Genomic DNA, 144,179 nt, shown 5'->3' on the forward strand with positions numbered 1-144,179 from the left:
GTTTGTATTTTATTTGCAACATCGGTCTCCGTGGAATACCCCAGCCACACCTGTTTCTCCTGGTGGGTTGGCCGATTCTAGACCGGGGTCTACAGACAGGAGGACCGCCAGCCCAGCGCCACTGCACAAGATGGCTGCCAGCCCAGCGCCACAGCTCAGGGTGGTCGCCAGCCCATCGCCACGATGCAAGATGGCCGCCAGCCCAGCGCCACAGCACAAGGTGGTTGGCAGTCCAGCGTCACGAAGCAAGATGGCTGCTTATCCAGCGCCTCTGCACAGGATGACAGCCACAGTTGACCCTCCAGAGTTAAGTCAGGTCCCCGTTGAACCTCCAGAGTCGAGTAAGGGCCAGTCCCCGTTGACCCTCCAGAGTCCAGTCAGGGCCAGTCCCCGTTGACCCTCCAGAGTCGAGTCAGGGCCAGTCCCCGTTGACCCTCCAAAGTCGAGTCAGGGCCAGTCCCCGTTGACCCTCCAGAGTCGAGTGAGGGGCCAGTCCCCGTTGACCCTCCAGAGTCGAGTGAGGGGCCAGTCCCTGTTGACCTTCCAGAGTCGAGTCAGGGCCAGTCCCCGTTGACCTTCCAGAGTCGAGTCAGGGCCAGTCCCCGTTGACCTTCCAGAGTCGAGTCAGGGCCAGTCCCCGACTATCTTCATGGGCAGAGGCAAGTCACCATTGATCTTCATGGGCAGAGGCAAGTCACCATTGATCTTCATGGGCAGAGGCAAGTCACCATTGATCTTCATGAGCAGAGTCAGGTCACCAATGATCTTCATGAGCAGAGTCAGGTCACCAATGATCTTCATGAATCCAGTTTAAACACCACGAATATACCAGCGTCTCTCCACGTCTCTGCTGAACTACCGGAGCCTCCCCACGTCTCTGCTGAACTACCGGAGACTCCCCACGTCTCGGCTGAACTACCAGAGCCTCTCCACGTCTCGGCTGAACTACCAGAGCCTATCCTCGTCTCGGCGGAACTTCCAGAGCCTCGTCACGTCTCAGCCGAACTCTCTGAGCGCTCGAATGATCCTGTCATGGCCACCGAGTCCACCCTTAACTTGTTCATGTTCTCTGTTTCAGACTTACCTAACCAGACTTACTCTCCTGTGTCATCGATCCCACTGTGGTGGTCTTCTGCGCTGCCCGGGTGGCCCTCTGCCTCGACCGCATGGATATGGTGGTCTTCTGCGCCGCCCTGGTGGGCTTCTGTCTCGACCGCACGGAGGTGGTGGTCTTCTGCGCCGCCCTGGTGGGCTTCTGTCTCGACTGCACGGATGTGGTGGTCTTCTGCGCCCTGGGAGGCTTCTGTCTCGACCTCATGGCTCCAATTCCACCTTGCTCCTCTCTGGATTCCTGCCCTGTCGGTTCGGCCCTGGGACACTGAACGTTATGTCCTTCATGGACTTGTGTTTTGTAGTTGTTTCGTTTTTGTTTTTTGTTTTTGCTCGTCTTCTCTCTGTTTCCATCTATGGACCTGGCCCTCCGTCCCTCCCCCTGAACCTCCACTGGTCCACCTCCCTCCTGGGCTCCTTGTTTTTGTTTTTCTCTCTGTTTCCATCTATGGACCTGGCCCTCCGTCCCTCCCCCTGAACCTCCACTGGTCCACCTCCCTCCTGGGCTCCTTGTTTTTGTTTTTCTCTCTGTTTCCCTCTATGGACCTGGCCCTCCGTCCCTCCCCCTGGTCCTCTGCCGCTCCACCTCCTTCCTGGTCTCTGTGTTCCTTGGTCTCTTCTTGGGTTCGGGTGGAGCATCTGGTAGCTGCTCCATGGAGGAGGGGGTAATGTCATGCTGTCTGGTCTCTGTTTCCCTGAGTCTCCACTAGTGGTCTCACTTCCCCATAGGCACCTCACTGTAGGCACTACAATTCCCACAAAGCCTTGTCCCTTCATCACAGTAATTGCACTCCTGTTAATTGCACTCAGGTGTCTTCACTTGATAGTCATTACCCTGCCTATATTAACCGGCCTTTTCTGTTTGTCTTGATGGAGTCCTTTCTTTCTGTCACCCAGTTTCCTCGTTTCCCGAGTTCCTGTTCCCGTTTCTGTTCCTTTATTTGTTGGTCGGATGGATTTATGGTTTTGACCCCTGCTTGTTGATTTCTCTTTGGATTACCCATTAAAACCCATACTGCGATTGGATCTCTCGTTTTCTGCATTTCACTGGGTCTCCGATCGTAACAGCTTCAGCCATTTTATATATTCTAGTTTATTTTATTATTTTATATTCTAGTTTATATATGTATGAAACCTGGATGCAATCTAATTGTGCAATCTTTGTGCTCTGCATTTAACCCATCCGAAATGCACACACACAGAGCAGTGAACACACACACTGTGAGCACACACCCGGAGCAGTGGGCAGCCATTTATGCTGCGGCGCCCGGGGGAGCAGTTGGGGGTTCAATGCCTTGCTCAAGGGCACCTAAGTCGTGGTATTGAAGGTGGAGAGAGAACTGTTCATGCACTCCCCCCACCCACAATTCCTGCCGGCCCGGGACTCGAACCCACAACCTTTCGATTGGGAGTCCGACTCTCTAACCATTAGGCCACGACTTCCCTTAAACCTTTTCTTGTATTATGAGATTGTATGTATACTATCAGTCACACCTTGACTCTTCCAATATACAGCTCCGGTTCTACATACCTGTCATCTCCAACAGAAAGTGAAGAAAAATCTAATTTCCTTCATGCTTCAGAAAACTCTATGAAAAGCCTGAAAGAGCTGATACCACATTGTTGAATTTATGCACATTTTGTGCACAATCCCTTTATTAATACCCCATCTGTCATGCAATAACATCAGCTATTGGGTCCAGAGATGAAGACTTCCACTCGTCACGCACCGCTTTGCCCTCAAAAGATACGGCGGTTCTGCCCGAGGCTGCTGGAACCGGCCAGCCAGATCAAAGGCCCAATAGGTTGTCTGCACATTCCTAACAGTATTTGCTTGATAACAGCTGGCAGATTTTCTATATAACAACATAATAAGAAAAAGGCGCTCGTAAGGAAACTCTAAGCTCCTCTCCTTTACCAAAGAGTTCTCTTTGTGCAAAAGGCAATGTTGTAATGATGAACTGGGTCAAGAAAACAAGATACAGATGTTTTGATTTCCTCCATTGCTGGACATGGTGGATCTGAGACTTAATGCCTAATCAAAGAGATCAAAATGTGTACTTACTGATAGAGAGACAGGAAATCATATTGCATGTGATGGATGCCTGTGCTGTATGAGATTTTGGGTGAGATTTATCCCAGTATTCAGATCACTGAACCTGGGTCAGGGCTAGGAGCCAGATGAACAGTCGAAAAAGGTGAATGCTCACAGTTGTGCTTTAATAGGTGTGGATGGGAAAGGAGAGACAATATTCATATTTTGGTATTTTAATTGCAATTAAGTGAAAATTAATTAAAATGTACATTTATATTAAACATCATAAGCTAAATTTTAGAATGCTTTTTTTTTTTACCCAAAGAAGAACATATAAGAAGCAGAAGAAGTGTATAAATTTCAAACATCTTTAAAATATAGTAAAAGTGTACTGTTGAATGTACTGACAAGCATTCATGGTAAACTAAAATATACTTTAATGTAATTTTGTAACATGTAATTTGTTTGTCACGTTTTTAAATATATTTTTTATTACATCTTACTAATGATGGAGTTGCAATTTAGCATAAATTGTAGTAAAAACACTTTCAAAATGTTAACATTAAATGTAATCTTGAATAACACATGGAAGTACATCACTTCACATATAAAGGTTAGTCAACAGATTAAAATAAGTCTACTTCTTAAAAGGACATTTAAAAAAAATGTACATACCTTAAAGTAAAACTTCATTAACTTCAAAATTTCATTAACATGTAACCAGCCAGTATAGTTTTTTAAAACATACTTTTAATGATTATTTTAACAATTAAGCACACTTCTTTTTCACAAGGGTATGTAAACATCAACATCCATATTTCTCTCAGTTAAAGTTAATACATTAATGCATATAATATGCACCATTCACAAATGTGTTCAACTGTGCTCAAGGCTGTCTAAAACATACCTGCAACATTTAAGAAATAAATTAGTAACCTAAATGTATGCTGCAAAACAGTTCTGTGCATGCTTTCATGAGGCTTGTCCTGACTGCAACCAGAAACATTTCTATTCATTTGTGTTCATGAATATCACACAGACTTCCCTGTAATGAATCTTATTAGTACATTAATTGAAGCTGGTTTGTGGCTAATTATTACGATGATTAGTTGAGCACAATGAGCAGACACAGCTGCAAAACAAAAGCCTGCAGAGGAATTATGGAAAGACAAAACTAAATCTGCAAACCCTTTAAGCAGTTGTTTAGAGAAACGGTAACTATTTTTGCAGAGCAAATTAAGTATACTACACGCATAACAGCAGTATACAATGTTTTTAAAACCGCACTATGCTACATTTTTGTCACATAACCAGTGACACATTTTTTAAAATATATATATTTACATGAAATAGTTATTTAGAGTTTTCGTAAAAATGTGCTAACTTTAAAAATAAATAAAACTAAAATAGGTAAATTTAGACATTTGCATTTAAACATTAGTATGCAAAACTTTAAATCGTAGTATGCAGCATTATTGTCGCATAAACATGAGACAATTTTTGAGTCAAACTTTATGAAAGTGTCATTTTGTATTTCTAATTTGTGTAAAAACTTGCTTTACTTTCTAATACATTTTTGTAAAGGATGACTTTTACTAATGGTTGTATGCAAAACTTTTTCAAACAATAGTATGCTAAAATGTTGTCATATAACCATTACAAAACAAGTTAATAAAACAAGGGGGGAACAACAAAAATGTTTCTGTAAATATGTGCAACTTTCCAATAAACTGTGATAGTGACTTTTCCATACTAAAAGTAGCATGCAACACTTTTTGTCAAAAAAACATTACAAGAGAATTTAAGAACAAATATTATAAAAAAGTTTTGTAATTTTTTGTAATAATATGTAAAAGTGTGCCAACTTTCCAATAACTTTGTGACTAATAGTGTTATGCAAATCTTTTTAAACCATAGCATGCAATGTTGTTAATGATTTTTTTTTTTTTTTTAGCATTTTTAATCTAAGTTTCTGTAAAATTTGTGAACTTTCCAATAAAATGGTGTTGAAAATTGCAGTTGACATGAATTAGTGTTTATAAGTCACACTGGACATGAAAGGTCAATGCATTACAACGCAGGAAAAAGTACCTATATGCAAATTTCTATAAGCATAATATGTATGTTTAGTATACTGTACATGCAGAAATATTAAAAGTATGCTATTCTCAACATAACTTTAATTTTAAGTCTACATAACCCACAAGATCAATTTTAAATGCTTAAGAACACAGAGCGAGACTGCTGAGTAAACGTATTAAATATATATCTTGTGAAGTAGCTGAAGGCATAAATCATTGGCTTTCTGGAAAAATCCTGAAATCCTGGCTGGAAAGAATAGCAATGTGTAAGAAAACACAGTTGTGTGGTTCAAAAACTGTACCGTTTCAGTTGAAGCACTTTTCACACCAGTCTTCTGTCTGACTGTCACTCGCTGAGATACGAGACACCTGTGTTTTGTAAAGGAGATGAGAAACATGTAGCGGACATGCACACAAACGCCTCACACATTTTAAATCAACAAGGCCCCATAGTGTGATCAGACGTGAGAAAGGGCCATGGAGAAGAACATGTGAGATACAACACATGGCTTAGTTTCTTTCCAGGGTGGACGGCTTCTGGCTGTCAACAGGATAGTGTGTGTGGTGGAGGGGCGAAACACACGTCCCAGATGTGAATGTGAATATTTACATTACTTAGTTAATATAGCAGATATGAATAACAGATCCAATACATTTGCAGGTTAAACTTCTAACTACCTTCACATTTTCAGAAACAAATTGCGAAAGGAACTTGGTTGCGCAATGTAAAAAGAAAATTGTAAGTGTGATCACTTTAAGCAGCACAGTGTGAGATATCATTCATATCTGCAGTACAAACAAGGTTGAATATGCATAGATATCTGAACAACCCAAAATGTAAACTATAAGCAATAACAACAACAACGAAACTTGTGCAAACACCACCAATAAACTGGTGTGACCACTATTGGCTGGTTATGAAGAGAACTGCAGTTGCATTTCTGGGCACAAAAGTGACATGACATAACTTGAAAACTAAATATTGAAAAAGTTAGTAGAATTAATATATCAGTAAACACACAACCACTCAAAAGTTTGGGTTTGGTAAGATTTAATGTTAATGTTTTTGGATAAAGACAAATATCTATTTTTAATTTATTCCTGTGATGGTAAAGCTGAATTTTCCAAACATAACCAATGATTTGGTGCATCTCTTTTTATCATCATTGCTGAAAACAGTGCTAATATTTTTGTTGAAATTCTGATACTCAGGATTCTTTGATAAATAGAAAAGTAAAGGAAAAGCATTTATCTTAAATATGTTTTTGGTAACAATGTCTTTACTGTCACTTTTGATCATTTCTACCACGTTTGAAGTATCACTAAAAGTATTAATTTTATTACATAATAATTATGATAACAATAATAATACTTACTGTGCCAAAATATTTGAATGTCAGTGCAAGTCTGTAAAATGCATTAAAATACCATGAACTAAAAACCAACAATTATGTTTTACAGCATTTATTAATGTAGGTTAATGTAACTTTGTACATATATTAACACATTTCTAGTTGTTTAATTCAACATTAGTGTGTTATAAGCAAGCACAATTTAATAATTAACAAAAAATATATTTATAAATAAACACTAGATTCTAATGCAGCAACTAGGAAGTTAACTTTATTTAAAAGTGATGCCAATAATTCCTACATAAAACACCCACTTCCAGACTGTTTCCATGGAGATCATGAATTCTTGGTTCTATTTTAAAGCATTTATATAACCATAAGATTTGCAGCAATAACACTCAATACTACCTGTTATAAGTCTTCGTATAAAGCATTACCAGAGCCCAAAATGTAAGTTAAATGATGTTGAATGTAAATAAAATGAAAGGGAATGGATCACAGACCATAGAAATGTTTGCATTTCAATGATACGGAGTCTGGAGAAGAGAGCAGAACACTGGGTACTTTATTATGGACAAACGTGACATTGAGAAAAGTCTTATCTGGCACATACGTCAGTCTTAATACAAAAACAGAAGAAAGAAAGGCTCCAAATCTTGATAATTTATACATATGCAACACTGTTCAGAAAAAAAAAAAAAAACTTTTTAAAGTAAACTCTTTCTCTGCTCCGAGAGCACCAAGGTCGATATCACCACTTCTCTAAATCCCTGAGGAAAGACTTCAACACTCACGTCTACAGTACAGGTGCAGGTGTCTTAGACATGTAAGTCTGCATCGTGTGTGTCCATGTGAAAATCTTAACAGACACACCGGGTACAGCTAAGAATGCAGTAGAAACTAATACCACTAGAAACTATGCCGATAACTTACACTGTGGAGGACAGACAAGACACAATCACTTATGACTGAGACTGAATAAAATTACAAATGGTTTACGATGGTAATGTGCTAACTATGAGGAACTATGGGAGGTCTGTTATTCCTGTCTTATGCTATTTCAGTGGTGTTTTTGTGCATTAAAGGAATATTTCAAAATATCTGACTGAAAATGTATTTGTTTTGAAGTTAAAATCCTCTTAATGATGGATTTGCTTATAACAAACATGCAACTTTTTGCTTCACGAGACGTTAATTAAAGGACTGTGGATTACTTTAATTCTGACGGAACTTCATTCTGAAGTGATGTAATGCCACATTTCTCCTACTCGCTCTCATGTTGTCCCAAAGCTGCTCTTTAAAATCTTATTCGGTGTTCTGCAGATAAAAAAAGTCCGCTTTGGAATGACATGAGGGCGAGTAAATAATTACAGGATTTTGAAATGCTATTGGCATTTGTTTGCATTTCGATTCATTAACTTTGGGATGAAATAGACGACAATGGAAGTACAGAAATGTGAAGAAACCGGTTTGTCTGAGAGACTGCCTAGACAAATGCATCACAAATTCTGGGTTTATTCCCTTGAAAATGCTTCCATTACACAGGCTTCATTGAAACAAATGGATTAATTAATTCAGCTTAAAAATATATTTAAAAAGGGCATCTTAAATCAGAAATATTTTATACACTTGACATATAACACAGAGCCAGCTGCTTTTTTTGTTCCCATCAAGACCACACAAAATGGAATAAGTTAATACTGACTCAGCCATCTGACTGTAAAGGGATCATTCACCCAAAAATTTTAATTCTGTAATTTCGTCACCCTCGGTTGCTCATTTCCATGCTATTGCAATGAATGAGGGACTGAAATTTTGCTAAAGCATCAAATGAGAAGTTTATAAGACATTTCTATACTAATTTATCACACAAAGCTATAGCATAGCTTCAGAAAATGTGGAATATAGTACATGACAGACAGGTTTATTATAGTTAACTGAAACCTTCAGTTAAAATAAAAACCACTATGAATTACTTGAAATAAAATAAAAACTAACTTTTATGGCGCTTTTTTTTTGTCCTTTTTGAAGATTGAAAGCTTCCACTGTAATTGAATTGAGCAGATCCACCTTTTTTTTCTTAATTTCGCAGTTTTTCTGTGTTCAACAGAATGGGTTTGAGGGCGAGAAACAACAGAATTTCATTTTTTGGGTCAAAACTTTCAGTTCATTACTTAACGTGATCGTGAGAAGGCTCATATCACAAAAAATCCTTTTTAAAAACAATTACAAATTAATTGGTGGGATCACCAATTATTCCTACTCACTACATATACAAAGTTGGAAATCAGAAACAATTAAGGATGAGCAAAGACAATTATGAAGTCATTGCAGAATGAACTAAACAATTCTAAACAAGTAATTGTATATAATGATTCTGGCTCACTTTTTTCTGTGTTTGAACAACAATATCACACTGTGTAATGTGTCATTTTATATATTAGGTTCCATTTACACACTCGAACATAGAAGAAAAATATTAAACCAACATTACATATAAACAATCCCTTACAAAACTATAGCTGTATATTGTTAGACGAGTGCAATAAGTGAGAGGAATTGTATTTGGTTAGGAGTTACCAGTCTGTTGAATCAATTCAGTCAAAGGACACTGCCAGCAGAACGAATCAATGTCCACGATCCTAAAGTTCAGATCTAATAAACACACTACCTTTCAAAAATTTGGGATTTTATGTAAAAAAAATAAAATAAATAAATAATGTCTCCTGTGCCCACAAAAGCTGCATTTATTTGATCAAAAATACAGTAAAAACACAGTAATTAAGTGAAATATTATTAAAATGTAAAAAAAATTTGATGCTGACCCGACTGATTACTCCAGTCTTCAGGTGTCACATGATCTTTCAGAAATCATTCTAATATGCTGATTTGGTGCTCAAGAAGCATTTCTTATTATTAACGATCTTGAAAACAGTATTTTATTTCTATGAAAACAGTGATAAATTTTTAAATGACGAATAAAAAGCACAGCATTTATTTTTATAGAAATCTTTCCAGTCTTTACTGTCATTTTCAGTCAGTGTAAATCATCCTTGCTGAATAAAAGTAATAATCTCTTAAAAAAAAAAAAAACTGACCCCAAGTTTTTGAACGGTAGTGTAATTGTGAATTAACACAATGCTGAATGTGATTTTATAACAAGTGAACATTTTCCATCCCAATCTTATATTAGCAATGCAACAAGTAAATAAAACCCACTGGATCCTTCTGTAACAGAACAGATTTTCGCAAAGTAAGGCAAAGAGAGCTTGCAAGTTCAATTTCTTTCAGGCTATATATAGCTTATCGAATGTTCCTTTCCTGTTTTCCTATCATTTTTGGCAAGATTAATCAAAAGGATCCAATTTCTTGAACCCAAAAAATGATCTAGTGTCGTGGGCAGGCGTGTCTGGATCGGTGGAAAGTTGATGGAACGTGCAAATGCATTCGCAAAAAATTCCGCAAACTTCACATATCATCCGTGCTACTATGTACAGTATCATTAAGTCTACAACCTCACAAATCGATCATTTTGACACAAAGAATGCTTGTATTTTACAGTGAGAAACGTTTATTTAATGTTTGGTCTATTTATCTCATTATTTTGTTGATGTTTCAATGATATGATTTTTGTTTCCGCGTTTCCACCAGCCATGATGTGCTCATTAAATATTAATGATTCCAATCATATGAATGAAGAAATGTACTGTACATGCAGAGTATAGCCTCATGGGGGTTGTAGCACTCTCATTCCTTCGCAATTTCATACAGCCTAAGGGCAAATATTGCCCTTCAAGACTATTAAGCATTGACTAACTCATTAAAATCAAATTTATCATGAGACTTCAAGTATGTATCTATGGGCCACTTCAAGTTAACAACTCCTGACACGTCTGGGGAGCTCCACAGTTCTAGATTGTTGGTTTTACCAGACGTAGTTGCTCTCATATGTTCAAGCGTCCCGTGAGGTAACCCAGGATTGAAGCTCTATGATGCTGATTACCTCTCATTAGTGAGAGCTCAGAGAGAACAAGCTCAGTGAAGGTGCTCCATCAAATATGTCCAAGTCAAGGAGCCATGGTCCTCAAGCCCTGTTTTTCCATGATGTTCCACAGCTTCCGCAGGTTGGACTGAGTGATGGTGTCATCCGGCTTCAGCTGCAAGGCTCGCAGATAATTGGCCTCCGCTTCTTGGAGTTTGCCGTTGAGATGGAGAATGGCTCCGAGGTTCATGAGGGCTGCGGGATACTGTGGTAGAAAAACACCAAACAGACACTTTAAGGAAGCAAATAATGTCTTTTGCATGCTTTTTCTCAAGCAAACCAGGTTCCAGCGAATCACTGGCATTTCTGAAATGTTTTCAGGTTCACATGTCGATAAATTTAACCAGAATCTCGCTGTCATTCTACAGTCTATAACTCTCCTGGACGCACATCATCTGTTTTACTTATGTCAGGGTTACATGAGTGATGTTGAATGCATCAGGCTTCAATGGAAACAATATGTTGACTACGCTGATTCTTCTCACATAAGGAGATTTCAATAGATGCGTAAATCAAACTGAACCTAAACTAAATCCAACATTCCAAGAGTCCCGAGCTGGACGTACAAAACATATTTGTTGCAGCACTTGGGGCTAAAACACAGGCTGGCATGACTACATTTAATATGTCAAAAATATTTCATTCCAAGAAGGTGATGTGATTTCAATTTAAAGCCTTTTTGGACATGCTTCATGCTTTGCTTTGTCACCTCTGAAGGGAGAGAGTCATATATTATCCAACACTCACGAGAGTAAAACTAACACTAACTGACTTTTTAGGCCAGCTGCCATTGTTTTCTCACACGGAAATGTAGAAGGAGACGATCGTTGTGGAATAACACAACGCATAAGAAAGACATTAGCACTATTTGACCCAACACGGCGATATCAAACCTCAAAATGAGACTGAGGGACAAATGAACTGCAAACTGTGGCATTAACTGCGCTTAAGTGACACATATACCAAAACCTAATATATTCTAAGCTATAATCGGCTGTTTTTTTACAAGCTTCAAGTATCCAAGTAAAAAAAAAAATCTAGAAAAATGGAAAATCTACTTCTGTCAGTACATTTTCAGTTTACAGATGTTTTCTTTAATCCTAAAGCCCTACATAAAACAATATATAATTCAAGATAGCAAACACCTGTGAAAAATCAATATCTTCATATCAACAGTACACAGGACCCTAATTTGACTGACTTTTTAAAAGTGTATATATGAAAAATTGGGGTTTGATATGACCCCAAAAGTCCTAAAATAATGGAATGATTTATTTTAAATCCCTAAAGTGATAGTGTAAATCATAATAAAGGTATTTTTCCTTCATAAATAAATAAATGCATTTGTTTTTAAATTGTAATGGGATTACCCATTTAAATTCTTTAATGAAAGTAACTCACCTAAATTTTATATTATTTTTATATCAAATGTAAAAAAATAATCAAATGAAAACAAAGCTGCTTCAAAAAATGTGAAAAGATGTACGTAATATTCATAAAAAAGTCTAAAAAGCAGGGTGAAAACAGCTTCATATTACAGCATGTAACACCTGAATTAAAAAAAAAAAACTAATTTTTGTTTTAAATTATATTGAAAAGTCAAGCCCTGCAATTCATATTTGTATTCACATATTTGTGTTTGTATACTATTCAGATGGGTGTAACGTTTAAATTGTTGTCCAGATGTTTGTAGAGACCCACCACTTTAGATTCCTGTAGAGTAAGTCCTTGTGCCTTTACCAGCCAAAAACTATGAATAACCGTCACCACAACATAGAGCCTTTCTAGATAGTGTCAGGTGAGAGGAAGTCAGCAGCGGAGGGGAAACTACCCTGCTGTGGCCTCAAGAAGTTTCCTGACCTCCCTGCTTCCTCTTCACCCTTCACTCTAACCGCACAGTATCCCTTCACAACACCACCCTGGCATGCAGACACAGCATCAGCGGTACCAGATGTGGATAGGATCTTGGGACTTTTGTTGAAACAGCTGCTAAGGAGACAAACATCCCTGAAGACAAAATGTCCAGGCACTGTACAACACTGAAATAAAGGCAGCATTTAGAAAAACAGGAAGGTTTACTACTAGAATCAAATAACTTCATAAGTAATGTTTCTGAGTCCACTTCAAAGTAATAATGTAAAGGAAAAAAATAGTTTGCATATAGTTTGACAGTCGCTGAAACAAATATGCCCTGAATATACCCAAAAGCATACATAGGCATCACTAAGAGATATATTTATTATATAAAATAAGGACAATCATAATAAATAAATGAATAATGTATGGTAATTAGCAATTAATAACTTATTTGTATTAATAATAATAATTATTACATTTTCAATTCAAATTGAATTATATTCTTATAATTCTAAATCAACAAATACATTTAATTAATTTGAAACTGATTCCACTCATGTTTTAATGAAGGTTAATTAGACATTCCATAAAACAAAAAACACAACAAACAACAAAAAAAAAAAAAAAAAAAGAAAAGAAAAGAAAAAAAAAAAAACAACACAACACAACACAAACCCATTTTCTTAATCTAAAATTGACTTGACCTAACAGGTTTGAGCCTCAAATCAGCCATCCAACATATTGCCAATTTTCTACATTTCCATTTTTTCATTTTGCTCTTCTGTTTGGTGAACAGGGCAACTTCCTTATTCAGGCAGCTGCAAACTGAACACCAAACGCATCCACATATTCCAAAGAAATCAAACAACTGTGTGTTTTGCTAACTTCACAGTACACTTCCCTGACACACTGCGTCTCTTTAAAGTTTGAGACTGATGACTGATGAGACTGTTTTTTTATTTTTTTATGCAAACCCCAAAACTGCCAACAGAGCTTGTACAGTTGTTCACTGATACAACTTATGGGGAGCAGTTGAGTCACACCAATCATTTAAAGTCAATTACCATGTGTGTGCAATGCAGACGTCCCATGTGCAGCACGGCTTAGGTACTTACATTGGGTCTCAGGTTGGCTGCTTGTCTGTAGTACTTCTCAGCAGCACCATTGAGGCTGGCTTGCCTGAAAGAGCAAATAAACATAGCATGTTACTTCATCCTGTTGCACAAGTTTATCGCTGGCCATTAAACCATGGACTATTTGTTAACCAACTTCAATGCCATGGAAAACTAGGCAGAAGCCAAACAGGGTTATAAAAATGCCTGACTTCACAATTTTTGAGCAGAAAATGTGCCCTCATTTCTTAGGTCATGACCTACAACCTACTGGACGCTCTTTGAAGATCTTTAGCTTCTTTACAACTCTAAGGTTTTATTTTTCCATGGGAAAAAAAACCCATCCTCTAGCTGCTTGTACCTGCTGGTAGCAATATCTTCTTTTTGAAGAGAGTTCAATATGGAGACAATGACTGTCGGCCAAGAAAGGCTGGGTTGTAATGATGAAAGAGAGCTGAAGATTTCCTTTATTTATGATAAATGACCACTTTTTCTATACTGGCCGATTTTATAAACCCTCCTTCATCCTCAGCAAGACTCTTTGCTGAAAAAAGCTAGGGTTAAACGTTTCAAGAAATTGTTTTTAATTAAGGGAAAATATGTATGTACTGTACTTGAAATATTCATTCAGTGAGATGATGGATAAATTATATGTGTGGAAAACATTCCAGTTTCTTAACCTTGACAGAGAGATGAATGAGGAAGAAGATAAATTAAGACATCGGACTGAAATACAATTCAGGAGGAAATTTATACAAGCAAAGCTGCAGATATCAAAAGTTGCGTTTAGGACATATGCAATAGCTGACAAGTTTGAATTCGGCTTGCAACATCTACCAATCCCATTTTCTACATCCTGTTTGGGACCGTGGTGAATTTCGAACAGCTAAACATGGTGTTATCTTTTCCTTTGTACAGTAAGAGATGACACTTTTGGGTCATTTTTTCAAGTTAGTTTGTGAAAAATCAGCTGTTATAGAAGTAGGTTACAATGTCCTTATACAGTACAAAGGCGGATGGTGAAGCAACTCCAAGGTAAGGCTAAAAGCAGCCAAATTTATTAAACATCATAAACCTGTACTTGTAGGCAAGAACCAGACATGGGTGTCATGTAGGCTAAACATTTTTTTTAATGGGGCTGAATTTGTATTTAACGTGATTACAATTGAATAAAAATGTCAGAAATTTATCATTAGGCTATATAACGTTTCCTTTTCCATGGTTATCCAAACAGCGAATAAGTTGTATATAGAAAGTGACATTATCACTAACACTGATCTATTGCAAGTTTAAGCACTGTCAAAAAAAACAAAACTATCTTTATAATCATGAAGCTGTATACACTGTGAAATGAATATATTTTTTACATTGCACATACATCTGTGCTTTGTTGTTTATGATGACAGAATTCACAAGAGTCTGGAATTCAGTCAGCGAATCCGCTTTTGATTGGCCATTGCATTCCTAAGCTCAACGGAATTGTGTGTAATTGGTTAAAATGCGCAACACTTTAAAATGCCTAAATCAAATACGGTGCCACATGAGCAGATCTTAATTTAATGCTGCAATCGACACTGTCCATTCATATTCACTTTGTTAGCAACAGACATAATAGATTAAAATTGTTTGTGCAGGGGCATTTTTGTCAAATTTAGTGGCATTTTCCCCCAAGTCCCTGTGGCCAGGGGAAGGCAAATGCCAGTGTAATACTTTCCACATGAGCAATTCGGACAAGTACATGGACGCGGACTACTTGTATTTATACAACTGAAAGCGTACGATAATGGTCCGCTCCACAACAAACATGTGAACAAACAATTGCACATCTGGCTGTCTTTATATTGTTTTATTGACAGATTGTACAGGTTCGAGTAGCAACGGGCTACCTCAGACAGCCTGTGCATGTGCAATGGTGATTTTGAAACCTGCTGACCGCACGTACTTGTCCGCACACTCTCCGAGGACGATTTTTATGTCACGCCTACCTAGCGGTCCATAGTGGACTTGCGGAAGTGTAAAGTATAACACAGGCTTAAGCCTTCCCCAGCCTTACACACGCGCCGTCTATGTCCTTACAGTTTATCCACTAAAAATAAAAAACAGAATAATAATTAAAATATTCAAGGAAACAATAAGAATAACTTTTAAAGCAGAAGGGGCATCCAAAACCATTATGTTCTTTGATTCTAATTGTAGAATAAAAATGTGACTTGACAAATCTGCATGGTGTGCATGCCTATATTTACAAATTACTGAAAACAGCTCATCTAGAACAGTGACTTTTTTTTGTCTATTTGATGCCCAGTTGGTTTTTGGGTCAGCAAAAATAAAGCAAAATAATAAAACAATATAATAAAGTAAAACAAATAAAGAAAACTCACTAATTAAAATGAATACAATGAGAATAACATTGGTTGCTTTTAAAAATATTTGAAACATTACTCAATATTTTAAATAATGTTATTCACTAATTTAATGTATTCAATTTAGTAGAATGACATTATAAAGATAACATATTGCATGTGACATTTACTTTTTTCTCTCTCTCTCTCTCTCTCATGCAATATGAATGAGCAAAAAAAGTTTGAAAATCCCTCATTTTAATGATTTGTCTTCCTGAATTAACTGGCCCGACCTTTTCCGAATATGCACATGGCTAAAAATGACCTGTTAACTTTTAAACCTGTAAAAAAAAAAGAAAAGAAAAAAAGAAAAAAAGTTACATTAAATCCTATGTGGGTGACTGGTTCTCAACAGTGGACTTAAGCATTTAACCAAAACCATGTGTTACTGTTCACCCTCTCCACAATTCTGTTTTACAATCCTTTCCTCCTGAACGATGAGTCTATGTAATTTTCACATTCATGTGCACGTAATAAAATGGGGCTTGATCATGACCACAATTGTCTGCAGGGACAAAAGATTCTGTTAAAATCAATAGTGGGAAAGTGACCACCCTAAACACCGAGTCAAAACTGTGCTAGGACTGTGTTGGTCTTCATGACCACAACTGCATGGATATATGGTGAAAATCTAAAAGACAGCACCAACTGGACCTCCCTAAGTCAGATATAAATCTCCAAAATACAATAAACCAATTTTTTTTAATTTTTGGCAACCAAACTTTTCCTCCAACCCACCACAGTCTACTCATTATTTCATTCCAAAGTGGTCACCAACCTTCCGAGAAAAAGCATAAAATAATTCATGACCCATGGATGTAACCATGTACAACTACATTACATGAAAGCTTCAAATAAGCTATAGAACTCCTCACAAATAAATGGAGAGCTATGGATTAAAAACATGAGCAACATTGGCTGGAAGCAATTTATCTGAAGTCTGACAGCAACTGTCTTGAAATGTATTTGTATAAGAAGGAGAATTACAAAAGAGGTGCTTTAAAGCACGGGGGAAGTCGTGGCCTAATGGTTAGAGAGTTGGACTCCCAATGGAAAGGTTGTGAGTTCGAGTCCCGGGCCGGCAGGAATTGTGGGTGGCGGGAGTGCATGTACAGTTCTCTCTTCACCTTCAATACCACGACTTAGGTGCCCTTGAGCAAGGCATCGAACCCCCAACTGCTCCCCGGGCGCCGCAGCATAAATGGCTGCCCACTGCTCCGGGTGTGTGCTCACAGTGTGTGTGTGTGTGTTCACTGCTCTGTGTGTGTGCATTTCGGATGGGTTAAATGCAGAGCACAAATTCTGAGTATGGGTCACCATACTTGGCTGAATGTCACTTCACTCACTCAAAGGAGATTATTTAGACTTTAAGAAGGAGAGGCTTTTAACAGACGACTGTTAGAAAGCTAAAATCCTCTCTAAAATGCATTTCAAATTTACCCCTTCAAGGAATACCCCTTCAAAAATTTACCCCTTTTTTTCTCACCCAAAAATAGAAATTTGCTTACCAATGGATCCTGTGCAGTGAATTGGTGCCATCAGAATGAGAGTCCAAGCAGCTGATAAAAACATCAAAATAATCCACATGACTCCAGTCCATCAGTTAACATCTTGTGAAGTAATTGTAAGAAACCAATCCACCATTAAGCCGTTTTAACTTCAAATTGTAGCTTTTGGCCAAAATACATGTCCATAACGCTTCCTCCAGTGAAAAAGTCCATCTCTGTTGTCCTCTCACATGACAATCCACCAACATATTTGATTAGAAGTGTTTTGAACTGTGCCTCATCTGAGCATATTTCACTCCTGATTCAGAAATGTATACAGGACTCTTACTTAAGCTAGAAGCAATAGCTAGAGGTTAAAATGTCTTGATGGATTTTTTTGGTACAAACACAGCATAAATTTCTATTAATTGATGGACAGGAGTCTTGTAGATTACTGTGATCTTTTATTAGCTGTCTGAACTCTCATTCTGATGGCACCCATTCACTGCAGAGGATTGAAGTGTTGTAATGCCAAATTAATTAAAAGAAAAAAATAAATAAAAGTGATATAATGAAAAAATTGTCAATGTTTTCATATAAAGAAACATTCTTCAACATCTTGCCTGAGGGTAAGAAAATTTTCAGCAAATTCTCTTTTTTTGGGTGAACTATTCCTTTAAAGTACTGCAGCTTAGCATACTAGAAAAACACAACAAAAAGGGCGAACTTGTTTTGTAGTAAAATGTGGCGTTTTGCTTTGCATGGCAGTGACACGGTTTGGCCAGGGTTTAAAAAAAAATCACTGCTCTTTTGAAGAGGGCAAGGAAAATGATAGTAAGGAAGCAAACTTGTAGGTGCAGACAGGCCCCTGAGAGCTGCACATCTGAAGCAGCCTCGTACTTCCCCACCCCACTCAAATTCACCCCCCCACCCGAGACCCTTCTGCAAGTCCTTCCAAGACAAACACACTAGGAACCTGATCTTCAAATGAGTCGGACCGCAAGCTAGCAAGAAGGCAGGGGACACAACCTAAGACTACAATTAACAACCAAGTGTTCTTGTAGCAAAAAGCACCATGCAAAATCTGCTGTAGGACTGGAATACTTTTTAGGAAGTGTGTAACTATATACACCATGTAAACTCCATGTAGTAATTATGAGAAGTGTATTCAAAAGAAACCTTGAGGCGAGGGTATTAATACAGGCTTTCCATTACGTGCTGCGGAGGACTGCAACAGAAAGCAAGCATCCATGCAAATGGGGAGGTGGAAGAATTAAAAAACATCCTAGAGTGCAGCATGTATTGCTTCAGAACCCAGACTTCATATTGGACATCAAGATGGTAACTCAATATAGTAATTACTGTATCCACAAAACAAACAAACAAACACAAAACCCCGCCCCATTCTTTATCGAAATTGAATAAATAAAGTCCAGTTGAATTTCTGGATTTGCACTGATAAAAAAAACAAAAAACAAACAAAAAAATTATATATATATATATATATATATATATATTTTTTATTTTAGATATATATATATTTTTTTCTGCTGGCTGCAACCCTGTAAAAACAAAACATTTTTGGTTTGCAAACCACCAGTTGAAAACCAATATGGCTTGCTATGTGCTACAAAAATGTTTATGCTTTGTCCGGGAATATGGGTATTTAATCATACTGAGGAAAAAAATGTCCGTATGGATTTAGCGTGTCCTCCTCACCTGAGCATGTGAGCTGCACTGAAAACCACATCAAATTCTTCACTGTCCAACTGGGCGGCTTTCTCTGCCATTTCAGCGGCCTCCAAAAGCCGTGACTCCTCCAGCAAAAACTGACCTGAGGGGGAAAAAAGCAGGGGAATTTCATATTATATTTGCTTTTACTCCCTCGGAAAGACAAATGTGAAATATTTCCTTTGGCTGTGGGATGGATAGTTTGGTCTGCCCTCTCAATGATTCTGTGAAACACGAGATAGCAAGGCCGCTGCACGCCGCGCGAACCATCTGACAGACCATTTGTCCAATTGAGATTTCTACAATATGCATGTTTCCATGACAAATTAAATGCTTACTCCTGTAAGGTTGTGGAAAGGGGACTGAGTGGGATCTCAAACCTCTGCAGTATCGTTGCTAGAGGCATCGGTCAAGACTGAAGTGGAATAAATAGCCTGTTGCTATTTGCAGAAAAGGCTCTCCACACTTCTGAACACTACTGGGCCAAAACCAAACATTTTTTCCCAAAGAGAAATGACCAAAATAGAAACCTAAGAAGCGATGTAATCCAAAGTGAAGATAGTGGGGAACAAACCTATTTGCATACACAAATAGTTTTATAAAAATATTACAAAATCTGCACTAAGCAGAGTCTTTCTCCCTATGGTAAATGACAGTGGTGGTCTATCACGCGAAACGGAAAATCCAAAGAAGAAGCCACGTTCTCTGATACACTGGTTATGCTCTTAAGAACAATAGAAGGAAATACAAGATCATCTTTATGGCCTTTGGATAGTACGTGTTCTGAAGATGTCTGATCAGACACGTACTAAATTATATTACGCAGATGCCTTGGCAGCGATCGAGTGGAAAACATATTGTTGGGGTTAGCCTGTGATGCTGTGTTTATCTGGACTAAGTCCATGCATGGGAGCAACCAGGGACAGGTCAACCATAAAAATCTAGGATCTGAAGAAAAGCACGGAAGACTCATTTGTCGAGACAAAAAAAAAAAAAAAAACATTATTAGGATTATAATATATTAATATATAATATATTAAATTATATATATATATATATATATATATATATATATATATAATACATTAAATTATATATATATATATATATATTGTATATAAACTTTTACTTTAAATTTTAAATTGTACTTATATTTCAAAAATATTTCATAAATATGAGAGTATACTGTACAATAATATAATAACGCATGTAAATTATTGTTAGATATTAAAAGAAAATTGGCTATTACAGTATGAGAGTTTTTTTTTTGTCATTTTTCACATTTCAATTTAAAAAATCACATGCATGTTTTGTTTTTTGCGCACAAAAAGTATTCTCATAGCTTCATAAAATTACAGTTGAAGCATTCATGTCACATGGACTATTTCAACAATGTCCTTTCTGAGCCTTGAATGTGTCGGTTGTGTTGCTGTCTCTGCAGGGTCAGAAAGCTCTCGGATTTCATAAAAAAAAAAAATAATTAATTTGTGTTCCGAAGATTAATAAAGGTTTTACAGGTTTGGAACGACATGAGGGTGAGTAATTAATGACAGAATTGTAATTTTTGGGTGAACTATCCCTTTAACACTGAAAATAATGATGCGATGCACGGAAATAATTGTCTTTAGAAAAAGTGTTCTAAAAAAAAAAAAAAAAAAAAAATAGAGAGATATATATAAAAAAAATAATAAAAATCCCTGGGAAGGAAACTGAGCTCCAATAATCTGAGTCTCAGTTGGAGAAAATGGCCACAGGCTATAATTTGGCTAAATCAAATTCATGCAGACACACATGAAAACTCGTATGCTTTATCCTTTTGAGAAATAAGGCCTCGTTATCGCTCTCTGCTCGCTGAGGCGTGGGTGGTTTCGTCTCGCTGGAATAACGTCTGTATACCAGGTACGCTTCAGATAACGCCGAAACAATGACTTTCTGCACGGTACCATCTATCTTGCTGTGAAAAAGCCTAGAACTGTAACCTCAATTACAAGACAAATGGCAGCTAAAGAGCTAAATGCGAACAATTATGGTCAATATGGAGTTGAGGAGAAACTGCACAAGACGTTGTGGAGTATTTCATGAATTTCACTACGCCAGCAAAACTAGAGTAGATGCAATGTGCGGATTCATAACCTCATTATCTTTGCATAACTGGTTGACTAGCTAATATTCGTTTGAGCCCGTGTGTGCAAGTTGAGGGGAAATAAAATTAAGTAATACCAACCATAATGCATATAGCAGTTCCCTTTAGTGGGATCGAGCTCGATCGCCTTGAGAAAGAACTTCTCCGCTTCCGTTTTCTGACCCTGAAATGAAAACAAACAAAGCATATCAGGAATTTCTTCAGGGCGAGGTTTTCATGGAAATGTTCATTTTTCATTTCTAACCTTTGGCCTTATATATAATGTTCACTAGAGCAACAGGAAATGTGTTTAGCTGCTATAATTGCACACTTTGACTATATTATTCCAAGAGTTATCTTTAAATAAAAAATTAATAACAGACAAAATCAACAACATGAAAAAGTTTTCCATTATAGTTAATATAGCACACAATATAATATAATATTTTATATTTAATTAAATGGGACTGCATGCATGCATGATAACTGTATATTATGCAACTGAATGAATAAATAAACAAAATTTTTGATTTAAGAAATGATTTTATTAGGGAAAAAGAAAGAGACAGCTAAATGATGAGACATATATATATATATATATATATATATATATATATATATATATATATATATTTAGTGATCATTATATAAAAATATTCCTGAGAACCGAGCGATAGAAACTGAATACTGTACATCTTAAAACCTTTAGAATTCATACTGGTTCCAGTCTGAGATGTATTATCATACCGTGTTCTCACTTGATTAACTGTGCGTGGATTTATCTGCAGACCAGACGCAAAACAGTGATATATTTTATTTACACTGTAGAATTTAAATCCCCAGCGCAGTGATGTGTAACTTTAAATCAATGCATTGCACTCAGAGCGATGCCTACACTTGATAGAGCCAGTGCTGTTTAATGTTAGATATGGATGTTTGCAAACTTACACCATGTCAAGAGTGTGAGAAAAATAAAGAAACTGTCACTTGGAACACTTTACCTGTATAGTTTATATGCCATGAGGGAAAAAGGTCAGAGTAAAGTTCAGTCTGAAGATTTTTGTAATGTTTTTAAAGAAGTGTCTTATGCTCACCAACGCTACATTTATTTGATCAAAAACACAGTAAAAACTGTAACATTGGGAAAAATGACAATTTAAAATATCTTTTAGTATTTAAATATATTTTACATTTATTGTATTAAAACTGAATTCCCTCCAATCTTCATTGTCCCATGATCCTTCAGAAATCATTCTAATATGCTGTTTTGCTGCTCAAGAAACATTTCCTATCAATATCAAACAGTTTTGCTGCTTAATATTTTTGTGGGATTTTTTCCAAGAATGAAATAGACATCTTTACTGTCTAAATATTTAGATCCATTTGACAAACTTGCTGAATAATGTAGTGATTTCTATAAAAAAAATCATTTTATTGACTGTAGTCTTTTGAACGGTAGTGAATACCAAAATATTTATACTTTGGGGTATGTTGCACATGAAACAATGCATGTCTTCACTCCAGTAAGTAAAGATTCAGCACAAGGATAAGCTTGGTCAATTCCTGACAAACACATCTCAGTGTCATCCGCCGAGGTCGTGTTATCATTCTAAAAAAAATATCCTGCTTTACCCCTTTCCTCTGAACACACACACACACCCCTATGCTGGACCCCCGACCCCTTAATCTAAGCATGACATCAGAGAGACAACAGACACACTGCTGTTCCTACGTCTCTGTGGTGTTCGTCAACGGATTCTGAGCCTGATTAGCGATGGAAATGAGAGAATTCGGTAACAGCTGAAACACTCACACACAGACTCGCATCCCTGGGGTTGGGCTCTTTGACCCGGTGAGTTTGTGCAGGGAGGTCAGGGAAGGTCAGCACAGCAGGGGAAAGGACTGAGTTTCATCATGTGTCCTCTCTTTTGACCCCTGACCGTGAAGATTTCCCTGTTCCCCACCTGGAAATGATGCCAGGACAATGCGATGCTGACACGAAGAACATGTCCTCATCATTAATTTATATTTTTAGATGAATTAACAACATTAAGATGACAGCAAAGCCTTTTTTATTAATCATTTTATTTCAAATAAATGCTGTTCTTTTGAACTTTCTATTGATCAAATAATCCTAAAAAATTAAAAAAAAAGATAAATAAATAAATAAAAAAAATTAATAATTTTCAACTGAAATTAAAAAATCTTGAGCACCAAATCTGCAAATTACTAAGATTTCTGCACTGAAGAGTAATGATGCTGAAAAATCAGCTTTGCCTTCACAGAAAAAAAAATTAAAATAAATAATCACGTTAAAATATATTACAATAGAAATATATTATCTTAAATTAGAATAACATTTCTGTTTTTAACAAGACCGACAGCACTGGGATGGAAATATGTTGTTTTATGTAAAGCAATTTTAAAAAGATATTATAACTAGGGTTGTCAATTTAACACTTTAAATGTTATATAATTAATTGTAATGGTTTCTATCACGTTTCATACTGAAGTACATCTTTCATTTCTCATGGGAATTCTTTTAACAAACAATGATACATGTTTAATTAAATTAATTGGAAAATTACAACATAAAAAATCATTCAAAGTTTAATTTGACAACCCAAATAATAATTGTTGCCATGCAAATAAACTACAAAGTCTACCGTACTTAGAAAAGCACATCATTCACGAAACAACGTCGATGGAACTGACAAACAAATACACGCTACACTTGAGCAAACTCCCAGAAGTGCACAAAACGTCTCCCTTTCTTTCATTCAAATTTATTCACATCACTGCCCAGGCCCCCTCAATCCCAAAGGATTATGGGTACTCATGTTTTACTCTGTTTCTGCATAAAGCAAGCAGAAGAACCTGGCAGATTTGAGCTGGAAACTTTCTTCAAAATCAGTACGGCTCTGAAGTGAAGACAACACTTTTTGAATTGGCTCTCACTTGAGTGAGTTTCATCACAGCAGTATGGCTCTGTGATGGATTGACTTTGTCTCTGGTGGACTGACTTGTTCTGGCCTCTTCCAATGGCTTCATTCAGGAAGTTTGCGTAGTGCTTTCTTTGGTTACAGTGCGAGTCCCTGGATTGAGATGTTTGAGGACAGTGTGTCTTGGGGTTTTAGTTAACTGAGACGAGAAAAAAAAAGAGAAAGAAATAGAGGGACAGGGACACGGAACCCTTTCATCTAACATTGCTTATTCTTGGCTGTGTGAAATGATGTAACTGGCAGAAATGTGTGGTTATTATAAACTGTTTATGAAGAGTATGCTATAAATACTACACTGTTTTTGTTACTTGCACCAAGGTTTACGACACTGTCAAGAACATCTAAACAAACTAAATTAAAAAAATAAAAGGTTTATAAAAATAGCTTTAAAATAGTCTTTTATTGGTGATCTTTTCAAAATTTACCCATATTTGACCGATAAGTGTGCGTGTGAGTCATAAATGGATTAATACGGATGCATTATTTTGAATAAATGCAGGTCTTAAGATCCTAAAAAAACTATGTGTCAGAAAAATATTTCACAAAAATCTGAAAAACTGCTTTCAACATCGATATTTATAAATGTTCTTGAGCACCAAATCAGCATATTATACACTGAAGACTGCAGTAATGATCAATGAGTAAAAAATCAGCTCTTCCATAAAAGGAATAAATATTTAAAAATATGAAATGTATATATATATATATATATATTTAAAAACATTTTAAAGTGTTATTTTTATATATTTTATATATATATATATATATATAAATAACACTTTAAAATGTTTTTAATGTATTTCTGATCAAATAAATGCAGTGACAGTAAGTGTCTTCTGAAAACAATTTAAAAAAATATTTATGATTTTAAATATATTTGATTTTCTAACCCTGTAGACATATTTTTTCTCTTTGATAGCTTACCAAAAAGCTATAAATGTAGATATTCTGATATTCTGCTAATACATTTAAATATAGTATATAGATATTTTAGCTACTGCTACAATTTTTTTTTTGTGACAGAAAGATAAAGGACATTTTCTACATGAGCATGTCAAACTGCTACTTCACAATAAGATTATAAAAATAACTTTTGTCTTTAGAATTGCGTGCATTGATGAATCATTCACAATGAAAACAGGAACCCGTATTAAGAAAGTAAATGGTCAATGTTGACTTTAAATGATACTGCTATGTAGTGGAGATCCCATCACACTTCTCATTTGATTTTCATCATCCTAGCTTAATCATAAAGCTCCATTTCTACTAGAAACCCAGACCCTCTTTCAAAAACACACTGCTTTCCGTGTGCTGTCTGCTGAGCTTTCAAAGATGGTAAATTAAGACGGCCTGTATTTTCTTTACATAATCAGCTGGTGGTGGCCACATGAATAAGGAAGGCCTGAAGAGGACCATATGGTCAGAGTGGAAATGAGAGGAGACAGACACAGGTAAACCTGAGACAATACGCTCCGCCGCAGAGCAGGAACTCTCAGAGCCATCGCCTCCTCTCAACCCATCTTCTCTCTTATCTGTCCACACGGATTTTTGCTGAGTGAATTCAGACCCAGGGCATCTGTGCGAGTAATTCAGTCTTCTGTTTTTAGCAGGCTCATTTTTTCAGTTTTAAGTTTCAATATCAGAGAGAAAGAAAGAATGCGTCTGGTCTTGAGGGACAACATCTCAGTTTAGATTTATGGATAGAAAAGGTTTCTTTATACTGTATAATGGTAGCTTCTCTTAGACACAGAAAGCTAATGTGTTCTAAAGCTTTGTTACACCTAAAGGGTATTTAACGTTCAAGAGAGAGTTCTGACTTACAGACAATCATGTTTGAGTTACTAATTAGTCAATTAGCTAACGTCTCTATGTTTTATATCCATTAAAGACCCACTGTCTTTAATTATATGGACTATTATGTTTTCTTCTGTGTCCCGCCACATAGCAAAAAAGGGATCATAAGTTCCATTTAAGGATAAACTATCACTATTCTGACCTTGGGCATCCTTATCTTGTGTTGCAAACTTGAAACCTTTGGTTTACTAGCCTAAATATTTACCAGCTAGCCAACTCAATCCCTTATTCAGTCAGTGTCCATTAGAAAGTGAGTTTACCGTCATTGCCAGGAGCTTGCCGTAAGTGAGGTGTGCAGGTATATGGTCTGGTTTGGCTCGGAGGGATTCCTTATACCAGTGTTCTGCCTCTGTCAGTTTGTTCAGCCTCATGTAGGCCTCTCCTGTGAGGGGAGGAGACAGGGGTCAGGTCAAAAGGTCAGAAGTTAAGGAAGCACATAAGCACGCCCCTCGCCATGGTTTATTCCATGGCACAAATAGAAGCAGTCAACTGAAAATGAACCACAAAGATTCACTCGATGAAATGTGATTCTCCGTCGGTTTATGCAAAACCAGCGCTGAGTGAAACCCATTTAGTTATTTAGTTACTTATTCAGTTTTATTTTATTAGATAAGCATTCATTTGTAGTTAATATTGCTTAAACCTAAAATGAATGGGAAGGGGTATATAAATGTGATTGAGGATGTAATATTTATTACAAAGTTTAATAAATGTTTCATTGTCATATTTTGCCATGTTCTGTGTGTTCTGCATTATGTGTCCACCCCATCATGTGCTGGTCCACCCTGTCATCTTAATATTTTACAATAATATTTTAAATAATAATTCAATCATATCTATATAATCCAGTGTGTTCAGTAGCTAAGTGTAGGGGCAATAACATCCAAACAAAAAAACTGCATCCAAATATCACAGTTTTCTCCAAATAATAATAAAAATACATGTATGAATTGTATGCGTTTTTTTTTTAAAACACTTGGTTTACACAAATAATTTTTTGTATTTATAATTTGAAAGCAAAAATGAATGGCCAGATAATATGTTTCTAAATTCCTTAATTGTCTACTATTTATGACATGACAAAGCGAATGGGAAATTAAAACAATTATTATTTTTTTGAGTACTGTGAGGGTTAAAAGGCACTTTACAGTGATAATGACCCATGTATACTACTCTAAAAAATACTGTGCTCCAGTCTTCAGCTCAGCAATTCAAAGCCATGCCTGTCCCAGTGCCAACCCTACTCTTATAAATCCAGACATAAGAGCGGACTCCTTATGACACCAGTATAAACACACACTCCTATCCTTTAAACATCATCTAATACCTCCACCAGCCTCCAGCTCCCCACCCACCTGCAATAAAACACAGGCTCCTCTAAGACAGATTACAGAAGAGCCTATCACAGCTACTTCCCTGAGATAACCCAGCCTAAACAATGTTAATGTAATGTAATTAGAGCTAAAATAACATAAGCAGAGCATACGTGACTACACTGGGGTTTAACAAGACCCGCCAGTCTCAATAGACGTCTTGTCCACACCAATGTCAAATATAGGACACTTGAGTCATTAAAACAGCCTAATTCAAATAACGCTGGAATTTTCAGCTATTATTTTAAAGATAAAAAAAAAATGACACACTGCAGAAGGTTCACTAATGTCAGCTGGGAATGATGATGTCACACAAAACTCGTGCCATGTTTGTAAATGAACATGAATATTGCTTTGGAAATGCAGATTTTGAAGAAATACAGAAAACACTGACTCGTTTACCGAATCTTGAGCAAAAAAACAACTCCTCATTCGTCACGCATGTGTTTTGTGCAATAGAAAAACATTGTTTCTGAAGAGTCCTAACAGCAAGAGTGTGATCATGAATTTAGCAATAAAAAAAAAACTTTTATTCAGCAAGGATGCACTAAAGTAATCAAAAGTTACAGTAAAGACATTTATAATGTTACAAAAGATTTTGATTTTGAATAAATTCTATTCTTTTGAATGTTCTATATCTCAAAGAATCCTGAAAAACTATGTTTCTCGAGCATCAAATCAGCATATTATAATGATTTCTGAAGGATCACGTGGCTAATGGCTGCCGAAAATTCAACTTCCCATCATAAAGGAATAAATTCCATTTTAAAGTATATTAAAATGGTTTTATTTTATGATCAAATAAATCCAGCCTTGTTAAGATAGTTCTTACAAAAACCAACAAAAAAAAAACTCCTACCTACCCCAAATTTGAATGGTAGTGTACAAATCATCCACATGCTGGTATATTTAGCAGTTTAAAAGAATTGTTTAACAGATACAATCGGACCTCCTCAGTCAATCTGTATTTGGCTCAGTTGGTCAGAGGAGACATCTGTCGATTTTGGCTGTTAGAACGAGCTCAATACAGTTCAAACAGTGAAAACAAACAAAAGAACACAAACCCGAACAATTAACAACAAATGCACTTGGAAAGAAAGGAACATGGGGAAACGAAAAAAGTATTACAGAAAAAAACAGTTAAGAGATAATTGTGAGAAAATGAGATGGGAGGGAAAGGCTGAAGGCAGTGGGTTTGTAAATGTGTTGCATAAGATATTAAAATCTAACAGTCTGCTCCCATGCTCTAAATAAAACAGAACGATTCTCACGCTCTCTGTATTGTACAAAGCCTCTAATTTATCTTGTTTGTGAAGCTGGTGTAAAATAAGACTGACAGTGAGGTCTTTTATCACCCTGAAGGGATTTATTTTGCAAGAATGGCCTGTTGACTATACATGATCCCACTTATTACACAACTGCTTACCAAATAAATATATAAGACATAAATTATTGATTTGATTTGAAATTATTTTATGATCGTGTAGACAGCTTAACTAGCTTATCCTGTAGATTTTACTATCTTGTAGAGAGCTTAAAGTCTCTGCTAAGAAAAACAGTCCATTACATCACAGAAAACAATCAGCATAAGAATACAACAAACATTGCAACAATATTAAAGGATTGGGATTTTTGAAAATTACCTTTCATGCCCTGTGTAATACATCTGTAAATGAATAAAAAAATCCTGCAAAGTTTTACATCTGAAAGTGTAGCGTCTATAAAGTTATTGTATCTCAAAAGAAAGAGTCGACTCTGAATCATTGAAACGAGTCGTTTTTAAAACGAATCCCAAGCCATTTCATGTTGACATCAACTTGAAATATTAGCATATTGCCCACCCACTTGTAGGTCTTTTAGCTTAGTATGAATGAAAATGCAAATTCATTTTTTGCCACTAGTTGCTGCTTTTGGAGCATAAAAATAGGTGTTTCCCTGGTAACGGATGTAACCAAAGCAGCACTGCACTCAAAAACACCGCTTAATCAGGCATTACAGACATGATGTATTGAAAATGAGACCAATTGACCAATCACTGCAGATTAGCATCAGCAAGGGAGGGGTTTGGACAAACCAATTATTTGGGAGTCGTTAAGCAAATAAGGTAAAAGTAAATGCATATTATAAGACAATGAATGTGTTTTTGGACCTTGCATGCATGTCAACCTGTTGTTGGGGACACTCAAAACCAAAATATGAACCTTTCATAACCCATAATAGGGGCACTTTAAATTCTTTTTATTTTTAATCATTTGTAATAATAATGATAATTTTTTAAAGAAATGAATAGTTTTATTCATCAAGGATCAAAAGTTACTGTAATGACGTCACTTTACAAAAAAATAAAAAAAATCTAATAAATAAAAAATAAATCCTTTTCTTTTGAACTTTCTATTCTTCAAAGAATCCTGAAAAACTGCATCACAGTTTCCACAAAAATAATAAGAAACACCAATGTTTTCAACACTGATAATAATTTGAAATGTTTTTGAGCTCTAAATCAGTATAAAATACTTTCTGAAGGATCTTTTGACACTGAAGACTGGAGTAATGGAGAAATGGCTTTTTTATTTTTATTTTTGTATAAGTCATACAAAAATATATCTGACTCTGGAACAAAGCGTTCTAGACAGCGTCATACTTACCCATCATATTATAAAGGCTCTGCGGGGCAAACTGCCTGGGCATCTTCTGTATCGCTTCTTTATATACAGATATGGCCTCCTAAAAACAGAACACACCACTAATTCAACAAAAGTATTCTGACTAAGTCTATTCAGTCCAAGCCTTAATTTTCACAAACAAAACAAGCCAATTAAATCAAGTTCAAGAGTCTGAAATGTAACATTTTGATAATCGTTCTTGTCTCTTTATAATTTTTTTTTTTTAGGGAACCCAGTTTGAAAACAGTCAGAAATGACACATTTCATGGTTAAAGTATTGGTCTGAAAAGCTGTGGTGTGAATCGTAACCTCAGATTTGGTGTGTACAGAATTGAAATCAAAAGGCTTTAACTGATCTGGAGAGTGTCTCACCTCCTGGTGGCCCTGCTCATGAAGAAGCTTTCCCAGGTTATACAGGCAGCTGGTGACTGAGCTCTTATGTGCATGAGGATCCTTCAGGTTTTCATCTGGGATATCGGCACAAGTGACAAAAGTGCGCTTGGCCTCTTCTAGACGGCCCTGGTTCATCAGGACAATCCCTGTGTTCAAGTAGGCAGCTGAAAGAGAGAGGAAAGGGTGAATATCAGTGCAAAAGGTAATGAGGCTTATTGAAGGTCAGAGAAAGAGCTCCACTGGGGCTGCAGGAATGAACTAGTTGATTTATGCAGATCAGCAGCCTGCAGTCTAGTCGATAAGGTGCCAATACATATTCACTATTCAGCCAGCCAGAATCAAATCTAAATCAGCAGGGGAATATCCACTCCAGCTGCAGGCTCAATTCAGATGCTCTTAATAGACCATAGATACACACAGAACCACAGATTTAAATGAGTTTATATCACAGGACGGGACAATCTATCAGAACTCCGGCAGCAGGGACTGATAGACATCCATCGCTCTCCTCAGAGCTGCAATATGTGCGTGCTCTGATCTCAAACGATTACAGATCTCTTTCAGATGTCTCGACACATTAACATGGGAGGAAATGCTACTGCACTAAATTGGCATGTGAGGAAAGTAGAGAGTGAGAAGATATTTTTGCTCTGAAATTCAGGGGGGGGGGGGGTTCTTTCAAGTTTTGCACCAATGCAAAAACATGACTTTAATCATAATTCTTTATTTAATGGGTTATTATTACTGTTTTATGTGTTGAGTACAAATTCTTATTTTTTCTTACATTTTCTTTATTTTATATTCTTTTCAATTTATTTTTTCTACCTTTTATATATTACTCTGTAACATTTGTATGTTTTGTGGGCACTTTGTTTTCTGCCACCTTTATGCTTTTTCATTTTGATATTTAATATTAATGATGGCAAATCCAAATTCAGCAACCATTACTTTAGTATTTAGTATGACATAATCCTGCAGAAGTAATTCTAATACGCTGATTCACCTGTGTATTTATTAATAAATATATTTCGGAATATTACTATTTACTCTTTTGTATTATTAAAAATGTATCTCCTACAAAATGTGGTAGACTAGACTACCCTAAACCATCCTTATGACCAGCTAGTTGATCAGAGAATAGAGAATGTCCATTTGTAAAGCAAAATTTGACTTAAAAATCCCCAGAGCCTGCTGCACACATCATGATAATTGTCTCCCTGGGCAAATCTAGTCATTCAAGCAGAGTAGCAATAATTTCCTCCCATGACACTAAAAACAACATGGAAAATTCTATGAGAAACTTTAAAACAGCCAAAAATAGCGCATGCATTTGCAAATGCATCCACACTGGGCCAGATAATATAAAAGGATTTTGGCCTAGATTCTTTTTTTCTGTTGAAATTGAATCAAACGTCAATCATCCCTTGACAAGAGTGGAAACAGAGTGACTGTGTAGGCCTGTGAATCATCATTATTTCTTTAATGTTGGACTTAGTCCGAGCACACACACACACACACACACACACACACAGACCTTTTAATTTTGTAGTTGCATGGACACAGTGCGGACTGAGGCGGCTTGAAATTGTTCATAAAAAGAGGAGCTGTACTTACAAGCCAGTGTTGGCCTGCTCCCAATGGCCAGCTTATAGTAGTGGAGGGCCTCTGAGAATCTGTTGTTTTCCTGGAGCAATAGACCCCTGCAATCCAAAAGGAAGGAAACATGAGAACAAGAACAGTTACAAAGTATGGATAACAGAATTAATTCAAATTAACAAAAAGGAAAAAGAAAAAAACAAACCATTAAATTCATTCCATTTACATCTAACTATTTTTTCGGGACATTTAATGGAGTTAAATAACTATGAAATCAAATTCCAAAGAAAAAAACAAACAAACTCAAAGCCATGAGTTTGTACTTCGTTTACAAATGCTAGTGGGAAGAAAAAAGTTATTTCCCAAATGCCCTGTAAGATCGATTTATTTATTTATTAAATCATCTGGGGACATTTTAAATAGATGGACTAACATCCTACAGCATAAAAAAGTCAAACCTGTTGTATTTTCAGAACAAAATATTCAGTAAGAAAAAGACACACTTAAAATAATATGGTAATAAAATGATATTCATTATATTCACTCTATTTGCATTCAACTGAACAATATTTAATTGTTAAATAACTATGAAATCAGCTACGAAACTATGAAATCCAGAGAATGAAAATGAAAAAGTCAAAGCCCTGTGTTTGTATTAATTTTACAGAAGGCTTTCCATGCAAATTATTTTTTACTATTAATATAATGTTATTTGTAAAAAAAAAGCATATGCAGGAAAACATCCCATGTATGATGTATTGTGCAAAATCTATCACTCTAAACTCACTTACTGGATACGCTCTTGTTGAAAAAATTAGATGCAGCGAAAATCATTTTGTAATCACATCACAACACCCTGAATTAAAATCAAATTGGATTGTGAAATGCCTAATGATTCCCATCCCCGCTACTTATATGGATAACTGAGTACAGCCCAAACGTGTGCGGTATATGAATTATGTATGAAGTGCCTTCATGCCCTAACTGTGGGGGTTAATGTGTCTAGTGGGTCCCTGACACCGTCCTCTGGAAGGCTGATGAATCTGGGGACAGTCATAGTCTGGCCTCTCAGGAGATTTGCTCAGCTTTACTAGGACAGATCAATAAAGTCAGCTGTCAGGAAGAAGTTTGCTCACTCACAGGTTATACAACATGTCAGCCATGTTCCTCCGGTAGTACAGAGCGTTCCTGTAGGCTCGCTCGGCCTCCACCACCTTTCCCTGGTTCTTGAGAACATTTCCCAAGTTACCCCAAGCTGAGAAAGGAGAATAATGTATTAACATTCTGAAAATACAAGAAATCTACGAACATCTAAAAAATAGATACAGTAAAAAAAAAAAAATGAAATATATATATAGGCAAATTGTGCTAGGTAGACACATTGTTTCCATAACATTCTATTTCTGGTAAACCAAATACATAAATTCTGTGTCATTTTTGTTACTTTATTATTGGTATCTTTGATATGGTCTGCAGAATGTTTTCATAAAATTTCACAATGTTGCATTTTGGTTGGTTAAGTTACATCATAGCACAACAATGTGAAACTTGGCAAACGTTTTGGGCTTCCAAGTCACATAGTAAACTGGATACAGAATCTGAAATTCATAAAGGCTTATGAGAGGTACAAGCAAGGGGAAAAAAAAGAATTACATTATAATAATGCAATTTTAGATGCTACCCATGCATAGTATATGTGCCATGAAAGGAGCTAGTGCACGGGAGGTGATACAAAGTCATACTGATCCAGTTTGGCTTGATAAACGATTTAAATTAAATTTTGATAATCAATTTGAGAGATTTAACAAATAAAGATAACTGGCTGTCGTTAATAGATGGAATTCAATAAGAGATGATGATAATTTAACAGTTCAGTGGCTCTGCTCCACACACAAAGTGAAATTGATGCATGAATCCATGTCAAACTGGGGGAACTTCTAATGATCCTAATGCATTAAATCATCATTTTGTGCTTACAATTAAATAAGCAATATTTGCTGTGCTACTGGAAATTAGTACGGAATTTTGTAATTAGAAAGGAAATGTGTTTTTGTTTTTTATGTCAATGCACACTTTATAAATGTCTATATCACTTACTGAAAAATGATTAAGTAAATGTTTCAGTTTTAAATTTAAATATTTGAGCCATAGATCAAATGAGTACAGAAATGAAGAGAGGCTGAGGAAACTTGATACGTAAACCCTCAAAACTTTTCATGATGAGCAACTTCCATTTTTGGTTTGCAGCAGCATTTGTTGGGGAATAAATGATTGCAACACATCCTGCTGTCACCCTTAAGTTAAGTAACACTTAAAGAGCAGGTCATATGTTTTTTTTTAAATATCTAATTTGCAGTTTATAACATAGCTATCCTTACATTAAAACAATCTACAAAGTTGTTAATCAAAAAAGTGCATGGTAAATAAAGAAATTGTCTCTCAAAAGAGAGAGTCGACTCAGAGTTGCCTTAAGTCATCATATTTTCGAACCTTTTTGTTGTGTGCATGTCATTTTATCAAGGACTGCTTCTCTCATCTTGGCTTTTATATTCGCTGGCTTCTAATCTTTTAAATTTGGACTAGCAAGCTCTCCCAATCACAACCTGTAAGTAAGCTTGACACTTTATGTGTACATTTTCAACTGAGTGCTTAAAATATCAAGTTTTTGTGTTAATATGTGAAGCATATTACTGAAGTAGTTCTGATAATTCGCTGTGAACCCACTATTTCCTAAGAATGTGTCTATTAATGTAGACTGATGTTATTCTAATTAATTTGTTTAATAATAAAGAATGTAGTGTAGCACACAGACTTTACAATCATAGTGTAATTGCTGTTTATTTTGCTGCACTGGCAGTCATAGGGTTTTCAGCTGGTGCTCCTGTGATACAGCTGTTCTGGGTTCAGATTAAAAGTTAAGATAGAGCGTTTTTGTCTGTTGTTCTTCAAACATTACAGTAGTGTATTTTATGTCATTATTATAAGAATGGATTGGAGCGCTATATTGTTTAATATAAAGGTGCTTTGTCAATACTAGCACTCGATAACTGGATCAAGTACTCTTCTCTGTACCAATCATAACAGGCTTAGCCAGTTGACCAATCAGAGCAGAGTAGGATTGTGGAAGGGAGGGGTTTGCTCCGAACTTGCTTGGAATGAATCGTTTCCTTGTCATTGGCAAATGACTATAATATTAAATGTATATTCTGAAAAATTACAATGTTTTCTGACCTTAGATGCATTTAAACCTGTTGTAGGGGACTTCAACACAATATTAGGAAACTTTAAAATACAATATGACCTGCTCTTTAACATCGCCTAGTTGTAGTGTAGATGAATGGGAATATGACTTTGGGTAACTAAATATTATAATATGGCTGCATAAACAAGATTTACACTACCTGTATCTTGCAGGGTTTTATAGTTTTCTAAAACCAGAAAATAACATTTTGTTACCTGTAATAAAAATTGAAATAAAATATTAAATAAATATTAAATTAAAAAAATTATAAAAATGCACCTTAAAATGACAAAACACAAATTTACTAAAACAATTAATTATATGAAAAAGTATTCAAAATATTACTAAAAACTAAAATATTATTTCAACTGTACTAAAATAACACTGGAAAATAGGTAGAAATGTCATTCAATACAGGGGAGGTAGAATCTCCTGAATTACTTGGACTATGTTACATTTTATAAGTAGCTGAAATAAGTACAAATGTCAAGTCATGTCAAAATATCTGAAGGGCCCCAAATCTCCTCAGACCCCAGTGTGTTAAAATTACCTTTAGCAGGGTTCACAGATATCCCTGACTTGTATAGCATCTCCTCATTCTGCCAGTCACGGTTCCTCAGCACCGTCTTAATCCCAAAAAGAAGGACCAGGGCTGCTGAGCAGCCTAGCACCAAAGTTCTGGAGGACTTCCTCCTCAATCTGACATATAAAGCTCTCATCCCCACTGCTACCAACAGGCAGAAGCCCATACTAGGGATGTACAGTACTCGCTCCGCCACCACAAAGCCTACGTAGAAGAATAGGTTGGAGGCAGGGATGAAGGGAATGGCCAGCAGACCCAAGGAGAAGACCACCAAACTCTCTGTGGTGGGCAAAGACGATGAATGGTGTTTTGCAGTACCATTTGCTCCATTCATCTGCACTGAGTTTGAGTAAAAAGTTGAGTGTTCATAATCAGAGCTACAACTGTGTCCATTTGTGGACTTCCCGTTTGCTACATGATGTGCTTTCCCATTGGTCTCCTTGCTTTTGGTTGGGTAATGGCAAAGCCCAAACCATGCCAGCGCTAGAAGCGAGGTGTAGAAGGCCACGGTGTGGAGGTTTCGCCAATCTGCAAGGCTCCTCACAAGAGGCAAAGCATCCATTGACCAATCAAAACTTAGCATGTCAGGGCACAGGAAGAGCCAAATGTTCATTGCGGGGAGAAAAAAGAATGTTAGCATCCTAGTTAGGAAACAAGGACAGTCCGCTGCAGGGTTGTCAGAGTTGGAAAAGTTCGGAGGTTTGTTTCCCATCCAGTAAAGACGGCAAGCCAAAAGTATGACACCCCAGAAGCCCAGCAGAAAAACGCTCAACAGCAGGTGCAGGTTATTCTTCTGAGAAACAAAAACAGAGAAAAACAACATCAATCAAAAGACTGGGATTTCAAAGAGGATTAAGCAGAATCAAACATATTAAAATTCACAAAATACATTATGCTGGCCAAATCCAACCTACTGTACATCATATAAAAATGGAACTTGATTTCATTTAGAAAAAAAAAAAAAACTTTTTCTGAAAAAACAAAATCAGGGAAAAAAACATGAGAACAAAATTTGACTGGAAAATACCACAATGCGAATGCACTCAATATCAAATGCTATCTTTTTCCTGTATGCCTTTCGTCTTTTCAAATCCTTTGTGCTTACATCTGGACAAGGTTTATTACCAATACCAAGATTGACCAATACATTCCAACTGCACTAAATATTATTGTGACCTGAAAAATAAACACTGGAGCACATTCTGGAACACAAGCAGCCTTCATTAGCAATTTGTTGCAGTTATTCAATACATACTGTACCACATGCACATACTACGGTTTCATTGTGACATCAATGAATGGTTAATGAGAATCAGCCCTTTTCATCTCCAGTCACTGCAAACTATTTTAACTCTTGGCTAATGTAGACACACATTTTCCACATTTTTCAGAGAGGCCACAATAATAAACGTAGCGTCACTGACGGCTGGTCAGTGAGTACATCTTGACGTCGCATCACAAGGCAGTGCCGCAATTCATCTCTGTCTCATAGAGCCGGCTTTCACAGACTTTATAAAATAAACAAGATATGGCCTCATAAAGGTGCCAATCCATCATGCCGCAGTGCTGATATTAAACACTCCAGCATGAAAATGATTTTAGAGTATTTATGGAGTGTTTGAATATTTTACATGTTAAGTAAAAGGAGGGAATCCTGACCAGTAGCTGGTAGAGCAGCTGCGGAGTTCAGTACGCCTTCCTTTTAGTGTTGTTTTTGGATCATGGATACCCTCAAGCAATTTTAGGACTTCCTCCAAACACGGAACTCTTTCGGTACAGACGGCAAACAAAAACGCAAATGATTACTTCAAGGCCTTCGTCAATCACCATTAAAGGGATGGTTTACCCAAAAATGAACATTTTGTAATCATTTTTTTGTCGTTCCAAACCTTTCTGACTTTCCTCCTCCTGCAGAATACAAATGGAAATGTTAGGCAGGATGTTAACACTGCTTAAAAAGCAGAATAAAAGTGAAGGAAGTCAGAGAAATGAAAGAGATCTCATTCACTTTAAATGTATGGAAAAGAACGCGAAAAAAATTCTCATTTTGTATTCATCTGGTTTGAAACAATGTAAGTAAATCATAAAAATGTTCATTTTTATTTCATAACCCTTACAAGATGTTATGTACATTTGGAAAACATTCATACTAAAGATTGATGTTTGAAAGCATTCCCTAATCATTATTTGTGAACCATTTTGTCAGTCTATAACACCATTTATTGTAACTCACAGTGAAATACTCCTCTTCCCAGCTGACTCACTAACAGAATGACTGTGAGACAGTGAGTATGTGTTCTGCATTAATGTCCAGCTGCTTTATACAGTATAGATTTTTTGTCCTGGTTTTGGTCATCTCTGGTTTAGACAAAGAGCATATTATTACTCACAGGGGAAATGTCTGTAACAGGCCACTTCCCATGTAATCATGTTATGTAGCACAGATGTATAGAGCATGTCCCGAACGACATGACCTTTACCGTAAGACATGACAGGCACACAGCTCTGAATCTGTGATATGACAGAAAGAGCCACATGCCACCAAGAGAAAAATAGAAATGTAAAACATTTTTTTTTTTTTTACTTAATGAATTCTTAAAACAATAAAAATATATAATGATTAATATTTTTATAAACATACTTTATGGGTGTGAAACTTTTATAATTTTTATTTTGTACATTTTGTTTACATTCAAATTTTTTTTTCCTGTAAATAATTTTTCTCCCAAAATGAATAAATAGACAAAAAAAAAAGCTATTTAAAATGTAAGCTTGTTCTTTTGTTTTGCAGCACACTCAAAAAAAAAAACTATGTCTGTAAGACATATCAGTCTGTCACCAATTAAAGTCTTGGACAACATCAAGTTAATAACCTGTGTCTCTCAGTTCCTGTGACATCTGTTTAAGTTTACTGACCGAAAGGCATGATGGGTGCATTAACGATTGCGAAAGATGAATACTAAAGCAACAGAACTACAACAATAGCTTGAACACATATAAAATCAGTGCAGTTAGAAATGAACATTATAAATATTGTAATGAATAAAAATGGTTTACATGATAAAAACTGATAAGATCTGAAGGTGTTTTGATTCCGTGCATACAGTACAGCTGGCTGTTTCAGGTGGAACGTGAACGTCCCAGCGGAGTGAACTGTAGGCTGAAGGAAAGAGGTCGTAAAGGGACCGTCCCACAGGGGTCCTGAAGCAGCAGGCTACAGAGGCTGAGCAGAACGGGCCGACTGAAGAGAAACACAGAAGTACTTTGAGATAGGTCTAAACCGCATTGGTATGAAGGTCACAAATGCCCACATACTGTATACCTCTAAAATGAAAATTAGTTCGAAGAAAATATTACAGTAAGTAGAGCTTTCCGATAATGTTCTCGATTCAGTAATGATTCTTAAACTACCAATATTGATAATGATATACAAAAAAATGTAAATAAAGTCTAAGTTAGGTGTAAAGAACTATATTAAAGCTTCACTTAAACTTTGTTTTGTAGATAGTTGCAGTTTTAAGTATGCTTTTTAATTTTGTTCTTGCAAACAACAGTGTTGAGGTCAGTGTAATATCTGCACATAATTGCATAGACAATTTTAATGGGTCATCTTATATTTACTCAACCATCATCACTAGTTATCTTCACACAGAAAAGACATTGTGATGATTCTCATGGACAGCTGACTGACAACAAGATGCCTGCCATGTTTCATAAAAACGTCAATGATGACTTTCATGCAGCATTTTTTTTGGTACAAAAAGCAAAGCTGTAAGATCAAAGCTAGCAAGCTCTGCTATTTCCTTTTGATTAAACTTGAAAGTCCACACATACTTCTCTTCATCTGTAGTACAGAGGCAGTTCCTGTCCCTTATTAGTGAACTACACAAGTAGGAGAGCGACGGCCACACAGTATATATAGGCATAATTACATCCTTGTAATCAAAGAATTCATACCATGAAAAAAGGCTTTTAAAATGTCTTCACATCTAATGACACTTCTCCCCTGAATGTTTCTCTTCATAGATATGGGATTTTCAAAGGGGCTAGAAGAGCTTTGGGGTGATGTATCAACATCTTCATCTAGCACTAAAGGATTGTGAAGTCAAACGGATTAAAGTACGAGCGACATTCATACATTTCAACAGGTATAGATCTCTGCAAATAAGTGCGGTGATGTAGACGCATCCGTCATTTTAGTGCACATAAGAGAAAATGACTGAACTCCACATGACCCTGTCAGCCAATCTCACCAAAAGCCTGTAAATATAGGCTGTTTCTCGGGCGCACACACATAAATATATAAATAAATAAAAACTCGACTCTATACAAATTAGCGGCGGTCTAACGGAGCTTAAGCCCTGTGGGGGTGAGACGGCGCGAGTGAGACGGATTGCGGAGGCAGAAGATGTGTCAGTGAGGTCATGCGGGAGTGTGAATGCTTGCACACAGGATTCTCGCAGGATTTATGAGGCGGCTGCAGGTTTGGGACTGCACAGGCTCTCGAGAACCAGCAGGGGTTTTTAGCACTTGCAGGTTTGGAGCCAAAACACATAGACCCCAGGATTTGTGTAGGTTTCAATCTGTGTGTGTGTGTGTGTGTGTGTGTGTGTGAATGCCATTTTTTTGTTGTTTATGTCAAGGGGAAATCTAAATTGACCTCACATTTTTAACACACTGATCTTACTGAACACAACTTATGAGTACATAATTACATAAATCATCATAATTATGTACATAATCAGTACATAAAATCTAACTGTCTTCATAAGATTTAATCAAAATAATAAACTTGATTTCCACTGAAATTTTCTTTTTCCACTTTCCTTTCTGTTCTCATACATGTCAAAAAAGCATGAACTACTGGAGAACGTTAACCAGTTTTTTGGCTTCTTGCAAACTGTTTCCACAAACCTACATTCAGGTATAGTGTGGAACGCAAACGTTTTATGATTCCCAATTCATTTACTTATATAATTTAGTCCCAGTGGATAAAATCAAGTTTGACACCTTTTTGCCTCACTGAATATCCCAATTCACTCTAGAATAAGCCACATTACTCAAGTTAAAACCTTCAAAGACACAGTTTCATGTTGACTTTTCTATTTGGCAAAAACCTTCCAATTCTCACAACAAGACACCATATTTGAGAAAGTTCCTGTGTTTGCCTCACTGTATCTGAAGTGTACTGATGCACAATGCTGGACTAAATGTGGCAGCGTTTAACCAAGCAAAAATGTCCCCAGGCTGTGTGGGAAAAGAAAAAAAAAAAAAAAACAGAAAAGAGAATTTAAGAACACAAACTCTCTTATTCACACTACCTGGCCATCAGACAAACAACAATTGTCACTTCTAGTCAACTAGAAAGGCAGAACAAAATCTGATACCAGCAGACCCTTAGAGAACCACCACCAGTCACAGATGGAGAGAGATTTTAGTGCTTGGCTCTATCTCCATCATCTCCCACATAAACAAGAAGTGTCCATCTTTATAATACGGCCTACGTTTTCAAAGTCAGGCCTTCTGCAGCCCAATGTGGAATATAGCTTTTATGTCTTTTTTTGTGTGTGTGTGTCTATAATCCAGTTTGTCTCGAAATAAGTGGTTTAACACAAAACTGAGGCTTTTTCCATTGTCAGTTCCTCTCCATCAGTTTGAAATGAAACTACGAGAAACAGGCATACGAGGATAACATCCGCGGAGATAAAGCACACAACAGACCAATTCAAAAGAAAAGTGAAAGAAAGAAAAACTTTTTTTGGCAGCAGTTTTTTTTTCCAGGACATTTGGGGTAGAAAGAAGCTTGCCAAAAGTTCAATAAGCTCTGGATTCTGTCTCAAAAATGCATCTTTCTTCTATTTTATGAGATTAATTAAATGAGAAAGGTAAAAAAAAAAAAAAAAAAAAAAAAAAAAAAAAACCTACGTATGTTCTGTGCTCCCAAAAAGTTTGATAATTAGTTATATATATACATACATACATACATACATACATATATATATATATATATATATATATATATGAACCCCAGTCAGACGATCCTGTTTCTGGGTATAGTTCTGAACTCGTGTTCCATGACGGCGCGGCTGTCACCACAGCGCGCGATGGGCCTTCAGCGCGCAGCGAGTTCTTTCCGCTGCGGCGCGACCGTGTCGCTCAAACCCTGTCAAAAGATGCTGGGTCTCATGGCCTCAGCATCTCCGGTTCTGCGGCTGGGCCTGCTCCGCATGTGCCCCCTGCAGTTCTGGCTGAAGGCTCGGGTGCCGCGCAGAGCGTGGGCGTCTGGCCGGCTGCATTTCAAGGTCGATCAGAACTGTGTTGCGGCTCTAGCACCTTGGACAGCGAACGGCTGGTACCGATCAGGTGTAAGCCTGGGGACTTCCCCGAGTGTGAAAATGGTGTCGACGGATGCCTCCACTTCGGGATGGGGAGCGCTGCTCGAAGGCAGACCGTCCTTTGGCCTATGGTCAGAACGGGAAAAGCTCCATCATATCAACTGCCTGGAAATGCTGGCAGTGGAGAACGCTCTGACGTGCTTTTGTCCCCATATCAAGGATCACCACGTCGTAGTCCGTGCGGACAACATGTCCGTGGTGTCCTACATAAATCGTCAGGGCGGTCTCGGGCCTGAAACCTGTGCAGGCTGACGGAACGCCTCCTGGTTTGGGCTCAGCACAACGTGCGCTCGCTGAGAGCAGTGCATGTGCCTGGACTGCAGAATCTGGGTCCAGACAGGCTGTCCAGAGGCAATGTTCCTACGGGCGAATGGTCTCTACACCCGCAAACAGTCCGGCTGTTGTGGGAGAGATTTGGCATGGCGGAGGTGGACCTCTTTGCGTCCCACGAAAACGCTCACTGCCCCGCGTTCTTTTCCAAGAACGAAAGCGCGCTGTCACGGAGATGGCCGTGCTGCCCGCTTTATGCGTTCCCTCCCGTCTCCCTCCTTCCGCAGGTGATAGAACGGGTGAGAGAAACGAGATGTTCAATACTGCTTGTAGCACCTCTTTGGAAGAACCAACCATGGTTCCCAGATTTGATGCAGTTAGCAGATGTCGCCCCGTGGCCGGTACCGTTGAGGAGGGACCTCCTCTAGCAGGCCAGGGGCTCGATTTGGCACCCTCAACCGGAGTTGTGGTCCCTCCATGTGTGGGCGCTCAACGGTTACCCGCTGATCTCGCAGTGGGAGTGCTAAATACCATCACTCAGGCTAGGGCTCCGTCGACACGACGTCTGTATGCCTCGAAGTGGTCGGTGTTCTCCAGCTGGTGCACAGCTCGAGGTTATTCACCCCTTAGTTGTGAGTTGTTAGACGTACTCGGTTACTAAACGTAACCTCGGTTCTCTCTAGAAGAGCGAACGAGTACTGCGTTCTCTGCCGTGCGCACGATTCACTCTGGTTTGCTTCGGCGATGAAATAAATCAGGTGAGTCAGCCTTTTCGAGCTCCTTTTATAGGTTGGGCCACACCCGTTTCGGCGGGAAGTGGCAAGAAGGGTGCGAAGCGCCCTTATTGGTCTGATGTTGCATCAGCCCGCGCTCGATAGGCTGTGCAGTTGCGGCAGAACAAGCCAATGAGCGAACGAGCCGTCTTGCCTATGGCTGTGTACTGCTGCAAATGCGCCTTACAAAAATACAAAATTAAGGATAATTTTTTGCTTCAGTATTTCGTGAAAAGAGACCTTTCCCGTAGCGTCTTAGCTAAGACGCAGTACTCGTTCGCTCTTCTAGAGAGAACCGAGGTTACATTCAGTAACCGAGTACGTTTTTGGATAATAAATATACCAAGTTTTATACTTCAAAAAATAAAAAGAAATAACAAAATAAAATAAAAACAAATTAAAATAAAGGCCCTACTGTGCCCAACTATGATGCATGATTAATTTTCAGTTTGCATTTCTAATATTTTAAACAGATTATTGTTAATAACAGATGTAACAGATTAATATTCAAATGGAGAGGAGTGTGCCTTGATAGCACTTAAATTATGCAAAAAAAAGAAAAAAAAATTCTTGGAGGTTTAAATATGCTGCTATATAAAGGAGACACCATAATTACAAAAACTAAATTTTAGAACTCTTATCTACTCCATCCACAAGTATGCTACAACCCAAACCAAAATCCTGCAATACCCAGCTACTCATACAAATAACAAGCACATGACTGGACAACATCTAAGCCATTCTGCCAAGGCAAACACCCCGTGAGATTTGCGATTCAGCTTCAACGAGCTGAATATTTACTCTGAAGCTGCTTTGAGCACGGATCAAGAAAAAACAGCCAAATAGCCAAGATGCCATATCCGGATTTAGCTTTTAAAATTCACTTAAACCAACAAGCTGCTCTCATATTATGTGCAGATTGCCCTTCTACCAGTATATTTGGACCTTTCCTCAAAATTTCAGAGTAAGGACTTTTACTCAGAAGTCTGTCAGTGTTTCCATCTCCTGAATGCTAACGTGTAACAGTCATTTAACCTTCATGACTGATAGAAGAGGGTGGTGTTAAATATTTGACTTTCCTTCATGAGTAAATTGGCTGTAATCATGAGGGATTTGGGGAGAGCAGAGTCGACGGATAAAAGCCACCTAAGTCTGCACTTAGTAATCCGCTGCACTTAATGAGACTTTTCAAATGAATCTGCAACTTTGGGCCTGAAGACAAGTGCAGAGCTATAAGAGATGATTTACTTAGCTCAACCTCAGACGACAAACCTCCAAGCACTGCCATTAAAAATTCATGGAGCTTTAATGTCAACAAGAAACCTTACAACAATTTCTACATTCAAATTTTCTAATTATACCATTTATAATCAGTTTCTGCCTGAGAGCTACTGTAAGTCTGGAAGATGTCACCTTACCATTAAACAGCAGGTTTAATTTTGACCAATTGATTAAATCAGATCAGTTTTGGAACAAATAGGCAAATGATATTTAGAATAAAAAGGTAACACACTGGATTATGTGCACTGACCACTAGGCCACAGCTCTTAAGTGTCTTTTTTCAAAATTGAGATTTATACATCATCTGAAAGCTGAATAAATACGTTTTCTTAGGATCGGACAATATTTGTCCATGATACAACTATTTGAAAATCTGGAATCTGAGGGTGCAAAAAATCAAATTCGCTTTTGAAGTTGTCCAAATGAATTCTTAGCAATGCATATTCCTAATCAAACATTAAGTTTTGATATATTAACAGTAGGAAAATTATCTTCATGGAACATGATCTTTACTTAACATCCTAATGTTTTTTTGGCTATTGCTAAAAAATATATCCCAGCGACTTAAGTCTGGTTTTGTGCTTCAGGGTCACAAATTTGGCAAAGAAAGGCAGCAGCAAAGACAAACAGGAATCACGCTCCGATAACATTTACTGGAGAAACATTTATTGCAGCAGAAGCTGAGATAACATAAATAAAATAAATATGAAGGACCGAAATGTCACACAACACACAATAGACAGAAACTGAGAGAAAGCAAGCAAGAACGCAAGACGCTATCCAATTTTCCATTGAAATCAGACAACCGATAACGATTTAAATGTTTCGTCTAATAAAAAAAATATGATTATGGTGGGAAAACAGCCTTGGAATTGTCTTTAGGCACAAAGACAATTGCCAGAGCATTATTATGCCTCGCTCTCAGCAAATTCTCTATGAGCCACACCAATGGAGTCAGCAGAGAAACCCACACTCCAGCATTATCTTAGTCTTAAATGTAACAAATTAGACTTTTATAAGGCCTGTAATAGTGTATTACTTCTACTGCTGCTCTACTTACAGGAACTAGAAAGCAATATCTTAACTAAATGACCACAAACAAATGACAGCTACTACACCACAAACTTCCCACTTACAACATTTAAATTGATTTACAACTTAACATTCGTCCAGTATCAGTTTGATTAAACTGATTGACACTTAACAAACCCCCTTAAATTCATTTACATACCCTCTTTGATTAGTGTCTTAATTTAGATAAACATCAATCAATGAAAAAAGTAATAGTAAATAAAATAAAAATAGCAATTTTTGGCCTTGGTTTGTTGAGACGTTTCCATACTTGATGTGCCAGTGTTCCAGATGGCTGCAGTCCTACAGTAATCATTCCAGCTCAAACGGGAATGTGCTCAGATAAGCTGGTACTACTGATACACCACGCCAAGTGTAACAAACTTCATAATCAAACGGCAAACAGATATCTAAATTCTCAAGGTGAATGTTTGAGTTCATTTTTGCCCTGCTATGAATGGCAAAGCAGGAAAGAAATGCAGTACTTGCAAAAGAATGAGAAAATAATAATGGATGATTAAGTTATGAAGATTTATCACAAGAAAGTAATAATCTTTCAATTGCAGGTGTAAAGTCAACCCTGAGTTCGCCTTTAAGCTGATGCGAATATGAAACTTTATATTTAACAAATAAAGAGAGACATTTATTACCTAGCAAGGCCATAACTGTGGAAAGCACAAAGTGGATCAGAAAGTTGAAGATGAAATTATTTTGGCCTTTGGTTTGCTTGCTTTCTAAACTGTTCTTGGTATTTCAGCCAGGTCAGCAGTCTGATTTGATTATAGATGAAGAAGAATGACAATTGAAGGATTTTTAGGCCTATGTGCCAATGTATTCGAGCTTTCCAGGCTAGCCAAAAGAAATGCCTTGCAGCTATGCATCACCATTTCCCAAATATATAAATCTTAACCACAAAAGAGGAAAATCTGAAATGTAAATAAAGTGATGAGATTGAGAAACCCCAATCTATTCAAACTCAAAACTGCTCCCTGCGAAAAATTTATTATGTGCAGCCACAGAGAGACCTCCTAGCATAAACTTCTGCTTCCTAAATCGCTGCCGTTTATTTAGCCTGAATGGTTTGGCGAGCATGTGTGTGTCCACAATCCTCAGCAGCAGCTACAAGATACTGATTCATTCCTTTCAGAGGTCACTAAGGTCAAAGAGAACTTTCTGCAAAAAAAAAAAAAAAAAGCGAATTAATGGACCATGTGACCCCAGTCCACTCTGAAAAATAACAACTCTAGCATATTAATCCACATACTTAGACTAGACATGTCTAAAAAATGGCATTTGAGTTAAAATTATCAACTTAAGACATCTGTGATTTCATGAACTGATTTGAATGGGATTGAGATTTCTATAGTAAACATTTTTTAAAGTGATGGTTCATCCAAAAAATTTAATTGTGTAGCATTTTCTTTCTTTTGCAGAAAAATTATTGTTATGTTACTGGGGACCAATTTTATTTTGGACCCCTTTGACTTTATAGTTACTTTTAAAAGTTGCATTTTTGGGAGAACTATTCTTTTCATGTTGGATTTATGAAAGGTCACATATTCCGAATATGAACATAAATGTGATTTAAAATAACTAACACATCACATATTTAATTAAAAGTAGTATTAATTAAGATGATAAGACAACGGAGGTCAAAATTAATGAGAAGTGTAAAAAATACATACTGTATAAAGCAATCACACACAACATTCCTATACGGATTTAATTAAATTTCTCAGAGGAACAGAGTTAGATGAAAAATATATGCGAAACACCAATTTAACTAACCTTATCTCTTCAGGTAAAATTACTTTTGGCAATTTTGCAGCTTCACAAATTGGCACTTTCAGCAAGGCAGAGTTTGGATGGACTGTGATGTGAAGTGAAAACTCCTGTGCACAGTCAGCAGAGCTCTCCGAAACTAATAATGTGAAACAAACATGGACTTGTGATTCTGCTGTGTAGGTTATAAATGCATCAATGTAACAAATCCACGGCTGTTTACACTGGCTGCACTTGACCAGAGAAATCATGTTGGGTGTGATTAAGTGCCATATGACAAGCTGTGGTATATGGCAGCATGTTTGTGTACATGCATGTGGCCACCTTGAGGTCATACTGTGCTTTACTGTATGCACCAGCAACTGTTTCATAGCACTAAGTACATATAACGAACCTGAACATGCTAAAACTTCCCATAAGACATGGCTTTAAAAGCCTTTCTAAGGAAATGATGGATTCCTCAACACCACACTCCATCTTCAGCCAGACCAGTGCTGGACCGGAGGGGACAGGCAACAGTAAATTAACCAGTCAGCAACTACAACCCAAACAAAGGCTTACTTTGGCCAACGGTTTACATTAGGGCTTAGGGTACAAAGACTTCTGCCTCTGAGACTTGTCCTGTGAGAGACAAAACAAGACTCAATCTGGCTACTTTTTTTTATACTATTAACCATTTAAGACTGCCTTTTTAAAAATAAAATACAATGGAAGTGGATGGAGACCACCGACACCAATAAATGAATTCATTAATATGGGAAACAAAGCAGGAAATACAGGTTTGGAATAACAAGCGGGTGAGCAAATGGTGAGAGTACATTTATGCTTTAATCTCATCATTTAACTTACACCAACTAGTGTTTTGTATAGAAGTAGAGGATTGAAAATCTAAAAATAACTCTGAAGATATGTAAAATTGCTTTATCTAGTTTTTTCAATGGGTATTGAAATCCACTGAAATAATCGAGATTTCTGTGTGATGCTATTATTTACGATTACTGTATATAACTAAGGGAAGGGGTCACTTAATGCGAGCATCAGTACCTCATCATTACACAGAAAACTGGAAAAGTTCAGAATCAATAATGAATCTGGAACAAGACATTTCAGTATTTGACTAAGGATTCATACAGGATTAAAATCCATACTGTGCAACAGAAATTTACTCAAAATCCTCAAAGATGACTAGCCCCAATCTGTATGTATGTATGTATGTATGTATGTATATATATGTATATATATATATATATATATATATATATATATATATATATATATATATATATATATATATATATATATATATATTTGGAAAGTATAAGCAGCAAGAGAAAAGCTAAATAAAAGAGCATCTCCTACTTCTGTGGGCGAATGTCTGCCAAAAAGATACAAGAGAAAACATGGAAAAAATAAAAATATAAATGAGGCAGAGACTATTATTGGAAATGGAAAAGAGTGTGGGAATAATAAAACCTTTCACAGCATTTTTTTTGGTGGTGTTTTCCTGTATTCTTGGCTTCCTCTCAGAGCATCTTAGCTTGTTAAAGCCTCTGCAGATTTCATCTAAACTACTAACAAATAATACAAGAGTGCTTTACACTGAGGTTTGGGTGAACTATTCTTTATTGTGTTCAAGCATACTTCTAAGAAATGATATTCATCTCACATTGTTCTCATTTTGTCATGTGAGCTACATTGCTGCTGAATTACAGCACGATCAGAATGACAGCTCAACAGTACAAACACATCACAGCGCTGAAATACTGCTGAAGTGGCAACCAACTCTGACATTGCAGAAGAATGGAGTCATTCCACTCTAAACAGTATTAGCATTCATGTCATGAGTCGATGCTTCATGGTTCTGCTGCAGCACTTTAATAACTCCAAAGTGCTACAACAAAGACATGAGAAATGGACCAGGATTAGGCCTACTAACAAAAAAAAAAAAAAGGAATACTGCAGAGTAAAAAAAAAGATCTACTGAGAAAAGCTGCAATGAAAATTGACATTTTGAGTGTTCTCAACAAATTTCTTAATTTTTCTCAATAACATCTGACTAAATGTTGTTTACGGATTGGATCAAGTCAGAAGTGGATCTTCGTAACCAAATTTGCGAACAGAAATCAAGCTAAATGAAAGATTCTGCTTGGCAACTGCAGAAGCTTCCTCTTCATTACATATGGTTTTATGAAGTGGAACAAAAGCAAGCAATTGGGACACGTCCATATTGTAAATGGCGGCTATGAGGAGGACACAGAACTCAAAAGACTATAATAATGCTGTTAGAACTAGAAAAATAAGAGAAAACAGCTGTAGAGAATACAACCTCTTTTTGTGCACACACGTGAAATGAAAGAGAGTAGGTTTACCCCGCAGATGTCCCTGTGATCATTAATCACACTGCCTAAACTGCCTCTTTGTTATGATAATGAACACAAATTCATATTTCTCCTCTCCCTCTTGGTTTTATAGAAATGAGTGCTTAGTGTAGTTAAAAGATCTGTGGAGCCCTAAGTACAAAAAGGCCTTAATCTGAACCTTTAGCAATCATTCAATGAAACCTTTCAGTTTACACACTCAAGAGTTCATTTAGGTTATATCATAGGTGGTCTCTTTAAATTACAGAGAGCTTATTGCTGCTTCAGTGATGAAGGTCTTTGAAAAAAAAAACAAGGATTTATTTTGCTCATTTGAAATGAAATATTTTGCAATTACTATGTAGCTGCGTATACATAGACTTTCAGAACTCAAAACTTCCTCTCCACCCAGACGCTTTTATGGAAATTAAAAAGGTCATTTAATTTATTACAGTTGGTATCTATAATAACTCGAATAAAACATTTGTACAGTGCAGTAAAAGCGCTAATTTAATTCCAGTGATATATATTTACAGTCATTAAATTGTATTATATACACGACCATTAAAAAAAATAATGTGGAAAAATTAAGATTTTTAACATCTCTAAAGCTCACCAATGCTGCTTTTATTTAAATCAAAAGTATAGTAAAAATGTTAATACCAGAAAATATAATTATACACTTTAAAATAACATATTTCTACTTTAATATATTTTAAAATGTAATTTATTCCTGTGACACAAATCTGAATTTTCAGCATCATTATTCCTGTCATCAGTGTCACGCAATCTATCAGAAATGATTTTAATATGATGATTTGTTGGTCAAATATTATACACACACACACACACACACACACACACACACATATACACACATATATATATATATATATATATATATATATATGTATATATATATATATAAAAATAAAGGTAAGGTGGGAAACAGTGATGCGCGGGTTGATTCTAAATGAGCGGGTGCCTGCGGTCACCCGCGGTTACGAGTCATCCAAAAATATTTTTAATGATATTCGGGTCACAGTCTGTCAGGTCCTTTGAAATAAAGATGCCAATTAAACCTTTGTAATTTATATAGTACTATACACGATTTTGAAATATATAGGCCTACACTTTATTGGCTGAATAACTGGCGCGAATAGAGTGACCACCTGTCCCGCTTTACGTTGTACAGCAATTTTACCCTTTGTCCCGCCTCAGGCAAATTGAGCATCTGTCCCGCTTTTTCATTCGACCCTGCCTAACAAATACACGGATATGTCCATAGGCGTAGTGTTAACTTATGTCAAATAGTTCAGAGGAGAGAAATAAAAGCGTTAGTCAATAGGCTTAGTCGTACATCAATCAAACTGTTGACGCGCGTGCTGTTTGGTCAGGTTAATGGCCACGAAAAAGAGAAGATGCACTTTTAATAGCGAATGGACCGTAGCATACCCTTGATTAAGACCTGTAGATGGCGAAGCAGAGAGAGCTTTTTTTCTGTGGGACATGGAGGAGAAACGACGTGAAGTGACATGGTGCATGTGAGTAGGCCTACCACAGAAAAAAAGCACATCATCAAGAAACATGCAAATCAGTGCAATCGTTTTTCAATAAACAAAATGACCCACAGGCTGACAAAGTTTGGGCAGCAGAAGTGACGAGCATTTATCATGCCGTACATGACTGCATGTAACAAGTTTGCCCCAGTCATTTTTCCAGATTCTGAAATAGCTAAGAAAAAAGCTGTAGAAACTTTGGGTGATATTTTGGGTCAGGTAGTGTCTTAATCTTTTAGCCGGTGGGTTTAAAAAGAAATATAGGCAATATATTACAGAAAGCTTGAAATGTCTACTTTTAAACGAAAATATTCAAACCAAAATAAATAGGCTACTCTCTGATTATGTAATCCATATGAAATGTGCATTTCTCTCTGGCGTTCATGGTGAGTCCGCATCGTCAATTTCATCTTAGCAGCGACACAGAAAACACCAGTTTATTACTAAACAAATAAATGTCTCCTTGCTAATTTAGACACATGCATAATCATTACTTTAACCAGTTCTTTGTGGCAAGCCTTATGTGTGTGGTCATAACGCTTATTATCCTGTAGGCTAAAGCCTATTTAAGTAATTATATTAATATAAAGGGGCGACGCATTCACTACTTTTAAAAAATGCGGGTCAGGAAGCGGGTTGGGTAAAATATTTTATTTTCATTTTTTTGCGGTCCGGGTTGGGGGCGGGTTAGTTGAAAACATCGGTCGGGTGCGGGTTGTTTATACATTGACCCGCGCATCACTGGTGGGAAATAGTCATGTATGTTTTTTGTTTTGTTTTAGTGCAAGAACCTTGATTAACATTATAAGTGGATTTTAAGGGAAAAAATAAAATGCTACAAAAGTGCAGAATGTGACTCCTTTATCACTAAACAAATTCCTAAAAGCAGTTTTAAGCCAGAAAAAAAAGCGAACTAAAGTGCAACCCCCGAACATGTTTCCCTTGAATGCAGCCAAATGGATGCATGGTTGAATGAATCGTGCCATTTAACTAAAGAAAGAAATGTAAAATGGCAGCACTGCCTCAGGAGGACTGTGCATCTTCAGGAAGATTCTGCATGTGAGCAGTGCCCTTTAAAAAGCCACCTCAAGGACCATCAGGATTTGCAGAGCAATGCAGCACACGATCAATAAAGACAGAAACATTTCACAGCAAACATCACATCAGCATGGCCTTGATTCACCGCGCAGGTTTTTAGATGAAGATCACAAATCTAATTTCGACCTCCAGATGCTCTGCTCGCTGAACGAGTAATTACATGAGTGGGCGAGTCGGCGGAGCATAATGCTAATTGATAATTAGGGAGTGAGAAATTATGAGCAGAAACAATCAAATGAGCTAATCTGCAAGTAATGTATTTGCAGTCGCTAGTTTAAATTAGATATTCCTCTGGTAGGAGGTAAATAGCTTTTTGCTAAAGTAGTTTATCACATTTTTTCAGAAATAAATACATTAGAAATTCTGTGCATGCATTACAGGAAAAATTATAATATTAGAAGCCACTGTATTTTCTGTGATTGTGTTTTAGAGTACAAAAACCAAAACAAATTAGAAAAAAAAAAAATAATAATAATAAAATGTCCCCTCACTCTCATAACAAAGCCAATGCTATATTATGTGTTTATTGCAACACTGAATAAGTTCATTCAAAGGGGAAGCAAGCGTGCCAGATATCCAGTCAGCCAAAACCAATCAACCAATCACATGATCTTCTGTATCAAACTAGATATTTCCAAATTATCAACAGATCATCAACACTGCTGTGTGTTTGTGTGTGTAAAGAGCGAGTCTCATGTTTTCAGATGCATTAACTCGAGTCTGAGGGTAGACAGCAGAAGAGAGAGCCGCTCAGACACAGTAACCACAGAGCACTATATATAGAGGAGTTGTGACAGATCACTGGATCTGAGCGCTCTTACGTACAACTCTGGGAAAAACAAACAATGAAACCTTGCAACGCTTCTCACGCACCTCATTGCAAACTAAACAGCAGCTGGAAATACATAAATTAAAGCAGACAAGGAAAAGGCAGAGATACAGGACACATTTTCACATATACAAAAGAAGTACTTCTTGCAATACCCTCCCCCCCCCCATCTTCCACTAAAATTTTCCAACTGCATTGAATCTTTTCACATCTCAGAGTCTTCATCTCTGAATTCCTATTTCTTAAATGTCATGGGGGTAGTGCTGGGTAGTTCTCTCTTTTTAAAGAAGTGTGAAAGAGCGAGGGGAAAGGGTGATATGCCTGGATGCACGGATATATGCATACGAGAGCATAGCATCTTCTCTAGCATCTCAGAAATTCAAATTCCTATTTGATGTAAAAAGAGACCAGAAAACAAGACAAAAGAATTTGGTTTGCAGCCATTTTGATTGTTGAAGCAGCTATACAGAGCCATATAAATGTGCTCCTGGTGGGCAGGTGCTCCTGAATGGGATGATGCCTACAGAGCATCACTTCATCATACACTGACAGAAGGCATTAGAGCATACGAATACCATCTGTGTATGAGTGAGTGTATGTGCATACGTGTCCGTGTGTACAAACAAGGTCATGTCATAAATTCACACCTGTTCCCTTAGAAGTCCTGTATGTAGGATTGACACCGAGTGGTTGAACTAGGTATTGCAGTCCAAATTCAAAATATTGGAGAGGGATTTTTTCACCCAGCCCCTCCTCCTCAGACTTGACATTACACGCAGGCTGCCAGATTGACGACACCAACAGGAACGAGCACACTTGATGATGAATGAAATTAAATGAAATATGCTGTGTTTTCCATAGGGATTGCAACGATACCATTTTTTTGGGGCTCAACAATAACACAGAATAGTATATGCACAGTATCGGATTTAGAACGGTCTCGTCTGACGGATAATCGATCCGCAGGAAAAGCCAGTATTGGAGCTGATACCGATCCGAGTATCGGATCGATGCATCCCTAGTTTTCCCTTTTCCCTAGTAATTGGGTAAACTGGCAGTGGGTGGGTTTCACAAACCAAAACAGAGACTGACATTCTGGCCCGGAACGCACATTTTCAAAGGGGAATAACTGACTGCAAAAAAACTGCATGCCAAGTCATAATTATGAGATCCAAAGCCAAGATTCTGACATAAACTGAAATTATGAGATAAATCAAATTTTCATGTCATAATCAACAATGTAAAAAATTACTTTTTAGAATAGTTTTTACATTTTAATCTCATAATTTTTATTTAAAATCTCATTTTTAAATCTCATAATTATGACAGTCGTAGTTAAGAGCATCAAAATTATGACGTCAACGATCTCAATGTTAATGCTTTAATCTCATAATTGACTTGGTCATAATTATGAGATTAAAATTCTAAATTTAAATATTTAGTTTCTCGATTTCACCTTTAAAACTCAAATATATGTCTATGTATCTCAATTGCGACTCATGCCATATTTGACTTTTTAAATCAAATTGACCGTCTCATTTCAACTTTTTATCTCATAATTATAACTTGATATAACTTTACTATCACCCACTATTTCACATACTGCATATATTATTTACAGTATATACTAGACTGTATACTTGTTATTGATTTTTTACAACTGCACTATAAAATTGTTGTTTTTCATATTTCTCTATGACTGGATGATTTGACCCCTAACAAATTTTGCATACTAATTAAAAAATTCACTGAAGTACAACACACACAAACACACACACACACACACACACACACACACAAAAAGATACTCTTTTCCTTTGTATTGCACAAAGCCATGTGAAATTCTGTCACAACGCTCCTCTCACATTTACTTTATTAGCTTACCAACAATGCCGATTGTACTGTGGAAAAAAGGCAAAATTGCCAAGTCCTCAGGAAAGACATTTTACAGCTTAATGCTGATGAATAAACATTGTGAGCTCATTCTGAAAGGTGTGTTTGCCAAACGTGTTGTGCTAATTGTATCTAACTTCAGTATCTGTTACTGAAAATGAGCCTATTAACTTGTTCCAGAAAATGAGCTAATAAAACTGCATTTTCCACATAAAGATAAACTGATTACACCATAAATGCAATTGCTGCCGGTGCCAACAATGTTATATGTGAGTGCTAAACATTAAAAACATACATTCATTGTAACGCAGATTGGACTTGCTCTAAAAATTTGTTTTAGAATAAAAGGTTACAGACAAAGTTTGAAAATCCACGTCAATCTGTGAGTGTTCAATATCTCAGCAACCATACTTAGATTGGCCGTGAGCATGGAGGCTTTTTTAAAAGGGTGAGCAATGACCAAAAGCATCTTAGAGCTCTACCAGGACTCTCAATAAAAATCCCCCAAGAGCTTTGGAGTGAGATTCTGCCAAAGGATCTTAGATCGCAACTCTCTGTTAACTCAACATGTGCTTATGCACTTAACTCATTCTCTCTCTTTCTCCAGTTTGTATGCACGTGCACACTTACGCACAGCTTTAAAACCAAACAAGCTGACTACCTAGGCTACATTTTACACATAGGCATGCATCTTAATTATATGCTGCCTCTTAAGATGATTTGATTTAGGCAAATTCTAAAGCAGTATTTACTTATCCTACTGTTGGCTTAGCAACATGATACTGTCAAGCTCTATTGGAATCAAATGATTTGAGTCAAATATACAATTTTTGGATACTTCATATTTATTAAAGATGGAAGCCAGAGGTAACAGATACAGAATAAACAATATGGGGCCGAGGATTGATCCCTGTTGGACTCTGCAGTTCAGAGGTACACTAGTGGAGGATTGATGACCAATACGGACACTAAAACATCTATTGTTCAGATAAGAGCGGAACCACTGTAAGACAACGCCTTGAAAACCCACGGATGTCTCCAGACGTCGCAACAGGACCTCATGATCAACTAAGTCAAATGCAGAACTCAAATCTAATAAGACTAAGGCCATTGATTTCCCAGAGTCAGTTTCAGTGAAAATATCACTTGACACTCTTAAAAGAGCAGATTCAGTACTGTGTAGAGCTTTAAAACCAGATTGAAACGTTTCATGGAGAGAATTTGCAGATAAGTATGATTGTAGTTGAACCAGTACAACTCTCTCAAGGATCTTCGAAATAAAAGGTAGATTAGAAATAGGACGAAAGAGAGGAAGGATCGAGATTAGTTTTTTTAAGATATGGCGTCACCACAGCAACTTTCAGACTGTTCGGGAAGGAACCAGTTGACAGGCATTTGTTAATTAAAAGTAACAGGCCCGGTCCAACTGTGTCCATAATTTGCCTAAGGAAAGAAGGTGGAATAATATCCTGTGGACAGATAGTGGGTTTTAAGTGACCAACAATTTCATTACATGTGTCCAGATCAATCAACTCAAACTCAGACCAGATGGAAGGACATAATGGAACATCATGTGTATACACTGAGTTAGACGATTGAGATCTTAAAACTGTGATCTTATCAACAAATAACTTTGTCAAATTGTCACAGAGAGCAGTAGAGGGCTCTAAGGTGGGATGCACAGAGGGATTTAAAACAGAGTTAATAGTAGCAAAGAGAGCTTGAGGTTTATGGCAATTATTAGAAATAAGTTCAGAAAAATGTTTGCATTTTGCCGAATTTGCAGCTTTCTGAAACACCTTATAGGCATTTTGCATGATTTCATACGAAACCTGCAGACGGTCCTTTTTCCATTGGCGCTCCGCCTGTCTACATACCCATCTAAGGGTACGGGTAGTGTCAGTGTGCCAGGGCACTGGTGCAGGCTTGTGATTTTTGTACCTCAAAGGTGCAATAGAATTCATGATATCTGCGCAGGTGGAATTAAAAAGATTAAGATGTGCATCAGCATCCAGGTTATGCAGGGTAGAGACAGATTCCAGGCAGTTACGTACATCATGATAGGCTATGGAAAAATCTTCACTAGAGCGTTGGGTAAGACAACGAGTTAAACGTGCCAGCGATGGATTTTTAAGTGCGCGTCCAGTGAGAGGAACAGTAAAAACTACAGGCATGTGGTCAGAGAAAGATGCACTGTTGATTTCTATATTCAAAATAGAGAAACCATGGGTTAAAATCAAATCAAGGGTGTGGCCATGGATATGTGTTGGAGCAGAAACCCACTGAGTAAAGTCAAAAGACACAATCATATTTAGAAATTCAGCTGAATATGGTTTCGAAGCACAGCAAATCCCACATGGAGCTCTATTTGTGTGCCACAAAGACATGCTGCCTATTCAAACATTGTTCAAATTGGTAATTTAGGAGGCGATAGTTAGGATGCAGACAGTCAATCAGCTCATTAGGTTTTAAAACAGAGCTTTATATTACTTCCAACATGCCTGTAGTTCATAAGTAAAATGCTACCCAAGACATGCTTTGATTTCCTCTAAGATTTAATTAAATGCACGTGTGATTTTTCTCAACAATGCCTTAATACAGCCTCAAAAACAGAAGAATACATCTGTTTGCAGGGGTAATGGAATCACGGCTCTAATGGAAAGAGAGGAAAGAGCTCATTATGCATTCACAGCAGATAAGCCTGTCTGGCTATTATTACGACAGTGAGACAGAGGTGTGAGGAATGTGTAGCCAGACCATTACACTTCGATCCAGGCAAGAGCGTTAGTATGTGAATGATTATCATTATATGGAAAAAGACTTTGCGACACTGGGTTAGAATTTAAGAGAATAAAAAATGGTACTAGAAGTTAAGGTTGGATGCCTATTTTTCTCACAATTTTTGAATTGGCAGAAGAAAAATAGCCATGCCATTATAGCCGATCCCAGCGTAGGTAATACATTTCTCAAAATTATTTCACAAGAGGTGAATTTCAAAGCTGGAAATTAGCATTATTGAGGGATGCATATGCATGATACATCAGAACCATATTGCATACTAATATATCCTCATTTATCTATATTTGTTGTTACTGGATGATGTTGAATATTTAATTGTAAATGTTCATTTATAGTATTTTTTACATACAAATTACATTGTTGTTATCTAAAAACACATGTACATTTTTCAAGAAATGCAATGTTGTGGTACCTAAATTCACAAACAATTAAATTTAGTTTTTCAACTTTGTTTAGAAACGAAAGCAATATTACAGTACATATTACAAGAAAATATTATTTCATTTTTTCTACCTAAATATGTAATTTTTAACACTGTAACTAGGGTTGCAAAGGGGTGTAAAATTTCTGGGAACTTTCCAAAAATCCCTGGAATATATATATATTTTAAAAAATCCTGTAAAATTAAAAAAAATTCTGGAATATTTCCCAAAATTACTGGAAATTTTCCACATTTTTGCAACCCTAACTGTTACATTGTTTCTTTGCAATTTTAATATTAAAAACAACAACAACAACAATTAATGTCCATTTATCTGTTATCATCCAAACTGTTAAAATAATTATCAGCTTATCGGCATTGTCCAGAACTACTTTCACACATTAAATTAACTGTGGCATCCAAGAGATGATTGGAAATAAATTGAGTATTCTAAACAGACTTGGGAGATTCTAAAAATCCCTTTAATGCAGTTTAGAAGCCTCACAACGACCAGACCCTCTTAAACTTGAGATAATTGAATTGAAGGCATCATCTGTCTCCATAAGTGATCATCCTGAGTCCAAACAAGCTGCCCACAGAGCAATTACTTCCAGGAGACATTATGATTTAGCATTGATATAAAGCTATTGGATGATGTCATAAACCGCATACCACAATCAGATAAGCGGCCAATTTACGATCACATAGCTATTCTCATACAAGCCTACACATTTAATATGGATGGACGAGGAGTGGCCATTAATATGTCTCTATGCCTCATACATTAAGCAAGTCCAAGTACAGCACCAGACAAAGAGAATTATAGACATGTTTATTATGCCACATTGACGAATGCGCTCTAACATCTAAACACTGGTGCTTTTTAGTTTATTCTCCAACGTTTAGTTTATCGTCTCATTATAGCGAATGAGTCTCCATGCCCTTGGAATTACGAAGCAGTTTGCCTCCTCACTAAAACCCATCCAGCTTTCATCTCTGGAATTATCACCACACGGCACCCTGGCAGATGAGAGGTATTTGTCCTTGGGCTTGCAGATCGTAGACGTCTTGATGCTTATTTGTTTAGATCGTAATTCCGGCTTCCCCTTCGACTCTACTTTACGCTAAGCTGTCGTAAGTCAGGGTGACACAGTCTCTCCTCAAAGAGGAAAATCTGGAATTATTTGCCTCTGACAACGTGCTAATACTGCTGAACTGGATGACAGCAATGTGAAAACACAGCCGGGCCATGATGCGGAAAGGATATGTGAAGCACATGGGCTCGCGGACAAACAAATGCTCTCTGGCACTCTGTGGAGAGAAGCATTTCTACTGTATGGCTTAATATAGTTAAAATGACAGCTTGGGCTGATTGAAGAGCTGATGATTGATGGGGAGATAGTCAATCAGAGCACAGAGAGCTGTCAGATATGAGAGATCATGCTCTTTTGTCACCTACAGGCCAGACTTCCCAGACTGAAGTGATGTGCCATCATGAATAAGCCAGAGGCAGACAGCATCACACACACTGACCTCCCTCTGACATGTCACAGGCCATTGTGATGAGAAGTGAAGCTGGTTCAAAAATACTGTACACTTATAAGTGCAAATCATACAAAAATGTACATTGTCAGAAATAAAATTTAAGGGCCAAAATTGCCCTTTTAAAGGAGCATTTCTTTCATAAAATGCACATCATCCATTTATTTTAAATACATTTTGAAAATAATAAATGAAGTAATCTCAATCTAAACAGCTGCCCTATAGGAGCTGGAAGGTAGAAGATAAAACTGAAATTGGCTGATACAAAAAGCAATAGGCCTAATTATTTTCATGTTATGGCCAATAACCAATATTATTTTGTATTGTAAACAAAATATTTTGTATTGTATACTAGTATTCTGTCTAAATGGATAAGAAAATAATTTATGCATCAAACAATTTTCAATTACAGACTGAAAAATGTATGATTGTTGTATATTTGTTTGTTTAACAGTATTATTAAATTATTAAAGATTAAATTTAAAGGGATAGCTCACCCAAATATTTAAATTCTGTCATCATATACCGTATTTTTCGGACTATAAGTTGCACCTGAGAATAAGTCGCATCAGTCCAAAAATACGTCAAAATGAGGGGAAAAAACATATAAGTCGCACTGGACTATAAGTCGCATTTATTTAGAACCAAGAACCAAGAGAAAACATTACCGTCTTCAGCCGCGAGAGGGCGCTCTATGTTCTCAATTTAGACTACAGGAACACTAAGCAGCATAGAGCGCCCTCTCGCGGCTGTAGACGGTAATGTTTTCTCTTGGTTCTTTTCTCTTAGTACATTTCTCTTGGTTCATGTCAAATAAATTTTGATAAATAAGTCGCACCTGACTATAAGTCGCAGGACAAGCCAAACTATGAAAAAAGGTGCGACTTATAGTCCGGAAAATACGGTACTCAATATTAAGATGTTTTTATAATTAAGCAAACAAAGCAGTAAAGACAGATAAACAAGGAAAAAAATGGTAAATACCTAGAGAATGCAAACCTTAAAGGGATAGTTCACCCAAAAATCATAATTATGTTATTAATAACTCACCCTCATGTCGTTCCAAACCAGTAAGACCTCCATTTATCTTCGGAACACATATGGATATATTTTAGATTTAGTCCGAGAGCTCTCAGTCCCTCCATTGAAACTGTGTGTACGGTATACTGTCCATGTCCAGAAAGGTAAGAAAAACATCATCAAAGTAGTCCATGTGACATCACAGGGTCAGTTAGAATATTTTAAAGCATCGAAAATACATTTTGGTCCAAAAATAGCAAAAACTACGACTTTATTCAGCATTGTCTTCTCTTCCGTGTCTGTTGTGAGAGAGAGTTCAAACACAAGCAGTTTAACATATCCGGTTCACGAACGAATCATTCGATGTAACCGGATCTTTATGAACCAGTTCACCAAATCGAACTGAATCATTTTTTAATGGTTCGTATCTCCAATACGCATTAATCCACAAATGACTTAAGCTGTTAACTTTTTTAATGTGGCTGACACTCCCTCTGAGTTCAAACAAACCAATATCCCGGAGTAATTAATTTACTCAAACAGTACACTGACTGAACTGCTGTGAAGAGAGAACTGAAGATGAACACCGAGCCGAGCCATATAATGACTCGTTCTCGAGTCAAGAACGGTTTCTGTCAGACGTGTCCGATTCGAGAACCGAGGAGCTGATGATACTGCGCATGTGTGATTCAGCGTGAAGCAGACCGACACACAGAGCGTCTGAACCGAACTGATTCTTTTGGTGATTGATTCTGAACTGATTCTGTGCTAATGTTATGAGCGCAGGTAAACCGAAGGCTTGAATGAAGGGCAATCATCGCTATTTGACGTCATTACGTTAAGCGCAAAAGAACCGGTGAACCGTTTTCTTCAACCGGTTTATTGAATCGAACTGTCCGAAAGAACTACTGGTGATCCGAAAACCGATGCAACCAGTTCTTGACTCGTGAACAAGTCATTATCTGGCTCGGCTCGGTGTTCATCTCTCTCTTCACATCAGTTCAGTCAGTGTACTGTTTGAGTAAATGAATTACTCTGGGAAATTGGTTTGTTTAAACTCAGAGGGAGTGTAAGCCAAATTTAAAAAGTTAACATGCATAATGCATATTGGAGACGCGAACCGTTTAAAACGATTCATTTTGACTTGGTGAACTGGTTGAAAAAGATCCGGTTACATCGAATGATTCGTTCGTGAACCGGATATGACAAACTGCTGTGTTTGAACTCTCTCTCACAACAGACACGGAAGAGAAGACAATGCTGAATAAAGTCATAGTTTTTGCTATTTTTGGACCAAAATGTATTTTCGATGCTTCAAAAAATTCTAACTGACCCTCTGATGTCACATGGACTACTTTGATGATGTTTTTCTTACCTTTCTGGACATGGACAGTATACTGTACACACAGCTTCAATGGAGGGACTAAGAGCTCTCGGACTAAATCTAAAAAATCTTAAACTGTGTTCTGAAGATAAATGGAGGTCTTACTGTTTTGGAACGACATGAGGGTGAGTTATTAATGACATAATTATGATTTTTGGTGAACTATCCCTTTTAGCTATTACAAACCTGTAGGAGTTTATTTTTTCTGCTAAACACTAAAAATATATTTTGAAGAATGTTGTTAACAAACAGTTGCTGGTAGCCATTGACTTCTGTAGAGGGGAAGAAAATACAATGGAAGTCAATGGCTACCAGCAACTGTATACTTACCAAAATTATTTAAAATATAAAAAATGAACTCATACAGGTTTGAAACAACACAAGGGTGAGTAAACGTGACAACATTTTCATTTTATCCTTTTAAATGAGTGCTACATGTTGGAAATGGTAATATAAATACACACAATTTAAGTATCTGGCATGGTAAATTAAATAGTCAATAGAGACCAATATATTTTTATATAAACAGTTACAATAAAAAAAAGGTTTTCTTTTTATTGTATTTTATTATTTCTGATGAACATGAAAGCAAACATTATTTAAAAAAAAAAATAATAAAAAAATAAAGTTATACTTCGACAGAGTTCAATGGGTCTGTAATCCTCAGTCCCATCTGTGCACACATCAATTTCACTTGTGCTGACTGGTTGATGGTTAAGAATGTCGGTGTATTGTGATGGTTGATGGTAAATCCTCTTGACAAGCCAGGGTTGAGCAAAAGTCGACCTGATGGTCGGTTGCTTGAAGAGCAGAGATCTGCAAACTAAGGAGCAAGGCATCACTGTCTGCAATCCTTCTAATATCATTGATTTCCCTGTCCTTACTTTCTCCACCATATTTTGTTTTACACACTCACTGATTGCTGCTGTTTATGAGTGATCGCCACACTAATTACTGTTCTCATGTAAACACAATGCATCCACATCATTAAACATCATTAAAGGAGCATTTGTTACGATTGCTGTCTCTGGCTGTTAATAAAACAATTTCAAAATGTTAGCCAGGCCTTTTCCGGCGTCTCTAGGAAATTTTCCAATTATGAAGGGTTCATTAAAAACAGGAGTTTACTGGGGAGTGGGGACTGACTTCACCCGTGACGGGTTCGGATGAACGGTAGTGTGAGAAAGCAGAACGGGTCATTTAAATTTAAAGAGCCGGCCTTCAGCAAACTCCAAATCAAGGAGGTGAACATAGTTGCAATAAAGTTGCCGAAATTTGATGTGGTGCAGAAACATTTTCTCGCAATTACAGGTCATCGTCTGCTGCCAAGCAAAAACACAAATATCTCTAGCCAGATGTATGTATGTAAAAACACCAATTTTCATTTGATTGCCCTCTGCTCTTGCACATTTTAAGTGTGTTACGAAAAAATAAATAAAAAAAATCAGTTTGTTACGGTTCACTCAGTTGAACATACATGCCAAAATGTTTTCCAAATTTCATCCTGATGGAAAGCAAACACGACATATGAACTTTTATACAAATTATCCACCAGCACACACATGCACTATCCATCCACACATCGCTGGGCTCCTCCAAACACAGCAAGAGTTTAGGAAATCAGATACACGTGTATAAAAACACAGCTGGTTTTCCAAATGGTGGATAAAGGCTGTTTACCTTCTGGAAGAGCGCGGGAACCTGCTGTAGCTTCAACCTGTTGAAGACAAACACGTCGTACATGCCAGCCACGGCCAGCACTGTCACGCCTTGTTCCTTCCACAGCATGCTACAAGACGCACATGCCAAGGTGCCCAAGAACCACATCCAGCTCCATCCATGTGCACCGCTCGTCCTCAGGGAGCAGTGGCGTATGTAGCAGCATATGGCCAGGAGAAAGAAGAGGGCGGCTCCCACGTCTGCCCGGCCCACGATGCCCGCCACAGCCTCAGTGTGGATGGGATGAGCGGCAAAGAGAAGCCCAGCCAGCAGGCTCCAGCAACCCGACCCCAGCAGCAGGCTTGAGAGGCTAGTGAACAGGGCGGTCGTCGTGCAGTGTAGAACCACATTGACCAGGTGGTAACCCCAGGGATCTAAGCCACCCAGGGCAAAGTTGAGTCGAAAAGAGAGCGTGCAGAGTGGGCGGTAGGACTTGTGGCTACCACTGTGGGTGAGAAGTGTCCCCCAGAAGTCATCGTAGAAGATGTTGATCCAAGGTGTTTCAGGGAAAAGGTCCTGGTTGGTCTTGATAGCACGGCTGTGTGGAGAAAAAGAAAGAGTTAAGATTCAAGTGGATTAAAATTCAATGAATTTACTATTAATTAATTAGGATATTGTAGGGCTCTACAAATTCGGCTATGCGGAAAACGCAAACGGAATCCAGTCATAAAAATGGAATTTACCGTATAACGTAGAATGTCATGGAATTCGCCAAATTTTGGATGAATAAATCAATAGTAGGTCAGTACACTTAAATCAAAGAGAAATATGGACTAGTGTCTGTGAATATTAAGCAACAAAAATACTATTTTGATATGAATCGTGTGAATGAATGGCACAGATGCAGTATAGTTTTTCTACAAGCTTTTAAAGAACACGTGATGCTCGCTGTGTTTTCAGCTTTTGCTCAACATATGAGTGTATGAACACATGGACATAATCTCTAGAACTGCTTGTCATATCATATACAAACAGGAACTTAAAGGTCTTCACATCAGCCCATCAAAATAAAAGTTTGGTTTAACTTGAAGAAACTGTGACAGAAGCATATTACTTTATTTAATGATAGTACTACCCCCCCTTTGTGCTGCAGACATGGACATGACAGGACTCAATAACATTCAGAAATTCTTGTTTAACTCTAAACATACTCTTTTATTTGATTAGACTATTCCATTATATTCTCTTCAGGAACAACAGTTAGTTAAAACAATAAATTTAACATTCTTCACACAAAGTTGGCCTTTTAATTAAGCCTGTGAGGTTTGACTGGGACACAATAAGATGAAAGAGGAGGGAACATTGATTCTGACTTTCCTCAACGTTTAGAAAGTGAGGACATTTGCCGCACCCTTGAACAAAAACAAATAAAAGTTCAACAGAAAGACAGGGACCTCCATTTAGCTGTAAGCAAGCACAAAGTGGTACCAAATGCCCGTCAATCAAACCAACCCAACTGTGCCAGAAACCATCTAGGAAACTGAGAGACAAACAGCTAAGGGGAATGAAAAATGTACGAAGATGGCCAATGTAGAAGAGAATGAGTGAGTGGAAGAATAAATGTGCAGTTTACTCCCTGGGAGAAAGCTTAGGGACTCTAAATATGTCTGAAGAAGGTCTAATAAAAGCGTAGAGTTGTACAGGGAACAGGAGGAGGCAGGGTGGGATATGCTCTGAGGGCCACAGACACACACTGTGCCCACGCAGTCTGCCTGCATTGCGCCGCCCAACAAGACTGAGAGAAAGCCCTCAAGGCAATCAAACAATACAAACACGTGTAAACAAAGCAACTAGGCAGTTACGTTATTCCATATGCAGTCATCCGTGCCAAAATCCATGTCATTCAAACCCAAGGCAGTGGTATCTTGCTGTGAAACAAACCCCCTCTACCTCCTGTGATCATGAATGTATTCCTGAGCACAAGAAGATGCTGCTGAACTGTCAAGCGTAATTAGTCTCCTTAGAGAGTGCAAGCAATGACATAAGCTGTAATTAAAATATGCAATGGGAAATACGTGACAAGTGCGATAACGCGCCATCAGTGCAACTGAATAATCAGCCGTCACAGCAATGGCGCCAAGAACATGCAATTAACACAGAATGGAGACAAAAGTTTTAATGTAAACATGTTTACAAGAGAAAGATGTGATGCAAAAAGAGCAATGGATCCCTGGCTGTAGAGCGAGCCAAAGTCTTTGATCATTTGTTACTTGCACAGTGGCCAGCAGCGAAGGTCTGTCTACCAGTCGCCCATGAGAACAGATGGAACTGGGAAAAGCGAGGAGTTGTTACGACAGACTAAACTGCCAAAAAGAACTAGTTCAGGATACGCTTCAACTTCTTGGTTGTCTTGGGGGAAATTTTCAACAAGACGTGTTGAAATTGCAGCCATTGCCTTGTAAGAGTCCACAAGAAAAACAGATGCTCTGAGAACTAAATTTCTCCATGAGATAAAGCGCTCCGTCATCGGACACATTTAAATTCCCTGCATTGACTTCGAATCACTCATTTTCTTGGCAGAATTTCACGATTTCTTCGCCCTCAGGTATACCTTCTTTATTTTCTCCAAGCCATTCGTCAAATTAGATCTTCATCCTTCCAAACAAAAGGATAACACGAGAGCCATTGTGGTTCAATTATATCTGAATCATTTGGAAGAAGGTGCCAATTTAATGGATATTTTGGTGAGCCAGAGAAAACAAACACTATTGCCTGAAGACTTGACACCCAGAAGCCCAGACATGACAACAGACTCTGTGCCAGGCCCGGCAGGCAGGGGCGTCTGAGATCGGCTTTCACGTGAAGAAACAAGCACTTGGAACTCTGGTGGTGGATCATAACTGAATATCAGTAACAGTGGAAGCTCTCAGAGTGCGTGAATTCTTGAGCCACTGCCTGATTTGGCTTGACAGCACCCCGAGGAAGTCTGACTCCCTAGAATGATTCTAATTGGAGTTAGTGAGACAAATAATGTGAAAGCTAATCTCTCGCACGGGCTGATCTATCTCACCTGTAAAGTAAGTAGAGAGGGACAGAAAGTTTTTACATGCAAGAGTGCATTCTTACTCTTGACAACTCTCAGGGGACCGGTGGTATCATGCGATCCCGAAACTGGCCACTTTTCTTCATCTAGAGTCCAATCAGCGTGCTGGGGATACTGTGACCACATCTGTCAAAGAATGTTTGCTTATCGCTCTATCCCTGCCGTGACTGGCACGTTGTTACGTTTTGGCTGACCGCAGCTCTAATGAGAAGTGAAATCCAAAATAAGTCCTGTGTAATCTAGAGCCCAGTTCCCTCAGACTGGGAGCAAGATTCAGCTCTGCGGCCATGAGAGTAGCTTAAATGCTGTGGTGTCGATAGCAGGCTGCGACCTCAGTGTTTTCGGACAAGTACAGCTTTGCTACATCCAAAACAAAGGCTTAAAATTCAAGCCAAAAGCAAAACAAACCATGCAAAGAGTCTGGTCTCTGGAATCACAAAGCAACAAAGTGACCAACAACGGAGTGACCATATTCCAAGGATTGACTTTCCTCCTTTACGAATCAGATGGATACTTAGTCTCGATGCGTGATTAGCTTAGAGCACAGAGGAAATTCTTTCAGCCAAAGTGCATGAACGTCAGCAGCCGTTCCTATAATACAAGGACATTCAGGGTCTATACGTTTTAACGAAACAAACATAGCTCCCTTGAATAGCGGCAAAAATGGTTCCAGATATTCTTCTGAAAAGTTTGAGACAATGCATAATTGTTTTCTATTTGTGCCAGCAAGTGAAAAGAGGCGGGGGCGGGGGAGAGCACAGGCAGTAGGAGAAGTGTTTTTCAGTCTGCCAAGTATGTGTCATCACCCGGCTTCAGTGTCTGAAAGGGCCGCAGTCATATTTTGAGAGTGCCTACAGAGAGGCCATCCGGTCTGTCCACTCTGCTCTCCTGCCTGGGCTTTTGTCTAAGGTTTCTTCCCATGAGAATGCCTGCAGGTCAATAACAGAATACCTTCCCCTTATGTGGTGCTTATGCGAGAAGAGCTTTCAGGGACAAGAGCCTTGTTCTATTGTGCAGTTTCTGAAGAAAAGCTGTATGGGCTATAAAAGAGGAAATCAATTAATTTGTCAGAATAAAGAACTGAACTGTTGAGGAAACACAATCCAAGCTGAGCAGCTCACAAAAAAGTACAAAATGTCTTTCTTTCATATATTCTTTTATTTATTCTCTCTCTCTTTCTATCAGTCATTCTTTTATTCACTGAAAATCTTTTGTTCAATCTTTTATTTCATTCTTTCCTTCAATCTTTCATTCTTTCTGTCTTCTTTTTACTTCAGTCATTCTATCTTTCATTCTGGAGGTCATTCTTATATTTTCATTAGTTCTTCCTGCCATTTTTTCCATACTTTTTAATTCATTCATTCATTTATTCGTTACTTTTTTGAGTTCATTTTATCATTCATACTTTTTTAATTGGTCTGCTGGTCATTCTTGTATACTTTGTCATTAGTTCTTCCTGCCATTTTTCCACACTTTTTCATTCATTCATTCATTCATTCATTCATTCATTCATTCATTCCTTTGCATTCCTTAATTTTTTTAACCAAATTAGTCAATTCATTCATTCATTTGCATTCATTCATTCACTCTATCACTTTTATTCATTTGTTCTGTTTGCATTCAATTTCATTCTTTTGCATTTTTTCATTCATTTATTGGACATGTTTTTTAAAATATACTTAACTAATATCAGTTGGTTCAAAGTTTAGGTTGATTTAACAATGTACTATTTAAATTCTATAATATAATCATTATGTACTTATATATATATATATATATATATATATATACCGTAATTCCTCAAATAAAAGCCGGGGCCTTTATTTACCTGAACTGCAGAAGGTAACAGGCTTTTATTAGAGGCAGGCCTTTATTTCTAATTCCATCTGTTTGATAAGTAATTGTTTTAAATAACCCGTTTTAAATTAAAAGCGATAGCGTTCCAGTGAACAGAGATAATAACATTAGCACAGAATCGGTTCAGAATCAATCACCAAAAGAATCAGTTCGGTTCAGACGTGCTCTGTGGCAGTCTGTTTCACGCTGAATCATGCATGCGCAGTATCATCAGCTCCTCGGTTCTCGAATCGGATGCGTCCGACAGAAACGGTTCTCGGTTCAGTGTACTGGTGATCCGAAAACCGATGCAACCGGTTCTTGACTCGAGAACGAGAAACGCTGCGGCAGTGGGCGTGTACGTTCGTTATCTGGCTCTGCTGTACCAATTTTCCCCCGGACTTTATTTAAGACCGGCCTTTATTTGTCCATGTTGACCACGCCCCCGGCCACTATAAGAGGCCTGGCGTTTATTTGACTACCGGTTTTTATTTGAGGAAATACAATATATATATTAAACTGCCATAGTGTTTCTTTCTGATACAATCACTGGACCACGGGACTGCCTCCGGATTTTCTAAAAGAGTAAAGATTTCCCAGTAAAATCATCAAATATTCAATAACAGCAAACACCTAACTGAATAGTATTAATAAATTATTATTATTCATATTAGTAAAATAAACTAAAGAAAGATGAGCTTGTGGCTTGTGCTTGACACGTAAAATCAATGGGAACCTGAAATCATGTTTGTTTATTACCAAGATGTCACTACAGGCTACCACATCTGATACTGCAGTGAATCCTTCCTGAAGTTCCTCTGATGAAGAGCATTGGGTCATGCTGCAAATCATTTCAAAAGGTCTTACTGCATCACAACTTCCTCGAAATAGGAAATAAAAAATCTATTTGCATAAATAAATAATTTATACACGGCAGATTATCCAGGCGCAAACAGGTTTCAAAAGGCTAATCTTAGAAGCGCCGGCATTGCAAATTAATTCATATGGCTGGATAGAAAAACAAACTATTGACATTTTAAAGTCACAAAATGCATTTTGTTATCAATTTACACGAAATAAATGTTAAATAATAAGCGAAGCACAAAGAGATCTCTTAAGACATTAACTAATAGATTTGACACTTTGAACTGTTCCTTGTTAAACAAAAGAAAATCAATGCCAGGGTAAACTAAGTCAATGTATTTCAATGTCGGTCTGGCAAGCTAGTCAAAATGTCAGCTGGTGTATTATTGAATTATGGTCAGACAGAGTGAGACTAAAGGCTTTCAGTCGGTGGGCTTTAACAAACAGTGAAGCAGACACACACTGAAAGGGTCGGGGGCTCCGCAGACGGAACACACCATCTCGGGCCACCATGAAATCAACATGGTCATGGCTGGACATTGTTGATCTAAATGCCACAATAGCCACATTATCTAGTTTGCAACCATGTCAAAGTAAAAAGAGAATGGGGGTGGACTCTCGTTTTTGCCATTCCTAAGAAAAAAAAAGAAAATGAAAAAAAGAAGCATGATTCAATTTATGGCACTTGCATCTTTTCCAGAAAATAATATGCACACATCAGCATCCATTTTTACTTTTTTAGCCGCATGAATCAACCAATTGTCCACTAATGGCAAATCAATGAAAACGCCATTTCCATTTAGGCACTTATTGACAAAAAAAAAAAAAAAAAGTCCACTCAGCACATTGACTACAAAATTAGCATGGTGAAAAAGCGACCACCACTTTTCATTATATAAACAGCTTTTACACGACTCGCTATTAGGCCAATTGCTTTACTATGAGGACAACATTACATGGCAAGTAATCAGATAACGGAAGAAAGAAGAGGAGAAAAAGTGAAAAAGTGGTGACTGTCACTCCTTTCTCCACTTCCTGTGTGTCTGTTAAGCATTGTACTGTAAAAAGCAGAAAACTATTTACAAAGCATGCAGCTTTGGCCAAAAGGGATAAGAAAACATAAGTTACACCCTACACATCTGTTCTGTAACACTTTCATAGACAGTAACAGACTTCCCAGAAGAACAACAAATGTCTGGCCTCTAGGAAAAAAGCATTTTAGAGTCAGCAATTATCAGAAGGCGACATGAAAGCCACAGAAAGGACATGCCTGGGACATACACTTGCATTTTAGAGTCTCATAAATCTGAGGTCATTCTGTATGCCAAGCTTCCTCACTGCACAAATATACCAGCACATTCTCCTGTCTCGCCTCCCCTGTCTTATTTCCATACAGACACAATCTGTCAAAAGGAACATCTCTGAATTTTGGCAAATGATGGGTATCTGAAAATGTTCAATTAAACTAAATAGGAAAAAGCTGTTCCCAGACTTCAGCCCCACATGGCAAACCACTAAATGTCTCCTTATGTTTACACTACTATTAACAAGAACCAAATCAGACCAAAGAAAGATGAATTTCTGCCAGAGTTTGTCCAAGATCTTGATCTCCAGAAATGCCATCCATATATACACACACACACTTTTATCTAATAAAAACGTATATAAACTACCATTCAAAAGTTTTAAAGTTATTAAAGTCTTTTATAAAATACAGTAAAAACAGCAATATTGTAAATATTATTACAAGTGAAAATAATATTCATGTGATGTAAAACTGAATTTTCAGCATCATTACTCCAGTCTTCAGAGTCACATGATCCTTCAGAAATCATTCTAACATGCTGATTTGCTGCTCAAGAAACATTTGTTATTATCAGTGTTGCAAAGTGAAAATTACTGTCACTTTTAATCAGCTTAATGGGTTATTACTTTAAGTGTACATGCACACAGTTCACAGAGGTGTGAAAGCTTTGTACTGATGCAGGTAAAAACTTTGGAGCTTAGATTCATTTCCTGTGGATCATAAAGTGGCATGTGCGTCATTCAGTCAGCGCTTCATACTGCAAACTAAACCACCTGTTTGGAATCAATGTTGACACATGATACATCTTGCGTAAAGGTTACAAATGTGCTGAACAGGGATTTTCTGAATAGCCATCAAATAGATTGTTAAAACAAATGTACTGTTGAACTAAGTGTGGTGTTCATGACCTACAGTATACTGATGTTGAGTGAGTACTGAGTGGAAAATCTTAATTTTTAAGGTTTGTTGCAACTGGAACTGGGTTCTTAAAAGAAACCATTCACTCATATATTAAAATTGTAATCATTTACTCACCCTCATGTTGTTCCAAACGTGTATGAAATTCTTTATTATTTTGAACACAAAAGAATTTTGAAGAACCAGACTGTTGTTCCCCACAAAAAATACTATGGAAGTCAATAGGATCCAACAACTGTTTGATTACCAGCGTTCTTCAAAATATCTTCTGTTATGTTCAACATAAGAGAGAAACTCATATAGGTTTGAAATGACGTGAGAGCGAGTAAATGATGACACACTTTTTCATTTTTTGGTAAACTATCCCTTTAAACTTAAAAACCAAAAGTTCCCAGTCTGCACTCCATATTGGATCTCACACAAACAGGGTTATGGAAATGACATTTTTTTTTTTCGATGATTAAATGATAATTTTATAGGGGTGTCAGCATTGTTTAATAGCAATTTTAATAGTACAGCTCAGCTTTGTCACATTTAACACATTCAGTTTCAAGAACAATAAATTGCCATTATGTAATTTTTAGAGTACAAAATTTGCATTAACTAGTAATAGCATAATCTATTATCGTCAAATTGTACTAATAAATAGGCTGCATAAACTCAAAGCTACACTGCCATGGTTTGGAAAACAGTTAAACTACTGTTAACTACTACTACTTTAGTTACTAGGCAACAATGATTAACAAATTCCTCAGGATAAGCTTTGTCAAATGCTACTTAGCTGCTACAATGGATACAAAATGTCATCCATCCAATATCAATTAGCCTAATCTGCCAAATGTGTCATGCTCTGTGAATCTTATGGTAAATAAAGAAGCTTTGTTTTATCCAGAGTTTGACCCAGGTCTGAATACTCAGCCCACTCTCTGGCCACAGTACACAGGCCTCTCAACAGGAGGCTGTTTGTCACGGCTCGAGTCCCTCTGGCCGGAGTGTAATAAATTAGCTGGACTTTGTTCCTGCGTGTTTCTGAAGCTTCTTTGTCTTCCCATTGAGAGAAAAAAGAGAGAGAGTGGGCGACCTGCTCATTGTGTTTGCGTGCAAGACCCATGCCGTTGAGAAGGTTTATCATTCGAGTGGCTCTTGTTGACCCACAGGAGCACGTGGGTAGGAAAATGAGGAGAATGACACCGGATGGATGAGAACCAGCTGAAGGAATGCAGAGGGGAGCATGTGGTCACCCGAGGAGATCCACACAAAAAACTCTTCAGATGGAAGTGAATACACTGCGCCCACTGAGCAGCCCCCCTCCTTTTCTTCCTAAGAATTCTCTTTTTTCCCTCATTTTTGGACCAGTGCACCAGCGACATTCTCAGTTGTTGCCTTGTCAGCGGGGTGTGTTGGCTTTCTGGCGAGTTATGTGCAATAGTCTGGCAAATGTTAGAAATTTTCAAAAAGAACATCTGCATTGTAGACAAAAATCATCAGAAATACTTTGGGAATGGAATGAAATGAAATGAATTCAGCTGAGTGTCTTTTGCGTCTTGTCTTGGCTTTGCTTCCGCCACTGAAGCGCACAGATTCTTTGGTCTATGGACACGTGGCGGATGTTCTGAAGTTGCGGGCTGGACTGCCTCCTAGCATGCGATGCAGTTCTTTTATGAAGCATAATAGCAAATGGGCCGTGCCAGGCCATGGCATTCTATTGGTTTAGCCGAGACTCACTGCAGTTAACGGCCATGAACGCCAGTGGCTCAACCAACCAAATCTGAGCATCTTCAGTAAAATATTGGCAGCCAAAAACACTTTGCCACCCACACACAGCTCCCATTGCCTTCAGACCATAATAAAGTTTTTTTCCTGATGCATATGGCTATTCCAGGTCTCCTCCACTGTCTTGACCCCAAAACCTTTGTTCATCAGAAGTCTGATGTGTTGGAGAAGGTATACTGATTACTTCGGCCTTTCAGAAGACACCAGGTAATCTATCAACTAGAGGCCACGATAGCAAATCAATCAAGAGGAGGCTGAAAGCCCTCCAGGGTGATATGTGCCGTAAATTATTTATACTTCATTTTCCCCCTCAAGAATGAGTGGTATTTTACTAATTTTTGGAAAATTGGTAGTCCGTGAATGAAAGAAAGTTTCCAATAAATAATTGAATACACTTAAAATATGGTTTTATTGATGGTTCATTTTGGTGCAATAAGGTTTTTGAGTTTATTTCAAAGCATGCAACTGAATTAAAACTGCAAAATTAGTTTACCTAATCCATTTGTGTTAAAAATGGAAAAAGAAAATAAATTAATTAATTCTAAACTATATGCCAGAAAATAGTGTCATAGTTAATGTTAAACTAAAATGGGACAAAAATACAACGGTAAAAAGTGTAGTATGCTAAATGATATGCAACATTCATATAATTTTATACAATTTTAAACCAACTTAACTAATTATCTTTTGTTGAAAGCTTGATTTAATTGCTAAATGTTTTCCTTAACTGAATTACTGTAATCTCAGTGATGTTTGTATTTTCCAAGTGCAAAATAAAATAATGGGCCAATAAAAAGTTGTAAATAAAACAAAGATTAATGGAGTATGTTTTACAAGAAAAGGCTTTTTCGGGTTTTACTACTTCAAAATGTCATTTTTAATTCAACACGTTACTTGTCTTGTTTCTCTGTAATTATTTATGAAATTTGCAAGCGATTTCTTAGTGAAAAAATGTTCAAAGATGATCTTGCAATTTTTTTTTTTCAGTGTCGTTTAAAAGGAGAAAATAATAATAATAATTCATTACATTTATATAGCACTTTTCTAGGCACTCAAAGCGCTTTACATAGTCTGGGGGTATCTCCTCATCCACCACCAGTGTGCAGCATCCACCTGGATGATGCGAAGGCAGCCATAGTGCGCCAGAACGCCCACCACACACCAGCTTACTGGTGGAGAGGAGACAGAGTGATGAAGCCAATCAGCAGATATGGGGATTAAAGAAAAGATGTTTTTTTTTCTCTTCATTCTTTGGTTAAAATCCTTCATCCTTTTCTATTATTTTGTCACGGATAATCTTCATAATTACAATGCAAAATCCTTCCAAAACTCTCTCTATTCCACAACAATTCCCTTTGTTAACGAGCTCACTGGAGCACAAAGCAGACTTCCATGTGTGATTCCACATGTTCCACATTAATTATAGACAATCACAGAGGATGGTTCATGGTGGTGCACAGTGTGATCTCATTAGATACAACCACACTGTTATCACAGACGCCTCTCGATCAAGCGCACACATTATTAGCTGCACATTAGGAGGCTTGCTCATAATTGAAGGTACATATGTTGACTGTCCCATGTGTGTGTCCTGCGAGTGAAATCACAGATGACCCCCAACAGCACATACATGATGAGACCTTGACTTTGACTCCGCCCCACTTCCTGCTGTGGAACACATCATCCTTTTAGTATGTCCAATAATGCATTCTGTACAAAACATAAGACACAACAGCTATATTCCAAAACTTAAGAGAGCTGCATCACTACCTACATACTGTAGGCATCATCTTAACAGTCATGGAACCACAGTGAGGGATCTGAAATGCTCTGCACAGGCTGCAGCAAAAATCTTTGATGAATTTCTTTGAGGATTTGATGATTTGAATTATTAATTATTATTAATAATAGCTGCTCTCGACGAGCTGGATGGCGCCTTGAATGGCTGAAACCGCAGTCAGTGTATGAATGAGTGTGTGAATGGGTGAATGTGAGGCAACTTGTAAAGCGCTTTGGATGGCCATGTGGTCTGTTGAAAGTGCTATATAAATGCAGTCCATTTACCATTTAATATGCATTGTTAAGGATTTCATTTGAACAGCTTTAAAAGGCGATTTTGTCAATATATAGATTTTTTTGCACCCTCAGATTCCAGATTTTCAAATCATTGTATCTGGGCCAGATATTATCCTATGTGTGTGTGTGCATGTGTATATCAACTTTAAATTAGTTTTTCATTATATATACAGTATATATATACAGTATATATATATATATATATATATATATGTGTGTGTGTGTGTGAGTGAGAGAGAGAGAGAGAGAGAGAGAGAGAGAGAGACACCCTGGGCCACAAAACCAGTCATAAGAGTACATTTAAAAAAATAAGGGCAGAAAAAAAATAGCAAAAAGCCCAGATGTAGCTTCCGGAAAACAATCCAAATCACTTAATTCAGTGTGGAATGGCCTTTGACTTATTAAACAAACTAAGGATTTTCTTAAATTAGTGGCTGGAAGGAAAATGACAGGGGAAAAAGGTTTGCAATAAAACGAAATACAACAAAATCTTTCCCATTAAGGCGTGACATTAATTCAAAAGTTACCAAAATATATTTAGCGGTGCTATTGCGTGAGACGAAAGTGCCTGGTAATCCTGTAAACATTCTTAATAGGAACCCAACCAGCCACTTAACTGTTTTTAAATGCTTTGTCCACATGGTGTCAATTTGCATTTTTGCATAGGATCTCATTTACGCATTTTAGACTTTATAGTCACAGAATCACAGAAACCACACCACCATCCTGGTAAGCAATCCTTTTTTACAGCCTTTCGATTTCGCCATTGACTTTTCAATCATTGTGCGACCACATCAGTTCTCTGAGCATCGCTAAGATTCAAGCTTCAGTTTCCAATTACCACCCAAAACTAATTAATTCTAAATCATAAAAAAAAAAAAAAATCTAGCATATTTCGCTGCTTGGGATCCTTTCAAAATATTTAGTTCATCATATGGTTTCAATAAATCAGAACCCCAGAGATCTTCAATGCACGACTGCAGCTGACCACACCAAGGAGAAACCCATCAGAAAAAAAGCAAAAATTTCATACCCCTAGCCCTTTTTCTCCTTCTCACTGCCTGAGATGAAGAGACAGAGGAATACTCGGCACAGAATCCATCAATCAATACCATACAGGGCCATATCTCTACCGTCTTCTGGAATCAAACCCAAGCAGTCAGGCCATAGCAAATAACCACACCTTGAATGAGGCCAGTGGCACACCATGGACTTGTCATTATAATTGCATTTTCCTGCCATTAATGTGGAAAAAGTCCTAATACACAATACATTACTGATCCATGAGGAGCTAAAAACATGCCACAGTTACGGCTAAAATGTGCGTGATTGACTTCGCTAAAATGATGATGACAGAATCCATTTGTTTGAAATAAAACTTGGGTATTAGGGAAGTCAGCACTTCAGACGAAGCCTTCTTGATAAATCACTTGCCACATTCCTCCAGATGACAGGATATACGAATATGAACCTAAAGCTGAAATTGCATTTCAGAGGTGTTTTTATTTCCTCTGGAAAGAAGCACAAACATTTGTCAGGAGGAGGCCATTTCCCATTGTCCCAAGTGTGCGTCTTTGAAGTCTTCAATCAAAATCTATTTCCTGATTAGCAACAGCCTTGAGTCTGAGAAAATGAAGTTCACCATGTTGTTTAAACTTGAGCTTTTTTTGATAAAGTTCATACAAGAGGTCTTTCATAAACATCCCAATCAGTGACTGTTTACACTCACAGACTTTCGTCAATCCAAATTAAAGCGACAAAATGGAATCACAAGAGGAAATAAGCGATTAATCCCACTAAAATACACCTGTCCACCATTTTTCATTCAAACAGTTAGCCATGCCTTAAACTCAAACCATTGGATGAGTCATCCAAACAAATCATCACAACCATCTATTTATACTTTTGAGGAAAATCAACCTGCAAATGGATTACTTTCAAAATTCCAGAAATCTTTCAATATATCTGTTAATATTTCAGCCAAAGCTGGCCAGCAAACAAGTAATAAAACATTTGCTCTAATAAAACGACATGTTTACAAGACTATGCATTAATTCAATTCAGTTGTTGAGTTTGCATGAAATTTATAAAAATGTAACTTATGAATTTTACAGATGGTAAAAAAAGTACTAGGATCACAAGACATTACATTACCCCAACGACGCAAGACGAGAGACGGAATTTGCCAACATGTGGGTGATACTTCAAACAGTTCTTTGTTTTAATCAGAAAAGGACTTTCACATGTATGAGAATTTATGATTGAAACAAGCCATGGAATGAACACATGAACATGAAACTAAGTGGTGTATATTATGTTGCAGAACAGCAGATGTGATTATACAAACCAACATATGAAGGAGGTCTGGCTCCCTTCATTCCATATAACACTTCAAAAATGGATCCAGGTCTGATCTAAAAGTGCATTGTCAATGCATTGTGATGCATCGTGATATCGAATTGAACCAAACGATGACATGATAATCGTAACCGAACCGTGAGACCAATGTAGGTTTATACCCCTACAAATAGCCAATCATATTGTACATAGATATAAATGACTGACAGTCCAAATTTGCCAATAAAATTGTTTTAGCCATTTTGTCAATAATACATACTGAGCAGTCTCTCTAATTCTAAAAAAATTAAAATGTGACGGTACCAGGTTTCTTTAAGTACCGGTAGTACCGAGGACCCGTTCAAACCCGGTTCTGGATGCATACAGCGCTATGATTTCCGCGAAGCAGAACACGCGGACGGAATCTCAAAATCCAGTCATGAAAATGAAACTTACATTTTAATATGGACAGTCACGGAATTTGTCATGGTTAGCATAAATTAATCAAATCAAATCTCCATAAATTAATCAAATCAAATCTCCATATGGACCAGTAGGCCTATCTGTAAATGTTAAGCCGCAAAAGTTGGTTGAAATCTGCATCCTGCATGTTCTGCGCGTCTCTGTGTGAATGAATGAATGAATGGTTTGTTTACTACATAGACTGAAGCGCATGACGCTTGCAGTAATGAGGACATACAACATCACCAGAACTGTTCTGAGTCACTTCACAAGCATTTTACTGTTTCATTTGAGTAAAACCAGTGTCAATTTAAAGGTATTCACGGAAAACCGTCAAAACGGCCTCTACATTGCGAGTAAATCACTCGCATATGTGAATAAATTTTACTAAGGGCGAGCAAATTATGTCTATTGTTAGCCATTGGCTAATAAATTCTTAGATTTTACTCGCCAGTGTGTGTGTGTGTTCGAGGCTATTATAAGATTGGCGCAGATATATTTTCACTCGCTGAGCACTGACTGAGCGCTTCAGAGTTCTCTCTCCATCAAGCGATCTGTACTTTTCAATTCATCTCAATGGACGCACAGTACACCTGTATTTGCCTCTTTTACTGTCTAAGGTATTTGCCGAACTGTAAACTTTGTGTGAAGAGGCACGACTCGCCGTCGCTTTGCTGATAGCTCTGTTTCTCACACATGCAAAGAGAGAGAGCGAGAGTCTTACCATGCTGAATCGACATGCTACATGTAAACTATATTCTTTGTTGTCATCTCCTGTCAAAATAATGTACTTCATTTAGAATTATTCATGTTTTCGAACAAGCAGAAGATATGCCGGTTTCTCCGGTAGTGGGCGGAGCTAATGCGCAAATGGCAATTTCATTGGCTGCCGCTCATCTTTTACCGTCCCTGTTTTGATTTCAGCAAATCAGTTTGACTGAACACAGACAACGTGATTAATATTCATGAACCCAGCAGCTCATCAATCCATAGTGCATTGTATATTGTTAGTATGGTAGTAGAATTAGTAGTATTATTATCTTTTAATAATAATTATTATGATCTATTACTATTTTTTTTTACAGAAACCCTCAATGAACAAAAATGTCTTAAGCATCACCACCAGTCTTAAGTTCAGTTAAAATGACAAATATGCATTCATTACAAATTCATTTTTACATAAAGGCATTGTGCTAGAAATATTACTATTATTTTGTAAAATGTATGTGATACTGCTACTACTGTTAATTAAAAATTAATCACACAATATGTCTTCCATGTTTTAATTTTAATAGCAAATCCACTTTATTTACCAAAAAATAAAATGTGTTTAAATTTCATAAATTAAAAGACAAATTAAATTTGGGTGAAACTTGTTTACTGTTTTTCATAATTATATTACTTGTAGAAGAACTTTAAACGCAATTGTAAATAAGTATAAAGAATGGCATTGGTTTTATTTTTAGTGATAAAAAGTTTTTTTTTTTAAATTAGCATATTTTTGTGTTTTGTTTTGGTACCGAAATTGGTACCGAGAACCGTGGATTTTCACTGGTATCGGTACCGAATACTGAAATTTTGGTACCGTGACAACACTAGTACAAACCTAATCTTTCCGAATTGATTAATCGTGCAGCCCTATTACTTACCAATTTGCATTTGCAGAAAATGTCCATTACACATCTTTTCTTTGTATTAAGTATATATGTATGATTTTCCGACTTTGACACAATTTCACTATTTTAGAATCAAATCAAATTGAATCAGGGAATCTGCATCAATACACAGCTCCAGTACTCAACTATCTACTTCCTAACAAAAATGGTTGCACATTAAATAAAAAACATTTTTAACACATGAAGCAAAAATGTTTTGAAGCACTTATATGGCTAGACTTTACAAGGATAAGGACAAAGAAGATAAAACGCTCATCTCAGACTGCAGACATCTTCAGGATATGAGACAATACTTTGAGTGTCGGTGTCTAAAATTGAAATGCCTCTATTTCACTGCTCTATTAGGGCAAACGAAAACCAACAAAAGGGAACTAACATTCATGGCATGTCTGAGATGCTTGCTAGCGCTCTATTGTTGGGTTGTAGATGGAGAGCAGAAAGATTAGTGGAGGGGGTTGAGGGAGGGTACTCTCAATGCTAAGGACAAAGAACCAGCCTCAGCTCTGCCCAATACACCAACCCTATGAATGGATGACACAAAGAAACAACTGAGCCTCTCAACTGGCGGTGGAAAGTGAGAACGAGGGAGAGGCGGAGAAGGAGAGGTGCTCCTCTGTCCACACTTGAAGGCACGGCAATAGAGGAACAGTGTGAGCTTCAATCATGTGTGGTCCATTACTCAACCAGTAACAGCTTGACTATTCCCCATGCCTACGAGACAACGGAAGCTCCCTCAGTGGGTAAATAGGGCAGATAGCTAAGAAAAGCCCCAAGAAACAATAGTTAAGCCTATTCAACATAATTGAGGAGACTACTGAATGGATCGCAATATGCAGACACTTCAAAATACCTCAGGGAAGAGGAAAGATGTGCCAGGTGGTAACTTGGGAGAATGGAGAAAGAAAACAGGAATAGTGCAATGATTCTATTGTAGGGAATGCAAAAGAATGTTGTTTTCCTGGTTGACTGCAGTCTCCCAGAAAACTAGTCAGTCCGTATTTACCTTGCGTAAAAGACAAGCGAACATCAAGGCAGCTCATCCTTCAAAACTGAATTGCGGATACATTGTAAAATTGCATAGAGATAACAGGATGCAAGTCAAATTTGGATACAAGTAGAGTTAAACAAATTTTACATAGAATTTTACATAGAATTTAACCAGTTAACCAGAAAAAACTTTGAATGTTTGCTTGGTAAAGCCTTAAAGTTTTGAAAAGGCTTTAATATTTTAGGAAGAATAGAAGACAGATTGACAGATAGATAGAATTAGAAATATAATAGATCGAAATATAGACATTACAATTATTAAAAAGGTGTATAAACAATTCTCACTGAGAAATTGCAAGTAAATTTCACCAAAAGAAAAGTACACCAACACATTAAATTATGCTCCAGAATTTCTAGCAAAGCGTCCAGCTGAGTCACTGATATACTGAAGTAAACTGAATCGTCTGGGATAATCCTCACATCTTTGATAATGAGGTGGAACTCCCCTAACTCTCTACGCTATCTCAGGATTGGATGGACCCAATATTTCCTTTCTTTTGCTCTTTTTAAGTAAAGAGAGGACAACAAAATCATCCTCACTGTTTAAAGACTCCTTTTTGTATTGTTTTGCAAATTTCTTTGTAATGGATTAATACGCATCGGACTCGGTGTGAAAGGTTTCTGAACATGATTAATTTTTAGGATGACGAATACAAAAAAACACTAAAATTCAGGGTACAAGGACCTTTACTGTCACTTTAATTACACTTTCTAAAGAGTGTGGCCAAATTCAAGTCATACATAAATTAAAAGTGAGACAATTTTTCAATTCTGAAATTTTTTTTTTTCACAAACTTGGCAGACATGCCAAACAAAGCTCAAACCTTCATAGGGTTTCCATATAAAACAAAACACATCCAGGACATCATACAGAATAAGTGCTACTAAGTAGATTCATTTTACTAGCCAGTACAACTACTTAAAACCTGAAAATGTGTTCCTTTCGGATGAAGGTAATGGCAAATATAATATTTTCTTTTTTATGTAAGAGAAATCAAAACAATCTAAATTGCAAGAAATTAACTGCTCCAACACGTTAAGCTTCTAGTGTTACAGCGTTTGAGATCTCTGCCTTTGCGGCTGCTCAAAGGCCACTTCTGCCAAAATGTCTTGTATTAAATAATATTATTTTGGGCTCAGAGAGGTTTAAAAGGTGCGAACCCAAGTCAGTTCTTATTTGAATCAGTTTCTGATGAACGCAGCTGACATTTTGTTAAAGTGCCATGTCTTTACTAAAGTCACAACCAGCAAAACAAAACAGATGGGCTCAGATCAAACATCTTCAAACATGTTCCCAACAGCTGCATCAATGCGCGCCAGTCTGCCGCTGCTTTTCCCATCCTGGCCATGCACAGAACAGGGTCACAAGGCACAACCCAGGAAACCTCTTGAAAAACTAGGGTCAAAGTGTTAGTGTGTGTACGTGTCAGGAAGGAAGGTGTGAAGGATGGTGACTAAACTAGCTCTGAGATAACAGCCTTACACTTCCTCTTGAACACCATCTGCAGTCTGTTATACGTGCAACAGGCTCTAGTGTGAACATAAACAGACACATACAGATGTCATCAGCCTGTTACCACTGCTGACAGAAGACCATGTGTCCGGGGTGTTTACTAGCATGCTAGTAGGACTAGCTTGAGGGCATTTGTGCTAAACATGGGAAACACAGGCAGCCCATTCTACAATAAAATGGTGAGAAAGTGCAGTGTTTATTTGTCAACAGATGTAAATAATTTTCTTTTAAATCAAGCATATTTATTAAAATACAATACAGAGTGTGTATATATATATATATATATATATATATATATATATATATATATATATATATGTGTGTGTGTGTGTGTGTAAATAAAAAATATAGAATGTCTTTGTTCAATAATAATATAGTCTTGGAAAGAAAAGATTAAATTACTATATAAAATAAAATAACAAAATAAATTGACAAATCAAGAATTCGTTAATGACTTAAAATATATTATGTATAGTATTTATATTAATAATAAAGTCTAAGAAAGCAAAGATTAAATAATTACATAATATTATACATAATTATATATAATATTATATATTAGGGGTGTAACGGTACGCAAAAAATCACAGTTCGGTACATACCTCGGTTTTAAAGTCACGGTTCGGTTCATTTTCGGTACAGTAAGGGAAAGAAATGCAAACATTAAACTGCAGGTTGTTTATTACTATAAACTTTTTTAACAATTTGTTTACACTTTTTTAAAATACTATTTAATAAAATATATATGAAATAAAAAAAAGAATAAGAAATAAAATACTGCTGCAAAGTTCTCCACTAAATAAAATACTCTGTCTCAAACCAATATCATACAATAAAATATAATGAAAAATATATGCACCTGTCAAACATAGTCTATTTTGCCGTCAATACTGTTGACGGTGTCCTTTATCAGTAGGCTTTATATTTATGCTCAACATGAAGTATAGATATTGTTGTCGTGAAGACAAGATCCTGGTCTGTCGGCGGCCTCCCTCCAAGTCACCTACAGTAGCAGCAGCGCGCCAGCACCGCGTCAGGCACAGTTCTCATGCCACGCTCATGCCACGCAGCCATTGTGTCACCGGCCTTAGAATCAGCGACAGGGCGGGATTTGCGATGAACGCGGAGACTTCCGCCACTTAATATGTTCGTTTGGAAACACGAAAATTTACCCATGTTCCCCATACAAAATATTGCATTCGGTCATTCAGTACACACGTGCACCGTACCGAAAGCCCTGTACCGAAACGGTCTGGTACGAATACACGTACAGTTACATCCCTATTATATATATAAATTTATAATAATAGTAAAAGTCAAAAATGTTATTGTTATTTGGTTATATAATTATTATTACCATTTTATTATTATATGTTAAGGGGCCGTTCACATATCGCGCCTTTTGCGCGCTCAAGTTCGTTATTTCCAATGTAGGCGTGTGGTATGCGCGCTCATAATGGAAGCGACGCGGCAAATCCATTAGAGCTGCAAATCCATTTTTCCTTTGCTGAAATTTCTGCGTCTTCATGGAGAGAGCACCACATGGTTGCTTAGCAAAGGCAGACGCCTCAGGGGCGCAACTGCCCGAGCGCTTTGGAAAGAAGGAAAAAGCGACGCGCCTAGCGTTTTCCACGCGTTTTTAGGCCCGATATGTGAACGGCCCCTAACACCACTAATAAACAGTTTCTTCAAAAGGAAAGTGGTGCTTTTTGTCAAATTAAGTGTCACCGTCATGATGCTATGTTGCTGTGCGCGGTTGCAGGGTGTTGCAATGAGGGTAGTGATATCTAGTTACTTGTTGATGCAAAATCTTTGTTCCTCAACAAGCCACATGATTTGAAGCATCATTTACGCCTTCGGTTATGCACCAAAATGCAGTACTGAGAGTGAAGGGTTTGTTCTAAACCCCTATGAGCAATAATAACAGTAAAACTTGCCTCAGCACTAATAAAACATCTAGTTCAAAGGAAACTGTAACCAAAAGAGAATTCTGAACTTAAGCAGATTTATCACTTTAGGGATACAAATGTTCAACACGAAGCCAATTAGTGTTGACAGCCACATCTAACCACTGCACTATCTATTGCTTAAGCTTTCTAAACATTAGATTATCTTATCAGACAGCTCAGGCAAAGAAACGTTCGAGCTGAGCCAAGCTACAGCGAAACATCATGAAACATAACCTCTTCTTAATAGGGCGCTTAAAGCGCTTGGATAAGAAAGGCTCATTTAATCTTCCCCGCACTTTATAACTTCAGCAGGAATTTTGTTTAGTAGAGAATGAAGATAACCTGCAGAAACAACGCTCTGATCAGGAATTCAGGAACATCTTGGTACAAGGAGGACTGCGATTGTGGAACATCATTCCAAGATGTGCTCTTCAACAGTTATCTGTACGCTGATAAATGCATTCTGTACACGTCAAGTAAAAGGTCACATAAAATTATTCTTTATATCTCAGGAAAAAATGCTAGATAATATATTTCAGTACTTAAACCTCATGGGAGAAAAGGTCATATTATTCAAACAGCATAATCTCCAGTTAATAAAAATATCAGGGATGAAAATAAATCAAGCGGTTCACAAAATCAGTGTAACATGGTGAAAAGTTAAAGCTCAGGAATCAGGAATTAGTCCATACTAGAGCTAGACAAAACATCAAATAATATCTTTTTTTTATTTATTTATTAAAATGTTAACACATAGGTATTTTTCATATAAAACTAAAAAAAATACAATAAAATAAAAAACAGTGGAAAAATGCATATACTGTAATTGAAAATATTTAATATCTGTATTCTATAGGTAAATATAAATTACACAAATTATTTTGTGTAAATTATACAATTATTTTTTATTCAATTATTTAACTTATATATTAGTTCTACTGTCCAGCTTACAAGCATAATACCAGTATTTAACAATTCAGGCTAATTGTTCATTGTGGATTCGTATTTCTTATCAATTGAGAAAGTGTCGTGATTCTGGGTCAAGCTGCTGAGATTGATGCCTTTTTTTGGGGGGGTTGAGTGGGCTTGGCCAACTAGACAAGAAAACCCCCATTGGCACATTCTGCCCATCCCCCCTGTAGGTTAACCCTCTGTGTAAAAAAAAAAGATAAATTCACAGGAGTGCAAGAACAAATGACACCGTGACCTAGAAAGCACCACCAGAAATGATTCAGGCTTTCTCATGGGGTAAAAAGCTTTCCAGGGTGCCACATGCACAGGCCTGTTAAAGAAGAACTACATCAGAAAAATGACATCATATGGTCATAATTGTTTTATGAGGTGGAGAGACAGACAAAGAAGCAAGCTAGTCAAATTATTCAATAAGAGCCATTACGCTAATTAAACAAACCTTTTCTCCAAACAAATCTAATAAAATAAAAAGGACAGCATGATAGCAAAAATAAATGCGTCACTATATTGCTCGTACTTAAAGGCACAATATGTAATTTTTCTGCTTTAAAAATAGCAGAAATCACTATATCTATGTTTCTTAGTTGTGTACTTACATTATCCCAACAATTTCCACAAACTTTCAAATTCGGAGAAAATTATAGTTTAATTAGAAGACACGGCACGTTTCTTTATTTCCGTTTTGTTGGCCGTCTATGGTGTCATATAACCTTTGACCCCTCTAGTTTATCTAACTTCCTGCGGAACGCCAAATACAAAGGTGAACAGAAGCAAAGAAGAGACGAAAAAGAAAAAGTAGTAGCTAGCCTTAATCGAGACTATTATATTTTATATTTATATTGTTTATATTAGTATTTATACCTCAATCAATAACTTAGTTATGGATCATGATTATGCTTTGCCTGCACGTTCTGTGAAGCGCAAACGTACGGGTGAAATAAATGACCCGAGAAGGTTTTGGGACAAGAGAAGAAACAAGACACGGGTAAATATTGGAGCTGCATTTCCAAGATGGAGAGAGCTTCGTGAAAAGCTGAAACTACAGAGAGATGCCGAACTCGCTTGCATTCTAATAAACAGGTATGCATCCATTCAGCTAACTGTATCTATCCGTATATTTTGTGAAACGATGATGTCTTGTGTAAAACGCAGACGGACAAGCTCTCATGTATAGTATAATGTAAATCCACATTTGTTCTATATCTAGCTGGATAAAGTATCTTGTTTGATATCATAGTATAAACGTAATACGCGACAGAGCGCGTGTTCCATTGACAACAACTCCCATGAGCCCACGCTCTTTCCCGACGTCATCAAAGTACGTCTTATGTTATTATTTTGATTGAGTGATCCCTGGTGGCCAAAAATCCCATACTGTACGTTTAAAGTAGGACTAAGGGTTTTTCAGCAAGCTACCACCTAGCAACCACCCAGAACACCCTGGCAACCAACTTGTATTGGAAACTCAATGGGAGCAAAATGCACTGCATTCCTGAAAATAAAAGATAAAGAGCATCTACAGCAATGCATTTTAAATGCACAGCATTGCAAAAATCAACTTTTCAAAAATAACTGGTATTGCGTCGACTACTGACTTGAAAGAGTGAATTATTGCGAAGTTTCAGACAACTAACTGCAACTAGCAGTGGTTTCATGTGGATACATTTACCACATTTTAAATCAAAATGACATGAGGGGCCACGTTTAAAGAGCAAAGAGCACAAGAATTTCTTGCTGCTGAAGTGCTGGAACCACATCAAGTCACAAACGTACACCAGACTCCTTTTCTGATGGAAATGTGCCCGTCATTTCCTCAAAATCCACTTTACCTATTCTCAATATATCTCTTTCTATAGATGTTTTCTTTTTTCCAGGAAAACAACAACAACAACAACTGATAAGGATTTGAAAACTATTTTGTTATTGTTGAAAAAAATTAAGTATCTTTGGATTTAGTATAAGCCAAGTCACTATTTCAAATTTTCTTATAATAAATCAAAGCACAAGTAAAAAAATTCTTCACCTTCTCATACCAGACGTGATTTCATTCCACGATGGCATGAACGCTGTACACCGTGGCTGTGCAGCTTTCACACAAACTTAATAATACGACATACTTCTGATCGTACAGCAGGTAGCACTTCTGAAGCGTGAGTCAAAGCATTAAAATCTCTGCAGGGTGGTGAAGTCTTAAAGGAATAGCTCAAAAATTGAATTTGTTGAAAATTTACTCATCCCCAGGCCATCCAAGATGTAGGGAAGTTTGTTTGTATTTGGAGAAATTTGTACATTTCATCACTTGTTCAGTTACATCACTTGCTCACCAATGGACCCTCTTCAGTGAATGGGTGCCATCAGAACTAAGCCCCATCCAAAATCCCTCAAGGTGTTTAAAGTTTAAAAAGTTGTTTCTTGACAAAATATGAGTCTAATAATCCTCAATCAGTGCTCAAATGCTCAGTCTTTTTTGTCATAGAAACAGTGCTTGATCTGTGCGTAATTCTCTCCTTATTCAGGCAAGATTACGTTTTTCACTGGGGAAAACAATATTATGAGGAGCTGAAAGAAACAGTTTAAAATTGGAATGAAGGATTTATTTTTTATTTATTATTACAAACATGCAGCTTTTTTGCTTCACCAGATGTTAACTGATGGACTGGAGTCGTGTTGTGGATTATGATGATATTTTTATCAGATGTTTGGACTCTCATTCTGACGGCACCCATTCACTGCAGAGGATCCATTGGTGATGTAAAAGCTAAATTTCTCCAAACTTGTTTCAATGCCGAAACAAACTCATCAACATAAATTAAGTACATTTTCAGCAAATAGCAGGACACAACAAATACACTTAAAGCAATGCAAGTGTGTGACTTCCAGACCACCTGTTAGAAGCAGCCCTGTTAAACAGGGGCTGGGAGGTCTGGGACAATGGCTGGGAACCAGGCCTGCTCACCCTGTAGGAATCTGTCACAGTAAATTCTCCCTGGGACATTACAGATGCAAGCTCATAAAGTAAAGACATAAAATACATGGCGGGATTGCTTCCGAAATGAAAAAGAAAGAAAGAAAAGAAAACAAACCTCCCAGAAAAAAAAACTTCTATATATGACAAAAGTGTCACTAATATGTTCAACTTGCGTGACCGAAAAACTTGAATTCAAGATGCGTTTTTGTTTGTTTGTGTTTTCTTTGTTTGCCTTCAGCACAGACCTAACCGTCATGTCACCACAAAGGCACTTTCTCCTCACAACCAAAAAATATATACAACACATCTTGAGCTCTGTGTCTAGTTTGGGTAGAGATATTTTTATTAGCAAATAACACAGCACAGCCATGTCGGGTCGGGTAGAAATCTGTTTTATAGGCACACGTTGCTTTTGAGCCTGGGAAACAGATAGCGGCTGCAAGTAATCTTCTGCTGGTTACAGCATCAAAGCCTTTCTGTCATTGCCAATGATAATTACACACAACTTCCTCTCATTAGGTATACAGGATAAGACCTTCAACCTCCAATACCAGACTCCTGCGCTATCATAGGGACAAACACGGTAGAAGAGACACATCATCACCGGCCAGTATATTGCATCAGCTTGCATCACATTTAATGCATCTGTGTTAGAAATGCACTGATATCAAAATTCTGGCTGATATTGGTAAGCGATAGTTACTTATGTTAAGTCCCATAAATGATAAGCGCCGTTTTTAAAATTGCATTTGATTCTGTCTACATTTTTTTTTTTAATAAAATTACATTAAATAAATAAAATCTAAATAGTTGTTTTAAATGCTGTAATTGTATTCAGGTAACAAAACATTAAAGTGTACAGTATATAATTATATTCGTTTTGAGATTTTTTTTTAACAGCATTATTAAATTAAGATCAACTTTAGTGAGAGACTGAGTGATGTGACATTCAGCCAAGTATGGTGACCCATACTCAGAATTCTTGCTCTGCATTTAAACCATCCAAACACACACACACACACACACACACACACACACACACACACACACACACACACTGTGAACACACACCTGGAGCAATGGGCAGCCATTTATGCTGCGGCGCACGGTTGGGGGTAGTTGGGGGTTCGATGCCTTGCTCAAGGGCACCTAAGTCGTGGTATTGCCAGCCCGAGATTCGAACCCACAACCCTAGGGTTAGGAGTCAAACTCTCTAACCACTAGGCCACGACTTTACGTTATTTACTTATTATGGAAAAAGTAATCTTTTTTAATAATCTTAGATTATATTAGACTCATATTTACGGATATATAAAAAGTGTCGCTTCCAAACCAAGAAGCGAATTTCCAGAGCTGTAGCAAATTTGCTTCAGTGCATTTCCTTCTGTCGAGAAGACTTCTGTTGTATACTCAGCCCATAGGCAGACAAAACATTATAAAATATTAAGATAACCTAATGTTGAATCTTTTTCTTCCTAATGTTTCAACGTGTCAACCCAGCTTTTCCAGCATATAGTTTTATACAATAGGGCTGCACGATGTGTCGTTTAAACATCGATATCGCGATGTACTAATCCACGATAGTCACAGCACACAGCGCGTGCACGAGAGAGAGAGAGAGAGAGAGAGAGAGAGAGAGAGAGTCACGCTCACCGTCTTCAAACAACACGAGCGCTGTCTTGCTCTCTCTCCCTCGCACATATTAATCAATTGACACGATGGTGTCGATGTTTAAATCATTTAAAATGAGAATGTAAGTGTGCTCACCCCATTTTTGTAAGAAAAAATTCAATTAGATTTCATATCGCAATATATATAGTAGAAAAATAAAATAATCGCAATGTAATTTTTTCCCAATATCGTGCAGCCCTAGTATACAATGACTTGTGCATGCAAAAGCCAGAAAGATGTGAAGACTTTTGAATAAGAATGCATGTCAAGCACAAAGATTCCTCTCAAAATTAGTGTCAAAAATGCATAGAAAGAATTCCCCATATTCCTCATGCTTATATGAAAATCCTTTCAAGAAGCCTTGACATTTTTGAGTAAAACAAAGAAACATAAATAGACATACAACAGAATGCCAACACTTAAATATTAAATTAAATATATAAACTGAAAGAAACTGACATCCGAAGGACTAACATGTCAAATGTTTGGATGATGGTGATGTTCGGATGTTTGCAGTGCAAATCAGAGCATGTCAAACATAATTTAGTGTGTGTCAATCAATCAACCCGGTGAGGTCAGGGTGACCGGATCAGTGTTTATTATTACTCATTGTAAACTTCTTTGTGAGGTTAAGCTCAGGTGTCAAAGAAAACCCTCTCAATCTGACTTATCAAGGTTAATTAGAGAAGCAATGGTGTTTGCTTGGTGTTCCACACCGAGTATGTGAAAGTCAAAGGTTTTAGACAAAGGAGGGAAATTCACCTACTTCTTGTAAATCATCTAGATTTGATTAAGTAAAAGCTAAAGAACATTTGTGTGGAAAAACCTAAAGGCTTGAACTTGAACTCAATGATCCTGTTTGCTTTTGTCCTTCTAGATCATTCCAAATTTGAATGGAACGTTTGGAGGTCAGTTTAAAAATTCAAATGAACAAACCAAGACTGAGCTTCACGAACCAAACTTTGAAGTCAAACAGACTCAGCACCAAAACCTCATCCCAAAAGATGGAAAGGAACACAAACAATCCAGTGACAATTAGCACACATGACATCAAGTCCGAATGAAAGGCAAAGAGCTTTACTAGTGCAGTGTCAACTGTCTTTACACATTGTTGCATCACACAGCTTAATGAGTCTTGATCTATGAGCGAAGTACCTTATGCCACTCTCTCTCTCGGGACAGAGGTTAAGCCTCTCTCAGCAGGATGTGTGGAGGCACTTCAGTGCCGTCCACAGTGCTCGGTCAGGTTAATCAGATAATCCCATTCCCATTTTGAGATCAAGAATGGTCATAGATTCAGTTGCGAGAACAATGACAAAATTAAAATGCACTAAAATTACTACAAATATTTTTTATAATGTTGTTCAGAGAAGCCTCTTATACTCTGTAAAACAGTACAGTAAAACTATAATATTGTGAAATATTTTTATAATGTTTTGTAGTTTAATATATTATTTATTATTTACTATTGTAATTGCAAAGCTGAATTTTTAGCAGTCGCTGCATCATTTTCTTTATGTCTCAATCCTTCAGAAATTAGGGATGCACGATCTTGATTTTTCATGGCCGATTCCGATACAGATTTAATTTTTTACAAGCAAACAGGCCGATTCCGATGACCGATTTTTTAAAATCTTTAAGCAACAAACAAGAAAGAAGGAAAGTGTGCATAAACAAGATGTTTATTTGGTATTTAATAGGCCAAACTGGCTTTTGGCTATTGAAAACAATAACCGTAACCATCTGAAATTAACGGCAGAAACTGCACAGTAAGTAGCCTACATTCAATACAAACATAGATGATACAGACATCAGCATTTAGCTTTTGTTTTTGAATTGGTTTGAAACTACATAGAACTGGCCTTAAATTAAAAGATTAACTGTCAAAATTAAAGGCAATAACTGCATAGTTCTACAGTCCAAACAACACAATCAACAGACATTCAATAAGATGTTTCTTAATCAGCATTCACTATTTTAGTTTTTAAATTTGGTTTTAAATTTAAAACAAGGTCTTTACCAGTGAGACTACATAAAAGTGTGCTATATAAATAGATTATTCCAAAATTTTAAAATCAAATAATGTTGGTGCGAATAAAACAAAGATGCAAAGTGTTTCATTCATCCAATTAAAAAAAAATAAAAAATTAGGGTAATGATTCACATCTATATTATTTTACTTCCAGTGCTGATCGGCTGCCCGTGTCCTGCGCACAGATTTCGAAATACTTCCACACAAATTACGTGATAGCAAATGATTACAATGTAGTCTGTGCACGCGGGCGCACTTCCGGAAAAATCAGCCGAAAAAAGACGATCGTGTATTTCAAGCAAAAACCGTCTGGTTCCGATTTATAACCGGTCAACCGGTGCATCCCTATCAGAAATCATACTAATATGCTGATTTAGGGCTCAGTATTTATTTTTTAATTTCTATTTTTATCAATGTTAAAAAAAAGGTGGAAACTGATACCATAGATCATTTGACACTATAAGAAATAAAAAAAATCAACTGTAAACATCAAAGAATGAGGTCAATTTAAAAACAATATTGAAATTTTTTTTTATTTTAAATTGTAATTAATATTTCACAACGTGAATGTCTTTACTGTGTTTTTTATTTTTTTTATTAACAAATATATGCAGTCTGGGTTAGAATAAGACATTATTTGGCCTCACCATGGACTAAATATGATTATTATATATGTACACTATTAAATACATCTTTTAGACTTTGTCAAAAGAGTAGCTGTCATGGTCTAACTGCACTCCATCCATTCTGCACAAGTAAACAAGTTTAGATTTAGACACATATAGTGCATAGATAGTCACACTAAAAGACATGACATCTGTTGCTGGCCGCCCATGTATTCTATTCGATTAATATGTTGAATAAATTCAATCAGCACTTCAGCATCTGGGGGTGTTTCCCTCAAGCTTCTGTAGAATAATTAAATGAGTGAGGGGAGAGAAAGAAGAGAGACCAGAGGAGGTTAACAGAGAGAGAGCGAGAGTGTGCGCATTCCTAGAGCTTAACTCTTATTAAATATTCAAGTCACGCAAAGTGGGTTAAAACCTCACACAGTACGCACATTCAGTTCTGCTCAGCGGCCACAAGCATTTGGGATTTGTGGCCGAATGCAGTTAATATCGGCACACAATGTCCTGCTTCGCTCTTTCTTCCTGCCAATGTGTGGGCTATGGAAACAGCGGAGGTGAAACATACCCAAGACTCTGTTTTCACTCTACCACCGTAAAAGAACCGTTGAAAGATGGAGCTTAAGTCGAAATTAGATTAATAAAGTCAGGCTGAAGTGGTGTTGTCAACATAATTTGCTCTTTGCAGAAGGGCAGCTGCAAGTTGTGGGTTACCTGAATGACTACTAGACTAGATATGAGGTTACAGTAGTAAAATTTTGCTAAATTTTGTAGGGCCACATTGGTCCATTGATGAAAAGCCTGATTGTTGTGATGGCTTAAGAGTTGTTCCATTCATTATCTAATGCCGCATTTCCACCGCAGGAACCAGGAACTAAATAAAGTTCCGGGTAAAAAAAAATGCCCCTCAGAAAGTCCCTGCTGGCGAGGTAGTACGTTTTCAAAGTTCCGGAACTTTTCGGGGGCGGGTCTTGGGTGCTAAACATCCTGATTGGTTGAGTTCACACAGCATTGGTTGGGTTTAACCACCAATTATTCGGATCATTTTCTAAATATTACTGTTATTGTGTCATGAAATGTCATTTTAAAAGTATTTCAGGTGAGAATGTAGTTATTTAAAACTCAAATCTGTGGTTTATTTATAAAGACAGCGCCTATTTAAAAATGTGTTTCGCTGATCTCCACGCGATCAGCGGGAGCTCAGTGCTTATGTATCTGCCGAGAGCAGCCTCACCTCGGCTAGACCTTCTGATGTGTGCCGCTGGCTCTGATGTCTCTGTACTGGTTAAACATAACATATAATTTGTTTTGGGTAAATCTAACAGGTTATCTTTGGTCTGTATTCAATTTATCTATATGTTAAAATGAAAATAAAAAAGGCAAATTTATATAATATTTAGTTTCATTGTAATGACTGTAGCCTATATAAACATTTCCCTGAACTAAGTACATTTCTGTAGCTGTTATTATGTTTAAATAAAAACGAAAGGAGGCAGTGGTATTTGATATCCCATTTCGTTTTATTGTAAATATACAGAGAGGAAAATTGCAGTAGCCATGGTCAGCTGACGGAAGTTATCAAGTACGCTGCTGTTTGCAGATTTACCGGATTTGCATCATCGCGGACACCACACTCCCGAGACGAATGCACAAAGTCCGCACTTCCGAGGATGCAAGTCCGAAATCAGCGTACTTTGTATTGAGAAATGCGCGCAGACCTACGTCTAATCTACGTCTACGTCTATACAGTCTATTTGCCTAATCTACCCGGTACTTTACACCGTGGTGGAAACGGAGAAAGCAACAAGTCTGGGGGGAAAAAGTTCCTGGGAAAAAAAGTTCCTGGTACAAATGTTCCGGGTAATTTCGGTGGAAACGCGGCATAAGGGTTCTGTTTGTTCAAAACCTGACTTTGCATCAATGTCAATGAGCAAGTCATATGTTAATTCAGTATTGAGTAACTAGTATGCAGATAATAACTCTAACTCTAGGTTTATTTCTGCATACAACCAGCCATGAAAACACAATTTTTATCACATTTAACTGAAAAATTGTCCACTCTTGGTAATTTTTTGAGTATGTCTGCATCGTATATTACAGTTTTCCATGAAAGTACTCCAATGGGCATCCTAACCAACAAGCAAGTGTTTCTACTTTAATGCTTAAGGTGGTGAAGAGCCGCAAGCATGTAGAAGATCTGTGCTCCTCTCTCAAGCCTTTATCACTTTAAACAACACTCGGAGTAGACGAGTGAGCTAGGATTGTGGATATCCCTACTTCACTTGCAAGCTCCGTTCGAGGTGCAAAGTGGAGTATTATTTCTACTTCCTCATTCCCTCTCCTCCCTTTCCCTGGCTAAAGACTTCCTAAACTCAAAGAATAATACACACATACAGATTTTATGATTTGAAAAGTGTAGGTGCAATTGACCAAACCCTGTTTTGGCTGTGAGTGTTATTGCTGGACGGCAACGTTGCCAGGTATGGTAAGGCTCAATGCATGAAAACACAGCATTTGGATGGGTTTTGTTCCAAGAGAGTAGCTGCTTTAACAATTCCTTATTAAGTCTACAGAGGAATAAAACCCTTAAACACTGTAAAATACCTCAAACTTGACGACCATCATGACTATTATAGACTCTTCTCCTGAAAAACCAGCTACTTAACAAGATAAGCTTTGACAAAAAGCATGCTATGGTTCCATGCATCTTCATGACAAGACTATATCTCCAACCAGAATACTCGAGAAAACATTCAGCAATGCTCGAACAACCACTAAAAGTATGTAAAATTGCAAACCAATAAAAAGTACACTAGTCTCAAAAATCATTTGGCCCACCAGCATATGGTTCTAAAATGCAAACTGGCTGTGCAGATACTGCATATGGATTCACCAGTTGTTACACTAAGCACTCTGCCAAAGTGCTTTATCCTTACCAGTTTCAGATCTCATTTTCAATACTGACAGTTTCCAGAAACCATCATATTACTTATGAAACACAGTTACATCAAGTCACTTATTAAGGAAGCAGGCTGTCAGGGACCACTACTGTTTGCCGTGGGCCAGACAGTATTATACTTCATTAAAGCAGCAAACATCATAAGCCTTCCTTTCCAGAAAGGATAAAAAGGATGAACTACATTCAGCTGGATTTGCATTTGTTATGAATAGAGAAACAAAATGTGTCCCTTTCTATGGGCTTTTCTCTATTTTGTTATGTAAAATTTTTTTGGATGATATACTTTAAAATCACAAATTGAAATTGAAACTATAAAAAAACCCTAAAAGGTTTAGCTATTAATCTAATGGTATTAAAAATGTAAAATCTGAATTACATTTTTTATACATTTATTTTTTTCAGCAAAAAAATAAAAAATAAAATAAATAATAATAATCTCAAGGCATTAAAAAGTATATAGTAGTATATATATATAATTTATATATATGTTTATATATATATATATATATATATATATATATATTATATGTTTATATATATATATATATATATATATATATATATATATATATATATCATTTTATTTTTTTCAAGAAAGTGTGTTAACAGCATTTAACAATTAATTAAACAAGCCTGATTGTGTGCCCTAGTTCTCATTAATTACTAGATTAATAACCTAAAATGACCTAAATCTGTTCCGAAACCTGAACATGAAAAAAAAAAAAAAAAACATATGGCATTTAGCTGCCATTAAAAGCTCAGCTGGATCCACTACAACGATCCTTCCTAATTACCAGCGCTGTCCTCAGCATTGCTGGTGGCCTGTTGGACAAACAGGGCTGTCGTCCTTCAACATTCATTTGAAAGTGTTTTTGTGTCTTTGAGGAGCACTCTCTCTGAAGGCTGGCCAGGAGATGGTTTGCCCCAGGCAGGCCAATCACGGTTAAAGTGGGTTAGAACACAGACAGAGCCTTAATTATTCCATCGCATTGATGGCCTCTGCAACTGTCACCTCACGCACAATCCGAGCCAATACCGGCAGAACGAACAGGAACTAATCTGGCCGATTTCAGCACCGCTGCCATTGATTTATCCTTTTCAGTTAGGTAATGGAAGACAATAGATAGAATGCCCGAGTCCAAGCGTTTATTGAGAACAGCGATGGCAATGACCTCCTTTGATCAATATAGAGTGCAAAAGCCTAAAGGACCATTCACCGCTGGCCAACGTCCAAGTCAGCAACTAATGGATGTACTTTTCCTCAGCAGTGACCTAGCGGCAGCCAAAAAGCACTATTCAACCACATGAATAATCTCTAAAATAGCACATACTTAGAAGAAACAATAGACATTTTTAACATTGATCCAATAAAATGACACAAACAGCTTTGAATCAACCAAAATAAACAGTCTTTTGAATTCTCGCAGCATATGTGAACGGACCGGACCGGATGGACACTTGTGGTTTGTCTCAACATGTGTCAGTTATTACAGTCAAAAGCACAATCTAGGGACTTAAGAAACTAGTTTGAAGTTAAGAATCAATGTTGAGGCAAAAAGCGGTGTTGGTTTTATTGGTTGGGTTAACACCACAAACACATCCTAATTGGTACAAAAATCCTTCTTACATTTCAACTACACAATAATGCCACTGTTGGGGGACTGCTTATTTAAAACATATGAATATACAAATGAAAATGCCCTGCCAAACCGTAAATAAGCATGCAGAATCAAGACTTGGCATGATTCTTTGTTGGATGCTCAAGACGTTTATCACCGCTTTTTAGAAATGACAATGACTGGCTTATATTACACTTTTGGATCTACTGACTGTGAATACCCATAAATCTGAGTTGAAGGCATAATAGCAAAGGAGAGCTGAAAGATGGTGTTGAAAATATATATATTTTCTCCACAACTACCTATTATCCACATGACAAGATTGCCAAACCCAGTAATTCCCAAGACAAAATACTATCTTCACACAATAGTGACATACCACAAAAACTCTCTCAAATGTGCAGCTATATGATAGAAAATACATTTAGAGACAGAGATCATTTGGCAGTTACAGCATCTTTCTAATGGTAGGATGGCAGTAGTCTAAAAAGTTAAGTCAAATGGGTTAAAAATTGGTTATTTTTATTTGAATGAAAGGATTTCAGTGATTTCCATGTAACTTCAGATATATGGGCCCTTGAGGCTGTGCAGGGCTTGTGTAGGGCCTGTGTTATGTTACTTTTCCCCCTTATAAATGCATTTATGCAATCCAAATATACTGTTCACAGACGGAGCATGAATTTAGGTGAGATAAAACTTATATGCTATAAGAAATATTTTAAATATTTTTCAAATGTCTTCCTGAAACACTAAATTGTGGTAATAAAACCACTAAGGAACCAGAATACTCAAGTGGAATTAGAATCACAACCAGAAGCGTAAAATTCTTTATGATTCCCATTCCTAGTCAAAAAGTTACAAAAAAGCAAAGGTGTCATTTTTTGTGTTTTTAAAGTTAGCCAGAGGTCAAGTGCTGTCAATCAACGTCATCTACATCATTATCCTCTCTTTTGCCTCAGTTGGACTATATATGCAGACACACCAAGCCAGTAGCCACCTACTATCTAAGCTAGATCACTCTAGCAAAGCCTTCTTAGAGTTTTAAAGGTCTGAGCATATTAAAGTGCTTCAAGATAACTTTTTCAAACTCAGAAGTTCTGCATATGACCCCTATACTTTCAGTAGACAAACTCTAAATTACTTTAAACAGCAACAGGGAGAGAGAAACAAAATAAAGTTGACAATTGTGAGTAAAAGCTCAAATAGTGACCAGGGAATTTCACTGTAAGATGTAGGACTTCCATGGAAGGGGCTTGTCAAGTTCACATTCATCTCTCACAGCTGGAAATGCTTGTCCTGCTCTAAATAAATTCAATAGCTCTTCTCAATATACCCCTGGAAAAAGACTGCATTGGCATTTGCAAGAACTGTATTAAATGTTTAATTTTTCTATCTAAAGCTACAGCTTGTAAATCACATACTGACCAATAATACCATGGACGTCAAAAAGTATAGGCTGAAGTGTTATGTAGTGATGTAGGTAGATACAGTACTTTGGTATTCAAATCGCTACTAATATACTAATAAATAAATCATAACTGACTAGTTTTGCAGCTATCAGCTAGTTTAATGTTTGTCGCCATATATTTATAAGGACTTTCTAAAGTTAATGCCATTATGTTCTGGTATTTCTTTGAAATTGTTATCAAATAGTGACATTTTACTATTGTGACATCCCAAATTACATTTACAGAAAAAACGAATAACTTGATAACTTACACAGAGTTTCAATTATAGCATAGCGTCTTTGCAGCATTTCACTTTATCTCAAGCTAGCATCTTGATGTAGGCTTTCAAGCTCAACAAGGAGTTTTACTTTCAACAAATATGTTTCCAAGTAACATTCTCCTCTGAACTTCACAGCATTACACAACAGGTTTCACTTATAGTTTGGCCTTTTTCGACAGGCAGAACCCTGTGGCGATGATAATCAAGATGTTTCTTGTGTTGTTTTTCTTCCTTTATAAACACAATTACGAAAATCTAGCCCTCCGTGGTGCGCAAATTTAAGAATCGCAGGAGAGACTGAAGGTTTCCTCAGTCCCAGAAAGGGTGTCACTATGGGGATTTAACCTTTAATCTAGTTTAACGTGAAAGCTTGAGCCCGTCACTGCTGGCGGAGTGTGTTCATTCACTCGGCGCTACTGCAGATTAAACATCCCAAGAAAAGAGTTTGAACTGAATTTAGATGCTGCTGACTTCATTTCCTTGGAACTTAAAGGAATAACTCACCCAAAATGTATAATTCTGTCATCATTTACTCACCCTCATGTTGTTCCAAACCTGTACAGGTTTCCTTCTAATGTTGAACACAAAAGATGATATTTTGAAGAATTCTGAAAAAGGTAAGGGAAGAAACACTATGGAAGTCAATGGGGATCAACAACTGTTGGAATCTGGGAATCAGACTGCATACACTGAGTGTATTCTGCTATTTTTTTTTTCTAAAAACTTTCTTATACTCATTGGCATACAGGTATAAGTATGCTTTATGGTATGTAAAAAGTTAATCCCTTTGGTTAAACACAGTTGAAAAAGCATAAATTGAAAGTACAGCAAATATTACTTAAGCCAAGTCAAGCAACTCCATCAAGACCAGACCTAAAAGACAGACAATCCAGGCCAATGGATGATTAAAGCATTTAAACAGAGCTTAAACTGTAATATTAACCAACGACAACCGTTACACGATCTGAAACCAAACCTTGTGAAGAGCCATGCGCCTCTGTGTGCTCTGAGGTTATAGATTCAGAGGGAGCTACTTTACTTACAAATAGATCTTTCCGCTATAAATCAGATACGCTCTAAGTAAGACAAATAACTCTTCCATGCTCTTTATGCTGTGCAGACACCATCCAATTTAACTTGAGATACTTCAAAGTGACTGGAACGTTGACTCAAACGTGCCCGCTTGGGTGAAGGAAGGAATGGAAAAATCTGCAGCCAGCCACAGCGCTGGTCAAGCCATTAGCGGCAGTACGATATGCAGGATTTGTATTGTTCACTCAAATGTAAATATCCTATTCATACAAAGCAAGACGATCTTTAATGGCTGGCTTCCAGATGAGATCATGTTTAATCAGACAAATGCAATGGAAGTCAGAATGCAGAACTGAGCGATAATTAATCACAATTCATTTATAATGGAGCTGATAATGTGCTCCTAGACAACGTGCAGCAGCTGTGGATGATTAATTTTAACATTAACTGTGAAATGAACATTTTACCTAAGAATGCAAGATTATGTGGTAATTATAGTTAAATATACTGAACAAAATTATAAAAGCAACACTTTTTTGTTTTTGCCCCAATTTTTTATGAGCTGAACTCAAAGATCTAAGACTTTTTCTATGTACACAAAAGGCCCATTTCTCTCAAATATTGTTCACAAATCTGTCTAAATCTCTGTTAGTGAGCACTTAGTCTCGCGTAGCAAATGTATGGCAGCCAAGGCCCGTCCATGAGGCCATTTAACCGACATGTCAAACAATCACTCCTGAAGCATTTCCACTTTTGTGTGCCATATGCATCAGACGTTCAGCCAATGGTCCGTGGACATGACGTCTGAGGCTGAGACTAGCACTTCTCCTTTGCCGAAATAATACCTCCACCTCACAGGTGTGGCATATCAAGATGCTGATTTGACAGCATGATTATTGCACAGGTGTGCCTTAGGCTGGCCACAATAAAAGGCCACTCTAAAGAGGTGTTCTCTTCACGGATAAATCCCGGTTTGCACTTTACAGGGCAGATGGCAGATAGCGTGTATGGCGTCATGGGTGAGCGGTTTGCTGATGTCAACGTTGTGGATCGAGTGGCGTATGTTATGGACAACGAACACAGGTGCATTTTTTTGATGAGCATTTTGGATGCACAGAGATACCGTGACGAGATCCTGAGGCCCATTGTTGTGCTATTCATACACGACCATCACCTCATGTTGCAGCATGATAATGCACGGCCCCATGTTGCAAGGATCTTTACACAATTCCTGGAAGCTGAAAACATCCCAGTTCTTGCATGGCCAGCATACTCACCGGACATTTCACCCACTGAGCATGTTTGGGATGCTCTGGATCGGCGTATTGCACAGCTATATAAGAGGAGCGGACCAACATTCCTCAGGCCACAATCAACAACCTGATCAACTCTTTGCGAAGGAGATGTGTTGCACTGCGTGAGGCAAATGGTGGTCACACCAGATAGTGACTGGTTTTCGGACCCCCCCAATACATTAAAACTGCACATTTTAGAGTGGCCTTTTATTGTGGCCAGCCTAAGGCACACCTGTGTAATAATCATGCTGTCTAATCAGCATCTTGATATGCCACACCTGTGAGGGGGATGGATTATCTCAGCAAAGGAGAAGTGCTCACTTACACCGATTTAGACAGATTTGTGAACAATGTTTGAGAGAAACAGGCCTTTTGTGTACATAGAAAAAGTCTTAGATCTTTGAGTTCAGGTCATGAAAAATGGGGGCAAAAACAAAAGTGTTGCATTTATAATTTTGTACATTGTATATTGAATGACAAGGCTTGAAATAAGAAGTCTTAAAATAAATATAAGAAGCCCTTAATCATGTCAGAATATGTGAAGGGCACTGCAATTTTAGGATTAAAATTTTTTTAAACTCTTGAATCCCACCCAAACCCAGTTCTAAACTCAAGTCGTACATCCACTGTAAGATACGGCAAGTATTACATAAATAGTTGGCACACAATATAGTTGGCACAGTATAGTCTCAATCTCTGTCCGGCAAGGGTAAAATAAATTGACACAGAAGAGAAGAAACTGTTGAATATAGTCATTATATTCATTTTATTTGTGCACAAAAACTATTCTTTTAGCTTCATAATATTACGGTTTAACCACTGATGACAGATTAAATAATTTAACGACGTCCTAACTACCTTTCTTGGCCTTGAACATGTCATTTGTGTTGCTGCCTCTCTGATTTCCTTAAAAGTATCTTAATCTGTGTTCCGAAGATGAACAAAGTTCTTCTGGGTTTGGAATGATGAGGGTGAGTAATTAATGACACAATTTAGATTTTTGTCGGAACTATCCCTTTTATTTACAAAGTATAAATTCAAGCCCATCCTATTATTTTAATATATTGTTTTGGTCTTGAACAACCGTTTTAAACGAAGTCTGCTGAGTGAAAGGTCTCTCATTATATATCCTAATGCTCAAAAAAATCCTTACTCATCACCGTCAACTAATATAACCTACAGAAAGAGTCACTGAATGAGCTGGCAAACAAAATTAACCACTTCTTTTTTTTATTTTTTTTATAGAAGTTAGGTCCTTCAACAATTCAAAATCTATTTTGCTTGTGATCAACTCCCAGCCCAAGTTCCACTCCAAAAACAATCTGAAAATACCACTCTATTGGCTCTTGACGATATCAGCAGAAGATACCGAGGATGCAAACTGAATAAACCAAAGAATTTCAAGGTCAGTGCAGTGTGGTTGGAAAGAAACCACCCTGTTTTTAAGCTCCATTTGAGCATGGGCATCACTAAGCAATGGCCAATGGAAACATGTCCTCTTGGGCTTGTGAGACCAAAGTTGTCTTTTCTTTTCTTAACAAAACTTGTTTTTTGGCTAATTGCCTTTTGAAGCTAGGAGCAAAATGTGATTACATTTCAATCTAAGCTCATGATTTCCAGAGATCTCTGTTTTTTCTCATGTCAAGCCATTACTGTGCAATTAAAGATTTTGCCAGCAAACATTTGAGGGCAGGAGACTGCCAATTCATCTTACTACAGACAACCAGTATTAATCACAGAGACAATTAACACACCCACATGCATACACAAACACAAACCGTTCCCCAGACACAGCGCACGGGAAAGATGCCTTTCCCAGACACATTATGCTTACGTGTCATTTAGGGCTGGAAAGTAGATGCTACAAGCAACAGATTATGTCATTTTATGGCAATCTGCAAACAATACTTACATAAAAATCCACATCTGCGGATCTCTTCATCAGTGGGTCTTGTAATAAATGTGAAAAGTGCTTCGACAGTCTATGCTATGAACTGGTAATGCTGTAATATGACACAAAATGCTTTAAGATGTGACTCGAGACAATAAAATCAATTTCTGCCCATAACGGACAAACTGCATTAACAGGAAGCAGCTTGATGGAGTGACTTCCATTACTGCATTAGATGTTTGGATGATGTACTTCCTGATCCTTAGAAATGCGAGCGAGCCAGAGCCTGGCCTAGCGGTGTGCAAGTGACAAGCTCAGACCCTGATCTCAAAACTTTCTATCCCTCTTCCTTGTCTTCTTGCCATTATTTCCTGTACTCTTTCTACTAGTATTAAAGAAAAGAAATGAAGAAAGGATGATACAAATAATTATTTTATGTTATAGCCAATAAAAGATAAATGAAATTCTATACCAATTTTTTAAAAAAAGAATTCTTTTTTTTAAATCGATATATGAGACTGTGACCAAGATGACTAAGTTCAATGGGTTTAGACTTTCTACCAAAACATTTCAATTGTTTGCACTCTAAGACAAAGGAGGATCATGGGAAATTGTTCAAAACATCTTGTGTAATGTTGAACCTCACCACAAGGTTCAACAAAATCAATCACAGTCAGTGACAGACCAGCACAACTGAGCGTTTCCAAACAGTTCCTTTATTTAAGCCCTTGATGAGAAGATGGAAACTTTGAAGTTTTTGTGTTTGTCTCTCTGATGAGAACCACTGACATGGGCCTCAAACTTTTATACCAGTCAATCACGCAAAAGAAAACATCTTCGATAAGCCAAAAAGGGTCCGCATCATTTAAAATGGTTTTAATTAGACATGTTGACATTTTCATCATGTTGGCAGTGAAGCTGGTGGGCTACATCTTGGCGGTCCAAACTCCTTATAAGAATCTACTTATTGATTATGAAAGGATCCCCACCAAGTCATCAAGGGCGTTCTTCAGTGCTTAGTTTGTTATTCTTTAGACACTCAATCTAAACCCACTTTCAGACCCAGCTAGAGTAAAGAGTCATTGACTAATAGAACTACATTAATCTGAGATATTCAGTAGATGCAAGACTGTTGAATTACACTTAATAGTGCCGGCAGGATCTGTGGCCAATCTGTCAAAAATACACATGGATTCTCTCAAAAGCTAAATTTCCTTTGAGACCCAAAAATAAACCTCCACTAACTCCCCCATCCAGGAAAGGAAGACCCCACTCTGCCTGACGTCCCACTGGGCAAAGCAAACAGTGCGTGAGTTCAAGAGTGAGGGAAAACATCCCGTAGTTCCGTTTACTCAAGATCAATGCCCTGCAACCTACACAATACTCAAAAGCGGTTCTTTATCTGGAGAAATGTCTGACTGGACATCTTTTCACAGTAAAAGTTTCCATTTGGTTTTATGACTGGTATTATAACTAATACTAAGTGTGAGAAGTGTGAAAATTGGCAGGCTAAACCTAATAAAGGCCTGTTCTTCGGGGTTCAGGGCAAACAGTGGATGTTGGTATAGTATCCGATAGGGATGTCAAAAGAAATACAACACTAAAATAATAAAAATGTAACGATCAATAGGCAGGCTAGTCTTGGTTTGAATATGTATGGGCAAATCAACCGCAATGCAAATAATGGTGTGTGTCTATAACGAATATTACAATAATCTCCAGGATGAGCACAAAGACTTCAATCACTGTTTACTTGATTTTTTTTTATCTTTGATCTATTGTTTTCCTTGTTATAATGTTTGTAATTTGTTTCTTTTATCTTTATTGTATTACTGAGTGTTTTTGTAAAAATATAAAAAAAATAAAAAATAAATAAACACTCAGAACAACGTTTATCCTTTAATGAGTTAAGATATTATAATGGGCTAAATATACAGTTATGGACCGTAAGATATTTGTCAAAGGTTTGGGGTCCATAAGATTTTAATTAAAACTTCATTTACATTTAAAACACTTAGGATTTTATTTTCCTTTTTTTTTTCCACAAAAAAAAACAAAACAAAAACAAATAAATAATGTATCAGATAAATGCACTGAATTAGCATATTAGAATGATTTCTATAGGCAGGGATGCACATAATTTTTTTCAGCCTGGTTCTCATAAGAGAACCTGGAGATTTGGTTTGGTCCTTAAACTGCATATAGCGTGACCCATTAAATATAACAATAAAAAAATTATTAGTAATAGTTAGAACACACTTCTAAAATTACAATATCCTGACAGCCCTAATCCTGACTGTCCCATAAAATACCCCACAAATGCTCTTCCCTGCAATATTGCTGTTGATGTCAGCGTTAGATGCAGTATGTTTGTATGCATTACAGTGATGACACAAGAGATAACTTGGAAGTAGGACAACATGAACGTCGTTCCAAAAGCAATGACTCAACCTCCAAGATGTTCTTTGCGATCACTCACAGCCAAAGGAAGCCTCTGTGACAGCTGCTGGATTTGATTTGCTCTCTTTCTACTCTCATTTCTACCTAAATTACCAAATCTAAAAAAAGAACACATCTCAGTGCAGGCAGTCTTCGTCTCCTCAGAGACTGATATTAGTATCGCAGATCACAGACTGAAAAAAGAAGTTTGATGTCTGCTGGATGTTGAAAGATGGAAAACTGATGACAAACAGCAAGTGTTGCTTTAGACGTTCAGAAGTGTCCTCCATGGGACCAATTAACAACTTCTCTGTGCCAGGCTGAGAGAAGACACATGCAGACAGCCAGCAAGAGGGCTCTAAATCTGGATTGTCATTGGTTATTCAACACTTTTACAGATATGGCGCATTTAAAAAAAAAATAAAAAAATTAAGAATGCAAATCAAAGATATAACTCTATAACTCTGAGCCTGCAGCTCATAAATTCTGTCATCATTTACCCTAAAGCTGTTCCAAACCTGTATGAAATTCTTTCTTCTGTTGAACACAAGAGATACTGTAAAGAATGCACTTTATATATTGACGTATGGGGAAAAAATACATTGGAATCAATGGCTACCGGCAACTGTTTGGTTACCAACATTCTTCAAAACATCTGTGTTTAACAGAAGAAAGAAATTTGATGGCAGGTCTGCAAATGATGACAAATTGTTCATTTTTAGGTCAACTATCTCTTTAAATTATTTTAAAAGAATAACTTACCAGTACAATTATAACATAGTCATTATACACTCACTTAATCTTCTCCTTTGCCATAGCTCATTCTCATTCGTCAATGATGTCAAACTTCACAGGATCTCGCATGTCTCATGACTGTCATGGTAAATTTGAATTTAATGCTAGTTGAATGAGATTTGAGAACAGTGACAAAAGGAAAAATATCTTAAGTTTCAGCCTTTTTTACACAAAGCCATCATATGGATTTAGAGGACATGTGGACCTCTTTTATGATATTTTCATCATGCTTTTATTGGCCTTCAGAAACCACTGGCTTTCAAAAGAACAGCTAAACGTTTGTGACGAAACTGTTTATTGTGGAAGAAAGCAGTCAGACAAATATGGAAGACTTGAAGGTGGGCAAATGATGAGACAATTTTAATTTGGGGGTAAGTTATCCATTTGAAGTAGTCAAACAGACAAAACTCAAATCACAAATTATTTTTAAGAACATTGTGTTAATCAGACCATTCAGACTTTAGCTCATTTTCTAAAACCTTTATTACTAAATACAAGAATCTAATCCTTCTATCCCCTTGATCTCTGTAAGAAACCAAATGGGCGCTGCGCATCTGGCATGATGTCAGATATGGAAAACAGACGGCTCACATGCCCTGGTTTGCTTACACGAGGTTGGCAAAGTCATCTCTGGCTTGCAAAGCCGGCCACAGGATTGCTGAATCAAAGGTAATAGCAATGATAAGATCAGTGTAGAGAGAGGATTGTGGAACTGAACCCTTCGAGAAATGAAAGCTTTACTAAGTCATAGCCAAAAACAACATCATTTGTTGACTTTGCATAAATGCATTAGAAGATTTGCGCAAATATTTAAAGATCTAAAAAGAGAAAGAAAGAGGGAAGGCTTGTTGTAGCGCTGAAAGTCTCAGTAAAATGATTTCCATTTCAGTAGCTCTATTGAATCACATGCTATGCTTACTTTAAGTGCAGCAATTAAAAAAAAAAAGATACAGTTTCATATGATCTTTAAAATTCAATGCATTTATATAACAGTAAAATGAATAGTTTGACAGCACAAAAAATATATAATTCTGCAATATTTTAATACATCACACATTTTTTGACATTTTTAAAACGGCAATCTTAATTAGAGAGAAAAAGCATTAAATATCATAAAAATGTTAATACCAGATTTTACATTTCACAAAAATATTACACATGAATATGTAATCCCTAAGAAAGATTAAATATTACAAGCATGTCACATGCATGAAAACTGATCATCTATAACAATAGAAACACCTAAAGCACCTAAATACACCCAAATAATGCTCTGGTCTCCAGCTGGGGTCGTCTCTCCCAGCACGTACACGTTTGCAGTGCTGATTAGATTGATTCTGACAGGTTGATACACAAAGGCACTGCATCTACTCTCTGCCTCCCAAAAAAAAAAACGAGCACTTCTTTGTTCATCTGAGCCAACAGGCAGCACAAGCGAGGCTTATTTCTCATCAGTGAGCGCTAATGGTGTGCACAGGCGGAAGAGTGAATAGAGACCACACAGATCTCCACAAAGCACAAAAGCTTCTTGGCCAGGTCATGTCCCAGCTTCCTCTGCAGGCATAGAAGCTGCACAGGAGACACTAGAAGGTAGACCAAAGAAAAAAAGAGGCTTGCTTCATTTTTTTAAGTGCATTATAGCATCCTCTTTAGACGTTAGCAGCAGGGGGGTTTTGTGCTTCAAATGGATCAGACGCTTTACTGACACAGCACCCCCCACAATCCACAGGCTACTGCTAATCCTATTAAAATGAAGGCAGGCCGGCACAGGACAGGAACACCGCATTGGATCCATCAAGAACATTAGCTCTAAATCAAAACTCATGTCTCTGACCCTTACCAATCTAGTGAAATAAAAGGAAATGATTTGAGACCTGTGTGTAAAGATGAAGCCATAACATTACATCAACATTTTGTGGAAAAGCTTCCAACTAAACATCCCCTGAAGCAAGAGCAAACTAACTCACATCCATCTTTCTGTTGGTAGAGCCAAGTTTTGTTGTTCATTCTTTTACAAGTTCACTCTCATCTGTAATGTCATTTCTGAGAGTGTTTGTAGTCGCTGTGCTATTTTTTCAAATAATGCGACTTCGATTTGAACTGTGATATGATATACCTACATCTAATATTTGTGCTGCTTGCATAAAGCCTGAAAAAAAGTGACAAAAACCACACAGAAACTGCAGCTTTTATATTGAGAGAGAGGAGGAAAAAAAGCTGTAAGAGTGAAACAGAACCCAGCCTTTTTTGCATTTTCACTGTATTTGAACCTTTCTGAATGTGAATTTGTGGTCTAATTTAGTTGTGACTTATGTATTTATTATTTAATCAATCTCAAAGTTGACTGAGAATTTAATAAAACGTTCATATATTTATTCTAAAATAATGCTGAATAACAACAATGCAAAGCTAAATGAAGGCAAATAATTTGACCAAACATGCAAAATAATGATAATAATTATTATTATTATTATTTATTATTCTTATTCTTAGAATTCTTGGAGTGAAGAGTAAAACAGACACAGGTTGTAATTCACTTGTCAAAAAATTTCTTTTTTTTGTCCAGTTAAGTTGTTTGTATTTTTAATGTACGCTTTTATTTAAGTCAAAGTTAAGTGCAAAATTAATAAAATGCTTATTTACTTATTGTAAAATATATTACTACATTATTCTAACATGCAAAATAATAATAATACATTACTCATATTTCTAGTATCCTTATTTTTTATTATTAAGATTATTTTATTTAAATATATATTCAAATATTTTAATGAATACAAAAATAAGTGTATTTTTAATTTATTTTAATTTTACAGTTATTCATTTAATTTACTTTTTTGAAATGATTGTGTAACCCTAGTTTTCAGGGCAAAGGTAAGAGCAGGACTCGAGTAAGATGCATACACTTTATGCATGGGTATAATTCTACATTAATTAGTGGCTAATGTGATTAGTTCAATAATTGAAGGGGGCAGGGAGAAGGCGGGCAAAATAATGAATCTAGAAAGATAATCTGTTGGGTTTAAATTAAATGACAGCCACAAAGACGCAGAGCGATTGTAGAGGTAGCCATGCACTCCTACAGCGTGTCCAGTAAAGTTAATCTGCACTGCTGTCTTCTACTGTGCAGTAAAGCTGCTGTACATATGGCCTCTCTCTTTCAGTGCTGATTACGGCCTGTCTGATTTAGGAGGCCTGAAAGGCCATCAGCTGTGACCAACAGCCCATTTTAGAGCCCCATGGGCAGCGAAGGGTCAGGCCACACTGGCCTGCAGCTTATTTCGGCCCACACATCACAAATGACAATCATCTGCCTTGGCAATCACAGAGAGAAGCTGCTCCCTCAGAGAGCCAATAGAGTGGGATGACAGCCATCCAATCTCAGGCTGTTCTGACAGTGCTTCACTTCAGTAATCAAGCTGGAGGGACAGAGAGAGAGACAGAGGCCCCCTCTGCTTACCAAATGATTGAGAAGAGTCGGGAAAAACCTCGGCTTGCTCCCAATCCCAAGATTTCAGTCTAGACGCCATCTGGACAATGGACATGGTTATCAAGAGGCACCTGCATGGTTTAAGTACTTTATTAAAGTAAAAACAATACACTTACGCAGTAAATATGATGCTAATAGTTTGATACAGTACCATGTCTGATGTCAAAGTAATCATTTGCAAAAGATTAAAGCATACTTTTTGATCTTAAATTATTGAAAAGAAAGAGAGACAGAGCTTTGATGTGATGTTTAATAGCTGTTCTAAATATAACATTCCTCTTATATCAGTTTTATATATATATATATATATCTTTAGTTAGTATAGTGTTAAAGCATATATATTTATATATATATATACACAGTATATATATATATATATATATATATATATATATATATATATATATATATATATATATATATGATAATGCAGATGATAATGCATTAATATAATGCATTAATATAATTTTGAAAACATAGCGATGATATTTTGCATCCTTATATTGATATTAATCAAAACAAATGCAAACTCTTATTTAAAAAAAAAAACAAAAAAATACACTGTTCTGAAGTTGTTTCAATGCACAAAATATTGAGAGAGACCAAACCTGATGCTTTAAATTCATTCTAATTATATAACTCAGAAAGAACATTAAGAACATTTCAGAATGTACTTATGCATTGGTATTTCTGTCAGACACACACTGAATGGTGTTTTTCACTCAGTTTAAACCCCGGACACAGCAGGACTGCAGTAAATTGGAGAAATGGTTGGTCTGAGGTTACAGCCTTGAGAAAGTTCACCTTACGAGGTCATGGCCATGGTAATTGTTAGTCAGATTACTCAGAGGGAGACACCAAAACCCCCCACACACACGCCAACTACAGTAGAGCGGGTTGTGTTTAATAGTGTTGGTGGTTCATCAGAAGGCCGCTGACCCAGAACTCAGGGGTTAGAATACGTCACAGAGAGATTGGTCCAAGAGGAGTCTCTCAGAGAACAAAAACGTCTATACATTCCTCGACTTTTAACGATCCATTGCGAATCCAGTTGTTCCTGAGGGCAATGAGAACACGGTTTTACACTCCAGCAATATATTAATAAAATGTGTATGGATTAAAGCATCTGCCAAATGCACAAATTCAAATGTAAAATTTTGTGCTGCACTGTTGGAAAATAATTTATTTAAATATTTAAGTGAAACAATGTAGTAATTTAATTGTGAGGTCTTTGAGCCAATGGTTAAGTTAAAACTACAATTTAAATAGTAAAATTTTAACATTATTTTTTTTTTTACTTTGTACACTAATCTATGAGAAAATATATTATACATTAATATTTGAAAATAATTTTAATAGTAGTAATAAACAATATATTCACCATTGATTAGTGTGGTGAAAAGTTCATTTATTAAATAGTTTTAATACTAGGGCTGGTTCTAATAATATTTTTTGAGCTTCGAAGCTTCAGTAATAATCAACACTGAATATTTTAAGCTTCGGCGGGAGGGGGATGAACATATTCTTCACTCTAACACCATGTTTACACTGGACGCGAGCGGCGCGGAAAAATACAATAGAACCGATTATGCTGTCTACACTGGATGCGGCGCGCATGGCAGGTGTGTTGCTGTGGCCCCAAGGGAGTGCAGTGTCGCATTTTGCTGCAATATGGACACGTGACACATTCAGAATTGAAAAACTTTTAGTAAACTACAGAACAGCGCGAGCCAGAAGCAGCGCGCCTCACGCGGGCAAGGCTTATACTGTATGATCCGAGATAGTGATTCAAAACACACAGGTCTGTTAAGAGCAATACTTTTATTATAGACAAATTATTATTAAGCTGGGCTACTGAAGTTTTTTTTTTCCCAAGCAAATTAAGTGCACGTTTTTATCATGTGTAAAATACTACTTACAGAACTCCGATTTTTAAACTTGATTTGCTGTTGTGGTAGGAGTTTCAAAATCACATATTTGGCACACTGCCTTTGTCTCGTCCTCACTCAATTTAAAGTGCTCACACAGCTGAGGTCTTGGCATTTTTGTCTTCTCTTCCAGATGAACTTAATCATGACGTTCACTCATGGGCAATTCATATTCAAGGGCGAATAATAACCGTATCACGGGGGGTGCCAGGTGTTCAAAAAATAAATACAAATATTAGAATCTTAAAATTGAAAATCGAATGCCAACACACCGAACGAATATTTAAATAATTTAATATTCTGGTCCAGCCCTACTATTTACAAAGTTCATTGTTTTAATACTATTTATTTTGCATTAATCAGATGTGCAATTCTTATAATATTTAGCTGTTTTTTTTCTTTGCATATTTGTGATACTCACAATACCATGTAGAGAAAAAGTATATAGGAAAAAAAAAAAAAAAAAAGAAATCCAGAGGTTGTCATTAAACATGCGATACAGCAGATCCTTTCTTAATTATGCTATTTTTTTTTAGTCAGTTTTATGGATGTCACTTACACTTTCGATTTATACTACTTAATGCTGCATTTCCTAATAAAGTTACCAGCCAGCTGGTTACAGGTACAGTTACAACTGACTCACCAAAGCCAACTTAACTAGCAAATACCACTATAACACCATGTTCATTCTGGGCTCTGATTCCATCTATACTCAGTCAATGACAGACTACTGTCACGGCATTATGAACTTAATGCAAAAACATTTATACTGCTGTAAAGCGAATGCAGCTGTTTCAAAAGCAGCTTTAACTCAAATGGCACAGGTGACTGTTCATTCTGGTGTTTTATTTTATGACAGCTCTACTCAAACCAAAAGATGAGGCAATACGTTTCCCCCATTCTGGATGTGGCAAAATACTCCCTGAAGTTATATGACTTAACCCTCAGCTTGAAGTCTTTTAAACTCACAGGCCACTGGCACGCACTTGGAGAAGTTTTGCACTGTCTGTGCATAAAAATTGATGAGCCTCAGTTTTAATCTTATCCAAAAAACTCTGACAAATGTTCTAAGTATAGGCCTAGAAGTCAACCATTTACAAGACTCGCATGGAAACACACTGCACTAATTAAAAAGAAAACACAACAGACTAACAAACAAAGTGCCTCTACAGTGAAGCATGAACACACATTCTGCTGGACCACAATATGCCAATGATCCAACGCCTTCTTGCAAGAGACTCTTTGAGTCAATGGTATAATCACAGTCATCTGGAATGCTGATGTCTACATCACACTCCCCATGAATCGTCCTCAAACAAATGTACAGAAGAGGAGGAACACAAAAAGAAAAAAAGAAACACCCACAATGCCTTGCAAACATGACCATCTGGACTGAGCTGTTGGAAGATTAAAAGGGGGCCATGTAGGGGTGGTGTGAGCTGTAGAGTGTCTCTCGCTCTAATGTTTCTCTCTCCGAGATAATTACAGGGTACCGCTGGGATGGATGGCTTAAGGAGAGAGATGCTCTGAGTCTGGGTTGCCGCCCTTGGTTCTCGACATCACCACAGAGCCAAAGTGTGCGGTCGGATCCACAGGGTGGACACTCCAGCAGGGCCTGAGGAGAACAGAGCCAGACAGCACCACAAACCCAAACCAACAGCGCAGGCTATTTAAAGCGCACACCAGCTCATCCCTGCAGCCTCAGCTAAACAGGCTTGGAAACTAAACTACCAGCAGAACCACTCGGAAAATTGCTTAATGGAGAAGAATCATTGGGGAGGTTTAATATGACATTCAGTTCTTACAGTGTAGAGCTAAAAGCACCAGAGAGATGCTGCTTCGGAACATACTTGCGAAACATTTAAAGATAATATAGAAGCAGACTTTACAGTATTCACATTCTTAAAGGCAATATGAACCATTATGCAAGAAAAAGTAAATTTATTATGTTTACCTTTTATATATATGTATACCTTTTATATATACACACACTGTGTATACATAAATATTTTCTAATTTCTCCTTACATAGCCAAGGTTGCACAAAAAGGCAAAAATTATTAACCAATACTATCATAGTCTACCATGGTCCACTTTTCACGGTCCAGACAAATCCCATATTGCATTATTTTCAGCTCCATATTCTTCTGCACTCTGAAAACTGCCACATTATAGAAGATGAATGCATTGCAAATGCCATTTCATGCCGTCTTTATAAGTACTTGTGGAGGAAATACTCAAAACGTATCTGATTCTACTCGACATGCGAAAGGAAAAAAGAAAAATTACCCATTTTAGGAACTCATTCATCCAACTCAAAGCCTTCTTTTCCAAAACCACAAACCCCAAATAAATACAGCCCGCGAGAACTTGAAACGGCAATGGGTTTGCCCTCAATTTCAGGTGAATGACGATAATTCCTCATGCGCATTCATCTATCAGACCTCTGGAAAGGTTCACAGCAGGCTACGGAGATGAGGCCATAACTCAGCCCTGGCATCTATCCACTCTTTTCTCCATCTCTTCTCTGGGTGTGGGGATTATGGCATCACAGATATGAGCTCTACAAGTTATGGCCTCCACTCTGTAGCGCAGGTGTCAGGGTTGAGTGTGATTTGGAGATGAAGAGCAGATACAGAGAGCTCCCTAAGGACACACCGCACTAAGGTCAAGCTTACAGAGCGCATAATAGACCTGAGTGATGGTATGTCACAACAGCATAAATGGTACACGGATTAGATAGGAGGAAGCAGCTGAAGTTCTTAATGAGGAAGCGATAGAAAGTTTACCTTTTTGTATTATTAGAGGCAATCTCCCTTTAAATTTACAGTAACTCATTTCAAAAATGGATTTAGCAGTGCATCATGTATAAACCCAAAAGAGATGCAGAAGCACTTTTAAAAGGCAACATATTTAGATCAGGAATATGTTTTTTCACTTAGAATTCTGTTTTAATCCTTAAAACAATAATTCCTTTTAAGAAATTCTCCCAACATGAAACATCCATAAGTTGCCTGAAAAAGGAACTAAATGTCATGCTTAAAAAGTGGCGAGGCAATCCAGACATATACTGTAATGTTGATGTATAAGTCATGCTTCCTTTGCCATCAAAATTTCACATTTTTCATTTTTGGAAGCTTTTTAGCCAGCATTTTGAAGAGAATGTTTTTTGCATTACTCTGGTCACAATATATATGTGCAGAAACCACTTTGCTAAGTGCTCCGTTTCCTGTCTCCACATTAAAAATCATAACCCCCATTCCTCAACGCTTTTATTATGCTCCAAAATCAAATGCCAACCTCCCATTTTTAAAAAAGCCCTTATACGACTAGGGATATCTGATAGTGCTCACTTAAATGTTACCAACTTTGGTCCTCACAAGCCTTTGGTTGAATAACAGAGGTCATTGCAGTGATTTAAGGGACCATTCTCGTTTACATGTGTGATATCAGGACCAAACCAAAAGAAAGGCTTCTCTACTGCCGCCACGTCACACCTGCTCTTTCTCAATGCAAATTAAAGTATTACTATAGCACAGGAGGCGTAACACTTCCCAGAACTGGCCTGACACTTGTTGCTGCACTCCTTCCACCTCAGGGAACTCCATGAGACAAAATGTCACTTCTAGTTTTAAAGCTGCAGTCCGTAACTTTTGGCGCTTTAGCGGTTAATAAACAGAACTGCATGCGTCTTGCGGAAGAACACTGTAGGCAGAGCTACTTCTCTCGGTTTATGTCTGACGAACGACGAAGGTATGGAGGTATTCCAAAAATCAGGTTATGTGACATACCCAGGTATGTAGGGCTGCACAATAAACAATGCGATTGTCATCCGCATTTTGTTAGTAAAGCCAGTTCTGTAATCAGCAGTAAATCATCATCACCTGCTTTCAGATGGCGCAGCATTTACTACAAAGAGCCGTAGTTCACTGAAGTTACGCAAAAAAAAATAAATAAAAAAATAACGTGATTCATGATTTCGATTCCATTTCAATTAATTGTGCAGGCCTATGGGTATGTTTGAGGAGAGGCAAGCAGATAACCTCAGCTTTCGGTTCCAAAATCGGGTATGTAAGTAAACATAGTAGCTTGCTCCCTGAAGATAACCTGCTCCGGAGAAGGTTATGTTCCAGGCTTAATTTACTTCACCACTAGGCCTGTCACGATAACAAATTTTGCTGGATGACAAATTGTCCAAGAAATTATCGCGATAAACGTTAATATTGTCGTTCTAAGACCAGTTTCAAATAATATAATGATAATGGCATAATAACGCAGGTATACAATTTCAAAGATCAATAAACTTTTATTTTATGGCAGATTCCGAGCAAGAAATATCAACATGTTGACTTTGTGTGGCTTAAAATCAATTAATTTTGTATGTTATATTGTTTATATTCCAATTAGGGATGCTCATATTGACCGTTTAACCGTTAACTGAAAGTAAACATTTTGACCGATGAAGGGGCCGTTCACATATCATTTTTTGTGCTCAAGTTCGTTATTTCAAATGCAGTATGCACGTTCATAATGGAAGAGACGCGGTCGAAACGCAATGCCTTTTAAAAACACTACAATTATTCAACCCGCCAAAGTGGCTAGTTGGAGTCACTGTGTTACCCGCCACGAGCAAAATCCACCCGCATTTAGCAGGTTGGCAGGTGTTAATGTCAAGCCCTGATGACAAGGCAATGTTTAATTTATTATATATATAACATTTTATATTATCATCTCACACATGGATAGGCATTTTCTATAATGTATAAATTCTAAATCAAAATACCATTAAAAAAATGATTGCACAACCATCAATTAGGTGGCGATATGCACTACGCATGTAAACGACCACTGAATAAAAGAAGAAGAAACAGCATGGCACGCTTTTTCTTAGCACCCGTTTCCATATTGACTTGTCGATTCATCGCTCTGTTGAGAATGTCTTGAATCTTCACCAGGAACATACTCGGAGTTGAATGAATTTACTCCCGGACGCGTTTTTGGAACCACATACCTCGAGTAAGGAAGGTTTGGGGTTAATCAACCGAAAGTTCAGGGTATAGCTGACGGTAAATTAACCATGCTTTCTGGAATAGCTACACCCCTGGGCTACTCCGCAGCAGTACCTACCCAAACCAGCCTAAAATAGTCAGACTATAAACATTTATTATAGGTGTACCGTAGTGATCCAGGATAAGCCAAAAACATAGTTTGGAAGATGGATTTATGGTGTACTCCATTATATAAATTTTGTTAATTCTGAACACAAAAAAAGTTACAGGCTTTAAATGAAGCCTGCTACTAATCACAAACATGAGTCTTTTGAAAACAAGGCACTGCTTGACAAATCTACTCAGACTGCAGTTTACGCAACAAAACAGTGCACAATCTACAATAGGCTACCTACTGTAACTGAAACTTTGGTTTTATTGCTCAGAGGATTCACACTTGCTCTAACTGCTATGCTATGAAGAAAATGACAGAGAAATGCATGTCTTGACAACCTGAGGAAAATGATAATTTCCCCATTTGTAAGATTCCACACATTTCTGAGATAGTCGGCCAGAAAGAAAACATGTTAAGCCTATATGGTTTGTAGGCTATAGCATAAGAATGCCGGTAGGCATCTAATTAAATTAATTAGTCACTGTAAATGTAGTAATTTAACCCTGGAGACACATTAATTCACAACTGGCGACAGTGGACGCTCTCGTCGCTCGCTTGCTCTCTGGATTATTGCTTCTCAACGGCGCGTAACTGTCGTGCAGCTCTAGTTTTCTTGAATGTTGTTATAACGTGCCCTAACGCCATTTAGGAAAATAAATGTGTCATCCCAGTGGGGTAGAGGGGTAAAAAGATTATGAAAAGCTACCGTTCTCCATGTGAGAGAGTTGATAGAGATGTGGCTTTCCCGTCCATTAGAAACAAGTGGCGGGACAAAGTGAGATATTAGCCTACAACGCGTACTTGAATATTACTAAGGCAGGCAGAAGAGATTCATGCTATTTTCATGATATTCGAGTTGAGTCGGATTTTCTCATTAAGTGATTCTAGGATAAATTATTCCCATTATCTGGTTCTCTTTATCGAATCAAAATGATGACCGGTGCAGTCCGATTCACCAGTGACTAACTCTTATGAGCTGGTTCATCTCAGCTAATCAAAAACATACAAACCGGGCAGTGCAGTCCTATTCCCCAAATACCGACTCTGTGATGAGTCGTTTGTTTTAGAGAATTAAGAACGAGTATGAATCAGTCCAAGTGCTTTTTGTTTTGATTTGACTCACTTGCTTAACCGCAAATGAATGACCGATCCAAAACGAACCAAGACTAAATGTAGCCTACACAAGGTTCGTGAGACCTCAATTAATAGGTTTTAATAAGAAAATGTGCAGTTAAACATACAAGGATTGTATATTCGAAATATTAATTAAACACCAGATGTTGCTTTAGTAGCCATTATTAAATACAGGCTACATTTAGTTCTCACTCATGCCGCCCCTTTAAGTTTTTAAAAAGTCGGTAAACGTTTGTGTTAACACACTATTTAATATTATTTCTCATTTGTTAGCCTTCATCGTTTTAGTAGATAAGCTTTTATGATTATCTCATTATTTTGGCAAAAGACTACTGAGTGCAGTAAATGCATGCAACAAGAAAAGCATGCATCAAAAGTACTCAAAGCCTCATAAGGAACACAATTCCCATTCCTTAATATCACTATCGGACTCTAATTCTATATTGCCAGTCTCAGACACGCTCAGTTCCCTCGGGCTGACAATTCCCCGTTATAAATGAACAAGCAGAGTGCGATATTCTTAGGCATCATCACTTTCCCGACCATCACAAATAGACAGCACGTGATAGCGTCCTTGAGTGCATTCCAAAAAAATAAAAAAATAAATAACCACACACACGCACAAGATTTAATGTTTCAAAGTTGCGCGACTGGCTCTGTTTATCCGCTGTCAGTTGTCATGCTCGCGCCGCCATTCCACGCGCTGTTGCAACATGTAACAGAATGAAAAGAACAAAAGCCGCCGCCACTACATTCGGCTCAATGTTCTCCGGTTGCTACGAAACCGGTGAACTCACTACAACGATCAAGAACGTGCAGATGTATCAGGTTCATTCCCTGGCATACCTGTCATCGTAGCAGAAATCGGCGTCCAGTGTGTTGACATACAGGAGCAGTGCCACGGCGCTGCACACCAACTCTGCGATCATCTCTCAAAAAGAAAAGGAAAGGAAATGAAAGAGTAGAAAGATGATATTAAAGCCCTTCTTTGACTTCTCTCTTCGTCTTTGTCAAAATGCCTCTGCTAAAAAACAATATCCGAGTCCCCATCCTTGCAAAGTGTTGAAATGAATTATCCAGACATCCTCCTCTTCACCCATGTTATTTGCGGAGAGAATCCCATAGGCTAGAGTGGATGATGCCCATACAGTATTTACAGTACGCTCGACCGTGTTTAGACGTCCTTACACTGAGAGTGTTGAGATGATGCATAGTGGACGCCGAATAAATGTCGTGATTGAGCCGCGTGTGGTTAGTGGCTCCAGTGCGCGTGCGCACTACCCCTCCCCCTGGGTATGTATACACATACACACGGTCTGACTTAACCCTCTATTGCACGCATTCTGAAATGTTTACAAAATATTTGATCCACTTTTCGTGCAGATTTTTAGTCTAGTAAATAGTTTTGAATAGCAATATTCCTTGGCTTTTGGCTCCCTCAGCACCGTTAATAACAGATACATTTTAAATAAGGAAAACATATGTGCTGTTTGATTAATTTGACCTTTTAACAGGTATGCAATCAAGAATATCAAGATTTATCTTTTGTTATCTGTTACATTTGCTCTTATTTCTTATAATGATAGTTTGTTACATTTGATGTAGTTTACTGCACACTTTGCACAATTTAAATGTTATCATGGTTTGTGACAAGTCCATTCAGGATGAATGTTGATTTGTTATATGGACTTTAGTTTTACCATCTCTAATACTATAGTGCTTATCAGTATATTTCAAGGTCAAAATAATATTTTAGCAGTCAAGGTAGATTGATATAATATATAGTAACATGCTATTAGTTTATGACACATAAGCATAAATGATTAACTACTGTAAATATATAGAAAACTAAAATATAGAAGCACCAAAATGCCTCAAGTGTTCTCACCATATGCACACTAATCAACAATTGAAGTGGGTCAAAACCTTTAATCAAAGTTGTCCTTAAACCAAAAACCAAAATGTGTTCTTGTCATAGATGCAAGGCATGTTTTTTGAGTGAAATAATTATTCATGTCTCAGATTTAATTTGCTGTGGTGTTAACATTAATTATTGAATCATGTCACAAATATAGCGGGCGTGAATTTAAAATGTGCTAAAGAAAACGCTTGCTAGACAAGAAAGTGAAAATTCAAAAGGGAGTCATTTTGTGAATATGCAGATGATCAACAGACCATTAAGGCACAACACGAATATTATGACATGTTTTCGCACTTTGAATTTGAAGCCGATGTGTCCCGTTGAAAGAACTGGTGTTCAAATCAATTGTTTTAGGTCTGCAGCCATAACTTACAGTTGTGAATACTGTTGATTTGTTTAGTTTATAACACTCAGTTCTTGTTAAAACCAGGTCAGTTATTATTAATAACATATTACAAAGGTCTTAATGATAAAAATGTCAAGTCTACTGTATATACATGCAGTCCTAAATGAGCTGAATTTTAAAACATCCACCAGAGGGCCCACATCCAGGGAGAAATAAAATATATACAAATCAAGCCATTGTGTTTGGCAAAAGTGGTCAAAGTCAAAAGTCTTTTCAAATGAATTGCTCCAATAATCAGTTCTTCAACCTACAGATATTTTTCATTTAGAAGAAGCCATACACTTTAGGCAGGCTTTATGGGTAATATACTATGGGTAATATATATAGAAAGAATCAATCTTGTAGTTGCTGAGGACACAAAGAGTGCTCTATGGTCCAGTGAATATTGATGTAATTCTAGTTCAATAGTGAGACCCAGGCTACTTAGACAGTCTTCAATGTCGCCATTCACAGAACAGCAGGATGCTATGATGTAATCTGTTAGAGAACTGAAGGAATCACAGGAACTGACCCCTCTGTCTCACTGTAACAGACTCTTGAAATTGTCTTATAGGAGTAGGTCTACAGCTAGACAACCATTTCTTTTTTCTGACACTGTAATTACCATTTTGCTCCCTCCTAAATGCATGGCTTAATTTGAGATAATTCTGTGCACACAGCACTAAAAGAGTAATTTACATTTATAATGTTAACTGTATTGTATTTCATTTTCACAAATCAAACGTTTTCATAAAAGTTAAAGTGGTATAATTCTGTATTCTCACGTTTTTTTCCCTAAATTAGTAGGTTCTGTTTCCCAATTCATGCTTTTTGGGTATACCACGTATAAGATCTGCAAACAATTTTTGTTTGCCTCCTGCAAGGGATATAGACAGAAACCTCAGAATACCTCTCACTGTGATAATTCTACATAGATAAGGGCAGTATTTAAACTAAGACCCACAAATTTAGGCTTAGCACAGTCTGAAATCCCACAAAAACACTTTTAAAGCAGAATAAGTAAGCCTGAAGTACGTGGCACCCTCAAATTCATTTGCAGCACAGTGCCAGCTTCAAATTACACAGCAAACTTCACATTTGAATGTATAAATGGTTTGTTTGAGTTCACGATAAAGAGCTCAAACGCCTACATATTGTTTGCTTATGGGTAACACTTTAAGCTTATGAAGAATTATATACCATGTAAATTTGATGTAGGTTTAATGTAGCATGCTGAAATGTCATTACCTAAAGGAAAATATCAAATTCCTGTATATTAAATAGGTGTAATCCCTCTTGTAAATGTATTATTTGTGCATGGCATTTGTCTATGTCAAATTTGTATGATTTTCTAATAATCTGTTTCCTGTGTGGGGAAAAACCTCCATTACTCTAAAGCGAACAGCCTGCTATTTACATATAGCTTTTAAACCCAGTTGCCTATAGTTTTTTATATTAACAACCAGCAATTTTTAATGTATTATATGCTTCATAAATATTTTCAGCAAATTTAAGAGGGCCCTTGATCTGTGGTTTACCATATATTGTTAAAGGACTGAGCCATTTTTGCAGTTCTGTTTCAATTTTTGGACTGTGGAAATTTTCAGTTTACAAATGCATTTAAAAGAATAGTTAATAAATGTATGCATTTACCAGACACTTTAATGCAAACAACTTACAGTGCATTCAGGCTAACATTTTTTTACCTAACGTGTTCTCTGGGAATCAAACCCACAACCTTTTGCGCTGCTAACGCAATGCTCTACCACTGAGCCACAGGAACACTTAATAGTTTATCCAAAAAGGGACATATGGTGAAAACATACTCACTTTCAGGCCATCCGAGATGTAGATTAGTTTCTTCATCAGAACAAAGTTGGATAAATGTAGCAAAATCACTTGCTCACCAATGGATCCTTTGTAGGGAATGGGTGACGTCAGAATGAGAGGTCAAACAGCTGATAAAAACATCCCAATAATCCACAAATTCTCCATGATTCACTACATCGACTGTGAGTGTGATATTGCTTTAATTCAACATTTCAATAAACAAGAGTTTAATTTTAAGTGCATTTTAGACACAGCATTGCTAGTTAGTTTGTGTATTTTTGCTCCACTAAAGAAAATGGTTGAATTTTATGACTACAAAATATTATTTCTTTTGAAATTTCATTCAAAGTTTGTATTTTCTTTGTACTTTTATATCCATCTCTTTTCAAAGCTTCACCCCCTCTGTGTCCATCTATGCCCTTGCAACTGTTATATTTAATGAATAACAGCCACGAGGGAGACCACAAGATCACATGTCTACAGTAAAAAACAGTTTCTTAAAGTTGCGTTCAGCCACATAAGTGACATTAAATCATTCTGCCTTGAAATGAAATTATAATGTAGGAGGATGGCGTGATGGATGGGAGAACCCGGGTGGCGTATTTGACACCGTAAGATAAGAATAAGTGACACTTGTGATTGATAACATTTGCTCCTTCATTATTCATTTATGGCTGCAGGTTTGGTAAGCTTGAAAGCATGGGCTGCAAATACTTAATATTGCATTTCTGCAGTTTTTTAAAATTTTTTATTAACTTCCCATCAGTGTTTGAAGAAATAGAAATTTGCCTGGGCAAAAAAATAAGCTGACCTTTAGCAAGACAATTTTTAAAACTCAGAAGTGCTGAATTCAGTAGAGTAGCAATTGAAAATGCAATTTCAGTAACCAGACCACTTAGGGTGAAGGGTTCTTTGTGCATAATTAAAGAGAGGCATTTATGAAAGAGAAAGTCGTTCAATAACAAAAAGGTTGTAAGTCAGCCAGCTTGTGCTAAGAAAATAAACACATACCTTTCCTCTGCTTTTTGATTTTATGTTTTGATTTCAACCATTATGCAGACCAACTAATAATGAATTTAAGGGAATAACTGCATACTGACCTTCAACAGAGGTAGGTTGGAAAACCGAGGCCTTTTGTATGTCTTTCAATGATTAAACTCAAAACTGAATTTGACAGATCTGGCATGAATAAGCCACTGATGACTAACTTTCACATTTCCGGTCATATGTACGCATGATTTCAACTTTGGTAACCTTATCTGTGAAAAGAGGACGTTTTGCCAGTTCCCTACTGAGCACCTATGGTCTCGAAGATGTGTGTGTGTTATGTGGGGTATGAATTAATTTCTGTATTTGGAAAAGATCCACTGGTCTACATTATGTGAGATGGAGTGAAGTGTTTCATGCCCATAAAGCACAAAGAATCGCTATTTTATGCTTGAGTACCTGCACCTGCACACATTCACGACACATCAGAAGTATTTAAGGTTATTTCCAGCAGAGATGGAAATCTAAGATTACTCACAGAAGTGCGATAAAGAATGAACGGATGAATGACACAGGCAACAGAAGACCGTAATACAAAATCTAACCCAGAACATCACTGTAAAAACAACAGAAGTTTATAGATAACCTTTCTTCAGGCATACATATACATGAATTTATGGGTAAGGAAATTCCAGGGTGTAAAAGATTGCTGCTTGGTTGTATCAGGTAAAAGATCCTACCTTTTGCAGCAGAAGTTCCCATCTGTTTATGCTGTATGAATGCAGGAATGTGAGCATTTTTGTGACTTTATTCACAAAAGTCGTAGACAGAAGGGGGTCAATGACTGTCATTAAGAGGCTTGGATGGAGGCCTGTTCCCCACAACCTGGCCCATTCCAGCTGCCCATAGTTTCTCTTCGCATTAAATAGCTTTCCCACATCTGATTTACATAATTAAATAACCCTTTTGCACAGTTTTTCCACACTCAGAACTCTCGAATCGCTCAAATAAACCTTTCCTACATTTCCTCACACATTTCTTTCCTCACATATCAGTCAAATATCCAAGTAGAGCATGTTTTAAAGTCAAATGTCTGGCATTCACAACCCATTTTATGACACATTTCCAACTCGAACAGGATGTTTATACAGGAATATGTATAAAAAAGTAAAATAAAGCTAGTTTACGTTGATGAGAGTATCTTCAGTCTATGTACCACGAAGGTCTCCTATCGTATGCTTTAAGTGATTATCTCGAATCCATCGCATTTTAGGAATTTTCCCAGGTGTGATTCAGCAGGCATGCTGACATTTGACCTATCCATGTGCACAGATGGTGCGCTGCAGAATGCCTTCCAGTCACTGGCCGGGCACTCCATGTGCCTCATAGAAAAGTGGGTCAGCATGCTCACTGGTGTTGACCTTCAAGTCTGGGACCGAGAGAGGGTGGCTACAAGACATTATAGAATAATTAAGTTATCTATATTTTATTTATAGGCTAGGATGGTTGCTAGGTTGTTGTTTGCAGGAAAGATCATAAGAGTTTAAAAAGCCTATGAAATAAAAATGGGAGTTTTGTGACTTTTAGTGCATTTTAAGTTTGCAGATTTGTATTGTTACAATGCTGGTATATGTGTGTATGTACTTTTGTATTTATTTAGGTATTTTGTATCAGAAATTTGTTGAACTGAATGCAATATAAGTGGCTTTGGATAAAGACCACATTTTTGGGGGAAAACATAAATATGCATTGCATATGCATTGGCACTTCATGTTTTTGCCAGGCTGTGACAAACTCTGTGAAGAAGCAAATACTGTACTTCTATATTTCCAATCATTTAGTCATGTTTATCTAGCTTGCATTAATCCGCCTCCACTTTTGAGTGCAACATCTGCATCTAAAACAATCTAAACTCTATCATAGAACCAAGTCAGGTTATAGCCAAACAATTTGTGTATGCTTGTCTCATAAATAAATGGCTGTATGATGGAGATGTATGTGATACAAGCATCTAAGATCGAATGGTGCCTCATTAAATAATATATTAGTGCAATAAATCTTAAACCAATAAACCTTATTATTACAAAACAACATATAAAGGTTTTGACCATGCTCCTCCTTTTTGTAAACACAGCAAAAAGCAAAAGAATGTTTCTTGCATTAACTCACTTTTTTAGTTAATGTAGAGTTGTTTACTGTTGATGACAGGATCATTTCATAGGGCGTTAACGGCGACAACTGTCAATGTTTCATCATTCTCTCATAGCCAAGTACACTTCAAATTTTTGGATGAAAAAATGATTGACAGCTTTGGTGGCTGCACTTTACACTCAGCACCAAGGATCAATCAGATCTTCCCATCAATCATTTCTGCATATCCAGGGTTTTGCACCCTTTGAAATGTCTCTGACAACATGACACACTCCTCAACAGAGCGGCTACAGAGGTATGTGGGATGTTTCTAGACCCAAACCTTTTTGATGAAGGTTTTTACAAGCAGCAGTGGAGCAGCGCTGGTTCTGATGAGCAGCATGCCATCATAAAGCCAAGAAGCATGTGATGAGATTCCCAGCATATTGAAGCTAATGTGTCTGGCAGAGGTTCCACATGGAAAGCTGAATCATCCTGTAGACCACAGACAGAGCTTTCACGCATACTACTGCTCTTTGTACAATGCACACACACACACACACACACACACACACACACACACACACACACACACACACACACACACACACACACACACACACACACACACACACACACACACACACACACACACACTTGTCCAGACACACCTGACAGCAGAGCATATTGCGGGGGAGCTTTCTGGAAGAGCTATACAGGATAAGGTATCAACATTGACAGAAAACAAAAGAGTCTGGAAGGTTAAGATCATCGAAAAATGAATAATCTGTCATCGTTTATTCACTCTCATGTCAGTTTAAACCCATATTGTTGTCAGACACCCAACACTTCTTATGATTCTTATGATTCTTCCTTTGCAGTAGTTAGCGAATAAGGATTAGCGAATTAGCGAATAAGGATTTTAAACAAACATTTTCATTCAAACCGATTCATGATTTGATGAGTACTAAAGAGAGTACTTTAGCCAACAGGAACTTCAAAGCCAAACATAAAAAGGAAACTTTTAAAAGAGAAATAATTAAGCTCTACATATATCAGAGAAAAGGAGAACAATCAATGCATGATGTATCAATGACTAGAGATAGATATTAACTGCAAGAGACCCAGTTATCTGGTTGCGAGAGTGAAATAAGCTTGCATACTGTATATGGCTAATAATTGTGTTTTTTAAAGGGCAAGATGAGTAATGCATTATGCATTAGAGTGAATGTAGGTAAGCGTGAACTGAACTCTCATGGGGTATAGAGTTCAGGAAGAGAAAGACAGCAGGTGTTGGCAGGTAATGGTGTGTTGCTTTGAGCCGAGACCAGAGATTAACCAGCCTGTGATGCTACAGCGACTTACAATGAAGTGCACAAATCACATGAATGGCAATTATCTGTCATGGAAATAACCATTAACATGATTTGTGCACTTTATTTTAAGTCACTTTGGTCTGAAAGCATCTGCTAAGAACATAAATGTAAACTCATGCTGACCTTGCTGTATGTTAAAAAGAAAGAAAAGGACATCGGTGCCTGAAACTGCATTTAAAAAACACATTAATGCACATTAAGGCTCTGTTTGCTGTCAATGCTGATGCCTGAGACACAAGACAGCCCTTCACAGAAAAATAATCACGTTTGCTTAAGGTATTTTTATTTTTTATTTTTAGTTTTTTTCATGAAGAAATTGGAGTCTAATGCAGAATTTAGCACCTCTGAGGAAGCCCACAAAATTGCCTTTTGGTAACTTACAACTTCCCCTTCCAAGACCCATTACAGTAAAAGGATTACATGATGAAGTTTTCCAAAGGCATGTACTGTAGCTTTTAAAAGCTTCACTTTCCCACATAGGAAATACAACTCTTTTTGAATGCTCAGATAGTCATTTACAAGTTTAAAAAAAAAAAAAACACCTGCATGTAATGTAGTTTGCAGTTTGACTATTATCAACCAATTATTTAAAGGTGCACTAAGTACTTTTTTTGTTCATTCTTTGTTGGCCTGAATAAGAAATACACTGCATATTTGTCACCCCATGGATCGTGTATTCTGTTCCTGAAAGTGTCTCTTAAAATTGAGGCTCTTGATATAAAAATTAATAGTATTAATAGTTATTCAAGTCAATTTTTTGACTGTTTATCTTATGCATGTATGCAAACTTGTTCTAAATTCAGTGTTTATTGATTAGAGCCATGATATCTGGGTTTTGTAAAGTTAGTAATTCATTTATAGTGTACAGGCAGACATGCAGAAGGCAAGCAAACTGTCTGAATTGTAATGAGTCCAGTCCTGAATACTAATGCGAGGAGTGACTCTGTTTTCTGCTGCAAGGCACCAACAATAGAACTGGCCCAGTTTACTGACTGCTGATTTACCGCTGAGTGTTTGGACAAAATATACTCTCTCTCTCCTTCTCCTACTCTCCTTTTCTCTCTTTCTGAGTTTTAAATACTATAAAAAACTATAATAATTCAATTTCACAACACGAAAATTGTGAGAAAATACTGCCAAACATGCTAAACTTGGCTGAATATAGTAGGCTACATGAAATAATTACAGCTTTCGTAAGACAGGGTTTCAGGCATCTTAACGCTCAGATACAGTTGTGTTTCATTGTTTGGAAACTTGCATGCAGAGTGCGATTATTATTATAACCATTACCGCATCCACAATGTAGTGAAATGCTTCATATACAGTACATCTCCATAAACAGAGAGGACTGTGTTACTTGTGACCAGGAGTATATAGCACCAAATGTTGGGCCCCAGGAATGGAATTATCTTCTGGTCTCCTAACCGATTTACAGTTTCATAAAATGTGGAGTGTCAAAACATAAATAAATAAATTACATTGTGTTGATATAGAATATATGCAACATTATTTATGGTTTTAGTTTAACTGAAAGAATGCCAAGGTAAGCAATTCACATTCAGTATACTGTATAACTAAACTGCAGTAAAGTTATTTTGATAGCAAGATCAAAAGTGAAAGGAAAAATTAAACCAATTTCTATATATATAAAAAGTTCTCAAGGTTCTTCAGAAATCGTTCTAATGTGCTTATTTGATGCTCAGGAATAATTTATTGTGGAAACTATAATACACTACTATTATAAGTTATTATAAGTTTAAAAACAAATACTTTTATTTTTTAATAAATTACATTTTAAAGATAAATTCTTATTTTAATTTGAATAATATTTCACAATATTACTGCTTTCACTATTTTTGATCAAATAAATGCAGACTTTTACAAAAATGTAACAAAAAATATTATTTATATATTTATTCTTATATAAGTTTTTAAACGTATATAGAAACATGAAAAGATTAAACTAAGGCTGGAAATCCTAATGGTCTAGTTGTTCGCTCCTTAACTACCTAGACGACAATGCATTTGGCAAGATTTAAATGAAAAGAAAATGATGGAAATACATTATGACAAACTGAATCCCTGGTTCAGAAAATTTTTATCTGAGTCATAAAACATTCAAAGTCCAACTGTGGTCTGCATATTTTTCCTGCATGCAAAAAATAAAACTAAAGGCACCACATGGACAATATCCTCAGCTCCAGAGGAGCTGCTTTTGTGCACTGCTTGAGGTGCTTTAATTACATCCCACTGGTTACAGCTCTGTCTGAGATTATAGAAGCTCTCTGAGCCGTGCCTTCAGTATTGAGTCTGGGAAGTGATCTGTTTGTGTGTCGTGGGCTTTTATCTGGACGGCAGGTCAGCTCAGTAGGCATATCAGTATAACACAGAGTGAGACAGATGTACAATGTGGGGGAAAAATATTTAGATTGGTCATATTGATGGATAATATTTTGACATTCATCCAAAACACAGTCTCTTTTTCCATAACCCAGCCAGAGCCATGTCTGTTTCCACTCTAAAAGACTAAAACATAAAGACCACTTTGAATTCTATATGGTAAACATCGCTGAAATATGCTTTTGGGTTCATGTTTGGGTTGTCACACAAACTATGCACACTGTCCCCCACAAATTACATTTCACCAGGTACTTTAGACAAAAATATTGCCCTGGTCTAACCACACCTTTGATAAGAAACCATATTTGCACACGTGTAAACAAAGCTGACCATCACACTGTCGAACATGATACCCTGAACTTACAAACATACACCAGCCGTCAAATGTTATCTTTTTCTCACATACAAACTGCCAGCAATGAAAAACAGGATGGAAAATGATTGGTTTTCTGTATGTGAGAAGGACAAACAGCAGTGACTGAGCTGGAAATGGGTTTTCCACTGAAAGGTCATCTACTGTTAGGCCACACAGGTCACACCTTGTAAATTAGAAACATATTTACACCAAGAACAGTGCTTTGAAACTGGCTTTCCATGCACAGTATCCTTGAAGATTATTCCATACTGGTCAAATAATTCCAATGGCCATGTCTAATGGTGTTCAATTAATAGTTAAGTATGCAGGCTACATTACAGTACACGAGTGTTGACTTGAATAGCCTTTATTTGCTATTAGCTGATAAAGGGTACTGACAATTCTATTCCTAAAAGTTATATAAATATAAACATTTTGCTGTACTGTACTGTTTGTACATGTTCGACTGTAAGCAGGTGGCTTTTCTGAATCCTCAAAATAAAATAAAATCTAAATATTAAACTTAACTTAAACTTAAATGAAAATGATAAATATTACATTTGCAACTACCAGAAATAAGTTAAGTTTGACTTGATGTAACTAAAATGAGTGACACTTGTATAAAATTAAATGAAACCCTGGATGGAAACATTACCAAAAATAAATAAAATAAATAAATTCAAGCAGAAAAAAAGATAAAAGGGAAATGTAATAATGAAAGCTAGTTTAAAATATAAATAAATACTATAATAGCATATAAATAATGAAAATAACCAAGTAATTTGACTAATGTTGCTAAGCTACGAGTTATCTAACTAATATGAGAGGACATCTTAAAAAGACCAAGCCCCTCCTACTTGGACTAAACCATTTGGTAATAAAAGGTAATAAAGAAACCTAAGAGAGTCAAATAAATGTGCTTTAACAGTAACAAAAAAACAAAAATACAAAAATTAATTAACTAATATAACAATATAACAATTGTGTCACTCACAGAGCCTCACTGGGATACAATATAACATGCAATATTACATTTTTATTTATGATAGAGAGGCCGAAGTTTATTAATGCACCTTTAAATTTGAATGTATGAATTATGTGAAGGACACAAGATCTTCATCTATATGCCTGTTTATAGGACATATATTAGACGAGTAGTGTACTGTACTCAACTTCATGATGAGCCTTTCTCCTCAAGATCATATCACTCACACTTTATCACACAGCTAAGAGAAATCTCAAAACCTCTTAAATTGATTTCTTTGAAGGCTGGATGGATGGTGTTGTTTCAGTGAGTGGTAATTCGAAGCACTTACTGAACCTTATTTCCAGCATGTATTGTCAGCATGGCCGCCTGTTGACAGACAGGTTTAAAAATTAGGCTGGCATTCTAGTGTGAAAAGAAACTGAGAGAACTGAACTGTGCACTCTCTCCTCATGCTGGTAAAAACTCTTTTTCAAAAACAATTGCACATGCACACTAAGCACCAAACATAAACACAGGAATTGTCTTCTAATGAGACAGTTTAAGCAGTAGCAAAACAAAATCCCAGACAACAGCATAAAAACCAACTTATAAAGCCATGGTAGCCTGGGTATCAGAACTCTGGGCTCCAGTCCCAGCTAGCTATAAAAAGGTTGTGATAATGTTATTTTTTTAAATATATATAAGTAACCTAAATAACTATATTTATGTACATTTTAAGTAACAATTACATATTTCCATAACATTGCTGTAATGCTTTTTTCATTTAAAAATATCTTCAATTAACAAAGATTAGATTTGGTTTAGATTTGATTTTTCATTTGGATCCTCTTAAGTGATTTGCTATGTCTCTCTAGATGGATGGAATGATCATTTTATTTAGAAAAAAACTAAGCTTACTAAAATTACTAAAACTGAAAAACAAAAAACATTAAAGCCAACTAGAAATATTTAAAAAGAGTAACAAAATTTCACAAGCACATAGCATAAAAGTTCATGTAAAACTGAAAATATAAAAATAAAAGCTGATTTAAATATTACTTTAATTACTTTATTTAATTTATTTGATAACTTTATTTAAATATTAACTAAAGTAGATGGATGGATGGATGGACGGACGGACAGACAGATAGATAGATTGATACATTTTATGTATTTATTTTATTATTATAATAATTTTTAACATTATGATATATTTGAACCCTTTTCACATGTTATACTGGAGTGTTTCCTATAACTGCAACCAAAATCCCACATTGCGAAATGTTTTTAAATCTCATGCTTGGTGGTTCAGTAAAATGTGCCTGTGCATAAAACTAACAATTCAAATTCAATTGCATTTCATCTGCAATGTAACGTGCTGGTCACTCTTTGTATTCATACTTTCCACTCTTCCCCTGGCCAACAATAGGATTCACCAAAAATGAATCACTGAGAGTGGCCTGAGAATCCTCCCAAGACTAAAGATTTTGAATTAGCTTCTTGTATTTATCTTTCCCATGTAACAGTTATGGGAAAGAATGTTTATTTATTGCGTGACAAATAAGGGCACAATGAAAACAACAGCTCTGTTTACTGACTGGAACCGAGCGAGTGTATGTGTCTTTGTGCGAGGTGTGCACACGAGGACCCGATATCACAACGCAACAACAGTCCCTCTCTCACTGTTTGCCTTAAAAAGTACACGCACACATCTTGAATTGCTTAATCTCATCAGTGCAGTTTTATTTGTGCTGCGATGTGCTCTGAAGTGGTGGGCTTCCTGGCTCCTGCCTGTTCCACCCATACATAATAAAGGGCGGCCAGATGAGGACAGAGGATGCCAGAGTCCAATTAGCCTGCCGTTCATTATGGCTGATCTGGAGGCCCTCACTGCCCTTAACTACTGATCAAGAACTATATCTACCAACCACCAAGCTTGACTTTCCACTAAACCTTGAAATCATGGAATATTGAATAGATGTTTTCCAAAAGCTAGAGCTGCCTCTCTGTCCTGTCTGGCACACACATATATTGAGTGACATATTGAGGGCTTTTTTTAATTATTCTAGTAGAGGTATATTGAATGACTCATTGCTTTCCTAAATAAAATATGCATTAAATTGGTCAAAAGTGATAGTAAAGACTGTTACAAAATGCTGTATTTTCTTATTCAGCAAAAAAATCCTGAGAGAAAAAAAAGAGAAAGAAGAAATGGTTCTTCATCACCAAATATTAGAATAATTTCTGAACGATCACGTCCCAATGAAGCCTGGAGTGATGATGCTGAAAATTCAGCAATGAATCACAAGAATAAAATACATAAAAATAGTAAACTATTAAATTGTAATAACATTTTATAATATTCTATTTTATTTGAGTATTTTATTTAAAAAATCAATGCAGCCTTGGTTAGCGAAAAGAAAAAAGAAAAAGAAAACCCTTTTGAATGGTATTGTCTATCCAATGCTGCCTATAATACTAATAATAACAATGCATATTCAATAATAATAATAATAATAATACAAGTTTTTTTTTCTAAAAAGCACAACATATACTGTAAATGAGCCATGTTGTTGCAGTTGTCACTGTAAAATTACAATAGAAATACATGCTTAATATAAACATGTTGCTGAAATTACAGGAGCAGATGTGAACTGTCAGTATACATGACATAAATTCCATAAATTAAAGCATTTCCTTTAAAATGTAATTCACTTTGCAAGGGCAACATTACAACATTGATGGAACATGAATTTGACGATGTTTAAGGCAGAAAGCTGTAAATATATTTAACATAATGTAAAACAAATCATATTACCCCAATTTCCCCTAATTCATTATTAGAAGCATTTATAAATTAAGTTTTGTCAATGGAAAGATAAAAAAGAATAAGAAGAAAAACAGCATTTTATCAAAAGTTTTAACTATTGTCACATCCTTTCGACAAACACATTGCAGGCATGTTGGTATTATATTAATAGATTTTCCCTATAACTTGCTGCACTTCAGTTAACTCCTTCCTTAAATTAAATAAAAAAACAAAGCAAACTGGTTACTTCAAATGTTGGGTGGAAAACGTCCTGTGTAAGTCTGCAGAGCTTGGCCAGAACATGCTACAAAGAGTATCAGACTGTTAAAAGTCTGTCTACGTGAGCCTAACACCAGCATAAAACTCACACTTCTGCAGCAGACCTGTTTATTAGAATAGACCCAGCAGCCAACAGCGTGTCCTCCCACCTATTGAGCTCGGAGAGCTTCTTCAGAATGCATATGGAGCAGACAATTACCGTGGGGCCCAGGCATACGTCTGCCGCCCATATCAAGAGGGAAGCATGCGGCTCTCATCCCACACGTTCACATTACAAAGCCACTGTTGGTCTGTAATACATTTCACGGCATCTGGAGCCAATCTCGCCATGCTGACATACGAGCTCCTCTGAGGCACTGACCTGACTGTCATCCATATACTCAGCCTTTGTGTTTTATATCACTCCTAATGCATAGAGGAAAAGATTTAGCATGGAGGCAGAATGTTCGAGGGAAGCGTGCTTGGAGATAAGAGACACTTCTCCCTGAAGGAGTGATTTTGGTACCTTAATGAGATGCTGAGCTCAAATATTTCAAAACTGAGTTATGGTGGTTTACAGGAGGTATGGGAGCACTTCTTGTGTTTTTAACTTAAAAGCTTGACTTGCATGGAACCACACTGCCACATAAGCATGCCTGGACAAACCAAAGAGCTAATGTTGGATAGAATACTGGCAAGTTTGCCCCTACAGGTAGATGCTGTAACTACACCATTCTGCCAAAAATATATTTTATTGTTTTCATTCATTCCTGTGTGTGTTCATTCCACATATATGTGTGTGTGTGTGTGTGTGTATATATATATATATATATATATATATATATATATATATATATATATACATTTGATGTATTTAAACATGTATTGTTACTCATTGTTACTCATGAAACATTTCTTATTATTATTAATGGTGAAAACAGATTTTGCTGTTTTGTATTGTAAAACCCTTGATTAATACATTTCAAAACTCAAAGGAACAGTATTTTATTCTATTGTATTTATTTATTTTATATAAATTGTATATATCTTTACTGTATGCATGTATGTACAGTATGTATGTGTGTGTTCTGTATACATTGTAAAATAAAAAATAAAAAAAATTAAATAAGTGTCCACAGTATGAATTAATCAAATAAATGCAGCATTGTTGAGGATGAGACTTCTTTCAAAACATTAAATATCTTAATTATTCAATACCTTTAACCATTAGCCTATGTCTAATTTACATATATATTTACAATGTTTTTAAAAATATAATATAATATATTTGTAATAATTATATAAATACATATGTTCAGGAAATCCTAAGCATGCTTAGCAACTGTCATTGAGATGAATGTGAAAGCTTCCAGATATATGCTTTCTCTGGGTACTATAGACAACCTTTAGACAAAATGATAAATGGATTTGACCAAAACATTGGGGAGGTAGCTATGCGAGCTTAAATGGTATTCCTTCTGCCATTAAATGACCAATTGTTCACATCTTCGGGGGGAGATTAGTGTAAGTATCCATTCAGGATATCTGCTGGGAAACAGAATGTGTGTGCATGTAGAATGAATGCATCTGGGGCCCAAGCAAATCTCAAATACATCCGTTCACATCTGTTTGAGTGGGACCCTCCTCTCACATCAGCCATTTTAAAACTGCATTAGCACACAACCCTGGGTAATACAGGCCCAGTGATAAATTTACGTGATGATAGAAAGAATTAAAGCAAAGTTCCACGTGCAGTCTGACAATAGCGAGCCATTGCTTGGAAAATGGGCCCTCAGCCTGATTCATTCTCACCCTCAGGTGATATTTGCGATGAAGACAGGCGCTAGAGAGGCCAGATCCATCCTCACTCACTCGCCTTACTCTGCTTTCAATTCACACGAGGCTGTGAGATAGCGATTGATGTGAAATGCTCTTCTGGAAGCGGATGCTCTCAGGCTACATTTGTGATTGATTTTGCTCTTACCTTCACAAAAGATCTATTAAGATCTGAAATTTGATAATTAGCCAGTACAGGATATTGCTCCATTTGAAGGTTGTTTCTGATGGAACCGTGCATCTCTAATAAGAACAGGCTCGTGGGAATGATGAACCTCAGCAAAGAAAAAGATTAGCTATCCTTATCACCTTTAGGAGGACACGCTTCTGCATGCAAACAACCTGTGGAAGGCTTTATCAGTGGAAGACATTTTAAATCAATTATAGCGCTCACAGAGAGAGTTTGAGAGTTTTCAAACGTGTGTCTGATGCACAATGCTTTATTAACCCATGCAAACTTGTACAACGTTACTAATTGTTGTCTTTTTTTCATGTATTGCAGACAATTATTAAATATACATTCAAGGTGAATGTCATATAATGTCAAAATAAATATCAGTGTCAGATAAAAAAAACATCTATCTATCCCTCCCTCCCTCCCTCCCTCCCTCCCTCCCTCCCTCCCTCCTCTCTCTCTCTCTCTCTCTCTCTCTCTCTCTCTCTCTCTCTCTCTCTCTCTCTCTCTCTCTATATATATATATATATATGCATGTTTATTAAACATGTATTTTCCATGTGATTCTACTTGAAATATGTATTTATCCTTGTGAAATATTATTACAGTTTAATACTGCTATTGTGATGGCAAAGCTAGTCACCTGAATGGTAATTTACTCCCCAACATTTTTTTATATATATATATTTAAAAAAATTGAGTAATGGATGCTGAAAATTCCATTTCTGCCACATAAGAAGAAGAAAAAAAAACATGCCTTAAAAAGATGACATTTAAAGTTGTAATTATGAAATAAAAAGTTGAAATTATTAAATAAAATGTTAAAGGGACTGTAAGTAGGAATTACTCCCATCTAGTGGTGAAATTGTATTTTGCATTCAAACTAAATTTGCTCTCCAGCGCCTCGCTTTTTCAAATGCGCGTTGCATCTACGGTAGGCGATATGTACCAAAAAGCTTTGACAGGATGTCTTCTAATAGCACTTCGTTTTGGCGACGATGTTTTCTTCTCCTGTGGCGCGGCATATGTATGGTCCATAATAAGAATGCAATCCAGACTTTTAAACTTGCAGGTGCAGTTTCAAGCGCCTCTCACTGCTCTGCACCTGCGTTTCTGGCTCGGAGCGAAAACGCGTAGTGGAACCGTGTTGGCTTAGTACTTTTTGTCCCTCTCTGCTATTATAGTTTTGCAAGATGGCGGAACTACATGGAAGCCTCCGTCGACCTACCCGTCCCATGTATATAAAGATAATAAATTCTTCATTTACGAGGATTAGTTTAAACATTGGCATAGGTATTTGTACACCATTGAGGGCATATTTATGAATAAAAATATTGATTTTAGATAATAAAATACCTAAAAAGTTACTTATTGTCCCTTTAAAATGATGACTTTAGTTATAATTATGAGATAAAAGTCAAAATATTGACTTAAAAAAGTCAAAATTATGAGATAAAAAGTTGAAATGTTGACTTTAAAAGTCAAAATTATGAGATAAAATAAACTGAACCTCTGGTCTCCACAGAAATCTTTGTCAAGAGAATGGCAAAGAAACTGTCTTTTCTACATATATATGGACCAAAATGAACTCCAAAAGACTTATAAATGAATATCAGTCCATCGCTTCACTCCATATTCATTTATATGTAACCCACACATTTGACTATCATGTTATAATCACTTATTGTGTATGTCTTTTAATAACTATGGGATAACTTAAGGATACATATTCATGTCTAGTATCTATGTAATCGAATCTGCTTGCTTGAAATAGTCCTGACCATCAGTTATTTGTCAAATGTACACATGCTTGGAAAGAAAACATATGATTTATGATACGCCCGAGCCAAGACAATATCTGATTGGTCAAGACAACATTTGAGGTGTGGCCAACAGGCCAGTTTAAATACTTAGGACACCATAAAATCTTGCTTTTTAGTTGTTAGCTTTGCTTCTGCTACTAGTCATGCCTGCTTTTAGCTTCTAGCTTTGCTCTGCTATTAGTCATGTATGCTTTTAGTTTTAGCTCTGCTTTTGCTATCAGTCATGCCAGCTTTTAGTATGCTTTTAGCTTTGCTTCTTAGCTTTAGCTTTTAGCCATGCTGTTAGTCATCACTGTTCTTTGAGTTCTTTGTGCTTCGGCCTGCACACCTGCTGCTACTTAGCCATGATGAGAAGAAACACCACCTAGTCTCGTCAAACTTTATTTCTTTTATTTTCCGTTTGAGAGTTTGAGACAACTCCGCGTCTTCAGCCAACGCCCAACCACGGGCTTCCCAAGACGTCACTTCAACGACTACTGAACTTACAGCCAATCAGCGACATCGGGGGAACCCCCTTTCAACGACAACTTTACACAGGCAATGTACCTTCAGACATTTGTGCTGGTGTCTCTAATATAATTTTAACCTCATTGAGGAACTCAGTGCGAGGGTTAATTAAGTGATTGATGGTTGTTCATGTCTATGCAATTTAACATATTGCTGTAAACTTGGGGTTCCACATTTCCATTCTCTTAAACTCATCTTTCCCTAACTTTCGATCTTCCTGCAACTTGTGTGAATGTGTGTGTGCGTTTATGTGTTAGATTAGTTTATATGTCTTAGATTTATCTAATAAAGTCTTATTCATATTGAAAAGAGAAGTATCTTGTGTTTGTGCTTACAAGTTCATGTCTTAAACTGCCGATCTTGTTACTGTGCTAATTGATAGTGTTTTCACTATACTTTGGATATTAATATCCAGCGCAGATTTGATGTTAAACGGCTCGTTCAGTGAATCGCAGGGCGTCTCAGTGATCAGCCGTGAAACAGTGATTCTGTTCAAATTCCCTTTAAAATCTTAAATGATTCCCTTTGAGCTAAATTGACCTGTTTCCCTTACAAATGCATTGAAAAGTTGAAATTATTTTACAATATTACTGTTTCTATTGTATTATTTATCAAATAAATGCAGCCTTGTTGAAGATAAGAGAAAAAATCCCAGTTGAATCACATGGAAAATACACGAGAAAACAAAACAAAACACTGTTTTCTTAAAAACGAAAACAGGAAAAGCCACACACCCGGCACACAATCATCTGATCTTAAAACATACACTCCACAGCTGATAAGAGCTCTTAAAAAATAAAACCAGAGAGATATGCGGCTGTTTTCTGATTCACTGCACTTCACTATTATGTTGCCAAAATGTTTCTTTCACCCCATTTCAGCCGAGGACCTGTCCTCTCACAGGGTGAATAGAGAATATACGATCATCATTAATAAGCCAAGGGAGTCTTGATCTTCTCCCAGCAGGACTGAGCAAACACAAAGCTCAGGTAGTAAGTGTTTATGAAGCATGCACAGAGACATGGAAAACCATCCTTTCTTCATAAAATAGAATTTCTCAGAGATCTAAACTCTGGCAGAAGGGATTAAAAAGAGCAGAAAAAGCTGCTAAATCACGACACATTTGGGAGTCTGTAGACACAGAGCAGGCTCTGCACTCAGGCCCAGAGAACTGTCAGGGGACATTACATATAATTAACTCCAGCCCCCTGCCATCACCAATCAATACATCTGAGCTATTTCCAAAGAAACGTGCAAAATTAGATCTGCAGTGGTGCCAAAAACATACTCAGAGAACTTTATTGTGCAATATTCTTTTTGAACTGTATGACAAGTTAAGAACGTAAATAAATTAACCAATACATAAAGTCATAATAATGTTTAATTAATAAAATTACATTTTTCCGTTCTTGCTTAATGGAAAAATATTGCAAGATTTGGCTGAAAGTGCACAGTTCTGTTCCAACGTCTAATCAGCTATCATAGAAACTTCAGAATTATTGTTATTATTTTTTACCTTTATTAAACCTCATAACAGGTCTTATCACTGTTAACCATAAACACAATACATCCAATCAGCATTGATTTAACGTATGATAGCATGTTTCTGCCATAGGATATGTAAAAAAATATATATATAAAATTTTGTCTTTTCTCCTCACAATTCTGTTCAAATCTCATAGTTTTATGTCATACAGACTCACAGTTGGGAGATAAAAAGGCCTTTTTTTAATTAATGTATTATTATTATTATTAATCCAGTGGTGGAAATGAGCTTTCATAATATAAAAGATAATATTATTATTAATTAGATAATTAATTAATTAGATTTACTATTTGTGAGTAAATCTATTTTTTTTATAATTAAAAACAATTACTTACAAATAATAATAAAAAAAAAAAAGAAAGGTAAATATTAAGTAATTTTGGCTGGACTTTTTTCAGCTGTTTTAAAGACTAAATATCACAAAACTTGGAGCAATTCACTAAAGAGCGATTCTCTTTAGTGATTTGCTATGTCTCTCTATAGATAGATAGATAGATAGACAGACAGAGTCACGTTCGGTGATACAGGAAACACAGGAGACAACCAAGTGCAGGTAAAAGGTATATTGAGGGGCAATCCAAAAGGATAAACAGTCCAGGCAGGGTCAAAACCAGAATATCCAATAAACATCAAAACCAAAACACACGGCAGGCGCAAACTACGAAAAGTATCACACATAAGACAAGGACTCCGTGACACAGACTCAGACAGACCGGGTATAAATACACAGAAGGATGATGAGGGAACTGGAGACAGGTGGGGAACAATCAATTAACTCAAACAAGGAGGAAGGTGACCAAATAAGGGAACAGGAAGTGATAAGGTGACAGACACCGTGGAAAAGGAGGACACCTAGTGGAAACCCAGGGAACACAACCCAGACACTGTGACAGATTTTGCCTTAGAATTTAGCTAAAATGATGGATCTTATGAGGCAGCATAATTATATCATTGGTGCTGCCCTGGGATGCTGTCTATATGCAGCTCATATGGAGCAGCACATTTGTGTTAATCTCTTCTTTCATGTCATTGATTTTTGTCTTGGTAGTTACAGACTCCATTCAGACAGAACAGAGATCCTCTAGCATTAAAAGAATAAAATAAAAGGCATTGTGGCTTTCACATAGTCTGTAATCTTGCTATGGTTATTGTAGCAAAATCCAGCTCTAAAAAGAAAAACAGGCAATTTTGCTAAACTGCGTCAGCAGCACTAAGAATACCTTTCCAGCGTGAATCATAAATGACCTCGAGGTAAAGATATAAGCATGTTTTGTGCATCCCTTTTTTCATTTTTACTTTAATAATAAAGGTGTCCAAATTTATAATTAATGGCAAACGGATATCCAGAACTACCCTATTTTTCATCTAAAGTGTTTTAAAAGGCCAAAGGAAAAGTACAATTCAAGAAGAATAATCTTAAGTGAAACCTTGTGAATTATTTTCACCACTTTTTACATAATTGACTAAGGGCCAGAGGGTCTGATGAGCTCAGCTCTTAAATACAATGATAGAGCTACATGCATCACTACAAATGATAAATCATTTCTAGTGAGGAGAATTTCAAAGCTTTCTTAGCTCTAAATTTAGACAATTCATGTGTCAGAGTTTTTAGATTATTTTAGGTGAGAATTATAACAACAGGTTACATATCTGAAATATATTTTTTTTATATATATATATAAAAATAATCAAAGTGGCTTTGACAACAATGTGGCATTATCAAGACAACTGTTTTTCTACTTATCACTTACTTACATTATTGTAATCCTAACCGATTACAAAAGTAAAATGTGTCATCTCTGGCAGTTATATATCGCACATCTGCAGAAAATCAGATGTAACTGTGAAGCACATATCTGTTTCATTCTTTTCAGCTCTGTCATATCCATGTCTAACCTCAACTGCAACATTGTGGTTTTCTTGCCATATGTTTTGAGTAACTCTGTGGTCATATCATTTTAACACTATGGCAACCTTCTTGTATCACCGTAATAAAACATAAAACAACACAAGACTCTTGTTATATCAATAGGTAGTTAGTGTTAAATTTCTCTTACTGTACATCTAGGGTGACAACAAGTCAATGGCAGCCCTGTTGTGGTAGGAGTGGATTTTTTTTTTTTTTTTTTTTTTTTTTTTTTTTTTTTTAGTACTTTCATATTTCCAGGGCAACAATTATTTAACCCACTGTTCTTTAACTCGCAGATCTATGAATTTGTTTAATTTAATTAAACATTCACTCAAATGTAAAGAAAAGGCTAATTCATTCAGGAACAAAAAAAAGTGACTGTCTTCATGTGCAAGTTACTGCTTACTTTTGGAACTATTTTTTTTTTTTGACAGACTAAATAAATTGCAATATTGTGAATAAAATGTATTCTCAAAAACAAACTTATAGAACTGTTGTATGCACTCAATATATTGCTCAGTGAAAGTAATAGCTCACCCAAATATGAAAAATATGAAAATCTATTCACCCTCAGGCCATCCAAAATATAGGCTACATAAATTTGTTTGGAGAACTGATTTGGAGAAATTGAGCATTTTATCCTTAGCTCACTAATGAATCCACTTCAGTGAATGGGTGCCGACAGAATGAGAGTTCAAACAGATGATGAAGACATCAAGTAATCCACAAGTAATCCACACGACTCCAGTCCATCAGTTAATGTCTTGTGACGTAAAAATCTGTATGTTTGTAAGAAACAAATCCATCATTAAAACATTTTTATGTCAAATCCCTAAAATATGACTCCACTATACATAATATTGCTTCACAATATGTTAATTGATGGACTGTTGGAAATGTCCAAAAACTTTTTTGGGGTCACTGCATAATATGTAGACTGGGGTTCTGCAGGATCTGTCAAAAGACTCAGACTGCATTTTCAATCATGAAAGACTCCATAAGGGTAACATTACATGACTTCAAATAAGTGGCATGGCGTCCCTGCCATAATCAGCTAAACCTAACTTAACTCCACTTAAACCACAAACAATGCAGTCTGTCTTTTCTAAAACCTCACCAAATTTGCAACCCAAAGCTTCATTGGCTCATCTTTCACCATGTCAAAATATGCAAATGAACACAAAAGCCTTACCGTGCAGATGGTGAATTATGAACTTCCGTGATGTCTGCTCAGATTTCCCTCATTGGAGCTTGCTTGCGTGTCTGTCATCAGGACAATCTAACTAGTATGAAAGCTGTGTGGACTAAAGGGGTAGAAATATAAAAAACCCCAAACATTTCAGTTATGATATGTAGCATAAGTTCTCTTTTTAGAAGTTCACATGGGCGTATATATATATATATATATATATATATATATATATATATATACATTGCACTTTCCCTTTGTTGCCTGCCTAAATGTGAGTAACACACCACAATTTCAATCACAGTGTAATTGTGGTTCACTTGGTCACTGAGCCTTCTCAGACTAAATTTAATCCATCATGATTTCTACTTTAATGAATGAGACTGAGATAAGAGCTGGTCCAAGAGAAAATTACGCAAACATGCTTTATCTTCTTTGTCAGACAGACATTACATAGAAACCCAATAAATGGCAGCATATATACAATGTATCAGTCTGATCCATTGAAACAGCTTCAGGGTGAGCTCTCTGTTAGATGTCAGGTTGGTTGTATGTGTTCAACCAGCATCACTGAAATAATCTGACTGGCATGCCCCATGTACTCGGTTTTCATACGTGAATACTTTATTAATTCTGGAGTTATAGGGCGAAAGGCAGACACGTATAATTATAGGAGATATTAAAGACACATCAGTTTGTGTGTCTGAGGCTTAAACATGTGAAACCACACATCTGTGATGCATATGTTTAGAAGGGGCATACTCTGTCACATACTGTAGGACACGGCGGATGTTCAGGTCCTATAGAAATGCCTTATATGGAATTAATTATGTAAGATGGTAAGGAAACCTGTTTGGGCACATTCATTTTATAAATGTCATTGCGTTAGAAATATCAAACCAAATTTCATCTGCAAATAATCTCTTACAGAATTTACATTTAACCAACTACCATTTTTGAAAGAAATTAATATTTTCATTCAGCAAGGACACATTAAATTGTGACA

At 36.9% G+C, this 144,179-nt stretch overlaps 1 protein-coding gene across 1 annotated transcript; it reads right to left on the reverse strand.

Moving 5' to 3' along the window:
- Positions 1-8,610: 8,610 nt before the first annotated feature.
- On the reverse strand, positions 8,611-120,036 carry tmtc2b (transmembrane O-mannosyltransferase targeting cadherins 2b). Its single transcript, XM_059506763.1, has 12 exons — positions 119,617-120,036; positions 64,191-64,767; positions 36,004-36,829; positions 33,353-33,467; positions 32,231-32,316; positions 30,596-30,780; positions 30,206-30,284; positions 26,448-26,569; positions 21,434-21,515; positions 19,198-19,312; positions 13,593-13,656; positions 8,611-10,825 (listed from the first exon to the last, which is right to left on the reverse strand). Exons 1-12 carry the CDS (start codon positions 119,697-119,699, stop codon positions 10,646-10,648), a joined length of 2,514 nt encoding a protein of 837 aa, XP_059362746.1. The 5' UTR covers positions 119,700-120,036; the 3' UTR covers positions 8,611-10,645.
- Between the last annotated feature and the right edge of the window lie 24,143 nt (positions 120,037-144,179).

The sequence above is a fragment of the Carassius carassius genome, chromosome 23, assembly GCF_963082965.1.
Source record: "Carassius carassius chromosome 23, fCarCar2.1, whole genome shotgun sequence".
Classification (NCBI taxonomy): Eukaryota; Metazoa; Chordata; class Actinopteri; order Cypriniformes; family Cyprinidae; genus Carassius; species Carassius carassius.

Bases quoted from the DNA above. Each gene is read 5' to 3' on its own strand.
- tmtc2b (XM_059506763.1), bottom strand. From the start codon at position 119,699: ATGATCGCAGAGTTGGTGTGCAGCGCCGTGGCACTGCTCCTGTATGTC. The intron at 30,285-30,595 runs GTGAGACACTCT...TTCTGTTTTTAG, and splicing joins ATGAGCAGGGCCACCAGGAG to GAGGCCATATCTGTATATAA. The intron at 10,826-13,592 runs GTAAGTACCTAA...TTTCTACCACAG, and splicing joins CAGCCAACCTGAGACCCAAT to TATCCCGCAGCCCTCATGAA.